This window comes from Phyllostomus discolor, chromosome 11, assembly GCF_004126475.2.
Source record: "Phyllostomus discolor isolate MPI-MPIP mPhyDis1 chromosome 11, mPhyDis1.pri.v3, whole genome shotgun sequence".
Lineage (NCBI taxonomy): Eukaryota > Metazoa > Chordata > Mammalia > Chiroptera > Phyllostomidae > Phyllostomus > Phyllostomus discolor.
In genome coordinates this window covers 758571-898342 of record NC_040913.2, presented here as the reverse complement: position 1 = coordinate 898342, position 139772 = coordinate 758571, and the positions used below count along the sequence as shown (strand labels likewise).

The window sequence follows — 139772 nt, the reverse complement described above, 5'->3', positions numbered from 1 at the left end:
GCAGGGAGGGGGTGACGTGGAGAGTCACCTGTACAGGTGCACCTGCATTTCTTCCGGCTTGTCTGTTTGAAATGTGTCCGGGTCCAGAGGTGAGTGAGACCTGTCCCCTGCCCTTCCGAGTTAAAGGTCACATGGCCTGGGCAGCGGCTGCTCAGGACCCGGCTCCTGTAGCCTTGGAGGCCATTCTCATCCTGGTCTGAGTCCCGACGAGCCCTCGTCACGGCTTTCCAGCCACAAAAGTCCAGCCGATGCCGAGTGATGCAAACGGTGTCTGGGCAGGAGCAGCGGGCCCCGCCCAAGGCCAAGGTGATGACCCCAGAGGCCAGAGGCAGGGTGAGAAACCAAAAATGAGGTGGGTCAGGCCGGGCAGGAAGGTCGTGACCACAGGAGGGGACACCGCAGTGGTGGTAGAGCTGGGAGCTGGGGGTGAAGATGGCGCTGCAAACCCTGGCCTGGGAGGCTGGCCCGTGTCAGGCGCCTTGCGGGCACCAGCACAGGGCGTGTCCGCGGGTGTTAGGTGCCCGGAGAAGGAGGAGCGGAGAGCCTGGCGTGGGCGAGTCCTGGCAGACGCTCAGGAATCAGAACTGTCCTGTGAGGCAGCCGTCCCCGTGGAGAGCGGAGGAACTGAGGCCCAGCACGGGCCTGTCCCCGGCCGGCCCCCCTTCCTCGGACGGACTGCAGTCCAGCACGGACACAGGCAGGCGCTGGCGAGTGGTCACGCTCTGTCCAAACGTCCCTGCAAGGGGACGTCACTGTTAGCCGAGTAACAGTGTCGTCACATCAGCTTTTAGTTGAACTGGTTCTTGTAATAAATATTCGGGAACAGAGACTCACTGTGCTGATGAAACGATACGACACGCACAGGAAGACATGCACACCTGAAGGTGTCGTGAGCCCGTGCATTCATTGGCTCGGGCGGCTGTCACGAAGCACCCCAGACCGGGTGGCTCACGCAGCAGAGACCTGCCGACCCGCCGTCCCGGAGCCGGAGCCGGAAGCCCAGCACCGAGCCGAGCCGTCTGCCCGGCCGGCGTCTCCGCGACCGAGGGGAAGACGGAGTGCGGGCGTCTCTCTGGCCCGGGTACGACGACCTTCCCCTGCGTCCCTGCACAGACTCCCCCTTCCTCTGTGTCTGCCTGTTCGCTCCAAGTTTCTCTTTCTACAAGGACTCCAGGCCTGCTGGATTAGGGCTCGCCCTCCTGAAGTGATACAGGACTCTTAACTGAATTAAGTGCATCCGCTGCGACCCAGTTTCCAAACCGGGTCACCTTCTGAGCTATGGGGGGGGGGGGGGGGGGGGTTAGGATTCCGACCTCTTTTTTTATTTTTATTTTGTTGCAGGGGACACAAAGCCGCCCCTGCCGTGCTGTGACTCAGAAGCAGCCTCCCGGGCTACGGGTTAAATACACGGTTTACAAAACGCGTCCTTAGAAAGCAATGCCGGTTTGCACGTGTGATCACAACTCACAAGTCCAGTCGGAAAGCACGGACACAGCTCCGTGAGGTTGGAACCAGCTCACTGTGTGAACAAGAAGCAGCAGAAGGGAAAATGGACAAATGAAACGCACTGTCGGTCCGCAGCTCTCGCTGCTGCGTCTCAACACCCCTCCGCCTGGTGCGGGGCCTGGTGCCTGCCGCTCTGAGCTGCTCAGGGGCCTGGGTCCCGCCCTGGAGCCCAGAGCGGTGCCGACCGGGAAGACAGGGAGGAACAGAGGGACTCAGACTCCTCTCGGATTTGCCTCTCAGCCCTCTGCAGCCGGGGTTCCCGATGGCCTCCGAAGGGATGCATGGCGGGGGAGGGGAGGTTCTTAGCCTCGGGCTCTCCACTGCACACACCCGAACGCACACAGTCAGTGTTTTGTTCTGCCCCGGCAGTCACCCGGCTCTCCCACTGCCTGCACCACTCGGCAGAGCCGCAGCGAGCTGTACCCCTCCTTCAAGCGCCCGTCTGATGTTTTTTAAGAAACGCGTGAGGCCCCAAGCGTTTCCCCTCTCAGGGAACAGGCTGTGAGCAGGGAAGCGGTTACCATGGAGGCTCCGTCTCAGCGGAGAAACAGAAGCCGCGGAGTCAGTCCCGGGGACGTGCCCGCTTATTGCGGGGCCTCAAAATAGAAGGCTGGCGAAATCTGCCTCCGAAGGCTCGCTCCGGCAAAACCGGGAAAACTGTGATAGACCGCATCTGAAAAAGAACATCTCTCCTGCCTGCCAAAGTCATAACTACCCTTCGCTTCCCAGGCGGCTAGCCAGCACGGAGCGGTCGCCTCCCTGTTATTATCCGTGTTCTCAACACACCACTCGGGGGGGGAGGGAGGGGGGGCCAGAGCAGCCCCCCGGGGCAGCACCTCTGCTGAGCCTTGAACAATGACGTTTGTTCCGGGCACTTGAAGCAGAACACCTGCTCCCCGATCTGTGAACCCGATGATCAGGTGGGTCTGGCTGAGTTAAGAACAGCAGGAAGTGGGGAGGCGCCAGGTGCAGCACGCCGCTCACCTGCCGGGATGGCGGAGCAGGGGGCGCGTCAAACAGCGAACCCCTGTTTTTGGGGCAGGCCCTGGGGTCCACTCACGCGGCTGAGCGCCTGGTCACGCGTGCCTCCTCCTCCTCCTCCACAAGCCCCGTGCAGACAGGCCTTCCTGCCCCGGACGGCGCGAGAGGCAGCAGCAGTGGCCACCCGAGTCTCGGGGGGAGGCAGGACTCACACCCACGTCCGACCCCAGCCTGCAGCCCTCCCCCCCCCACCCCACACCGGTTCGGCCGCCAAGGCACAGGGTCCGGGCATGTCTTCCCTTTCCCCTTTTTTTGTTATTTTTATTGAATTTATCGGGGCGGCACTGGTTAGCGGGGTTATACAGGTTCCAGTGCACAGTGTCATCTGCACGTTGTGTCCTGTGCCCGCCCCCCAAAGCCGGATCAGCTTCCATCGCCGTGTACTTGACCCCCTTCACCCTTGAGCACCCCACCCCCTCCCCGCTGGTCACCACCACACTGCTGTCTGTGTCTGTGAGTTTTTCTTTGTTTCTTCGTCTTACTTGTTCACTGGTCACTTTCCCTTGTGCACCCCACACGTGCGTGGAATCACATGGTTCTTGGCTTTTTCTGTCGACTGACTTCAAGTAACACGATATTCTCAAGGTCCATCCACATCCTCACAAATGGCAGCATTTCATCTCTCTTATGGCCGAGCGGTTTTCCACAGCACAGACGCACCAGGCCTTCTTTCTCCAGTCACCTGTTGAGGACACTTTGGTTCTTTCCGTGTTGTGGACACCGTGAGTGATGCTGCAGTGTACAAAGGGGCGAATATATCTTTGCGGTTCAATGATTTCTGTTTGGGGGAATAGGTACCCAGAAGGAGGGTGCTCAGTCACTTATTACCTCTATGCTTAATTACACTACAAAGCAACGATAATCAAAACACCAGAGAAACAGACACACAGACCAACGGAACAGAATTGAGAGCCCAGAAACAAACCCACGTGTATGGGGGCAAATAATTTTTGACAAAGGAGCCAAAAATATTCAATGGAGAGAAGAAAGCCTCTTCAATAAATTGTGCTGGGAAAATTGTAAAGCCACCTGCAGAAGAATGAAATTAGATTATAGTGTGTCCCCTGGTACCCAAATTAATTCCAAATGAAAATCAAAGACCAAAATAAAAGACCTGAAACAATAAATTATATAGAAGAAAACATAGGTACTAAGCTTACGGACCTTGGTCTTAGGATTTTATGAATTTGATCCCAAAGGCAAGGAGAGTAAAGGCAAAAATAAATGAATGGGACTGCATCAAACTAAAATTCTTTTGCACGGCAAAAGAAAGCCACCCACGAAACAGAAAGGCAACCCGTTGGATGGGAGAAATATTTACACACAGCAGCTCCGACAAGGGGTTCACATCCAGAACATACAAAGAACTCACACAACGTAACACCAGACACACAGCAGCTAAAAATGGCAGGTCCCTGGCCAGGTGTTCAGTGGGTTGGAGCACTGTCCTCTGCACCGAAGGTTGCGGGTTTGGTCCCTGGTCAGGGAGCATGCAGGAGGCAACCGATCGATCAATCTCTCTCTCTCTCTCAAATCAATAAATGTGTCCTCGGGTGAGGATTTGAAAAGACAGGCAGAGGAACTGAACAAACCCCTCTCCCAAGAAGACATACAATTGGCCCACAGATACGTGAAAACATGGTCAACTTCGCTAGCTGTTAATGAAATGCAAATCAAAACCACAATGAGATTCCACCTCACACCCGTTAGAACGGCCGTTCTCCATCCCCAAGACAGGTCACAGCCAGTGCTGGAGAGGTTGTGAGAAAAAGAAACCCTCCTTCGCTGGTTAATGCATTACCCTGTCATCAGGCAGAACATTGTACTTCCCACCATACACAAGTGCGAAGTGTCATGTGTCGTTTAAGTGTGTGCACGTACACTCTGTTATTTGTATCTAATGATACTTAAGTGTGAAATCTTTTTGTTTACACTTCAAACCAAATTGAAATGCGGTTTTAAATGTTTAAATGAAAAGGACTTGCTTTGTCACCACAACGCTAATGCCACATATTTATGTCAGAACCCTGAGTTGACTTTTAAAAAAAGTCTTCATCCATCCTATTGCTTTACACAAAATCAATCAAAAGCGCTCTCAATATACTTCAGCCATCAGAAAAACCCTGAAAACTCAAATACAGCCCTCTTCCATCCAAACCAGTTTTCTGTCATGACCCTGGCCTGAGAAAAAATGCCACACGGAGAGTTCGAGATCGCCGTGTGCGGGGACCTTTTAAAACAGAGCTCTGTTGCAGGAGGTGCGGTAAACCCTGAGTCTGTCCCAAGGTGGGAGTCATTGCTGCTTCACAGTTAGAACAATGATGAGAAGGCCACTTGCACCCACTTAATAAGCTTCTATTGCTGACTGCCAGGCGTTTGGAAGTCTGTCCGAGACTGTGCGGAAGGTGCAAACGTAATCTGCCTCTTCCCCCTTCATCGTATCCACGGCAAATCAAAACGCCGTCCACCCCTGACATTCACCTAGACACGGGCCCCCTGCCTGCTCAGTTCCGCTCACTCGGAAATCGTCCTTTGTTTCTTACTCTTCACACACGGGAGGTGGTCCTGGCACTGAAACACTCCCCCTGCGGTTTGGCTCCGACCGCGAGAACCAGGCACGCTGCTGGCTCTGTGCTGAACCGCGCTTTTCTCCCCGCCTGTCTTTTAACGCTCTCCTTGAGGTGGCTGTCTCGGAACACTGGCGATACAGTCATAGCACAGCTTTCCAAACTCGCGTCCGCGCCCCAGTCCCGTTTTTCTAAGGATGCGACTTACTTCCGAAACAGAGGCGTGGTATTTTGGTCCCATCATCTAAATACGTGCACACGAACGTTCAGCTTCGGTGACTCTCTGACCGAGACGGGGCTCCTGCCACCCACGGGGGCAGCGGGCGGTTCGGGTCTGAACACAGCTGGCCGCGCTCCAGCCCCGTCCCCGTCCCCGTCACCAACCAGACTGGCACTGAGTTGGCTCCTCCCAGAGTGTTTCATTCATATAATGAGAACAGAAAAAGCAACTCTTCGGACTATACGAATAATTGAGGTCTGTCCAGAAGGTATCCAGCCATGGTATATGAAAAACAGAGGCGTTTACTGAAGAAGGTACGAGACACAGGAAACACTGTACACAGGACAGTGACGCCTCAGTCCCCTTCAAAGTAGGCCCCTTGGGACCTCACACAGTTCTCTCAACCGCCATCAGCCGCCCCGTCGTATTTTCCTGAATCTCATCGATGGTCTGAAATCTCTTCCCTTTCAAAGGGGATTTTAGTTTTGGGGAAAGCCAGAAATCACAGGGCACCAAATCTGGGCTGTTAGTGGGGCTGAGTCACCTGGGTGATTTGATATTTTGCAAAAAAACTGCAGGAGAGGTGATGCATGAGCGGGCATGTGGTTGAGATAAAGCTGCCAGCCACCAGCTGCCCACAGCTGCGGCCTTCTGAGTCATCTGAATAGTTTCCATGGAGGAATGTTCCAGCTTAATGCAAAATTGGACACAGATTTGTGGCTTTACACACTCAGTCACTTTGAATGTGACGGCCACACAGCACACATGCTCACTCAACAGCCTCTACCGCCCCCACTGACCAGTACAGTGACGTCCTCATTGTTCACACACGTGCATGCCAGTCCCCTCTCCGTGGCTGCCGGGTGACATCAGTGTCGTGCAAACCGTCCTCGTGGTGTGAAGGGGGCCGCGCGTTCCCCGGGCAACCCCACGGAGCAGAGCGCCTTCCGGGGAGGCGCTGCCCCTAGCGCCTGCTGTGTGAGGAAAGTCTTTTTCCTCCTTCCTTCCGCTGCTGGCGGGGTTTACGCTGACATACCCGTTTAACTCCAAATAAAATTGGTTCTAAAATGCATGATGATCGCAATTCCAATAGGTGTCTCAATTTTCATGGCCGGAAAATAAGGCACATCTAATTTCTATAATCACTGCATAGCCCTAACCCCCCTGGGGCTGTCCGTGATGTTCTTGGGCCCCGAGGCGGGAGGTGACAGGGCGGGGAAGGATTGCTGAGTGACGCGCTGATCAGAGAGGGGGAGATCGTGCCATTCGAATTTCCCTGCAGCCTCGGCTCCTGGGAACTAAGGCCCTAGCATTCTCCTGAGCTCCAACCCCCTACCCCCCGCCCCCCCCCCCCCCCCCCCCCCCGCCGTGAGGTCAGCTCCCCTCTGCAGCCGCGCCTTGCACGCTGCTCTCGGTTGCTAGACGCACCCGCTTCCTGCTTCGGGGACCCCCGCCCAGCTGCCTCCAGAGGCAAGGCTCCGCGGGGAAGGGGGCACCTGCTGCGGGGAAGGGGGGGTCCCACCCCCGGCCCTGGCCCCGCCCCCAAAGTGGACCCTTTTTCTTTATAATTCTCACTTGAGGACATTTTAAAATTGCCTTTTAGCGAGAGAGAGAGAAACATCAGTGTGAGACAAACACATTGATTGCCCGCCTTCTCCTACACACCCCGACCTAGGATCGAACCCGCAACTGGGTGTCAAACCCATAACGTTTGGTGTGCAGCCGGCGCCCCAACCCTCTGAGCCACGTGGGCGAGACCTGCTCCTTCTCACAGGCGGGCGCTGCGCGCTCCTCGAGACGAGTCCCTTCACGCCGCTTCCCAGAGAGGCTGGCTCCCGCGTGCCGTGTCCTCGCTGCGTTTGCGCGGTGGCCCTGCGGTCTCCGAGGTCCGACGGCGGAGACCCTCAGAGCCGGAAGACAAGGCCGAGGGCAGCACCTCCTGGCCCTGCCCGCGGGCGCCGCTCCTGCCGCGTCGCTGCCCGCTCCGGGTCCGACCTCAGCTGCCAGACTCCGGCCCCACGCGGCTCCTTTGCCCGCAGCTGCGCCGTCCTGTGGGCGTCTCGTTCCGGCACAAATGTCGGCGTCCCAACCGCAGCCCAGGAACGAGATCTGTTCCTCGTGACGCCCTTGAGCTCTGAGAGAAACAGGACGCGTCCCAGACCTTTACCCGCCCGACCAAGCGCCTGCGGCCCCGGGAGCCGGATGAACGGGGGGTTTTCCCGGAATGAACGGGAGGCCCTCGCTCGCGCTGGACGCACCAGACCGCTCTAACGCTCCGCCTCGGGGTCGCGCACGGACTCCGAGCGTGGCTGGGCCTGCTCTGATGATCCATTCTCCACCGATGCGGCAAACGCGCGCGCGGCCCAAAACGTACCATCGTAACCGTCTTCACGGAGAATGCTCGGCGGCGTTAAGTCCGTCCACTCCGCGGTGCAAAGGGCCTGCGCACCCTGCCGAACCGAACCCCAGCCCTGAGGGGGGAGAGGGCGAGAGACCGTGTGCGCGGAACTGTCGTCATAGCGCGCTGTTGTGACCGCTCTGGTTCGTCATTGCATGTTGTTGCTAGGCCTTTGCTGGGCTCCGCCGATAAACTGGACTTTGTTGTAAGAGACAGCGTGGTGGACAACAGGGTTCGGTGCCACCCGTGGGTTCAGCCGTCCACTGGGCGCCCTGGACCGTGTCCTCGAGGGTTCGGGGGCCCCACTGTACCCGGGAAAATGGTCATCGTTCAACTGCGCTGTGGGAGGGCAGAGCGGGGTGCGGGAGGGGCGGGCCTGGTCCGAGAGAAGCCGCCCACCTCTCCTGCGGTCTGGGGAGCGGAGCCTGGCCCGGGCGTCCACACGGCCGGTGCCTCCTGCGTGAACCCGGAGGCGGTCCAGGCCGAGACGGCAGCGGACAGACAGACAGACGGGAGATCGCCCAGGGCGTGGCTCCTCCGCGTGCCGAGGAAGGAGAGGTTTTTCCCTAAGTGTGAGTCTGACGATGCAGCTAGTTCCCCGGTAGTAGTTAAAAGCATTTTCATCAGGAGAGAGTTTCTGGCCCCGTTCCCTGACTCGCCAGGCGGCCCGCGCTGCCACCTCCTCAGGAACACGCAGTGCCGGAGCTTAATGACGGCTGCCCACGCGGGCTCGTGGAGTCGGTGTCATTACGGGGACGGGGGCGCTCTCACGCTAGCGATTGCTCTGCCCACCGTGTCTGCTGTAGGACGGCGGGGCTAGTGCCAGGTTGCCCAGAAGCGGCCCAAAGCCTAAACGGAATTTTCACATCGAAACGCCTGGGGAGTCCCGTCTGACGGGCTCTGCCCGCCCGGCTAAGGGCCCTTCTTTAAACCCAGTACCCTCACAGGGGCAGATGTCGGTGGGCCGGTGGCGTCAGCGGGTCACGTGGCAAGAGGTGTTGGATGGGGCATCCAGGCTGCTGGCCCCACTGTGGGTGCAGGGACCCGGCCCTGCAGGGGGCCTTCCTGGGACCCGAGCACCAGCCCCAGGTGTGTCTGCCTGGGGGCCCAGGCCCGGACTTCTCCAGAGAGAAACCTGCTTGCCAGGACCTGTGGGGGCCGCGAGGGGGGTCTTTCCGTTGCTGACTGTCCCCACTCGCCTGCCTTGTTTCAGAAGCATTCTTCTGTGTTACAATAGCGTTGCTGTTCCACACGTGATAACGAAATACTCACCCCTGGAAAAGTGTCCCGTGTGGGCACCGGTGGCAGCCACGGGAAGCCACGGCAGCCACGGCTGTGGCAGGAGGAGACCCCGGGTCCAGTGTGGAACGTTCAGCGGGGGCAGCCAGCCAGACCCCCTTCCTCATCTAAACCGGCAGCTCCGGTCCGTTCTCCTGAGACGCACCTTCCTCAGAAACTGTAAGCAGAGCAGCAAACACCTCTAAAAATCCCTGTCTAAAGGTTCCAAGTTCAGCTGCTGAAGATGACTGAGCCCCAAACATTCTGGTGCCCACACGATGAAAATCTTACTGAGTCCATGTTTAAACACCTCTTTCTGCACGGCGGCAGCAGCAGCAGCAGCAGCGTGGGGCCGCGGGCAAGAACACGCGCCCTGTCGTGTGGGGACACGCAGAAATGCACTCGCCGTTCCTCTGCCAGGCGGCTGGCTCACACCTCCCGTCTGCAGAAGCGTGCCTGCTGTGGGGTGACTCCTTCCAAGATGTACACTTATTTCCTTGCTTTAACAGTCCTGGGAACAGAACTACGGAGAAAAAAAAATCTCACACGACAGCATCCTGAAGAAACAGCTTGTTCCAGCGAGCGGTCTTCCGCCACACGCCGAGGAAATGCTCAGTCTCTCAAGCAGGGCTGTCGGTCCCACCGTCACGGGAGGCCCACAGACCTAGACTTCTGTCGTGGTCCCACAGAGGTCTCACCCCCCGGAAGGAAGCTGGACACAGCGAATACTCAGAAAACCCCACGGAACGCGTACACAGCAGACAGGATTTGAACACGCAAGTTTTACGGCCTGTTTGAAGCTCTCCTCTGAAATGGCAGAGCCCCTGGGCCAAGGCCACCAAGAAGCGCGTGCACGGAGTGGGCAGTGCTGACCGCCGGGTGCCGTGACGGGCCCTGCGGACCGTGGGGGTGTCAGAACGTGAGAAGGCGCAGAAGCACTGGGGACCGGGGCTTGGGTCACGCGGCCCCCGAGGGTGTCGGGAAGCACTGTCAGCGGGCAAGCAGGGTGCTTCTGCGACTGGGCGTCTCAGCCAATGCCGCCTGGGGTGCGGGGACCTGGGCGGAGCTGAGGCCGTGTGCAGGAGAAGACGAGTGGTCTCGCCTAGCTCCCAAGGCGGGGGGGCGGGGGGGGTGGTTCTGTGGTTTGGAAGTTTCTTTCTTGTGTGTTTAGGCATAACTACAAACTGGTCGTACTTTTGTCCTGACCGATCACGGTCAGAGAGCGACCTTGTCTCATGCTGTCGTCCTGGAAATTCTTTAAGTATATTTTATTGACTATGCCATTAAGGCTGTCCCATTTCCCCCCCTTTGCCCCCCTCCACCAAGTACCCCCTTCCCTCCAGCAGTTCCTCTCCCTGAGTTCCCGCCCCTGGGTCGTGTGTGTCAGCTCTTTGGCCTCTCTGTTTCCTGTACACACTGTTCTTACCCTCCCCCTGTCTGTTTTCTACCTGCCATTCATGCTTCTTATTCCCTGTGCCTCCCGCCCCCCCCGCTCTCTCCTCCCTTCCACTCCCCTGTTGATAACCCTCCATTGTTGTTCCTGTTCTGGTTGTTTGCTTCATTTGTTTTTGTTTTTATTTTTTAGATTCAGTTGTTGCTAGTTGTGAGTTTGTTGTCATTTTCATGATCATAGGTTTGATCTTCTTTTTCTTAGACAAGTCCCTTTAACAAAACAAGGGCTTGGTGATAATGAACTCCTATAGCTTTGGCTTGTCTGGGAAGCTCTTTATCTGCCCTTCCATTCTAAAAGATAGCTTTGCTGGATCGAGTCATCTTGGATGTAGGTCCTTGCTTTTCATCACTTTGAGTACTTCTTGCCAGTCCCTTCTTGTCTTCAAAGTTTCTTTTGAGAAATCAGCTGACCGTCTTGTGGTAACTCCTTTGTAGGTAACTCTCTGCTTTCCTCTTGCTGTTTTTAAGATTCCCTGTCTGTCGTTAGCCTCTGGCACTTTAACTATGACGTGTCTTGGTGTGGTCCTCTTTGGGTCCAACTTGTTTGGGACTCTCTGTGCTTCCTGATGCAAACCTAAGGCTCCGCCCCGTACAGCTTAGCAGGTGCACTAAGACGGGGAGTCGGAGCAGCTCTGCCCGATTCACAGAGACAAACACAGGGAGGCTGCCACAGCAAGGAGACAAAGAAACACGGCCCAGTGAAAGAACAGAACAAAACCCCAGAAAAAGAACTAAGTGACGTGGAGATAAGAAACCTATCAGATGCAGAGTCCAACAAAACACTGGTGATCAGGATGCTCAGAGAATGCACTGAGTATGGCCACAAAATAAAGGAAGACGTGAGGGCTACCCTAAGTGAAATGAAGGAAAACCCACAGGGGACCAACAGTGGAGGGAAGGGAGCTGGGGTTCAAATCAACGGTTTGGAACATAAGGAAGAAATAAACAACCAACAGAACAGGAGGAAGAAACAAGAATTTTTTTAAAGATTTTATTTATTTATTTTTAGAGAGGGAAGGGAGGGAGATAGAGAGAGAGAGAGAGAGAGAGAGAAACATCAATGTGCGGTTGCTGGGGGTCATGGCCTGCAACCCAGGCATGTGCCCTGACTGGGAATCAAACCTGGGATGCTTTGGTTCACAGCCCACGCTCAATCCACTGAGCTACGCCAGCCAGGGCAGGAACAGGAATTTTAAAAAACGAGGAGGGAATAAGAAGCCTCGGGACCTCTCCAACGTGCCCGCACCCGAATCCTGGGGTTGCCAGAAGAAGAGGAAGAACAAGACATTGAAATCTTATTTGAAAAAACACCGAAAGCAAACTTCCCTAATTTGGTGAAGGAGGTAGACCTACGTGTCCTAGAAATTCTTTGCTCGGAACCGAACCCAGGGTCAGCAGGTGGCGGGCTGCACCGGGCGTGGCTGACAGTGCGCGCAGGGCTCCTGGCTGCCGAGGGCCGGGTCAGCCTCCCTGAAACCCTCCAGTGTTCGGGTCAGTCCCCCTTCCGTCCCTAGCGTGTTTCCAGTGGCTACCTAAATGCCACGGTCTCGAAGTCTGTGCCGGCCTCAGCGCACTGCTTGAAGATAACGTTGCCAGACCCGAGGGCTCCGGCTGCCCGCGCGCACCACAGCCCAACCGGACACGGAGAGGAGCTGGAAGGGAAGGAAGTGAAGGGTTTGTGGCACCGAGCGGCCCGCGCCGGGAGACACGTGAGCGGATGCTGAAAGCCACCTGACTCCCGGTGGCTTCCCGGGGATGGTGCCACGGGGGAAATCACCATCGCGGCGGAGTCAGGGCCGTGGTCTCCGCCGAGCGAGCGGTCGCGCTGCCCTGCGGTAACTGGTCCACGCATCTGGTCCCGATTCAGCCACGGCCTCGCGTGGTCTGGGGCGTTTGCCTGTCGGGGCCCGCGGCTGAAACACAGCGGAGGCCTGGACGTCGTCTCCGGTTTGACTGCAACTGCGGTCTCCGGTCCAAGGCCCGAGGCTCGGCTCCTGAGCCCGAGGGTTACTCCGTGCGGGTAGAACTCACTGTCCCCAGGGACGAGTAGTGAAGGGCGCGGCCGTGCACGGGAGGGGGCGGGGCCGTGCACGGGAGGGGGCGGGGCCGAGTCCGGTGGGGCGGGGCCGAGTCCGGTGGGGGCGGGGCCGAGACCGGTGTGGGCGGGGCCTGCCGGAATGCGGAGGAAGGGAAGGAGAAATGGTGTCATTTAAAACATGAACTGGCTGCCGAGGTTACGACAGTTGACTAAAATTTTGAAGTTCAAAGCCTGAAAGAATAAACACCAACATTTTTAAGTGGCGAATTTTTAGGCGATATAGTGGGATTGTGAGGTTCTACCTTCTTTTTCTGGGGGTTTTCTCTGCTTCCTAATACAAGTGTTTTTCCGTGTGTGGAACGTTCTGATAGGGTGCTGCGTGCCCCAAGGGCTCCGAGTCTTTGAGTGAATAATCCCCGATAGTGAGTGGTACGCAGAATGAGTTTTTCCAGCCTGTGAATAATTCTAGGTGGGAGCAGCTAAAACGAAAGACTAGTTTCCCAGTCCCCCTCCCTGTGAGACGGGCTGTGTCGGGCGGGGTGGGGGGGAGGGGGTCCCCGCAGACACACGGTTGCGAGCGGCGGCAGCTGGAAACCAGGGGCTGGAGACGGGAAAGAGCATCGAGACGCACGGCCGCGCTTTCGGGCGCTGGGCCTTCCGCAGCCTTCCGCCAGCTTCAGTCCCCGGCTGCACCGTCAGGGCTCCGGCTCGCTCGGCCCACGCGTCCCGGCAGCCTTTGAACACCCGGGGGGGTGGGGGGGGGCGTTCAGAGAGCTGGACCTGGTCCTCCAGCAGGCGGAGGGGAAGAGCCAGGCAGGTGGCGGGGAAGTGAACCCCGAGGCACGTTCGTAGCGATGGACTCCCCGCTCCATCGAGCAACGCGCTGCTTCCAAACCAGCTGCCCGGCGTCCGCCAGTTCTCGGTGGCGAGGCCATAGTAGTGGCGCGGCCGGAACCGGTAACCTTGGGAGGAAGGCGTAAAGGTGAATCCCAAGTCGTCTCCCCGTACTTACTGACTCAGCAAGTACTGACCGAGTGTCTGCTCGGCTCGCGGCCCACCGGCCACTGGAGGCGGGTCTCCGTGGGAAGGAACTCTGCCGCCCTCAGGCGGTGGGGACGTGGGGACAGGCAGGCTCACGTGCGGCCTGTGTCCCTTTGCCTTGCTGCCATCACAAAGCCCCACAGTTTCCGTGGCTTAACACAACGCACATTCATTCCCTAAAGAGCTCCGGAAAAGTCCAAGATGGGGCGCCCAGGAAAGATGGAGAAGCAAACAGGGCCGCCTTCCTGGGGGCCAGTCTAGGCGGGAAGCGTCCCCCTGTCTGTCCCAGGACAGGCTGCCCCCCTCCCGGCCAGCAGTGGCCCCGGAGAGCCCCTGTCACCCGGGCTCCTCCAACATGACCTTCTGCCCCCACCTTTTCCACTGGCTCCTCCTCCTCCTCCTCCTCCTTCACCTCCACCGCTGTCCTCCCTTCTGGCCACACCGGCTTCGTTTCCTTCGCCTGGGAGTTTGCACGAACTCTTGCTTCTCTGGAACTACCCTTCCCCTGACGGGTCCTTCTGCTGGGAGAGCCCTCCAGCTCCTCGGTCGCTAACCCTAACCCTAACCCTACCCCTAGCCCTAGCCCTAACCCTAACCCTAGCCCTAACCCTAGCCCTAACCCTAACCCTAGCCCTAACCCTAACCCTAGCCCTAACCCTAGCCCTAGCCCTAGCCCTGACCCTGACCCTGACCCTGACCCTGACCCAGGCCTCGGGTCCCTCCTCTGCGCTCCCTCAGCTTTCCCCACGGACCTGCTGCAGCCCCACCCCGCCCCGCCCCGCCCCCTGGGCCCATCTGTCTTCCCCGGAGGTCACCAGGCTATTAGCTCTCTGACAGAGGCTGACTCAGGCCGTCCCCTCCCCTCGGGGGGCTGGCAGGCAGCCTGACGGGATGGAGCAGGTGGTCGGAGCGTGACTGTGGTGATTAAATAAACGCCAGTTGCTCCCAGGAGGCTGAGACTCGGACGGATGACTCCGGTGCTTTAGCATCGCCTGGACCCTGGGAATGAAACGCTCATCAAGTATAAAGTGTTGCAGAAACTCAGAAAAAAAAAAAGAAACGAGTGTTTTCTGATTAGCACACAATGGCGTGCCGTGGCATGTCTTATACAGAGACACCGTTCCATACCGCGGAGAAACTGGAACACTAAGAGCTGGCCCTTGCCCCTTGAAACCTGCAGTCAGTCAGAGAGGCCAGGCCAGGAAATCCCGTGTAACGAAGGGTGTGAGGGAGTGATTTACGGAACCCAGGGCCTGGGATGGACGATCCCATGCAGCGAAGCTCGAATAAGCAAATACGACTTTGTTCTGGAGGTGGGACCAGCTTCTCGCGTCAGAGGGACAGTGTTTGCACAGAGTGGAGGAAAAGCGGATGGGTCTCCGGACGGCCGGAGTCCGAGGGGGAGCCTCGGGAAGCCGGGGCGAGCGGGAGTGGCTGCCCCCCCGTCCCTGGCCCAGCTCACGTGGTGGGAGGCCACGGGGAACAAGGAGGCATCAGCGGGCCAGGCCGGATTAAGGAGGCTTTTAAAGTTACCCACAGCTCCCTGAAGTGTGAGGCTTTTATAGCAGCTGAAGCAAATGATAGACTGGGGAAGAGGGAAGAAAGCCACACCGGCCGATCACGCATGGGCCATTGTAATTTTCAGCACGACAGCCGCTTTGGGAACGGCAGCAATTCAGCCCACGAACAACAGACGCCACACGCAGCGCGGCCCACTCGGACCCCCGCGGCCCGGGCCTGCGCTGTGCCATTCGGCAAAGAACACGGCGGGGGCGAGGTTCCTTTTCCCCTTTCATCACAATGCCTTCTCCTGTGGACGGAGAAGTCCAGCTGGGCCACCGCTGCGCGGCCGGGGCTGGCGTGTGTGCCGTGCAAAGCTGCAGAACCAACTCCGCAAGGACGCAAAGACTCGCTCCCGCCGCCTCCTTGTAGCTTTTAACTGACCTGATAGCTGGAAACACCAGTGGCTTCGGTTACTCTTCTGCCTAATAAGAATCCATTTATCATCGCCTCCTTATTTACATTGTATTACTTGCTCATAGTTATTTTACCCACAAATTAAGTGATGAAATTTGACGGTCTCGTTCTACCCCCAGGCAGACATTGACAGAAGCAACTGGGTTGGTTGTGCGAGGTCTTGAGATGGGACTGGTTACGGTTCAGCCCATGGGAAGCTGTTTTCCACCCTCGGTCAGTAATGTGTGTGCCGGTCGCCATTTCCGTTTCCTCTGCATCAGCAGTATGAATGGTGTCACATGTGCCACATCACAGTCCAGCGTCACTACCCTGTGAGCCCCTGGCACTTGCCGGCCTGTCGTCTCTGCCCCTGGACATCCACTGTGCACTGCTTTGCCGTGTCAGGAGGTTTGGCCACCGTCCCAAAGCAGCGCTTGAAAACAGAGAGAAACCGGAAAGACTGCAGCCTACGTTTTGGTGAGATAGCGCCGGTGGCAGCGGAAAGACGACTCAGAAGGCAAGGGAGAGCTTCGAGGGCAGAGAGACTGGTTGTCACGGGAACGGTCGGAACGGGAACGGAGTGTGTGGGGACAGAGTAAACCGGCCGGAGGGCACTTAGGGAGTAAATGGGACTTGTCTTCAGACGACCAGAATCGGCAGACACCTACAAAATGACCGTAACGATGAGTGTACGAAGAGATGCTCAGCACCTCACCACCACCGAAATGTAAATCGAAGCCGCAGGGAAGACGGTGGACCACAGAACTGCACGCGGCAAACCTACACGACCTTATTGACCAGTGTCACCCCGATAGAAGGCACAGCGCACTGTCGCCTCACACGTGGTAGGGTGGCTGTCTTCAAAATCCTGGAGTAGCAAGTCCTGGAGAGAGTGTGAGGGACGGGGGGCCCTCCTGCACTGTTGAGGGGAGTGTGACTGGTGCAGCCCCTGTGGACACGGCACGGGGGTGCCTCCGAAATTTGAAGAGAACGGCCACCTGAGATCTACCTGAAAAGAGGTCCTGCAACTGGGAGCTTACAGAAGCAGCCACGTCGGGACTGGGGGGAGGGAAGGAGATGCAGAACCGGCCGGCCCCACACCCACGTGCGGCAGATAAAAGTCTGGAGGGACGGCTCAGCGCACAGGTCCCCCTGCGGGGCAAGGGGTCCCAGCCCCACACCGGGTCCCCCAACCCGCCCAGGGTCCCGGGGCTGGGAGGAGAGTCTCCCCAGCCTCTGGCTGTGAGCACCAGTGCAGACGGAGGCGGAGTGAGCCGGAGGCTGGAGTCCCAGGCAGGTTCTCTCAGGGGGCCTGTGCACGCGGACGTGCTCACTCTCCCCCCCTCTGCGCTCCAGCGCTGGGGCAGCAGCTCGAAAGGCACCAGGGACACAGGGAGGAAGTGAAGCGTCAGACATCAGGGCGAGACTGGGGGGCAGCTTCCTCCCAGACAGACGCACTGGCAGGGGCCACTGCTCCTTCGCTGAGCCCCACCCCCCACTGCAGAGCATGCAGGCGCAGGCGGGAGCCAAGTCTGCGTCTCCACCAGCCCGGCTCGCAGGGGAGGCTGTGCCACTGGGCCCTGCAGAGCACCTACTGCATAAAGCCACTCCGCCAAGGCCAGGAGATGTGACGGCCCTACTCAACACACAGAAGCAGACACAGGGAGGCAGCCAAATGAGAAGACAAAGAAACACGTCCCAAATGAAAGAAGAGAACAAAACTCCAGAAAAATCACTGAACAAAATGGGAACAAGCAACCTACTAGATGCAGAGTTCAAAACACTGGTTATAAGGACACTCCAGGAGCTCAGAGAGAACTTCAACAACACAGAAGAGGACATAGAAACAAGCAAACAAAAAACTTGGAAACCATAAAGAAGAACCACTCAGAAATGAAGGACACACTAATTGAAATGAAGAATAACTTACAGGGAATAACTTACAGAGCAGATGAAGCAGAGAATCAAACCAGTGATTTGGAACATAAGGAAGCAAAAATACCCAATAAGAACAGCAAAGGGAAAAAAGACTAAAAAAAGACTGAAGACAGTGTAAGAGGTCTCTGGGACAACTTCAAGAATAACAAAATTCACATCGTGGGGGTGCGGGAAGGAGGAGAGAGAGCAGGGAATTGAAAACCTACCTGAAAAAATAATGACAGAAAACTTCCCTCACCTGGTGAAGGAAATACACGTTCACGTCCAGGAAGTGCAGAGAGTCCCGGATGACATGGACACAAAGAGAGCGACACCAAGACACATCGTAATTGAAATGCCAAAGGGTAAAGACAAAGAGAATATTAAAAGCACCAAGAGTAAAGCAGTTAGTTACCTACAAGGGAGCTCCCAAAAGACTGTCAGCTGATTTCTCAACCGACACCCTGCACACCAGAGAGAGGGCAGCAAGAAATACTCAGAGTGATGAAAAGCAGGGACCTACAGCCAAGATGACGCTCACTACCCAGCAAAGCTGTCGTGTAGGATCCAGGGACAGAAAAAGAGCTCCCCAGACAAGAAAAAGCTGAAAGAATTCATCACCACCAAACCAGCATTACATCAAATGTTAAAGGGTCTTCTTTAAGAAGAAGAATTTGTAAAAAGATTAAAAATATAAACAATAAAATGGCAATAAATACGTACCTACCAACAAATGAACCTAAAAAAAAGAAAATGAACGAACAAGCAGAACAGAAACAGACTCGCAGATACACAGGACATTTTGACGGGCGCCGGACGGGAGGGGCATTGGGCCCGGGGGAGGAGGTGAAGGGGTGAGGAGGCACTGCAGGTGGGCGGCCACAGAGCAGTCGGGGGGGTGGGGGTGAGTGCAGCACGGGGAACACAGTCGGCGACAGTGTGATCACTGCGTGTGGTGCCAGGTGGTGGGCGCGAGGCTCGTCGGGGGGGTCCGCAGGGAGTGCCACAGACGTCTCATCGCTGGGGCGCACCCCGGAACTAATGCGGTATTTTAGGTTAACTGTGACTGAAACGTAAAAAATGATTTATATGGAAAGAAAATAAACGTAGAACTACCATGAGGAGAGGTTTTCAAAGATAAATCTGCACCCTGTGTTCACTGCAACTTTATTCACAGTAGCAGGTGAGGGATATAAGCTACCGGCCCATCTACATACAGATGAATGGATAAAGAAGGTTATATAGCCCCGGCTGGCATGGCTCAGTGGACTGAGCGCCAGCCTGCAGACCAAAAGTTTGCCGGTTCGATTCCCAGTCAGGGCACATGCCTGGATGGTGGGCCAGGTCCACGGTTAGGGGTGTGCGAAAGGGAACTGATCAATGTTTCTCTTGTACATCAATGTTTCTCTCCCTTTCTCCCCACCCCCTAAACATAAATAAAATATTTTTAAAATATGTCTTATATATGCATAAATATTAGAAAAAATTGAACTTCCAGAAACAGAAAGCCGAATGGTGGTGACCGGGGACTGGGAGGGAGAGAGGAAAAATGGGGAGATTTGCTACAAAAAAGAAACACGCACTGCCAGTTCTGAGGTAAGTTCCGGGGTCGAATGCAGAACTTGAGGACCACGGACGACAGTATGTACTAGAGACTTCCAAGATGCCAAGGGGTGAATCTGGAGTGTCATCGCCCCAAAACAGACATGGGGGTTCTGTGAGGGGAGCCAGGAGCCAGGTGCCAACCAGCCGCACGGCGGCGGCTGCTCCGTATTCGCCCATCAGGTCACCCCGATGTACTTCTCAGACGGACGCAGTGTCATATCACGTCTCGGAGAATCTGGAGGCATGAGCCAAGTCCAAGGAAACCCACACGGTGTGATTCCAAGGGTGACGCTTGCTCTAGAATAATCGTACGACATAGTCAATCCCGGACCAACATGTACGGTCTAGAAAACAAGCGTTGTTCAAAAAAAGAGAAACAAATTAAGGAGTTTAGGTGCTGCTAACATCAGTTCTGACCACAAAAGAAATTTCAATGTTCAGTTTTTTTAATGTCTATGAATTAAAATGTAAAGGGACAATTTGCCTTAATGTGTGGATTGCATTATAACCGTATTGTTGATTTAGTTTTTTTTCTGCATCGTTAATATATAAATTTCTAGTCTGGGAAGCTCTTTATTGCTCTTCAGCTCTCATATTAAATATACAGAGGAGACAAAATATGTATTAACCGTCAAGCACGATATAAGGAGAATTCACAACAGGCTCATCTCAGTCATGTTTGCCTGCAAGAGAGAACAACAATGCATGTCCCCAGGACGGGAAGACTGTTTAAGGGAAATATGCCAGAAGTCTCGAGCATCCTGACGAACCCAGCGAGCGTGGCAGCCCCAGACTCACCTTCTGAGGAATTTCAGGCCGGAGAGTAGCAGTGAGACACAAAATGTAACTTAACGGTTCCCAGAAGCTTGGGCCTCACGCCTTCCTGAGGACCAGACACATTTAAATCCTCTCCCCGACGCTCAGGGCGCTCTCCGTGGGACGCACCAGTCAGTGGAACCCGGGCCCCGTCACAACTCCTCGGGAGACACCTTTGCAAATGAGCTCCCGGATGTTGGAAGTGCCTCGCCCATTCTGTCTGCACCTCCGTGCGAGCCCACGGTTCCCACGTTTCTCCCGCTCCTGTGGCCCACGTGGGGACTAGACAGCACAGGGTCCCGCCCGACACCTCTCCCTCTGAGTGACAGCAGTGATGAGTCCCCCTTGGTGTGGGGGGAGGACGGCCTGGGGGGCTCCGGGAAGCGCCCGAGGCTGAGCTCCCGCGGGGGTGGAAGTTACAGGAGTCGTTTCTACCGACCCCGACTTGATCGGCTCCCCGGAGAAGTTGGCAGGTGTGTGTTATACAGCAGGTAGACGGTACTGTGTGCGTGTTCGCATACATTCCACGCCACTCACGGTTTTTGTCGCCACCTCTGTACTGCTTGGCCCTGCTGCTGCCGCTGGGCGAGGGCGCGGCAACATTTCGCATCTGGGTCCTGACATAAATCAGGCTTCTTCGGTGCCCTGCGCACCCGTGTACCTACCACTTCTGTGTTGGCTGTTATAAATAGTCCATAACATGTAACATGCTTCCGTTGCCTCTCTTTATTGTCGACCCTGTTACGGTGGCAGATGGAGGGCCGCGAGGTCAGCCCCTGGCACCCACGTTCGCGGGCCTCGGGGCTGGAACCGGTGCGTTCCGCTATTCCGCGCGGAGGCTGCCCGGGTGGAGAACAAAGGACGCGGGATCTCTGGGGGCACAGCGCCACCTGGTGGGCGAAGGGGAGTAGAGGCCAAGGACAAAGCCCCTGTCCCCGCCGCTCCCAGGCCGCCGGGGAGACAAAGGCAGGGAGGGCCGCGGGGCTGCGATGTCATTTCTTAACCTTCAGCCGCCGGTTTGCCGCCGGTTTGCGGGTGAGGACGAGGTCGCCAGGGAGGGTCCAGGCTTGCCGCAGACTGCGCTGCCACCGAGCGTCTCAGCAGGAGAAACGGGGGACCCCCGCATCACTCGCCCTGTTTCATTCATTGTCTTGCCTTTCATTCATCCCTTCGCGTTCATCCCTTCGCGCGTTCCTGTAACAACTCCCGCCGGTCCTGGCGTCACGCAACTTTCATCTGGTGGCAGGACACGGACCAGGACATGGACCGCAGTCCAGTATCTTTTTTTTTTTTTTTTAAGAATTTTAGATAGAGGGGAAGGGAGGGAGAGAGAGAAGCAGAGAAACCTCCATGTGTGGGTGCCTCTCGTGCGCCCCCTGCTGGGCACCTGGCCCACAACCCAGGCCTGTGCCTGGGCCGGGAGTTGAACCAGCGGCCCTCTGGTTCACCGGCTGGCACTCAGTCCACTGAGCCCCGCCAGCCAGGGGCCACAGTCCAGCATTTTAAATGGCACGTCAAGTGCTTCAGAGAAAGCACGAAGCAGGGCGGGGCTTCTGGGAGCGCCTGCTGGGGGAGGGGCGGGGGGGAGTGCTCCAGCGCCTGGAAGACTGTCTAAACGCCCTTCGGCGTTGCCAGCGTGCCAGCCAGTAATTTCCCATTGCGCTGCGGCTAACGCATCCTTTGTGGCGTCTTACGCCTGAAGGTCTTCGTGAAGACAGGAGCGGGCTGGGGCCTTGGCTGGCAGGTGTCACCGGCGCCGTGCACCCGAGTCGGCTGCTCCGGCGACCGCGGGCTGACCGGGATGTCTCGTGCACTCGCCTCTGGACGTGATTTACCGCGCCTGCTCCCTCGCCTGGCTGCTCTCCCCGCACCCAATACACCGCACGCGGGCTCCCTCTCGGCTCGGGCCGCGCCCCGCGCACGCTGGGCGGCCCGCTGCCCCGACACCGTGCTACGTCTGCGCATGCTCTGTACGCTTTGCCCCCTCTCCGTGATGTAAGAAAGTGGGGGTTCTCACCCCATCCGTCCGTTTGAACCTGGATCCTTATGGTTCCAAAGTTCATGGCACTAAGAGCCATAGTTGATTGCCTTCCACCTGTTTTAAATATCCTAAAAATTAGTAAAATAAATGTTTCTAGAGTATAGTATCTAGTTCGACAGCTCAAATCAAGATTTTGTGTGTTTTGTTAATCAGAATCCACATATAAGTGAGGTGATACGGTCTAATTAACAAAATAAACTGAGAACAAAAGAGAAACAGAGGCCTGGAGGCATGGAACAGGCTGACAGCTGGTGGGGGAGGGGGGAGAGAGGGAGGGGGCGGGGTCAGCCAAAGAGCTTACTTAGGTGCCTGGCCCGTGGGCACGGTCAACCGTGTGGTGAGGCCCAGAGGGAAAGGGGGCGGGGGCTGGCCGGAGGTGGCCAAAGGGGGGGAGATGGGGACATCTGTAATCGTGTCGATAAAAATGAAGAAAAACAAAATACACCAAAGTTTAAAACCTTTTCTAAAAAAGTCTGTGTATACTCCAAGTGCTACTAAACCGCAAAGAACTCCAAACTGCATCTGAATTTATTCTCTCCAAGACGTCGATCATCCCAGGTTGTGCTAGAAATATTGTCACCCACGTTGGCTCTGAGGGGCACGGTTTGCGTCCAAGCATCTCTCCACGTCAAGGTCAAGGCGAGGGTATCCGCCCTCCGAGCCCTGGAGACGCTCGCAAAGCGGGAGAATCAAGGAGACAGGACCCGAGAGAGAGGGGGAAGGGGCCGTCAGCAGAGCCCGGGAGCGAGCGGCCCGTGGAGGGCTTTGGGGAGAAAAACCACGAGAGTAGGACTGTGGGGGGGGGGGGAGTTTACTGGAGGCACGCCACCCCTACTTTTCCTCCCACGCCGGAGTCGTTTCCTGCGCCGCCCAGCTGCCCCCCGCCCCCAGCAGGCTCAGTCAGGCCTGGCACGCCCGAGACGCCGGGCGCCTGCCAGGCCTCCTGCTCTCTACCGTTCTGGGGTGTGAATCGCTTCGTAGGACGGAAAGGACCTGTCCATTTTGTTCTCACTCACAAACAGGCTTCCCGCCGAGGGAGGGAGATGCAGGGATATTTCTGGCAGCGACAAGAGCAGAGACAAATGCTGCAAAGGCCACCGACTCCATAAATAGCCCCGAGCTCAACTCGGAGACCGTGGGTGTGCCGCCGGGACACCGTCCTCACTCCTGGTGCTCTCCGGACTCCACCACGGTGAGGTCGCTGGTGGCTGCCGGTGGCATCCAGCTATTCTGGTGACAAAATTCAAGTGACTTCCAACCTTCCCTTTATTATCCCTGCACCCGAAGTCAGCACTTGGACTCCCGTGGGGGACTAAGAAGTTTTCCTTCCATGCAGTTTCGGAGAGGGTCTGCGTCGGAAACAGCGTTTTGGAATTTGGCCCCCTGGGAAGGCGGTCTGTTCCGGAGCGCATGCAAGGCAAGTTGCTTGCTACGTGGCCTTGTAGTAGTGACAGGTGACACGGTGCTGTTCTTCAGAGGCAGCGGGCACGTCCTTTCTGCAGAAGGACTTGCCGGATTCCCCTGCCTCCATTCGGTCACACAGATTTTTGTCTTCTCCGAGCATCGAGCGAGTTTCCTTTGTAGGAACTGTAACAGCCGCCCTTTACTCGTACCCTTTTCTCTGAGTGTTATAAGGTTTTTGTTGTTATTATAATCTCTTTTTATTGTTGTTCAAACACAGTTGTCTCCATTTCCCCTCCCCACTCACCCGCACCCCAGGCATCCCCACCCCACCCCCCCATCCCACCCCCCATGGGTTTGTCCGTGTGTCCTTTATAGTCATTCCTGCAAACCCTCCCCCCTTTACCCCCATTGTCCGTGCCCGCCTCCCCTCTGGTCGCTGTCAGTTTGTTCTTAATTTCAACATCTCCGGTTATATTTTGCTTGCTTGTTTGTCTATTGTATTTTAAATAAGAACACAATCTTGTGTGAAAATTAATAATCAGAAAAAATGCTCGGTGGCTCCCTGTTCCAACAACCTTGACAAAAGCTACTTTAGAATTTGTTCCGCCCTTGGCTGGCATAGCTCAGTGGATTGAGCTCGGGCTGCGAACCAAAGTGTCTCAGGTTCGATTCCCTGTCAGGGCACATGCTTGGGTTGCAGGCCATGGCCCCCAGCAACCGCACATTGATGTTTCTCTCTCTCTGTTTCTCCCTCCCTTCCCTCTCTAAAAATAAATAAATAAAATCTTTTAAAAAAAGAATTTGTTCCGAGGAGGTAACAGTTTGTTTGGGACCTGGAGCCAGCTCTTCAGAGTGATGCGTGTTTGTTCAGTGGCTGTTTTCTCAGCATTTGTTCGTCAGGATTTTTCCTGCTAATCTGCACTTGCGGTGTGCCAGAGAAGTAAGTGGGAGTTCGGCAAAACTGATTTTTTTCCCTAAAGTGTAATTGCTGAAATAAAGCTCCGGAAACCATATAGAATCCCAAAGCTCAGGCTGTGTGAGGGTAGACACTGTAAGTGGTTTGCTGTAAATGAGCCGGGCAGAGAAAGGCAAATACCGTGTGACCTCACTCATGTGTGGAATCTAATGAACAAAATACACGGATGAACAAAATAGACACAGAGGCCCGGTCGCAGGGGACAGAGGGACAGCTGTCGGAGGGGGGAGGGGACGCGGGCTGGATCAAAGAGGGCAAAGGGATCAGCGTGTGCGGGACCCACAGCCGCAGGCCACAGCGTGGGGGCTGGCCGGAGGGGAGGGGGGCAAGGGGGGTGGGCAACGGGACACCTGTAATAGTGTCCAAATGACAATAAGGTTCAGAAAGGAAACTGGCAGCAGAACTTAGAATGTTAACAACCCAACTGAACCAATATGCAGCGAGCAGGGGAAAAAGTAATCATCGAAATTAGTAATAAATTTAAACCTCACGGAAAACAGCACAGTCTTTGCTAAAAGTATTGGAACACTGTTCACAGGAAGGACAGCTAAACTTCAGGGTGGGGGGAGGCCAGGGGCATGGAGAGCGAGCTGGAGGGGGGCGGGTGTGGGGCCTGGGGGCGGGGCCCAGCGCGCCGGAGACCCGGAGACCGGGAGAGTGGTGAGGTCCATCCTGAATGGAATGTCTTTAGGAAGGAGCGGAGCAGGTCGAGCCACTATCCACGCTCCGTATCAGCAAAGACGGGCTAACCTTTAACTGCACGCGGGGCGACCCCCGCGGCAGACAGCTTCCAGGGCACAGGTAACGGAGGAGACGCGTGCGCAGATGGCTACCACCGGGCACTTGGTCAACGGCTCCCTGTCCGGTCTAACGAGACCGAGTGAGAGGACTTCTGAAATAAACATGGATTATTCGCTTCATTTTAGACGGGTTCTGGTGCAACTTCAAATGAAGCAAAACCTGCACAAAAGTATCACGTACTGAGAGCCTAAGTCTCTACTCTGGGTGCACCGCCTTCAGAGAGTGGAGCGTGCTGGGTTTGGGGGGAGGAGCCTTCCCTCCGCAAGTCGGGACTGAATGGCTCTCACAGCTGCGGACGCGGAGTTCACACTTGATATAAAATGTGTTGGTCCCTTAAAAGGTATGAAATACTTTATAATGTAAAAATTGAACCAAATTTGAGTCATTTCCTTAAAGTGCTTAGTCATTAACAAGTCTACTTTATTTCTATTGAAGTCATAAAAAAAAGCCAACAAAAATAACTTATTCTGCAACTTATTCCTTTTTCCATCATTTAAAATTGTGTCTTGACCCTATGACAAATAGGAAGACATGTCTTTTACCTTACAACCCCAATCATAAAGATCCTGGAGGAGGAAACACAGGCAGTAAAACCGTGGGCATTTCTTGTAGCAACATTTCCTCTGACACGTCTCCTGTGCCCGTGGAGACGTCTCCGGGGGCACAGGAGACGGAAGGAAAAGCAAACAAATGGGCCCACAACAAACTAAAGAGGTTGCGCCCAGCAAAGGCAGCCACCAACACAATGGAAAGACAGCCCACTGACTGGGAGAGCTTATTCGCCAAAGACACACCCGGTGAGGTGAATATTCAAAATTTATAAATCAAACCAAAGTGTCGCAGGTTCGATTCCCAGTCAGAGCACATGCCTGGGTTGCAGGCCATGACCCCCAGCAACCGCACACTGATGTTTCTTTTTCTCTCCCTCCCTTCCCTCTCTAAAAATAAATAAATAAAACCTTTTTAAAAAAGAAGAAGTCACACAACTCAGCACTAAAAAACAATCCAATTTGAAAATAGGGGAAAGACCTGAATAGACTCTTCTCCAAAGAGGACATACAGATGGCCCATACATATATGAAAAGATTATCAATGTCACTAATCATCAGAGAGATGCAAATTAAAACCACATGAGTTGCCACCTCACACCAGTCAGAATGGTCATCACTGATAAACCAACAAACAAGTGCTGGCGAGGCCGTGGAGAAAGGAGACCCTCATGCACGGTAGGTGGGAGTGCAGACTGGTGCAGCCCCTGTGAGAAGCAGTGTGCAGTTTCCTCAAAAAATTAAAAATGGATCGGCCTTTTGACCCAGCAATTCCACTTTTAGGAGCATATCCCAAGAACCCCGAAACACTGATCTGAAAGAACGCATGCACCCCTGTGTTCACTGCAGCGTTGTTTACAATCGCCGACTCCGGAAGCAGCCCGAGGGCCCGCCGGTGGACGAGCGGATGGAAAAGCCGTGGTCCGTGTGCACGGTGGGACGCCACTCGGCAGTGATGAAGGAGGAACTCTCACCCTTTGCGGCACCGCGGATGGGCCTGGGGAGCGTGTTGCTCAGTGGAATGAGCCAGTCAGAGAGAGACGAGTACCGCAGGGTCTCACTTGTATGTGGAATCCAAAGAAGAAAATAAACAAAACAGAAACAGACTTGTAGATCAAGAGAACAGACTGACCGCTGTCGGAGGGGAAGGGGAGTTGGGGCGTTTGGTGAAAAAGTGGAGGAATTAGGCAAGAAAAAGAAAAAAACCCTCACAGACACAGACAACAGCACGGTGATGGCCAGAGGAAAGGGGGTGGGGGGGAGGTAGAGGAGGGTGAAGGTGGGTAAGTGGTGAGGAAAGGAGACGTGACTCGGGTGGTGAACACACAATATAATATACAGACGGTGTGTTATAGATTGTACACCTGACCCTTCATAATTTTATCAACTGGTGCCACCCCAATAAATGCAGTAAAAATCTGTCTAAAGACTCCTGACCCCCGCCCTCCACGGGTGCTAGGATACAGGGCTCCGCTGATGAAACAACCAGAAACCCGGGAGCGCGCTCCCCAGCTCTTACCGCGGAGCTGCGCTCGGAACCCCATTCGGCCCAGGAAGTCTGTGCCTCACCCTGTTTGCGCGTGTCTTTGAACTCACGCTCGCTCGTCTTTCCCACATGGGTGAGCGGCCCCTCCGGTGGGCCCGTGGATCCCCGAACGCGACGAGCCCGCCTGTGTGCACCAGAAACGGTCAGCAAAGCCGCGGGACGGACTGAGTTCGGACCCACTCACCGGACGGGCTCACGCCGCCTCCCGGCGCGGGGAGAAGCCACAGGCCCACAGCGGAGCCACCCGGGCAAGCCCGCCAGGAAACAAGACTTAACACCTGCCCCGACTGTGGGCTCAGTGCGTCCCAGAAGCGCGACCTTCAACCGGTCACCTTGGAATCAGCGGGTCAGCGCGGCTGAGTGACCCACCTGCGAGGCCCCTCTCGCTGCGCTCCGCTCCGGGGGCGGTGCGGCCTGAAACCGCCCGCCCCCCCGCCGGCTAATGACTTCCTCCTCCCGTCCCCTCCCGCCCCGGAGAACCTGCCGCTCCGCGCGGCCCCCGGGAGCCGCTGCGTGCTCCGGAGGAGGCTCCCCGATCTGAGCCGCGTCAGGCTTGCTCGCAGAATCCGCGTCCTCACCGCTACAGACAGGCGGTGCTGCCGGTCTTCCTTCGTGCTCGTCACCACGTGCTGGGAGGCCCTTTATGACGATACGAGATGTATGTCAGGTGTGTGTTCAACGCAGGCATGTATTTACACTGGGGGGGGGGGTGTTCTTCAGTGGTAAATCTCAGGAAGGATGGATGCCGTCTCTAGCTCTACTTGGAACGCGCCTCCTGGACGCGGGATCCGGCCGGGACGCGGTGTATTCCGAGCTCACGGCCGGGCCGTCTGGCTGGGGTGCAGCGTGGGGAGCAGAGAGAGGAAACCTTCAACAGTTGTTCTTCCTTGGAAAAGAATAAGCCTTTCTGGAAAAAAAAATGTGTTTTAAAACAGCACAACATAGAACTGTAGAAAGGCAAGAGGGCGCTGGCTGGTGTGGCTCAGTGGATTGAGCAGGGGCCTTTGGAGCAAAGGGTGGCAGGTTCGATTCCCAGCCAGGGCACAGGCCTGGGCTGTGGGCCAGGTCCCCAGTAGGGGGCATGCGAGAGGCCACCACACACTGATGGTTCTCACCCTCTTCTTCCTTCCCTTTCCCTCTCTCTAAAAACAAAGTAAATACAATTTTTTTATTAAAAAAAAAAAAAACGAAAAGAAACTGAACCAAAACAAAACGCTGTGCTACAGGCAATGCGGGGGGCGGGGCCGGGCGGGGTACACCGCCCGCTCCCCCGCTGAGGGGTCTGTTGCTGAGTCCACCGGCCGGGCGGCAGTGCCCAGTCCCTCCCGCACTAATCCGGTTGCTGCTGCGAAGGTATCTTGCCGAGCTGATTAAAGCTCCTGATCCGTGCCTCTGAGTGAGGGAGATTATCCCCCGTGATCGGGGTGGGCTTCGGGAGCCGAGCCGAGTCCCCTCCACGGGAACGGGGAAGGCCCCCGGCCCGCGGCCAGCATGCAGGTCAGCCCCCGCCGCCCCCCACCCTGGAGGCCCGCCCCTGAGTTCTGCGGAGCGGATGGGGGTCTCGCCGGCCCGCCTCGCCCCAGTTCCCCCCAGGAAGCGCCTTCCCATCTCCCTCCTCGCTGCGCTCCGCTCCGAGTGACCCGTTCTGGGGCCGGGGAGGCCGAGCAAACGAGGACGTTAAGGCTTTTGTATGAGACGCCCGCCTCGGCTCCTCGGTCTCGGTGACGGGGACACGCTGCCATTGCGTCCGGAGAGGAGGCGCCCGAGGCCGGGGCACCGCGACCTCCTCCGGATCCAGACTGAGGGGCGCCTGGGCGGAGGGCGCGGCGCGCACCGTCCCTTTGCCCCTTAGAAACCTCGGCAGGGCCCGGGGCCTCAGGGACGCTCGTGGGAGAGAATGGCGGGTCGGGGCCCAGGACTCTCTTGACAACGAGCCCGGGCCCGTTTAGAGACCTGTGTCAAGGGACCGTCCCGGGGCGGCGCCGGGTGATAACGCTGGTCCCGGGCTGCGTCACTGGGCCTTGCGCTGCGCGCTGGCCGCCCAGAGTCCAGTCCCCGGTCACCACCACGCACTGGACGTCCTTCCTCCTCCTCCTCCTCCCCCCCCCCCCCACGGCTCACCTGCCCCTCTGCTCGCCCGCGGACTGTCGCCTGTGTCCCCCGCGCGTGTGTTCGGGGCGTTTGTTACTTTCCGCTTTGCGTCCCACCCATGACCAAATCACACGGCTCTTGTCCTTTTCCGCTCGGCGCTTTACTTAGCACTTAGATGCTCCCACGCTCCGTCCTTTCCCCGCGGACGTTTCAACCACGCGAGGGAGCGCGTCTGTGGCGTCTGCATTCGCCCACGAGGCCGGCGCCGCGGGCCTGCTCGGTCAGGGCCCCCGCGGCTGAACGGGTGCGAACGCAAACCCGTGTCTCCCAAGACAGACCTTTCCCCCGGGACGCACGAAATTCCCGTCTTCCGCCCTGGCTGGCGTAGCTCAGTGGATTGAGCGCCGGCTGCAAACCGAAGTGTCACAGGTTCGATTCCCAGTCAGGGCACATGCCTGGGTTGCAGGCCAGGGCCCCTGGCAACAGCACATTGATGTCTCTCTCTCTCTCTCTTTCTCCCTCCCTTCCCTCTCTAAAAATAAATAAATAAAATCTTTAAAAAAAAAAATCCCCGTCTCCCCGCTCCGGTAAGCACAGGAGGGTTTACGCATGGAAGGCCGGTGTGGGCAAACTCTGTCAAGCAAGGCAGAGTGAAGGATGAATGCCAGAGGTCACCTGGACCAAGGTCCTTTCCTGTGACTAGTGTCTCTCCTGATATAGGCGTCCTCTGGGGCACAGTGAGGCGACAGGCTCACTTCTCATCATCAAGATCTGACTCTGCCAAAGCCAGATAACTAGGGTAGGGGCAAAAAGAACCTTCAAGAGAGAAAAATGGCGAACCCATAGCTCGTTACTTGCCTGCAAATCCTCATGTGCAAAGCCTCACTGCAAAATCCCTGTTTGCTATGTTAATCTTTTCATGCTTGCCAACTGTTGAGGAATTTTCCTCTTCTGGCATTATAAATGCAGGATTGTTTCTCAGAACTGCCTAACCCAAGAAAAATGTCTCCAGGCTCTATCCTATTTGTAAAGATTTATGAACGTTTAAGAAAAAACAAGGATTTAAGTATTAAGCATGGTCTGTCTGCCTACTTTGTTGGTAGGTATGTTGCTTCTCTGGGCATATTTCACATGGTGTTGTTTTATTGGAGTCAACATACTGGCGAGTCCCAGATTTGTTTATCTGAAGCTTTAGTTAGACACCCAAAGAGAGGCCTGCGGTGCGCATGCCCACGGAGAGCGGATTAGGGAGGATGTGTCTCAGCGATAAAAGAAGAGGAGGGTCATTTTGTCAACTAAGTTGATCAGCTAAAACACGGGACGCCGGAAGCAGGCAGGACACAGTGAGTGGGGAGGGGTGTGGGACAGGAAGCAGCAGAATAGTGGACGATATTTAATAAATAATTACGTTGATGCAGGTACACCTGTAATCACTTTACACGTATCATCTCATTCAACCCATCTAGCCATGCAGCAGAACAATGATATAAGCAATGTTTATTTCTATTTTATGAACGAAGAAACTGGGACATAAAGACAGAAGACGGTGTGCTCAGGGATCACACAACCGGTGTATGGGGGTGGGGGGGTGCAAGTCTAGACACCCGACTTCCACAGCTTCACCCGATGCTGCACCGGGCCGCACACACCGCCTTCCCGAATTATGCGCTCATACTTCTACAGTCTGAGCTACGCCCCAGCGAGATGCCCACCCACGTCCAGAGGGACACCCTGACCAATGCTGCCGTCTCTTGCACAACCTTGACCTGTCACTGGATGGCGATCCCTCCCGACTGTCTAATCGCTCTTGGTTATTCCTGCATAATCCCGGAGGAAAGAAGTTCTACACTTCATGCCCTTAAAATGCTTTTAAGATTTATTGAGGACCTCAAAGACCTGTTGTTTATGCAGATTATGTCTTTTTTATGTTTACTAGATCAGAAATTAAAACAGACAGAATGTAAAGGATGTGTTCATTCATTCGTTTAAAAAATAGTTGCCCCGTCTGGTGTGGCTCAGTGGATTGAGTGCTGGCCTGCGAACAAAAGGGTTGCCAGTTCAATTCCCAGTCGGGGCACATGCCTTGGTTACAGGCCAGCTCCCCAACAGGGGGCCGACGAGAGACAACCACACACTAATGTTTTTCTCCTCTTTCTCCTTCCCTCCCCCTCTCTCTAAAAATAAACACATAGAATCTTTTATAAAAATAGCAATCCCGTTAGATGTCAACATAAACATATTTTTATGAAATTACATTTTCCAAAATAAAAAATGAAATAGTGAAAAAGTTGGCACGATTTTCCACACTTGGCGAACCTCTCAGCGTCTCGGGTAAAAGAAGACAGCTGGCCGTGTGTCCCCTTCTGCATCGCTAACACCCGTCGCGGCGCGGGCACCCGGCACCCACGGTGAAGCCGGCGAGCGGTGACGCAGGGGAGGCGCCGCGCTCCGCCCAGCATCTCCTCCGCCCACCCGGCGCGGAGGCCAGAGAGCTGACCGTGTGGTCCCGGTTATTTCAAAGAAAGAAAGAAAAAAAAAAACTAAACGTAACGCCGATCAAATGAAGCTTTTGTCTGCACCAGCCCACGAGGTCGTCCCTGACTGGCCTCCCAGGAGGAGTGGGTCCAGATGAAGGTGCGCATTTAGTCTGTTCACGGGAGGGCCGGGCCCCTGTCCTCTTAGGGCACGGCGTGGGGCCGCCCGTCTGGAAACGGCGTTCCTGCCCAGAGACTGGGTGTCGTCCAAAGTAGACTTGAGACCCCGAGACCCCAAGACCCCGCTCCGGGTTTCGCTGCCGCTGCCCCGGCAGACCCCCGACTCCCAGGTTTCGTCAGAAGGGAACCCGATGAAAGACAGAGGTTTCCTACAGCGTCTTAAATTCTTGGCCTGGACTGGAATTTCTGTCTCCTGGAGCCACGGACTCTTGGAGCCGTACTATTATTTCTCAGAATCCGCCAGACCCGAGCAGCCCAGGGACTCCGGGCAAAGGAAGGCGCTTTGATAGCGAACCCCGTTCTCGTGGGAACTCGTACACTGTTATCTGGACATCGGGGCCGACACATGCCCCTGTTGTCATCGCGTCACAATCGTCTGGTCTTTCCACTGCCCGCTCCGTTTATTTTTAGATGCCCTTGATCTCCGTCTCCTCTGTCATGAGAATAAAGTGATTCCTGTAAGCCCCATTTGTCCCCTTGTGTCCCTGCTCATGTTTCTTTTTTGCTGCCGCATGATTGTTGAAATTCAGCCCGAGGTGATGTAAACATAAGCTGGTTTACACATCTGGATGACTCCCTAGAAAGAAAAACGTCACATTCTAAAGTTGCTTTGCTCGAGAGATTGCTGTTGCATCGTTTTACTTTATTGCACAAGGGGGGGGGGGGCAAAAGAATGGGTCGTTTTGGCTGTATAATTATTCTGTTGCTCATCAGTAAAAGTGAAGGTAAGAAATAACTTCTAGCCCTGCCTGGCGTAGCTCAGTGGACGGAGCGCGGGCTGTGAACCAAAGTGTCATAGGTTCGATTCCCAGTCAGGGCACATGCCTGGGTTGCAGGCCACAACCCCCAGCAACCCCACATTGATGTTTCTCTCTCTCTCTATCTCCCTCCCTTCCCTCTCTAAAAAATAAGAGTAAAAATAAAATCATTAAAAAAAAAAGAAATAACTTCTATAGAAGAGCATCTCCCCTTCTGGTCCTTTGGGCCATTTTCGAAGGTAACTTACCAAAAGCGGAGTCAAGGAAATTGAACAAAGGCTTATACTATTACACATCAGTGAGGGAAAGACCCAGTGCAGAAAACCACAAAAATATATGAGTCAGGAATAAAGTAAATTAAATCTTCAACTTCATCCTCAAGCAGAACACACTTAGCTAAATTGTCTAAGTATCTGATACGGCAGCATCCAAAGTCAAGTGGTTTAAAATTGTGATTAAAGAAGCAAAGAGACCACATTTATTTAAATGTAAATTAATTATTGACCACATGGCTGAGTTGCAATTTTAACTTTGGTTAAAGATTAATTCTGGTTGTTCCTAAACTCTTCCAAAATCTTATTACTTTGTAATTAGATGCAAAGATCATGCTTAAAGTTAATTTTTATGTCATATTAGAAAGGAGAGGAAATTGATTGCATTAAGCGGAAAATTTTTCCTTAACTCAGACACACTGATGTAAAAATGAGGGCCAAGCGAAAGAAAGGACCTGGGTTTTTTTTTTTATTTGATCTTTGTTCATCCTTTGTTTATCTTAGAATTTATTACAAAGCTTCTCTACTAGAAATTGCTTCGTTGATTTATATTCAATGTAAAATTATTAGAAAAAAAACTTACCCCACCAATACAAATTAACACTCCCATTAGTTCCTTCTTAAGTGTACATATCTGTGAACTAGTTGTAAATTAAACATCATAATTCACGTCTCCAGAAGAAAGATTAACGCTTGTATTTGCTATATTTTAATTTACACTCCAAAAATATCCATTCCTCGCCTGTTCTTTGAGAATACTTTAACAATTCCAATAGCACTTTGTAAGAATGCTCAGTATAAGGCACGGATACTTTAATTTTGCTGCTATCAGGTGCCTGAGCAGCTGCCAAGACGGCTCCCACCGACCCCGGACTGTCAGAGCATGGGGCGAGCCTGCGGGAGGCCGGAAGGAGGCAGAGGCCTGGGGTCGCAGAGCGGAGAAGGTGCTGGGCCTCCGCCCCAGGTTCTGGAGTCAGAGTCCGGGTCAGCGCCTGGGATTCCCAGTGGGCTCCGGAGACCACACGGAGTTTATGCTAATGAGGGCACTCCTGATAGGCCCCTGCTAGTCTCACCGGGAGGCGGGCCCGGCCAGGAAGACCAACCAGGTAACTAGGGGGTGGGGACTCGGAGTCACGTGGCGTCGGTCTGCGGTCTGTGGTCTGCGGTCTGCGGTCTGCGGGGGGGATGGGGAGGGAAGGCTCAGATCGAATTTAATCCTGTGGTTCCCGATGGGATCTACGCAGGCTGCCCAACGAGACCTTTCTAGGGGCCCTGGATCCCGAAGAAGCTGGGGGAGCGCGCTGGAGGGGGACCCCCGGGAGTCCTGCCGGGGTGCCAGTCCTGAGACGCGGTGGCCACGTGCTTGAACCCCCTGCCCTTGCCCTCTGCGTCTCTCTGGTTGGCCGGTTCCCATTTGAAAAGATCGGTACCGCTCTCCTGAGTCCTGGGCGTTGTTCTCGTGCCTGGGAGGGGAGCTGGAGACCCACGCACCTGCGGCCAGGTGGTCGGATGCGCTGCTGGCCTGGGAGCGCCCCAGCTCTCCGTCTCTGAAGCTGAAAAGGCCTGTGGGAGAGACGGCGTCCTGAGTGTGCGAAGTGTGAGAACTTTGCCCAGACTCGGGAGAGTTAAGAGTCACGTTGCTCGGGGATGTCCTTTGTAAGAGCAGGTAATGAGAGATGTGGCTTGCACCTCACTGTCTGGGCTCCCCGACTGGAGGGGTGGGAATCGACCACCCACCGAGCTCCTGGTGGACACTGAGACGCCCAGCCACCCGCGGGGGGCAGGCAGCCTTGTCTGGACCTGGGCGCCCGGCCGCCCGGACACCCCGCATGGGGAGAGCCCTGGCGGCCACCTGGATGGTCATCTCACCTGAGACCCGCGTGGCTGAGCCCCGGACACGGGGGGTGGCAACTCCTCGTGGTTTTAGCCACCACGTTCCGGGGCGATTCGCGATGCAGCAACGAGTGATTAAGACTCCAGGGGATACGCGCTCACGGGCATTTCGTGGTAAGACTCGGGTCCCAGCTCACCCAGAAGAAGGAGGCGTCCTTGCCCTCCCCGGCACGGACTGGTTTTCTCGGGAATGGGTTCCAGTACATGCACACGCGTCCCCCACGATCAGCGAGATTGTCCCTCCGCCCTCCGGGAGGGGCCGCACCAGCCCCCGATCTCCGTGGCAGGGCGCAGGACGGTCTAGGCCCGGTCCGGCAGCCGCCCCCCGGGCACTCAGTCGGCCGTCTGGCTTCGTGTGTTCTGACCCGCCACGCGAGGAAGTGAGGAGGGTCGCCCGGGGGCGTCCTCACCGGGGTTAGGAATGACGCACCTCACCCCGGCCCACGCCCCGCGGCCCAGCCCAGTCACGCAGCGCCCCGCAAACTGCCGGGGAAGCCTCAGAGTGTGGTTTTTACACTCGGCCAAAAAGACAAAATAAAATCTGTGGCATAGATTGCATGCCATAAAGTAGGGATCGGGGTTTTTGGAGGGTCCCGGGGCTGGTCGGGAGAATCAAGGAATCCGTAACAGCGTCCTCCAGCGAAATCGGGGGGTGTCTGCGTGATTCCCGGAGCACAGGCCGGTGCAGGCAGGGGGACCCGGCCCGAGCGGGCCTGATCAGGGCAGTCTGCGGCGGGCAGGCCCCGACACACCCACCCGAGTGCTGCAGCCCCAGCGGACGAGCCACCTTCCTGCCCTGGGCACCCGCCCGGCCCTGCCCGCCACCTTCCTCTCCGGTCCACACCCCTAACTAACACTGGGGTGTGGAGTCCTCTTCTCCCGTCCCACCACACTCACGCACACACGCACATGCACATGCACACACCCCCTCTACGAGTGCCGGGCCGTGCGACACCGGAGCTGACGTGCGTGTGTTTCCGACTCCAGGGGTGCAGCCACGGGGGCACCGCAACCTGCCACACTCAGGGGCTGACATCTGTTTTATCTCCTGTCCAGTCTGAATCTGCAATCAGCCTCCCCGCTCCGGAGCTTCCACTTGGGTGAGGGTGCAGGCCGGCAACACGCCCGTGCCGGCTCCCCCTGGACCTGCCCACTCCCGGATTCCTCCCCGCGCTGAAGGCCACCGGCGGAGTGGCCGCCGACTCGGGGCCACGCCTCCGTGGCTGGGACACGATTCTGTGACTGCTTGTACACCAAGGCCTGTGACGGCTGAGGTGCGCTGGAGAGAAAAGAAAAGCTTGAAAGGACGAAACAATTATTTTTGAAAATTGAGAGTGCTACGTAATTGGGGGTGTTTGTAAGACAGGAAGAAATTACTGTAATATTGTAATTTTCACATACATGGATGATAATGTTAAAATACAATGAAGACTACAGAAACATACGAGTAAAAAACAACTTGGGTTGGAAAGGAGAAAGTCAACGTATAATACTATGAAACACCTTAAATCATCTCCTTACATGCTCACTCTTTAGGTCCTGAGTCTCTGGAAGAAAAAATATATATATATATTGTCTCAGCTGCGTGGAGCTCACAGAGAACCTGGAAATCAAACTGAAACTTGAGGTTGAAAGTCAGCGTGTGGGCACACACCCTGTGGACGAGAGAGATTCCCCAAAGAGTCAGACTCTGCCCTTCCCGAACATGTGTCTGCAAAGCTGCCTTGAACTTGAATGATGGTAACAAGATCGAGGTTTTATTACCTTCGTGTAAAACCCAGGGAGTTGGGGGGGGGGGGGCACGGGAAGGGGGTAGAGAATGGGGGGGGGAAGTTGTTCCAACAAACATGTTAATTGCCTCCTTTTAAGTCTTGATTCATCTAGACTTTCCAGATCTGGAAACTCTCCACATCTTATCCCAAGCTCCGCTCTTTACCCGTGGATGGATTAGAGGAAGAAATTCCGAAACTAGGAGAGCCTCGGGTGTGCTGACCCCCCACCCCGCCCCCCCCGGCACGGGCTCTGGAAGTATGCGTCACGTAAACAGACGTGAGGCCGTTTCCCTCTGTTCCTCCTGGAAGAAGAGAAGGGGGCAGGAGTGTCCACTGGCCGTGTCTGCTGAGCGCTCTCTTCTGTCTGCCAGCAAGGCTCCGCAGAGCCAGGGGGCCGGGTCCGCACCAGTGCCCCGCCCTCCCCTGGCCGTAAGCGCCGGAGCGACTCAGGGAACCGAGGATGCCCGGCTGTTCCCAGACACCGGCTCTTCCAGCTGCCACAAAGGAGAGCGGGCACGGGCAGACTTAGGGGCAAGTGCACCGGTTCCATTCTGGACCGATTTTGTCTTCACGGGGACGCTGACTGCCAAGTGCTCCTCCCACAGAGAACTCGTGGGAAGGTGTTTTCCATGACAAGCGTCTGCCCTAGGTTCAAATCCCCACAGTCCCGGGCAGCCAGCCCTCGTCGCGGGCACCGGCCTTTCGTCACCGGCTGACGACACGCACCTCGCCCTTGCCCCATCCCTGGGCAAGGCCACGGGGACCTCAGAGGGAAACAGGGGCTTTCACAGACGCCGTCAACGCTGTGAGCCTGAAACCCCTTCGTGGGGACAGAAAGGTGAACGAGAGGGACAGGAGAAGCTTTTCGGCTTCAGGACCCGTCGACCCTCACGTCCCTTCAGCCTGTTCAAAAGCTTCGTTCCCAGGAGGTGAGTCTGAGAGATCGTGTTTCTGCTCTGGAGGGGTCTTCCTTTTTTCAGAGAAGTTCGGAATAGCATCTTCTCCCGGGGCACCGACAGGTCAAGTTGTCCGAGTGTCCCAGCCGGAGTGTGTGTGGAGGAGTGGGAGTCCCACGTTAGCTAAATAAGGCTTCACTGGTGGAACCTGCGGCCGGGGGGGGGGGGGGGGGGGGGGGGCGGCCAGAGACAGTCTCCGTGCCCGCTGGTACCGGTTGTCTTACTTAGCTTTCACCGTCGCCGAAGGTCGGCCTCGTAAGGAAACTGGGACTTCGAGAGATGACCCGGCTGAGTGACAGCATTTCCGAGTTCTTTTGCACCGATGCCTCCTGACCGCCCCTTGCAGAGGGACGTGGTTCAACGCGAGCAAAGCGGCCTTTGACGTGTTCAGTGTAGACGTGCACGAGGGACGCCACACGCAACCATGTGAGCGGCGCTGTGTTGCCTCCTGATCTTGAACTCTCGGCGTGTTAATGCGTCTTGTCGGGGGGCCTGTGGGCTCGTCTTGTCTGGGACTCTCTGCTTCCAGACTTACGTGGCCCTTTCCTGCACCGGGTTAGGAAAGTTTCCGGCCATTATTCCTTCAGATACGTTTCCTGCCCCTTTATCGCTCTCTCCCCCTGCGGGGGCCCCTGTGATTTCAGTGTCGGCACACTTGACGTCATCCCAGAGGTCCCCTAAACCATCCACCTTTGCTAACCTCCCTTTTTCGTTTTGCTCGTTGGACCGGGTGACTCCCCCGCCCCGCCCCGTCTCCCAGCTGCTGGCTTGTTCTTCTGCGTCCTCTGTTCCACTGCCGGTTCCCACTGGCGTGTTTCTCATTTCAGTGTTTGTATCCTCCAGCTCCGACGGGCTCTCTTTTATATTTGCTGTCTCTTGGTCGAAGTTCTCGCTGAGCTCATCTGCTTTTCCCTGGAGACGGTTGAGCATCTTTGCTGCCGTAGTTTTGGCCTCTTTCTCTGGCAGATTGCTTGTCTCCTGCTCAGTCCGCTCGTGGTCCGGGGCTTTGTTCTGTTCCTTGGTTGGGAGCACACCTTCTGTCCCCCCACTGTGACTCTGTCTCTGCGTTTGTTTCTCTGAATTAGGTGAAGCCGCAGCCTCTCCCGGTCTTGAAGGAGGGGCCGGTGTGGGAACCCATGCAGTGTGAGCTGCACGGCAGGGTGCCTTTGGAGGTGCCGCTGGAGTAGAGTCGGCGTAGGAGTGGGCTGTAGTGAGTCTGGTGGGCAGGCTGAGCTGGGGTCACCTCGGTTGGGCCGCTGGAGCTGGAGTGGGAGTGGGTGCAGGCTGCAGCGTCCAGGGAGCAAGCCGTGTGGGGCCTGGGTGGTTGCTGACCCCGGCATGGTCCATGGGACATCCTGGGGACAAACCAGGCCCGGGGGAACTATAACCGGGGAACTACAGTGGGTCCTGGTGGTAAGAAGGCCCGTGGGCAGACTGCACTGGGACCACCGCGGCAGGCCAGCTGCAAGCTGGAGCTGGAGCTGGAGCCAGCCGTGGGGAAGCCCCAGGGGAAGCCACTTCGAGGGCCGGGGGCTGTGGTTGGAGAGGGGGCAGGCCAAGGAGAGTCCCAGGGGCAAGCCATGGGCCGGTGTGGGCCCGTGGCGTGCGGCTCCCAGGGGCGGCCCCGGCCAGCTGGCCCGAGTGCCCGGATGGTGCCCTGCCCATGTGACCAAGCAGGGGGGCCGCAGAAATGCTGCCTTCCGGAGCCCCCAACACACAGACTCCCACGGTGCCCCTCCCATCTGAGACATGCTCTGAGGCTGGGAAAGAAATTTCCTTCTTGTATGGTCTGGGGGCCGTTATTTATTCGTTTACTTATTTTTTATTGCGTGGATTGGGGTAACACTGGTTAGCAAAACTATACAGGTTCCAGGTGCACAGGCCCCCACGGCACATCGCCCGTACACTGTACGGTGTGTCCACCGTCCCCCTCAAACCTCCTTCCCTCACTCCCCCCGCCCCCGCATACCCTCTCCTGCCTCCCCCACCCCACCCCCAGCGCCCCTCACACTGGCCCGTGTCCCTGAGTCCTTCTCTTTTCTTTCTTTGTTGCTCAGTCCCTCCACCTCCCCACCCAGCCCCACCCCTGACAGCTGTCGGCCGGCTGTTAGTCTATGGGTCTGCCTCTGTTTTGCTTGTTACTTCATTTAGTTCACTAGATTCCACATGTAAGTGAAATCACGTGGCATCTGCCTTTCTCTGACTGGCTTATTTACTGAGCATAATGCTGTCCAGGTCCGTCCATGCTGTCACAAAGGGTAAGATTTCCTTCTTTTTTACAACCAAGTCATTTACCACCGTGCAAATGTACCACAGCTTTTTCATCCCCTCATCTGTCGAGGGGTGCTTGGGCTGCTTCCATATGTTGGTTATTGTCAATGATGCTGCCATGAACACAGGGGTGCATGTATCTATTTAAATTAGTGTTGCAGGTTCTTCAGATAAATTCCTAAAAGTGGGGTCACTGGGTCATAAGGCAGTTCCATTTTTAATTTTCTGAGGAAACTCCACACTGTTTCCCGCAGGGGCTGCACCCGTCTGCTTTCCCACCCACAGGGCACGAGGGTCCCCTTTCTCCGTGTCCTGCCAACACTTGCTGTTTGTTAATTTATTGATTCTTGGCGTTCTGACAGGTGTGAGGTGAAATCTCGCTGTGGCTTTAATTTGCGTTTCTCTGCCGATCAGTGACATTGAACATCTTTTCACACGTCTCTTGGCATCTATGTGTCCTCTTCGGAGACGTGTCTACTCAGGTCCTCTGCCTCTTGTTTAATTGGATTGTGTGTCTGTTTGATTGCTTTTTGGTGTTGAGTTTTATAAGTACTTTATAAATTTTGGATATTACCCCTTATCATACGTGTTGGGGAAGGTGTTCTCCCATCACTGAGCTGTGTGATACACCACGTCAACTAAGGGAAGGGTAAAAACCACGTGATCATATTGGTGGATGCAGAAAAGGCATTTCATAAAATCCAGCGCCCACTTATAAAAACTCTCAGCGAAGCGGGAACAGAAGGAAGCTGCCTCTTTGTGACAGAGGCCGTACGTGACAAACCCACAGCCAGCGTCACACTCAGAGGGACAGAACTACGGACACTTCCCTTAAGCTCAGGAGCGAGACACACATGTCCACTCTCACCTCTCCTATTCAACACAATCCCGGAAGTCCTGGCCACAGCAGTCAGACAAGAAGAGGAGCTAGAAGGCATCCGAGCTGGAAAGGAGGAAGCAAAACTCATTGATTTCGGATGACGTGATACGGTGTGTAGGGAACCCTGAAGAGTTCACCCAAAAGCTACTTCAACTGATGAATGAATTCCGTACAGCAGTAGGATACAAACTAAATCAGTCACATTTTTACACACTAATAATAAACGATCAGAAAGGGAAACCAAGAAAACAACCCCATTCACAATTGCTTCGAAAAGAACAAAGTACCTAGGAATAAACTTAACCGGGGATGTGAAAGTCCTGTACTCAGAATACGGCGAGACACTGAAGAAGACACTGAAGAGACACAAATAAGTGGACGTGTTCATGGACAGGAGGAGTTAACATCAGTAAAATGTCCGTTCCACCCAAGCCATCTCCCTACAGATCCGACGCCGTTCCTGTCAAGACACCAGCGGTGCGTTCCGCGGAACCAGGTGCCCTTTAAATCACCGAATTTTTGTTGTGCTTCGGGTGGGCCCTTCCGGGAGCCCTCCATGCTGCAGGGCAGCACGTGGGGGTGAGGGCGGGGCCCGTGGTACCGGGTCTGTGTCCGTCCCCTCTGTTCCCACGTGGCCTTCCTCTCGTTCGTCGTGTAGAAGCTACCCCGTCAGCCCCCAGTTCCTCTTCAGCGGGGATCGCTCCACTCTAAGGTGTAAGTTTGACGTGTTCATGGGCGGAGGGAAGCCCAGGGGTTGGCACCACGGAAGCCTGAGCAGAGCTCCATAAACGGGGTGCCTGCCCTCTCCTCCCCGCTTTGTTTCCATGTCCCTGTCCTCCCGTACACGAAAGGGTTGTGCAGGTCCCCCAAACCAGGAGTAAAAGTTGAGGAATTGCTAACTTCTCTCAGTTCTTTAAATTACCCAGCCATTCAGGTCCCCTATGTCTCTCAAGCACTTTTACATAAATAGATGCCTTTCCTTGAAACCCTTCTGTCCTTATGACCCGCCCCTCATCTGCCTCACTGGCAGTCCCCCCCCCCCCCCCGAAACGCTGAAACGCCCTCACCATGTCCCTCTGTGCTCCCCCCTCCGGCCGCCGGTGTCCCCAGAGCTGCAGCACAAGCGTTCCTGTCTTTGCCGATCCCGTCAAGAAACCCACGTGCAAAACCTGTCTCTCCTTTGTGTTCAAAGTATGCAGTCTTTCACTAAGTCTCTAGATGTCTCTGCATCTCCACACTATAAAGGGGAGGATTTTTAGCAAAACCAGGAACGTCTCGCCCCTGGGGACGGCTCGCATTTCTTTCATCGCGCTGACGAGTTCACGATCTGCTTGTGCGCCGTTCCGCCCGCGCTGAGTTGGAAGGTCTCCCTCGGCAGATTCCACCCACCCGGCTTTGCTCCGTTCGGTTTGGTGTTACTGCGACTGCACGGCGGAAGCCCAGAGCCCCGCACAGCTGAGCGGCCGGCGGGTGCTGCAGCGCGAGGCTGTGCCCGGAGCCGCGGCGTGCTCCTGCAACCTGGCTGACGGGCGGCAAGCTCCCAGTCCATCAGCAAGCGCGCCCCGTGGGTCCCACACGTGTGCGGCACGCCTGCATCTTGGCTGCTTCTGCAAACGCGCGTCTGCGTTCCGGTGGGTCTCCGAGGCGGAGAGACACGCCGGGGAGGAGGGGAGGGGAGCAGCCGCGCTCTGCGTGCTCAGACTGGACGGCGGGCTGTGGCGAGGTCTGCACGGTGAAGTGTGCCTGAGGGCGAGCTGAGTCGAGGACGCGTGGCGGCGTGCTGCCTGCAGTGGAACCAGAAATCTCGGACGCCCCAGACCCTTGAGGGAGACGGACACGCGCTGTCGGCCACCGGCGGCATGAAGGAGAAGACTTGAAACATTGTGAGAGCAGCAGCAGACCCGGAGGGAAGCGACTTGCCCGCAGCCGTGGGGTGGGTCAGTGAGGACGCCGGGGGATCCCAGCGGGGCGACCCAAGGCCCCACACACGCCGTCTGTAGAAGAAGCTCCTCCCCTCTCCACACGCGTGTTTCTGGTTTTGTTTCCATGTCCGCGTCCACATCAGCCACGCTGGGGCCGGACAGCGGGGCGGGCAGGCAGGCAGGCCACGTGCTGAGCACGCTCAGAGGGAGAGAGAGAGTCGCAGTCGTTCTGCAGGGGGGTCTGGCGGCCGCCGGCCTCACGTGAGTGGTTTCAGAGTGTGAGATTCTGTGAAAAGGGAAGGAAGGGAAGAGAACCAGAGACGATGGAGACAGCGCGGCAGGAACGGTAAGATCCGGCGGAGGCTTTGACTCTGAAACAACTCCACCCCACGCCCCCCCGTCCGCCCCTCCGGCTCCGGGCTCTGCCCCATTTAATCCGAGGCTGGAACCCCGTCTTCAGGCGTCTGTGTGCTCCTTCGTCGGTTTCCCCAGAGCAGGCGTCCCAAGTGCACGAGGCCCTGGGAGGCCCACGAACTCCCAGACTCCACGACAGAACTCGGGGGCGGGGGGTGCAAAGCCGTGCGCCCCCTCCAACGGCAGGCACCCCTGTGTGAGCGGGCCGCTGTGCGCTCCCCAGGGAAGGGCTCGAAAAATGTCCTCAAGGCTGACTCCTGCACAAAAATGGGTCAAGTACCGCCACAAAATAATAACAGGGTCCACGCAAGTCTTATTCAGATACAAATGTATGTATATATGTTTTGCTTAGAAACACAAGAAAAGCCCTCGCTGGAAGCAAGGGCTAGTGGGAAACAGGAGTTGTGCATTGTACTGCTGCCACTGTCCTGGCCGGTGGGGGTGAGGCGGAGGCCTGCGAACGGTGACTCCTGGCCCCGGGGGGCCACCCCCAGGCTCTCAGGAGCCCCACGCCGGCCCCTGGTCATTGAGACCGGGATGGCCGTGCCGACGCCCTCGGACCACTGGTCTCTCGCCCCCTCCCATCGCAGCGGTCGCTGGGGGTGGCCGAGGCCCACGCTTGGTGTCTAGCGTGTTCCGAAGTCCTCTTCCTCCCGCCATTCCGACGAGCGCCCAGTCTAACGCTTACGACTTGTTTGTGCCTGGAATTTTCCTCTTCCCACGTTCAGACCACGGTTGACTGCAGGGAATGGAAAGTAAACTGTAGGGCGTTTTTTTCCCCTGAGTTCAGGCTCACCTGGCTCAGCGGCGTATTTCTGCAGAAAACGCCCGCCTACACGGGGGTGGGGGAGGGGGCTGCATCCAGACACACACACAGCCAGACCGACAGACATCGACGCGCAGGAACCTGGAGAAGTCAGGAAGAGCGGTGTGACTGTGCCAGAAGACACTAGCTTAGCTACATAATTAAGAGAAAGGGCTTCTGCTCAGTCTCGCCGTGCACCCCAAGGACACCGCAATAGGCACTTCTAATGGGCACCTTGAGAGAGGCCTCTTAATAAAAGCCAAAAAACAGGGTTGCTGTGCGAAACTGGCAGAAGTCGTCACATCATTTATATATTTTTTTAATTTAGGTGCCAGCAAGAGACGAGCTTTCTCCTTACTGGTGTTTCGTTTGGCTTTTCTGGGTCCAGCCCAGTGGGGGTCCCTTGTGTGGGCCGTGTCTAAATCCCGCTGCGTTCTGGGTTTTGCTTGAAGACGCACAGGGGGAGCCCACAGATATCGGCGCCCAGGATCGCGGGCTTTAGAACTCGACCCTCACGCGGCACGGCCAGGTATCTGGGGAGACCAGCTTCAGGGGAGTCAAGTGCGGGCTGTGGTGCTGAACCCCAGGCCCCGCTGAGTTCCTTCGGTGGAGCCCCGCCCCCTGCGGCCACAGGGACCACCAGCCTCCTCCTCCTCCTCCTCCTCCTCCTCCTCCCCCTCCTCCCTGGTTCTCTTTCCTCAGCCCTACGGGTCCGTGTGGAGCAAGCGGTTCCCAGGAGTGTGCACTCGGCGGTCCCCATCGTCAAAGCCACCAAAAGACACGGCATCACCAGCCACTCCGCCCACAGTGCTCAGCCACCCCCTGGAAGAAAACAGTCCGAGGGGATTGCCCAACATCCTTAAAGGGGAAAAACAGCATATTCCAAAGTGTGAAGGAAGGAGCAAACTGCAGCCCTTGATTTTTGGTTCACTTGATTTCACCTCACTTCATCCCGTGTACTTCATCCTGCGTTTGTCAGTGATTTCACGAACTTGAGAAGAAGCGCCCCTGGACCCTGCTGGGTGTCCATCTCCCCGGATACAGAGTGCTGCCCCTGGGACGCGCTGCGGGGCCCCGGCAGTGACCGCTGCCCGCCCCTCAGACGGGCCCTGCTTCACTCCGGGAGGGGGACCCGCTCGGCCTGGGTCCCCGAGGGGAGCTGGTCCCTCCACACCGGGTGGCCAAGGACAGGCGTGTCCCTCCCCGGGGCCCTCACAGCCCGCGGGTGGGCCCGTGACTTCAGCCTGGGCTCGTCTGGGCCTTCGAGTTCACGGGGGCAGGGAGGGGGCCGGAGCGGCTGCAGGGACACGCGGGTCCCGGTGGCAGGGCTGCCGCACTGGCCTGGGGGCGGGGGGTGGGGGTGCCCCTTCCTCCAGGCCGTCACCCAGAGGAGCTCAGTGCTCGGAGCCGAGGCTGCTTGGCTTGGCTCACGTCCACATTCCGGAACCTTCTGGAGCCAGCTTCCCAGGATCCCGGGGAGCTCGACCACACGTCGTATTTCCTTTTCGTCCAGCTCAGCCCAAGTCAGGTCCCCGGTCGACTGCTGAGAAACCGACCGGAGACCCGGCCACCCCAACAAAGCTGTCGGGAGGCCTGGCCCGTGGCTCCGAGGAAACCCCCTGGGAAAGGACGGACGTGGGGCCGGCGTCACGGCGGGAGGAGGGCTCCTGCAGGTCTCCGTGGAGGCGACGGGCGAGCAGCACGCGGGCGGCGTGCTCAGGCGCCTTCCCCGTGGGGAGGGCCCGGGTCAGCGGGACACACCTAGGGACAGTGGCGCCAGAGGGCCCAGGGCGGGACTCGGGGCGCAGAGCGTGACCCCAGGTCGGCAGGCGGACAGAGCCCGCAGGGCGGGGGTCTCTGTCCGGACCACCGGAGCCGGAGCGGGAGTGGCAGGGAGGGTGCGGGCGCTGCCTGGAGTCCCGCCCGCAGTCGCTTTTCCTCTCCGGCTCCGCGCTGGCTCTCCAGCTCCGGGATGCCGATTCCCCGGCTTCCAAATGCGGGCGCTGCCGTCCACACTCCATCAGCGTTCCCACTCTGAGTGTGCGTGCACACCCACGTGCACAAGTGTATACGTACACACACACACACACACACACCTTATCTCATCTTCTCGATAACTTCGTGAGGGTGGCCGAGGCAACGTTCTCCTCTTTCCTCCCCGTCCCCAGGCACGGTTGTTGAGGTGCAGACGGCGGCTCGCCCCCAGCTCCAAGCGGGCAAGGGGGGACAAGCCTCCACACCGCTGCCCCGGCCGGCGGCTCCGCCGGACGGAGCGCCGCCCCGGTGCCCCAACGGCTGGAGTTCCATCTCCGGTCCAGCGGGGACCTGGGCTGCAACGGTTTCAGGTTTCTTCCCGGACGAGGCGTTTATGGGCGGAACCAACTGATATTTCTCTCTCCTATCGGTGTTTCTCTCTCTCCCTCTCCCTCTCTGTCTCTCTCTCTCTCTCTCTTCCCCTCTCTCTCTCTCTCTCTCACCAATAAACATTAAAAAAAAAAAAAAAACAAACCCGCTCACTCCTGGTCCGGGGTCCTCTCCTCTCCTCCACCACCGGTGCCCACCTGGACATACCTTCGTCTGGAAGACCCAGGTGTTTCTGATGCTCATGTATCCTCTGAAAATAGATCTATCTTGAAAATTCATCTGTCCCCACAGTGAATTCAGTTTTATTTTATATCGCTAGGTGTTTCATTTTCTTGTTGCTTAACAAAAATGTAGTTTCTCAGTGTGCTGGATGTGAGCCACCCGTACCAATGGACGCAAGTGCTGTCCCGTGCGTTTTGGGAGGAGCACCCGGTCGCCGGCATGGGCTCCGACCCAGTGTCCGTGCACAGCGTCCGGCTTCCCGGCGAGAACCAGAGCTGCTGCCTCTGACCGCGGAGCTTGGGGCCGCAAAACGCCAGGCCGTCCGTCCACTGGGCCCCGAGCTCCAGGACCAGAGGCGCAGGTGTCAGAGGGGGGCTTGCGGCCGCGGTCCCTGGGTTCACAGGAAGAAGGCTGCAGCAGCGAATCAGAAAGGGGAGCCGCTGGGCACAGAGCTGCTGGACGCCAGGCCAGGCCAGAACCCCGCTCTGGGTCAGCTGGCCCCTTGGCCCGCAGGTCAGCGAGGTGGGCATTTGCGGGCAGGCGCGGTTCGGAAGCTCCCAGAGAAGGAAGCTCTGTTGAGAGCTGTCTAGGGTGTTCGGTACAAAACCCCGGTCATTCACCTGCAAGCATTTTCAAGGCACCTCTGAGGCCATCGGCCCCACTGGAGCCTTAGGGTCCGAGACGTGGGAAGTGGACTCTGGACTGACCCCGAACGGTTCCCAGTGTCACCAGATGCGGCTTCCGCTCGTCTGACTCCAGGGCCCTGGACCCGCCTTCCTGACCGAGTGTCTTAACTCCGCCCCCTTCCTTCTTTGTTTTAGGGAACAAGTTCTGGGGAGCGGCACCTTCGGCCTGAGACCCCGCTGAGCCCCCGCCTCCCTCCCCTTGCCCTTTCTTTCCTCTGCGCTGCCCTCCCCACACTAAAAAGAAGTACCCCGCCAAAGTAAATAAATAAAAGTTTTAACTTAAAGTTGACTGGAGGAGATGTCTTGGTGTGTTTTTCATTTGCTAAACAAATTCAAGAATTTATTTTAAAGGACATTTTGCCCAGAGTACATTCAGGAAGTATTAAAAGGCTGAAGAAAATAAGAACTGAAGATTTAAGCTGAGACTTAAAAAAAGTGTAAGTTTTTCCAACTTATTTTACCCCTTATGAAATTGAGAATGTTAGCCGTAAACTAGTATTCCCTTGCTGATTTAAGGGTAACTTTTAACATTGAAGAAGTTACCCAAAAGAGAGATCTTCATCAATAATACTGACTTTCAGATGAGAATTGAACACTTCACTATTTTTTCAATAATCATAACGCAACATATTTAAGCAAATAACAGTATGTGTTACCTTCTGTGTAGTTAAAAATAACTAAGTTACCTCCCCCCTCCGGAAAACAGTAAGTCCTAAGAATCACTCTAAACTTTAATCAAGGCAGGACAATAAAAGTTTTTTTAAAAGTACTTTATTGTCTTCCTTAAATATAAATGTGTGTGGCTCAGGGGGTTGAGTGCCCACCTGGGAACCCAACAGCCACGGGTTCAATTCCTGGTCAGGGCACGTGCCTGGCTTGCAGGCGAGGCCCCCAGCAGGGGGCGCACATGAGGCAACCACACATGGATGTTTCTCTCCCTCTCTTTCTCCCTCCCTTCCCCTCTCTAAAAATAAATGAATAAAATCTTTAAAAAATAAAATAAATGTGAACCTCTATTCTTCCAACCATGAAACAAAATACTGAACTCTGCCCTTCAGGCATCCAACCATCCTTCAAATGCTGCTCTTGTCCGTCACCGCTGGCCAGACGCACAGAGCTGGGCTCGGAGAAAAGGGGGAGAGGAAAGCCCCGGAGCCACTTGGGAAGTGGCGGGGGCGGGGCGGTCTGGCTCTGGTCCGGACATCCCCACAGCGACAGTGCTGGGACGAGGGTCATTCAGCTTTCATCTGACCCTTGCCATTCAGCTTTCATCTGAGAGTTACAGGTACGACACATAAAGAACCATATTCTGACATAGATGATCTGTCTCACGTGCATCTTCCTGGTTATTGTACTTGTGAAAGGCACTAACAGATTTTTTTTTCCTGGGCACTGCAATTTGAATTCTGTACGCAACAGTAAGCAAGCATAATAAATGATAAAATAGGCTCAAAAATGTCAAAGCCAATTGGACATTGGGGAACAGTGTGAAGGGGAATTTCTTACATGTTGAAAACCCTGGCCACAAACCTCCTGTGTTCCCGAATGCCCATTTCATACTAAAGTGTGAACTGTTTCCATCAAGGGCAAGGGGAGTTAAAAGCTCACCGGAAGTACAAAATATAGAGGATGAACTCAGTATTAATTCACTTAACTAAATGTTATATGTTTGGATGAGTGTTTCGTTTGAAAATCTCCCTCCCTCCGCCTCCCCCTCCCCCACCTCTGCCTCTCCCTCCCCCCTCTCTCTCCCCTTCCCTCTCGGAAAAATTCCAGAACTTTCCATCTTGACCCCAGGGGCAGACACTGCCCCGTGGGCTTCCTGGGGCAGAACCCCACAGCTCCCACTGAGACGGAAATTTAAAAGGGCACAACAGCTCCTTACACTCCCTTCTTTCCCAAATCCAAAATATCTTTCAGCAGGAAAATCGGCGGGATGGCCCTTACTCCGTTCTGTATTCCAGTTAATCACCCCAACGTTATTTTTACAGAGAAAAGAACGTCACCCACAAGGTTACTGCGCTCAGGTCGGCGCAAGCCAGACTGCTGGAGGAGCTAATGGCTGAGTTTTCCTTGTGCGAGCTTGGGAGGGGCGGGGGGGAGGGGGTAGGTAGAAAACTCCCCAGAAAGGGCGCTCACACCCGTCCGCAGCCAGGTGGGTGGACGGACGCCAGGGGGCAGGAGGAGGCGCTCGAGCTCCGACCTCCACTCCGGCGGGCGGCGGCGGGAGCGCACCTATTCCAGGTCGCCCTCGGGGTGTTTGTGGCTTCTCCAGGCGCGCCGTGGAACGCGCCGCCGCCGGGCGGGTGGGGTCTGTACCCAGAGTGATCCCCGCGAGCAGCACGGCCCGGACGCCGCTGGAGCGGCGCTGGCTCTGGAAGAGCCCGGGGCTGAACATTCCTCAGAACATTCCCGCGGACGGACAGACAGCCGCGCTCGCATGCTCTCCGTGTCCTTTCTCACTTCTGCGCCGTGAACTCCGTTTGCGAAGGAGGAGCTTGAGAAAAGCTCTCCGACCCCAGGCCCGGGTCTGTTTTACTTCCCCGAGAGACAGCGGCGGGGGGAACTGGGGGGGGGGCGGGGGGCGCTCGATCTACTTTGGCTTTTAGGTGCCTTTTAGGTGCAGTCGTTCTCTCGCAAACACGCCTCGGAGTGCGCCCCCGCACACGCCGCCCCGCCCCCACAAGCTGCGCGCCGCGCCGGGTTTCGACTGGCGCCCCCGCGGCTTTGCGCAGAACTTTGCTCTCGGGCTTGCCAGTTTCGGGCGGACACGACCACCCCTGCGGCGGGCTCCCCTGCGTGCGGGGGTGGGGGCGGAGGTGGGCGGTCCTGCGTCGCAGGTAGCCGGAGAGGCGGATCCAGCCCAGCGGGCGGCCACGGCGGGGCGCGCTGCAGGGTGGGCGGGCAGCCCCGGGCCGCCCTTCGCCTCGCTCGCCGGACCCGCGGAGGAATCTTCGACCCGCGGCCCTGCCCGCTCTCGCCCCGCCCCCGACCGCAGCCGCTGATTGGCAGGAATCGCTGTCCAACCCGCGGCTCGGGGCCTCCTCCAGGGGCCGACGATTGGCTGCCTCGGAGTAAGGGGGTGCCAGGGGAGGGATTTCCCTCAAAGCTCAGGCTCGGTCCCGAGCCCCCGGGAGGAGCAGTGGAGCGGCTCGCTTCGCGCCACGGACCCGCGCGAGGCCGGGAGGGCCCGTCGTCCTCCCGGCGAGGTCCAGTCCCGCCCGGCCGCGCACCTGGCCGGTCCTTCGGTCCCAGCCTCGGCCGCAGCAGGTCGCAGCAGGCAGCGCGCGGAGTCCTGGCACTTTCCGGAGGGGGTCTCTTGCGCCTGCCCGGGGACTGACCGCGCGCTCTCGGGCTTACCTGTCCGGGCTGCAACACCTGCACCATGCACGCCGCCGGGACCCCCGGGGGCGCCTCCCGCGCGCGCCACGGAGTCAGCTCCACCAGTTTGCAGCTCGCGCCGCCGCCCCGGCGGGTGCTGCTGCTGCCGCTGCTCCTGTCACTGGTAAGCCGCGCCCCGGCGCAGCCCAGTGCCCTCGGCCTGGAGTCGCTGTCCTCGGATCTCCCGGGGGTGGCCGGGGTCCCCGCCGAGGAGGCTATAGTCATGGCGAACCGTGGGCTCCGGGTGCCCTTCGGCCGGGAGGTCTGGCTGGACCCCCTGCACGACCTGGTGCTGCAAGTGCAGCCGGGGGACCGCTGCGCCGTGACCGTGCTGGACAACGACGCCCTGGCCCAGCGGCCCGGCCGCCTGCATCCCAGGCGCTTCCCGTGCGACTTCGGCCCTCGAGAGGTGAGCTACTCTCATCTGGGCGCGCGCAGCCCGTCGCGAGACCGCGTCCCGCTGCAGCTGCGCTACGACGCGCGCGGAGGGACGGCGGTGCTTCCCCTGGTGCTGGAGGTGGAGGTGGTCTTCTCGCAGCTGGAGGTGGTGACCCGGAACTTGCCCCTGGTCGTGGAGGAGCTCCTGGGGACCAGCAATGCCCTGGACGCGCGGAGCCTGGAGTTTGCCTACCAGCCGGACACGGAGGAGTGTCGCGTGGGCGTCCTGTCCGGCTTGGGGACGCTGCCCCGCTACGGGGAGCTGCTGAACTACCCGCTACGGGGAGCTGCGGAACCAGGGCTGGCCAGCGAGGGGGGCGCCGGGGAGCCCCTCCTGATGGACTGCAGAGCCTTCCAGGAGCTGGGCGTGCGCTACCGCCACACAGCGCCCAGCCGCTCCCCGAACCGCGACTGGGTGCCCATGGTGGTGGAGCTGCGCTCGCGAGGCGCCCCCGCGGGCGGCCCCGCTTTGAAGCGAGAGCACTTTCAGGTGCTGGTGAGAATCCGAGGGGGCACCGAGAACACGGCGCCCAAGCCCAGCTTCGTGGCCATGATGATGATGGAGGTGGCCCAGTTCGTCCTGACCGCGCTGACGCCGGACATGCTGGCGGCCGAGGACGCGGAATCGCCGCCGGACCTGCTGATCTTCAACCTCACCTCGGCGCCCCAGCCCGGCCAGGGCTACCTGGTGAGCACGGACGACCGCAGCCTGCCCCTCTCCTCCTTCACCCAGAGGGACCTGCGCCTGCTGAAGATTGCCTACCAGCCGCCGTCCGAGGACTCGGACCAGGAGCGGGTCTTCGAGTTCGAGCTCGAGGTGGTGGACCCAGAAGGAGCGGCCTCAGACCCCTTCGCCTTCATGGTGGTGGTGAGGCCCATGAACACGCTGGCGCCCGTGGTCACGCGCAACACGGGCCTCGTCCTCTACGAGGGCCAGTCCCGGCCCCTCACCGGGCCCCCGGGCAGCGGCCCGCAGAACTTGGTCATCAGCGACGAGGACGACCTGGAGGCCGTGCAGCTGGAGGTGGTGGCCGGGCTCCGGCACGGACACCTGGTCCTTCTGGGCGGCGCCGGCGGCCGCCCCGCCCCCAAGACCTTCACGGTCGCGGAGCTGGCGGCCGGGCAGGTGGTGTACCACCACGACGGCAGAGACGGGGCCCTGAGCGACAACCTGGTGCTGCGGATGGCGGACGGGGGCGGCCGGCACCCGGTGCAGTTCCTGTTCCCCATCACCCTGGTGCCGGTGGACGACCAGCCGCCCGTGCTCAACGCCAACACCGGGCTGACGCTGGCGGAGGGCGAGACGGCGCCAGTCCCGCCCACCGCTCTGAGCGCCACCGACGCGGACTCGGACGACGCGCTGCTGCGCTTCGTGCTGGAGTCGCCGCCCACCGCGGGGCACCTGATTCTGCGCCAAGCCCTCCCCCCCGGCGAGGCCGAGCCGCTCACCGGGAGCCCGTGGCGCAGACGGGGCACGTTCTACGAGAAGACCGTGACGGAGTGGCGGCAGCAGGACATCGCGGCGGGGAGGCTGTTCTACGCGCACACGGGCCCGCACAGCCCCGGGCCCGTGACGGACCAGTTCGCGTTCCGGGTGCAGGACAGCCACGACCCCCCCAATCAGTCCGGCCCACACAGGTTCGTCGTCCGCGTTCACCCGGTGGACCGCCTCCCTCCGGAGCCGGGCAGCGGCTGCCCCCTGCGCATGGTGGTGCAGGAGTCCAGGCTCACGCCGCTGCGGAAGAAGTGGCTGCGCTACACGGACCTGGACACGGACGACCGCGAGCTGCGCTACACGGTGACCCAGCCCCCGACGGACACGGACGAAAACCGCGCCCCGGCCCCGCTGGGCACCCTGGTCCTGACCGAAAACCCCTCGGTGGTGGTGGCCCACTTCACGCAAGCCCAGGTCAACCACCACAAGATCGCCTACCGACCGCCCGAGCAGGAGCTGGGCGTGGCCGCCCGCGTGGCGCAGTTCCAGTTCCGGGTGGAGGACCGCGCGGGCAACGCGGCGCCCGGCACCTTCACGCTGCACCTGCAGCCCGTGGACAACCAGCCGCCGGAGATCCTCAACACCGGCTTCTCGGCGCCGGCGGGGGGCCGCCACACCCTGAGCGCGGCCGAGCTGCACGCGACCGACGCGGACACGGACGCGGCCCACATCACCTTCACCGTCACGCAGGCGCCCCAGCACGGCCACCTGCGGGCGTCCGGGCGGGTCCTGCCGGCAGGGGGCGCCTTCCGCTTGGAGGACATAGAGCAGGGTCGGATTTCCTACGAGCACAGTGGGGACGCGTCCCTGGCCGACAGCTGCTCCCTGGAGGTCAGCGACAGGCACCACGTGGTGCCCATCACGCTCCGGGTGGCCGTGCGGCCGCGGGAGGACGAGGCGCCGCCGCCCAGCCTTCCCGCGGGCACCCTGGGGTCCTACCTGGACGTGCTGGAGAACGGAGCTGCCGAAATCACGGCCGGCGTGCTCGCGGGGGCCCAGCGGGGCCCGGAGGACCTGCCGCTGACCTTCCTCCTGGAGGACCCGCCCCTGCTCGGGGAGGTCCTGGTGGGCGGCGCCCCCGCGGCGCAGTTCACCCAGAGGGACGTCCTGGAGGGCACCGTGGCCTACGCCCACACGGGCGGCGAGGTAGGCCTGCTGCCCCGGGCGGACTCCTTCAACCTGAGCGTCTCGGGCGCCGCGTCCCGGGAGTGGCGCGTCGGCGGCCACTCGATCCGGAGAGTGACCGTGTGGGTGACCGTGCTGCCCGTGGACAGCCAGGCCCCGGAGGTTTCCGTGGGGGAGCAGTTCACCGTGACCGAAGGGGACAAGGGCGTCATCACCTCGCGGCACCTCAGCGCCCGTGACGTGGACTCCCCGCACGACGACCTCCTGTGCACCATCGTGGCCCAGCCCGCCGCCGGCTACGTGGAGAACGTCTCGCCGGCCCCGGGCTCCGAGAAGTCCAGGGCGGGCGTGGCCGTGAGCGCCTTCACCCTCAAGGACGTGGCGCAGGGGCACGTGAACTACGTGCAGAGCGTGCACCGCGGCGTGGAGCCCGTGGAGGACAGGTTCGCCCTCCGCTGCTCCGACGGCATCCACTTGTCGGAGACGCACTTCTTCCCCGTGGTCATCGTGCCCGCCAACGACGAGCCGCCGGAGCTGTTCGCCCGCGAGTTCGTGGTGATGGAGGGCCGGAGCCTGGTGGTGGACACGCCCCTCCTCCACGCCGCCGACGCCGACGTCCCGCGGGAGGAGCTGACCTTCGTCCTGGCCCGGCCGCCCGCGCACGGCCGGGTCCTGAGCCAGCTGCCCAACGGCACGGCGGCGGTGCAGAGCTTCACGCTGGACCAGATCCTGGAGAGCTCCAGCATCATCTACGAGCACGACGACTCGGAGACCCGCGAGGACAGCTTCGTGCTCCGGCTCTCAGACGGGGAGCACTCCGTGGAGAAGACGGTGCTGGTGGTGGTCCTCCCCGTGGACGACGAGACCCCCAGGATGGCCATCAACCGCGGGCTGGAGGTCGAAATCGGGGAAACCAAGGTCGTGAGCAACAAAATCCTCCTGGCGACCGATCTGGACTCTGAGGACAGCTCCCTGGTCTACGTGGTGCGCTACGGCCCGGAGCACGGCGTGTTACAGAGGCGGACGCCCACGGGCGCCTTCGAGAACGTCTCGCTGGGCATGAACTTCACCCAGGAGGAGGTGGACGGCCGCCTGCTTCAGTACGTGCACTCCGGGCGGGAGGGCGCGCGGGACCTCATCAAGTTCGACGTCACGGACGGCACCAACGCCCTCATCGACCGCTACTTCCACGTGTCCGTGGGGGGCGTGGACGTGGTCTTCCCCGAGGTGGTCAGCAAGGGCGTGTCCCTGAGGGAAGGCGGGAAGGTCACCCTGACCACAGACCTGCTGAGCACCAGCGACCTGAACAGCCCCGACGAACACCTGGTCTTCACCGTCACCAGGGCGCCCGTGAGGGGCGTCTTGGGGTGCACCGACCGCCCCGGGGCGCCCGTCACCTCCTTCACGCAGCTCCAGCTGGCGGGCAGCAAAATCTACTACGTGCACACGGCCGACGACGAGGCCAGGACGGACAGCTTTGAGTTCCAGGTCACCGACGGGCGCAACCCCGTCTTCCGGACCTTCCGCATCTCCATCAGCGACGTGGACAACAAGAAGCCGGTGGTCACCCTGCACGACCTGGTGGTCAGCGAGGGGGAGCACAAGCTGATCACCCCCTTCGAGCTCACGGTGGAGGACGGGGACACGCCCGACCGCCTGCTGAAGTTCACGGTCACGCAGATGCCGGTGCACGGCCAGCTGCTGCTCAACGGCAGCGGCCCCGCCGCCGCGTTCACCAAGCAGGACCTGAGCGAGAACTTGGTCAGCTACAGGCACGACGGCTCCGAGTCCGGGGAGGACAGCTTCTCCTTCACGGTGACCGACGGGGCCCACGCGGACTTCTACGTCTTCCCGGACACGGCGCTCGGCACGCGGAGGCCCCAGGTCCTGAGGATCCGGGTCCTGGCCGTGGACAACAGCGCCCCCCAGGTCGCCGTGAACAAGGGGGCCTCGTCGCTCCGCACGCTGGCCACGGGCCACTTGGGGTTCGTGGTCACCAGCAAAGCCCTGAAGGCGGAGGACAGGGACAGCCCGCACGCCTCGCTGCGGTTCGTCGTGACGGGGGCCCCTCGGCACGGCCACCTGCTGCACCTGGGCCAGGGCAACCACAGCGTCTCTCGGTTCACGCAAGGTACGTGCACTCGCGCTTCTCCTTCCGCGTGGCCCTTCTCCGGCGGCGGTGCCGCGGGCCTGGCTTCCGGGGCACGTGGCTGTCCCTGGAAACTGTAGGAAGGGGGGCCTCGAACTCGGGTCCAGACAAGGGGCAGGGCAGGGGGTGGGGGCAGAAGGGGGAGGGGGAGGATCCAGGGACTCTCCTTCCCTAGAGGACCGCTCCTTCCTTGGCACACGTGCCCCCAAGGTGACCTCCGGTAGCGCATCGGCGGGTGTAGCCGGCAGGGGCCAGGCTTTCCAGCTGGGCTCCGAGCGCCACACCCCTGCCCTCCGAGCGCGCGGCCCGCTCTGCGCGCTGGGCACAGTCCGTGGAGCGGTTCGTCCCCGCGGGCAGAGGCGTGCTCTCTACACGCTGAGTGCCCGGAGTATCGTTGTTATTATTATTATTGCCACCATCACGTAGCATTGGAAGAGAGCCTCCAAATTTGCATTTCTTTAATTTTTTAGGGCGTCGTTCTACTACTGTCATAGTTGTAAGCAAAGTTAAAAGGTGTAGGTATACGTTGCAGGGTGTGTAACTTTGCATACCTCAGGACCAACACCTGTCCTGGGGTAAGAAGCAAGCCCCTCGCTAGGTCCACGGAGATGACAGGCCCCAGGCGTGTCACTGCGGCACACCCCAGACGGGGGGTGTTGGCAGGCGCGGCACACGAGAGGACGGGGTGTCTGTCACCACGGTGAGCCTCCACCTCACTGTCAGGACCCCGGAGACATGCCAGTGAGACGAGTAGCAGCGAGAGGAGGGAGTTGCTTTGTCCGGAACCTTCTCTCTGCCCTGCTTCAAGCGCAGCAACAGACTCCCCCCCACCGGCCCCTGCCCCAGTCTGCGTCCTTGAGGCTGACGCAGTTCCCTAACCTGGATCTCGTGCGTGGGGGCCCCACCAGAGCCAGGAAGGGCCGGGGGGGAGGGGGAACCTCTGAGCAGCCGGCTGGCGAGCTGGCGTGGGGCAGGGGCTCTAAATGGTCAGCTTTCACGGCCAAGGGCTCCGGGCGGCTCCCAGGAAACCCCCACCTCGTCGGGGGTGGGAAGGGGGTCCGTCCTCTGTGGGGTCTGTGGGCAGAGACAGAGTGTGACCCCCGGGAGTCCCCGGGGGGGGGTGTTCTTTTCCCGCAGTCGTGTGGAGCTCTCAGATGAGCAAGGCGTCAAGAGACACAGAGGTCGCAAAGCGCAGGGTCCAAGTGAGCCGCTGCTCCGTGTTAGGTGCTGGCAGCGCGCCCCACGGGCCGACCTCCCCCCGACTCTCGGCCAGACGCCGGCGTGCGCCCCAGGGCCTGCGGGGGCAGGAAGGCTCCGAGGGCCGACGTCTCGCCGGACCGGCAGGCGGCTATGTGGGAAGGCTCTTGGAGGAAGGAGGCGCAACCTCAGGCGGGCGTCTTCTCAGGGAACGTGCAGGGGATGGAAGGAAGGCCGGGCGGGCGGAGGTGGCTCCCAGTGTCCACTTCCCTCGGCCGGTAGCTGCATCGGCAGCCGTTGTCACCAAACAGGTGAATCACACGGCAGGACACGCAGTGGTGACAGTGGTAAGGAGGCAGATACCGCAGGCAATGCAGTGTTTAGTAAGTGAATAATGGCGAGAAGGAACCCTGTGTTTCACGCACTCACCGCTGTAACCCTACGCCTGCCCCCCCCCCGCCCCCCACGCGGACACTGAGGGTTAGGAAGCGTCACTCTGCATCACTGCTCTGGCCGGAAGGAGGGCGCCCATCAGGGTCGGGGGTGTCTTCAAGGGGATTCTGGGTGGGACCCGCAGATGTGCAGTCTCGTGGCAGCTGCTGGTCTGGGGCCCTCCCCCCGGGACTCCCCACGACCGCCCTCTGTGGTCCTTTGTGAGTGATGAATGAAGAACAGTACGTTTGTGATAGAAGAAAAGGGAACGTAAACCTTTAAGATTTCTTAAAGGTTAAGAAATCTTAACCTTTAAAATAGAAATAGAAATCTTAACCTTGGAAATAGATTGTCACATGCCGGGAGGAACCCGGATAGTGACCAGGGAAGCTGCTGGTGCTGAGTCCCCCCACACCCACTTCCCCAGCAGCTCTCGGGGGAGGAGGTCAGTGTGCGAACACCGACCAGCGGGGACTGTAGGACTGCCATGGGCGCTCTCCCATCGGGGAGACAGAGTGGAACCCCTAAGGGGCTCGAGCTGGTGGGGTGCGCGGGGGCTGTGCCGTCTCCCCAAAGCGGGTTTTGCTGCGACCCCGACTTCTCCTGGGAACAGCTCCGCGCTGCTTGGGGTGGACCGGACGACCATCTAAGTTCTGAGCGTCCCCGGGCAGAGTGCTTGCCTCCTCGTGCCGTCAGGGCGGCATCGTCACGGAGGAGCGCTGGTAAAACGGACGGATCACATTTTAAAAACTGTGTTCGCCAATAATAAAAACAGATTATGCCGGGGAAGTTAGTTGATCGCTGAAAGCGGAAGCCGCAGAAGGGGCCCGTCTTTTCTTTTTTCTGCCCCTCCTTCCCACGTCTGTTTTGTTGTGTGTTTGTTTGTTTGTTTGTTTGGGAAAGGGCATTTCTGAGGCAGATCCGTTTCTCCCCGTGAGTAAGGGCTTTAGCGTTCATTAGATGTGTTGTGTTCTCTGTCCTCTCCGACATTGACTCACGATGGCTGTGTCAGTGTGGGGTTTTTTTAACCTGATTTTTTTTCTCTTTCAAAATGTGAGCTCCTTAAAATCAGCCGGTGGCACTGCGAGTGGTGAGAGAGTGAGCTGGCGGGCGGGCGCACAGGGCACCTGCTCGCTCCCGGGGGCCGGTCCTGCAGGGAGGCCACGGGCGTGGCTCCTCCAGTGCCAGGAACCCTTCCAGGCCCCAAAATACCTCCCTGTCCAGCTGTCGTGGGGCCCCATATTTAGGCAGCCGCTGCTCTGGTGCATGGACATTCAAATGCCATGCAGGGTGGGGCAGTACCTCCCTATTATTACAACCGAATTCTTTTTTTAAAGCTTTATTATTGTCACTTATTTTTAGAGAGAGGAGAGGGAGAGGAACATCCATGTGTGGTTGCCTCTCCAGCGCCCCCTACTGGGGACCTGGCCTGCAACCCAGGCCTGTGCCCTGACTGGGAATCGAACCAGAGACCCTGTGGTTCACAGGCCGGCACTCAATCCTCTGAGCCACACCAGCCAGGGCTACAAGCTGACTCTCGAGCTGTGTGTGCGGCACCGGGTTTCCGTGGGAACGTGAAACCGAGGGGCTTAGAGACAGGAGCGCCCACTGCCTCCCTCCGGGCAAGGGGTGGTGACAGCCCACAGGGCCCCCTGAGCCACCAGGTGTGAGCCCCAGGGACTCACCGGCCGCCTTGTCCTTTGGCTCTTTCCCAGCGGACATCGACGACATGAAGATCTGCTACGTCCTGAGGGAAGGGGCCAACGCCACCAGCGACGCCTTCCAGTTCGCCGTGGAAGACGGCGGTAAGTGCCTCGCTCGCCTGTGGGTGTGCTCGGGGAGGGCCCCCATCCCCCCACCCCGGGTCGCTCCGCGGTGTCACGAGGAGCCCGCACCGGGCGCTGTGCTGCGCCCGTGGTTTCAGACCGGGTGACTGCGCCAGTTGCTGCAGAAGACCCTGCCCGCGCTCCCTCTGGCGTCTGGTGCAGCGCTGCTGGGCGGGGACCTCCGGTGAGTGTTCCAGTTACTTCCGTTCCGTGGCCGTGACCCCTGAGGGAGAGGTCTGTGCACGCACCACCCCCACGTCCCGGTGTGCAGACCTCGCCCGGCATCGCGCCGCCCGCTCCGGCGATGAGAGGACGCCGGAGTCCAGCTCGGCTCCATGGGCGCGCCGTGTGCCCCCCCCCCCCCCCCCGGGCACCTCCCCGGGTGTGGCGTCTGCTCACGCGCATGTGGGAACACGGTGCCTTTTCCCGTTTGGCACGAGGGCACTGGGGGCACGACACTGCTGGGAAGCGTGCCACGTTCACCAAGAAATCGGTGAGAAAACTGGTGCGAAGGAGAGGTGGGCGGGTCTCACCGATCTCGGTGTGTGCGCCCATTTCCTCAGCCGGGGCACCTGGCGACTTGGCCCCGTGAAGTCTGTGTGGCGCGGTCTGAGGAGTGCTGGGGGGCGGGGACAGGCCCCGCGTCCCCAGGGTCCCCCGCGGTGGGTGTTCTTGTCGTCGTCGACCCTTCGGAGCGCTGCCCGCTGCTCCCACACTTCCCTGCCCCCCCCCAACCCCGTAGACCAGGAGGAGCATGGTGGTGGCGAGGTTGGCCACAAAGGCGTGCTCGGCCTCGCAGGCTCATGTGAGACTTAGAAGAACGTCGGGAGGAATGTATGTCGCGTGAACGGGACACAGGACGTGAAGGGACGAGTGTAAGAAATCAGGGAGACGGAGAAAAGAGACAGTTCGGGTGGAGCCGTCGGTTTTCTTGGGACGCTTTTAAAACGGCGCTAGCCCTGGCCACGTGGCTCCGTGGGTGGGTCGAGCGCCGTCCCGCGGACCAGAAGGTCTGGTTTGATTCCTGGTCAGGGCACAGGCCTGGGTTGCGGGTTCGACCCCGGATCCGGGCGTGAGCAGGAGGCAGCCGACCGATGCCCCTGTCTCCCCCTGCGCACCCACCGCCTTCCGTCTCCCTGAGAGCCCTGACGACAGAAGCGCCCTTGGGTGAGGACGTAATATAGACGGACAGTGTGGCACCCCGAGGCATCATCACCTCGAAAGGAGGGCGCGCTCACCCTTCTCACGCCGTGAGGCAGTCCCTGGCGCTCGTTTAAAGTCTCCACGGGCGCAGCGGGGTCCAGGCTGGGGAGCGGCACCCGGGGGGGTGCACACCAGAGAAGCAGAGCGTGTGTCCCCGGGGCTCCTGGGGCTGTGTCCCCTCGGGGCTCCCGGGCTGTGTCCCCCCTGGGCTCCCGGGCTGTGTCCCCCCTGGGCTCCCGGGCTGTGTCCCGGCTGCAGGTCCAGGCCTCCCAGACGCGGTGCCTTTGTTCGACCGCAGCCCAGCGATCTGTGTGCTGATAAGAGAGTCTTAGAATAAGACCAAGTTCTGGCCCTGGCTGGCGTAGCTCAGTGGATGGAGCGCGGGCTGGGAACCAAAGTGTCCCAGGTTCGATTCCCAGCCAGGGCACATGCCTGGGTTGCAGGCCATGACCCCCAGCAACCGCACATTGATGTTTCTCTCTCTCTGTCTCTCTCTCTCTCTCTCTCTTCCTTCCCTCTCTAAAAATAAATAAAATCTTAAAAAAAAAAAAAAAGAAGAAGACCAAGTTCTAACAGGGAAACCAACTCATACAAGAATCACCAGCTGCTCGCACCTGCTGGTCAGTAAACTTTATGGGGGGTGCTCTATAACAATCTAGTCTGGAAAGACGATTAAAAGGTAAAGACCAAATGATTGGTTCAGGACGCCCTGTTAATCTCTAATAATGACTGAAGAAACCTCCACAGCAAAAATAACAGTTTTCTTTATAACTGCAAAAAAAAAAAGTTTGAAATTCAGTGGCCACAATTGTAAGACATAACCTATCCTTTTTATATTTTACTTTTTTCTTCCTCATTATATATACAGGGTCGGGCAAAAGTAGGTTTATATATATTCATATGGAAAATAATATAATTAATAGTAATACTACAAGAATAAACTGTTTTGTGTACTCACGACTGTGAGCCTACTTTTGCCCCATCCTGTTTGTGTATGTACACACACACACACACTCTCTCTCTCTCTCTGTTATTCTGCACTGTTTTCTCTGTAGCTGGATGGGATCGTAGCAGCTACTTTAACATCTGAGCCTGCACTCAATCTTTGGAAAACGTTATGGAGTATATTTTGGAATGTTGAGTTAGGGATGATGAGTTGAAGGGACTGGCTTTGGTTCTGGGTTTCCCGGACACGCGGCCGGCCTCTGCAGCCTGTGTCTGCGGGAGTGAGAACCGAATCACGTCAGGAGTTTTCTCTCAAAAGTAGGCTCTCCGTGCGAGAGAGAGAAAATTCCAGAGACGGGCTTACCCTTCCCCTCACTGACATGCATTTCTTGCACGCTTGTGCACACACATTTATGCCATTTTCCGGCACTTCCCAAAGGGAGGGGTGTCCCCGGGGACAGCGGCAGGTGCCTGCGTCCTGGGAATCGTCATCCCCGTGTCGTGGCTGCAGGGACCTGGGTCTCCGAGCAGCCCCATGGCCTCCCCCGGTGCAGCCACCCGCCCAGGAAGTGGCGGAGCCCTCTCCGGGCGCCAGGCGACGACACCCCAGTGGGTCACCTGACCCAGCTGTCGCGATTCACGACCACCTGCTCCAGGCAGAGGTAGTAATCGCACTCATACACCACGCCCCTGGAACTGTCTCATCATCTCACCTCTGGGGAGCAAGTCAAGGCACCACGGCCTAAAATTAAGAACTCCCCACTCGAAATTTTCTTTTCAGTCCACTGAATTTGTCTCTTCACGTCAACGAGAGGGATTTCAGGACAGTGACCATGCAAATTCCTGGGACAGTTATGACCCTCGGACACCCTTAAAAATAAACTGTAACTTTCAATTTTCGGGGTTAAAATGAGAGACAAGATTGAGGATAACAGAAAGCTAAAAACCTTGTTTCAGATGTAACTGTGTCATCACCAGAGCCCGGCTCGCCATCCGCAGAGTTCCTCTGCTATGAGGCGGCGTGATGGATTGGGACCCCCCCCACCAGTCATGGGTGGCGCTCGGGGCGGGGCCAGCACTCCCTGTGTTTGGAGGGCTCTGGGGCAGCAGCCAGAGGCCGGGGTCGTCACGGGCATGCTGCCTGCAGCACCGGTGACGGCAGGACTTTCCCACCGCGGGGCTCCCACCCCATAAATGCTGGCTAATGTAGCACGTGCACCCCACACACACACACACAGAGACCCTTAGATCCCAGGGTTCTCCCCGTCAGATCTGAAATCTTATATCCGAGGTATTATTATTTACCCAACTTTGCTTTCCTAGCATCCCCGAGAGCTTGGTAAAAAAAAAAAAATGACACAAACAGACAAAACACCTTGCTCCTATTTGGCAGATGAGAAAACGGAGTCACACAGGAGGTGACCAACCCCCCTGGCGGTGCAGGACCAGGCCCGGAAGGCCAGGTCTCCCTCCTCGGGAAAGGGCTCCGGCGCTCGCTCGGGGCAGGGAGGGTGGGCGGCGTGGCCGCCAGACCTCTCCGGCCCCTCCGGCCCCTCCAGCCTGGGTTCCAGAGCATGTAGCAGGTGAGAGAGTGGAGCTGGGGTCCCCGTGGCGGGCGCAGAAGGAGCCCCAGGGCCTGGGGACGGCCGGTTCTGTGCCGGGTCCCCCGATGGTCAGCGCACCCCGATGTTTACAGGGCCTTCCCCGGCCTCACACAGCGATTCTTTCTCTTAAAACGACACAGGGGGGAAACATTTGTGCTTTCTGAAGGTCGAAGACTCACAAATCAAATCAGCCTTAAGGTGCCACTTTATGCCTGTCCCATCCGTTAAACAGCAAACACAAAACCTTTAAAAAACCACTCCACACGGGGATTTCGGTGGCACGGGCCCACGTGAACCCCGTCTGCGACGCTGTGAACCGAGAAAACGCTTTTAAGGGATTTGTCACCATGCAGAAAAGAAAATCTAGACATTAAGTGCCTAATAAAAACAGGAAAAGTGTGTTATCGATGGCACCACCGCAACCACACGTGCAGCCCCTACAGTCCGTGATCATGAAGCCGGTCAGACTGTGAGCTCCTCTCGCAGTGACCACTCGCTTGGCAGTGACACGCGTCTGCGGGGAATCAGTGAAGGACGTGAGGAGGTCATAGCAAACCGGCCCGTCCACCCCGGCCTCAGGGCCGTGCACACTCGCGGGTTCCAGGCCAAGCTCTCGGGCCGCGCCCCGAGGTCAGACGAGGGGCCCCTCGTCGGCCGCTTCGTCTGCGGGGCCGGTGGCTGGGGCTGCGGCAGCAGCCGCCCGTGGACCTGGCTAAACCGCCTCCTGCCGCCTCCTCTGTCGTCCTTCGCGGCTTCCCGACGTCCCCGTGCGAGCCCCGTGTGGCCTGTGCTGTGGCAGAAACACAGACCCCGAAACACACATCCTCCTGGGTCGCCGCCGCTCTGAGCCCCGGGTCCAGCCCGGCACCCGGGGTTCTGTGGAAGGGAATGAGCTCGAGTTCTCGGGCCCCTTCAGAACCCGGTGCAGCGCGCCCAGCGGGCTGCTCTCGACGCCGAACTCTTCCTGCAGAGTGTCCTGGTGCGGTGCGCTCCCGTCTCTCCTCAGTTTTCCCTACAGAGCACCGCCCCTGCTCCATATAGCCCTGGGAAAGCCCAGCTCGCACACCTGCCCCCGGTGTGCCCCAGGTGTGCCCTGGTTGTGCCCTGGGTGTGTCCGCCCGAGTGGCTGTCAGGCGCGCCCACGTGCCATTTCCGCTGCAGAGCCGCTCCCGACACGTGTGTGCTTCTGCCTCTGCCTGTCTTCCAGCCGGGAGTGCTGCACCTGGAGCTCGGGGGGCTGGGGAGACCCCAAGAGGTGTGAAGGGGCTCCCTCGCATCAGAAAAGCGTCACCGGCCCCATATCCTGGCGCCCACCCAGGGCCGGGCCACAGCGCAAGTCAGACAGAGGCCGACGTGCACGGGGAGACACAGGGAGACGGGGGCGGGGGGGGGGGGGGGGGGCTCTGCTCTGATCCAAGGACCGGCCCCAGACGCCGTCCCGAGGGAGCTCCTGCAGAAACGGCCCCGGCGGGCCCACTGCATTCCTTCAGCGCCGCCGCCTCTCCTCCTGGCATCAGTTTAAGTCCCAGCGGCACCAGCGGGATTGCCGGTGCAGCTTCCACGTCTCAGACCCACGAAGTCGACGGCTGCGGAATCCCCTCCGAACCCGGCAGCGCAGCGCCCTTCGGCCGAAGCCCGTGCCGTTCTTCAGACGCTCCGTCCAGAAGGAGAAAAGTTCTCAGGGCAGTACAGTAGCTGTCCCGCCGTTTTCTAGTGTAAAGAGAAGCAGAGTTTTTCTTTCTTTTCAAAATTTTCTTTAAAGATTGTAGTTATTTATGTTTAGAGAGGGGGGAGGGGAGGAGAGTTCTCTGGTGGGCAGGGAGGCCGGAGAGGCTTTTCACGGTCCTGCAGCGCACGCGGGGCGGCCGCCTCCGGCAGAGAGCTGCTGGCCCGGAGACGTCTGCGGAGCCGCGGCGGAACCGCTGGCCCGTAGCTCCCCCAGAACTCGCTGTGGCCTTGCCCCGGGCCCTGCGGTTCGGCCGGACGATAAGCTCCTGGGGGCGGAGGCCTTCTCACAGCCGTATGGGAGTTGTGAGCCGTGCACACAGAGCGTCGTACTGTGCCGGCAGCGGCCGGTCAGCGGTGTGTGGAATGAGTGGACTTGCTCGGTGAGAGAGAACACCTGGCCAGTGAGGTGTTCGGCCTCACGCCCACCCACCGATGGTGGACGTGAGACTAGGACCCTGAGGAGAGAGGCGGCTCCCCAGGACGCGGCGGGCATTAGAGCGTCACTTGCTGTTACATCACACAAACAGATCGTCATCAAACGCTCCTGAAAGCCAAGTCGCCATTTGCTGACCAAAGCATGCAGTTGCATCTTTAATCTCGAACGCTATGAGAGTGGTGAAATATTTTGTTGAAAAATTGTTCTCCTGGGTCTCAAGATATGTTTACAGCCTCGTCTTTAAGAGTGTGAAACCACATGTATTTAGCCCTGGCCACTGTGGCGCAGTTGGTTGGAGCATCGTCCTGCAGAGCGCAGGGTCACCGGTTGGAATCCCCGTCAGGGCACAGGCGTGGGTGGCGGGTTTGGGCCGCAGCCGGGGTGCCTAAGGCAGCCGATGGATGTGTCTCTCCCTCTCTTTCTCCCTCCCTCTCTGTCTAAAGGTAAAGACAATGTTTTTCAAGTCACCTTGCAGGGCACCTGAGGGTGGGGCCACGGCTGCTCCCCGTTGCACCCGACACAGCCCTCGGCTCGAGGCTGTGCCCTCCACGCCTTCCCTCTTGGATTACGATTGCAAGTGAGTCCCGGCCTGTTAGAGGAGGAAGGTGAGGGGCGGCCCGTCACCCGACGGGAGAGCCTCGCCAGCAGTTTCTCACGAGTCACGTGCGGCCGCACACCCGAGGGCGGACCCGAGAGGGGAGCCCGTTCCTGGGGCGCAGGAAAGGAGGCCGGCAGAGGGTCAGGGTGCGAGGAGATCGGCGTGGGGACCTGGTGGTGCGTTCCCCAGGGCTGGAGTCCCCGGACGAGCTCTGCGCAGATGAGCCCGCGATGCCGTGAACAGTGCGGACCGGTGTGTGTGTGTGTGTGTGTGTGCTCCGTTCCCGCCCTTAGCTGGCGGCTCTCTGCGTTTCTGGGAGCAGCAGGGCCCCCCTGTCCCGGGCAGGGCTGGCTGCCAGCGTTGCCGTTTTCCTCCCCCAGGATGCGCACAGCAGGGGTGTGGGGTGCAGGATTCTGCACTCAGGTGGGCCAGAGGGCCAGGGAGCAGGGAGCGAGCGAGGGGTTTGTGTCTGAGCGGGGGTGTGTGCCAGGGCTCCCCGTCCTACTGTGTCCACAAACACTTTCCACGAAACGCTCAGTGCGCGGGACCGTCCACACAGACAGTGTCTCTCAGCCCAGGGGACTGGGGGAGGGCTGCCTGCGTCACCCCCTTGTCAGGGAGCCCCGGGGCTTGCGAGCCGCGAGGAGGAGAAACCCTGGACTCGGGACTTCCCCCACGCCAGTCTGATCACAGACTTTTTTCTTTTTTTTTTTTTCTGTAAGCAACAGCAATTAGCACACCACGGAAACTGTCTTCCAGAGACCACAGCTCGTGGCGCCCACCGAGGGGTGGAATGATGAGTTTTTGTGCCTGTGACACTCTTCTCCTGCCGAGTTATCACACTTGTGAGATAATGTCGAGATACGATCTTGAGCGTCATTCTGGAGATTTATTGCCACCATGAGTTCTAAAAAATAGCAGCGAGCAGTTTCCACAGCGGCTACATCACCGGGGTTGTGGTTTCGTTTTACTTTATGTTGTTTTGCTTTCATCGTTATCACTAAATTCTTGACCAGACTAAGAACTCAGGCTGCTCTTATTTCTGGTATCGCCAGTCTCACTAACGCCAGTGGGTCTGGTTCTCACTCATCTCTTCCTACTTGATTCAAACAACGTTTCTGAAGGCCCCGCCCACTCTCACCGGTGACTGACGCATCACAACAACACACGGCTCGTATGGTCCGTGGACCGCGTCTTTCTTTAGATCTTTGCAAAGCGTTCAGTGCCGGCTCCGTCGTAAAGTTTAACGCGTGTGGTCCAACTGCGGTTAGTAGGGTCCTGTCCAAGTTGCAGAAGTGCCGAGTACTTAACCTTCTGTTTGTGCAAGGAATTAGCAACACGGGGGAGCTAATGGCCTCGCCTGTGGTCTGGCAGCAAACAAAGTAGCTTCTGTCGGGGAACCGCCCTTGTATCCAGCTCTGTGGAAGGTAAACAGGACAGACACAAGTCTCTGGAGAGAGCAAAGGCGTGAGAAGCGATATCTCTTTCTCTCTCTTTCTCCTTTTTTTTTTTTTTTGGTATAATTATTGGCTGCTTGAGGCCCTGCTGAGCCTGGGCCCCCAGGGCCGTTGGCCTGCGTGACCCCACCCCCTTCCCGTGCAGAAGGCTCGCCAGCAGGCGCAGGCAGACTCCGGGGAGAACTGGGGTGCGGCTCTCAGGTGGGGTCTTTTCTCCTGTGCCGGCCAGACTGGGGTCCTGTGCATAGCCCTGCCCCCACCACAGGCCAGACCTTGACCGCAGGAAAGGACCAGCGGGAGCCGAGGGGTGCACTAGCCAAAGGGAAGGACACCGTGGAAGGAGCCAGCAGCCGGCTGCGGGAAGCAGAGGGACCGGGTCAGCGGTGTGGAGGCCGAGGGAGCAGGAAACCCCCAGTGAGCACAGCGGAAGGAATTTTTTAAAAATGAAGGTAGTCTCCCCCTGGCTGGTGTAGCTCAGTGGATTGAGCATGGGCTGCGAACCAAAGTGTCTCAGGTTTGATTCCCAGTCAGGGCACATGGCCTGGGTTGCAGGCCACAGCCCCCAGCAACTGCACATGGATGTTTCTCTCTCTCTCTCTCTCTCCCTCCCTTCCCTCTCTAAAAATAAATAAATAAAATCTTTTTAAAAAGGAAGGTAGTCTGAGGCACTGGTCCCCGACCTTTCTGGCACCAGGGACCAGTTCTGGGGGAGACAGTTTTTTAATGGGGTGAGGGGAGGGGTGTCGCTCACGCGGTCATGTCAGTGATGGGGAGCAGGGTGCAGCTTCGCCGCCCGCCGGCGGCCCAGTCCCCAACGGGCCACGGGCCGGCACCGGTTCACCGTCGGGGACCCCTGGTCCCGGGGGCCTCTGGTCCAACATGAACCCTAAGGACATCGCCTCGTAGGGCTCCCATAGGAAGAAGAGACAGAGCAAGGAATCGAGAGCCTGTGTGAGAAACACGGGCCGGAAGCTCCCCGCACCTGGTGAAAGAAGAAGACACACGAGTCCAGGGAGCGCAGAGAGCCCCAGAGGAGACCAGCTCTCTCGCAGAGGCTCGCTGCGGGGCCCGTGGTGACGCCGGTGCCCAGGGTGGAGGACGAAGGCAGGGTCTTCAGAGCAGCGAGAAGGGAGGAGGCAGCGACCTACGAAGGAGCTCCCGTCAGACTGTCGGCCGATCTCTCAACAGAGACACTTGAGAGTCCGAGGGGGTCAGGGCCCGACACCGTCGTCCACCGTCCGCCGTCCAGGCCGCGTTCCCCGGCGAGGCCGTCGTGCGGAACTGCAGGTGACATCAAGAGCTCCCCAGACGGGAAGGAAAACCTACAGGGGTTCGTCACCACCAAACCAGCATGACAGGAAATGTGAAAGGGCCTTTTAACGAGGAGGAGGAGAAGGAGAAGGAGGAGGGGAGGAGGGGAAGAAGGGAAGAGGAACATTGTTACAAGGAATAAAATGGCCACAAACAGACCCACCCAGAATCACCTTCAACGTGGATGAAATGCTCTGACCGGGGGGGGGAGGGGGGTGAGGCGGGGCTGAATGGACGAGAAAACGCCCCCCCCCCCGCAGGCCCCCCAGAGAGACCTGCTCCAGACCAGAAGACACGCAGACGGAGGAGACGAGGACCCAGAGGGCCCGGCGTGCACAGGGAAGCGAGGAAGGACCATGGTTTAAGAAGACATGATGACTGGGACTGGGAAAATGGAACCGGGACGCCGCCTTTACCTGGGGCTAAACAGACCGAGATCCGTGGTCGGGATCCCGTGGTCAGGATCCCGTGGTCGGGCTCGTCCCCGCAGCCCCGCGTCTGTCTGCGGCGTGGCGAGGTCTCCGTGGTACCTGGACTTGCCTTAGCTTCTCCGGGACTGTCCCGGTGCACTTGTGGCCCCTTTTTTATTGTTTTAACTGGAGGGACTTGTCACACATTCGACTTCTTTATAGATTATATTTCTTTCTGTGTATGGAGCGATTCTCTCTGTTCATCATTACTCCGTGGTAAAAGTACAAACGGGACCTGAGAACTCACTCCGTGCAATAAGCACAGGAAGGTGAGCTGGCACCTTCACCATTAACAAAGGCGCTCACCTGCCTCCCAGAGGGGTCTCTAGGAGGCCTGGGCCTTCCCATCAGTGCAAATCGCAGCCCGCGCTGGGAGAGGGGAATGCTGGGCTGCTGGGGATTCTCACTAAGTCTTGGCACTTTCTTGGAAAGAGTTGCAAGGAGAAAGTAAAAGAACTACATTTGACCTATTCCTCATACGGTTCACCCCCACTCCCTTCCCTCCCCCAAACCTATTATTTACACGGCCGTGCTTTGAAAGGTATTCACAGCTTATTCTTACAAGGCTGAAACCCTTTTCTGAGCTGTGATTTGTCATCTAGATAAGGTTCCTGCCTTCCTTGTACAGGTGCGGAGGAGAGGAGAGAAATAGGCAGGGAAAAAGCCTTGTTTGTCCATTTAAGGAGAGAAAGGTAAAAGACAACATTTTTCTTCATGTTTCTAAAGGATAACGTTCTGCTGACAGACACCAAAATATAAAAAGCGTTCTTATGCAGCTTAATTCTCCAGAAGTTTCTCTTCCGCATAGTCCTGACCCAGGTCCTCACTGAGAAACGCTCAGGTTCTTACGACTGCTGTCTGCACGAAAGAGCCATAATCCTCTTTTTGGGGGGGGTATAAACTCAAACACAAAGCTTAATGCTTCGTGTTCAGTTGCTGCCCACCCTGTTTCTGATAACAGTGCGTCTTCGGTATTCTCTATTGGCAAGTTCTGCATAAAGGTGATAAGAAAAAAAACCTAAAGCGGACTTCAAGAAATCCATGTTCACTTCCGGAACACGCAGCCACTGGAGAAATAGAGAATTTCCGTTTGACTGAGTTTATTTTACTTTGTGGCTACTTTAGACATTAAATGGAGAACATTGTGACGAGTAAAACGTACAAAGTGAAGGACTAAAGATTATTAAGAAACTGGCTTTAAAAACAGCATGTAGCTAGCTGCCCCTGAGGGGTCCCAGAAATCAAAAGACGCCGATAACACGTCGCAAAGCAGCGAGTCCCCTGCCGGATGAGTTATCTTGGCAAATGGGCCTTTTGTGTCATTTTCTGAGTGAGTCAAGTCGGATGGACAACATTGCAGTTTGCTTTCTGGCCAGAGCACCTCTGAGACAGATAGGGGGCGCTAGCCTCGCCGGACACCCCGACGGCCGGTGTAAATAAACCAGGGGGCGTCCTGAACGGACAGGAAAGAACTGGCGGAGTCCCGATCACATCTTCTCACCAGGGGAAGGTAAACCGTTCTGTGACCACCCCCCCACCTTGCACACTGGGCTCAGGGCACCGGGGGACCGCTCCGAGACCGACAGGCCCCTTCCGGGAGCCCACCTGGGTGACCAGCTGCGAAATAAAACATGTGCTTGGGGTACAGTGATTCACAGGTAGATCACCTCCGTCCAGCAGCTACCGTGCACGCCCATGAAAAAAAATAAGTAAAAAGTATGTAACCGTAAGTGTGCAGCAGAAGCTAGCTAAGCACATGATTACAGAGGAAGGGGAGAAGCGGTTTCATGCACTGACATTTGATACCTGGTAATAAAGCAGATGGTTCTGCGTTCTCGTCGTCAAACGGGCCGGGCGGAGCCCTGAGATGTTCAGGTACCCAGTCTGCACCGCCGTTGGCTTTGTGTTCAGGTAAATGGTGCCTTCCACAGAAAGGTGGGGCGTGTGAGTATGCATTACCCTCGGTTCTGTTTGAAGCCTGTGATGTTAATGGTGCTTAAAGTCTCAGCTTAATTAAAACCCTCCTAAAAGAATGCAAGTGAGGCGCAGAAAATTGCATGTTCTAGTAGTCCCTTAAAGTGGAAAGTTTTCATATCATTTGTGCTGGGGTTTTTTAACGTGGAGACTACGTATAGATGAGAATTTAACAATTTAGGTTCCTTACCACCAGATCTTGCCACGCTCCTCACCAGGCTGTGCTAGTCCGTGGAGGTTGCTAGCATTAAAATGCGTGAGCTGCTTTTACGTGATGAACTAGTTTAGCCGTCAGAGCCGTTACTTCCCGAGTTCACTCGCTGCCCACCCATCTGGCGTCTACTGAGGAGGAGTCGCTGGGTTTCAGGATAAGGGGAGCGAACAAGAAACTGATCGGGGCGCCGCCGCTTCCCAGTGGAGACCCAGCCCTGGCGTGAGAGAGAGGCCCCGGGGGCAGACCGTCCAGCATGACCAGGGAGCCCCCAGCCCAGCTGAGGGGCTGGGCCGGGGCAGGTGTGGCGGGTGGTGAGAGTACGGTGTCGCTGGGACATGGTTTCCAGTTCCCCCGTGGGGGCCCTGCTTCAGGCAGGGGACAGGCGAGCCCACGAGGACTCCGAGAGCACAGCCTGCGACTCCTGCCCCCCCCGAGCCCCGACCTGCACCCCCACTTCCAGGGCAGGGGGGCAGGGGAGCCGGGTCTGTGTCAGCTGACCCCCCAGGCACACAGGGCTGTGCTGTTGGAAAGAGAACCGGGGGTCCCTGTCTCCGGTGGCGGGACGCAGGGTGCAGAGGCCAGGCCCCTCTGCGTGCAGGACACACAACCCCCCCCTCCCCCCCCCGCTCCGCCCGCTCCCCGGGGTGGTGGCCGCCCGCTGTGTCCTCGGCCAAGCTTGTCTCTGCCTCCGGGCGCAGGGAAGGGTCCAGACCGCGCAGACCTTGGAAGGTAATTTTTAACTAGAAAGTAACCTATTTACGGGAATGCCTTTCAGCAAGTGGTTCAAACCGGCTTCTGTTTTCTGACCTTAGGGTGCTAGAAACTTCTTCCGGAAGGCCACAGCGGGGTCTCAGAGCCGAGCTGGGAGAGGGCCGTGGGCGCCGCCCGTGTTCAGAGGTCGACCTCGTTCGACCTCCCCCGCGTGGCTCTCCCTGGCCGTCGGCCGTGCTGGGAAAACCCAGGAGAAGATCGTGACTGTTTACTGTGGTCTCGGGTGTCACTTCTCCGCGTGGGATCTTTCTGGTGGTTTACAGGGAGATGTTTCCGCCCTCACACCCGCCCCGCAAATGTTCATGTGTGGCACCGTGTTCCCCGTCTCCGTGTGCAGGCGTGTAACTTGCTGTCCGCAGCACGCCGGTTGTGAGCGTGTGGCTTAGGGAAGAGGCGAATGCTAAGTGGGAATTCCCAGCTGAAATAAGTACTGAGATGCCACCAGGGGAAGAAACTCATATCGATGCTAAAAAACAAAACAAACAAAAAACCCAGCACGTTTCCTCTCCCTGGAGACGTCACGGCAGGGGCAGGCGGCGCGGACGGGGGGCTCACGGGTGACCCGCTCCCTCCCGCCCGTTTCCGTGGTGTTCGTGATGCTTCCCCGAGTGTTTTCTCTCCTGCGTGATGTCCCTCGGCTCCCGTGGGTGTACCCCCCCTCCGTCTGCACCGAGGATGCAGCTGCAGCCTGCTGTCCTCTCGGAAACCGCCAGGATATACACAAGCGAGGGGCGGGGTTCATGAACAGTTTTCCATCCCAGTGAGTTCCCCGGGGCGACAGAGAGCTTCCCCCGCGGAACTGGGCAGCACGGCCACACGCAGCCTTGCCGGGTGCGGATGCCCCCCCCCCCCCGGGCAGCACCCACGAGCATGCAGCCGCCGCGGGTGCCAATGGCTCCTGGGGCGCAGCGAGGGCTGGGGCGCAGCCCGGGCCGCAGAGTGCCCTCAGCGTCCGCGTCTGTCCACCAGCCCTCAGGTTTCCGCTGCTCGGTCATCCTCTGCCAGAGGCCGGCTCAGTCGTCCCCCCCCCCCCCCCCCCCCCCCCCCGTGTAAGAGCTCGGGAAGCCGGCCTCTGGCTAAGCCCTTAAGTCCCTTATCAGCGCCGGGCAGCTCCTGGGGTTCGGATTTCCCCGGGGAGGAGGGTCCAACCGAACACGGAGGCCCGCGCGGCCCATTGTGCATTGTCGGTGCGTTCGGCTGTGTGTTTCGGAGCTGGCCGACATCCTAATCTCTGCCCCCTTCGGGCACCTGATCCCGCATTTGCCTAATTAAAAAGCGGGGCTGGGGAGGCTGCTGGTAAGCCACACACGCACGTGCGCACACACACGCACACGCACGCACGCGCGTCCCCGGCAGGACGTGTGGCGTCTGGGGAGCAGCCTCCGGCCCCCAGGGTGTTGCCGGAGCTCAGCCGGTGTTCCCCGGCATCCTGCGCGCGGGCGCGCGCACGTTGCCCTCTGGGTCAGGGAGCGGGAGCGCGCGCCTCGAAGCAGAACTTGCGCAGCTGATGAGACGGGGAAACCCGATCGTTGTGTTGGTGTTCATTCCTCAGAATTATACCGTGCGAGTCCGGTGCACGGCCTTGAATGGGGACAACCGGAGGTGACCCCGTGTTACTTGGATGCGGGTGGTGACCCTCTGTGCCTCCCTGGAGTTAAAACGGTTCCTGCTCAACGCCGACTCGCCCCCGAGTTCATTCTGCGGGCGGGGGCCCCTCGGGACGCCCTCGGAATGGGTTTCCTGGCGACAGGAGGGAGGGCGACGCAGCGCGCCTGCCCCTCCCCCGTGCGCACCCGGGGCACATCCCCCGGTGCCCAGTGCAAGGCCCCAAGAACCGCCGCGGAGAGGGGTCCGGGTTACGTGGCTGGATCCCGGGACCTCCCCCGCCCGCTGACTTGGGTGAGGAGTCACACGCGACCCCTAGTGAAAGACGGGGAGACCGAGGCCCGGGAAAACATGCCCTGGGAGAGGCCTTCCTAAATCGCCCGGGGAAAACCAGACAGGAGACAGTGCTCTCTGTGTCTGGAGAATGTCCTGGACAGTCTGATCACTCTCTATCACAGCCGCGGTGAGCATGTGTGCGTGTGTGCGAGCATGTGGGTGTGCACGTCTGTGTGTGTTCGTGTGTAATGAGCATGTGGGTGTGCGTGTCTGTGTGTGTCAGGTGTGCGCTGGAGCGTGTGGTGTCTCCGCTCGGCTGTAACAGGACTTGAGACGCAGGAGGACCTGTGCCCGGGCCCAGCCCCCCCCCCCGCGGTGACTTGGGAACCACCCCCCCTCCCGTCACACCCTCAGTCCGGCATGCGGGTGCGTTTGTCCGGGTCTGCACCCCTGCGTTCCTGGGGCGTCACTCGCTCGCACGGGTGAGCTGAGCCGGAAAGTCGCCGGCTCCGCTGCTCCCCGTGCGGGGGAGTCGGCCCTCAGCCTGGGAAGCGCCCGCGGCAGCGACGGGTTGAGAAGCTCCGCATGTTTGCGGGAGAGGGGGGGGGGGGCTGTGTCGTGTGACCACACGTATTATCGGTCCGTAAGGAAGCGTGGAGTTCACGGGGAGATGACGTGTGGACATGACTCGTGCACGCTGACCTGTCGGGAGGCAGGGAGTCTGCACGCACGAGGGACACCCCGGTCCAGATGATGCTGCCTCTTTGTTGGGGGCGGGGTCTGACCACCTGTGCGTCCTGGAGTCCCTCGTCTCCCTGCCTCTCTGCCCACCAGACCACGCCCTTCCTCGCCCCCGCCGGGACAGTTCCTGGCCTCCACCGGGACAGCCAAAAACGTCTCCTGACGTTGGCAAACGTCCATGGAGGCAAAATCATTCATACCCGCCCCCCCACACACACACACCCAGAACCACTGGTTCAGACCACACTGTGAGGGCGACGTTGGTGCCCCAGCACCCCGAGAGCTCCCCGTGCTCCCCACTGTGCTCCCCGCTGTCCCCAGTCCTCCGGGCGTCCACGAAATGCCGTCAGCACCGTGTGCGCACACCCGACGGAGAAAAGCGTGGCTTCTCTTGGCCTAAGAGAGTGTTATTACACCAATCCTCATGTTTTTAAGTGGAGGGGAGGGAGGAAGGGAGGGAGGGAAAAAGAGAAACTTTTATCTGTGGTATGCGTTTGGACTTTTACCAAATAGACACTTAGGCCTAAACCTTCCCCGAGAGATCTGGTAACTTTCTTTTCACCGCTCAGAGTGAGGGCTCTCTCCGGTGCCTTCCTCGGCCCCGCTGTCCCAGGACCGGAGAAAGCGGTCCGAACTTCAGAGCCCGTGCAGCTCTGAGCCAGGCCCAGGGCGCAGGCCCTGGGGCACGTGCGTGCACAGGGTCCGCCTGAACCAGGGTCTTCAAATGCGCGTTTCAGTTTCTTAGCTGGGCGACTGTTTATGGTTCTTGTGAACGTTGCTCCTGAGACTTGCTGATGGCGTCTGTTTAAAAGTTCGACGGAACCCCTGATCGTCACCGCTGGCACAGCTCCTGATCACGAATATCTTTCTTTCTCAGTTAGAAAAAAAAATAACTTTGTTTAGACAGGGGTGATTTAAACACAAACGTTTTCCAATCCAAAGGTCACTTTTCATTTGAAGGCCAGTGTCCGAACTATAAATTATCTTTCAAACAGAACAGCACGTTTTCCAAAGTTTTAAAAGTGCCTTCCGAAAGCGTGCCCCCTGAGCAGCGCGGACCGGGAGGTCGCGGAGGAGGAGGAGCCCCGTCCCCTGCCGGTGGGGACGCAGCCCGGGGCGGCCGCCGCGGAGAACGATCTGGAAGCTCCTCAGGAAAGGAGGAACAGGCTCACCATGGGACCCTCCTCTGCGCGTCTGCCCGGAGGTTGGAGAACGTGTATCTGCAGAGACGCATGCACCGCTGTTGTCCACGGCGGCCAGCACAGGGACACCACCGGCGAAGTGTCCTTCCACGGAGCACTGGACAGAGGAGAGCCCGGTGCGTCTCTGCGACGGCAAACCGCTCGGCCACAAGAAAGACGAAATACGGCCCTTTGTGACAACCCGGATGGCCCTTGACCGTGTCGAGCTACGTGAACTTAATCAGCCCGATAGAGCTCAGAACCGCGTGACCCCCTCGTGTGTGGGGTATAACACAGAAGGCCACAGACGCAGGCGACAGTGTGGGGGTCGCCAGAGGGGGGGTGAGACGGGGGTAAAGGGTAGAGGGGGCCCGCCCGTGGTGACGGGGGCTGATCTGACTGTGGGTGGTGGGCACACGGTGCAGCATGCAGATCCCGTGTCACAGACGTGTGCACCTGGAACCCACGTGACCCCGTGAACCAATGTCACCCCAGTAGAAATAAATGTAAGAGCTTTTAAAGGTAGCGGCAGAGAGACAGACCAGGTGGAGGCACAGTAAAAGGACGAGGTCGGTGGTGGGGTCTGCTGACATTCGGTGGGGGGTGGGCCCTTCGCTGACTGGCTTCGGTCCACACAGAGGCAGCTGCTGAGGGGCTCTTCGTGAGAAGGAGTTCGAGTCCCGCCTGCTCGCTCGGGAATCCCTGTGGTTGGCTGCGTGTGGCGGGCTCCCTGGTTGGCCGGCCCGCTTGTTCACGGTGAACCTTGACGTTCTAAGAATTCCTATCTTGTTTTGAACACAACTTCTATTTTTTATGGCGATATTTATAGACTTGTTGTATCCTAATCGAGTTTCCCCTTCCGTGGGCAGAAATCCGAATTTGCTGGTTATTTGTAAATGATTTTTTTAAGCCTCACCCAAGGATAGATTTATTGATTTTGGAGAGAGAGGAAGGGAGGGAGAGAGGGAGAGAAACATCGATGTCAGAGAGAACCATTGATCAGCTGCCTCCCACTCGGGCCCCAACCAGGACCGAACCGCAACCTAGGCATGTGCCCGGACTGGGGATCGAACCCGCAACCTTTCAGTCTACGGGATGACGCTCCAGCCCAGGGAGCCACCCGGCCGGGGCCTGTGAATGGCATCTTTGATTCCTGGTCCGACTTCATTTGAACGCGTCCTTGGATAATTCCACCAGATTGGTGCGTCTCGAGGCGGAGCTCAGACTCCGCCTCCCCGACGGCCAGCGGCCAACTTTCTTCATCGGTCCCCGTCTTTCCGACCCTCCTCCTCCCCCACCCCCCACCCCCGCTTTGCTGCCGCACCGGTGACCAAGTGGGCCAGTCTGCTGCCGCCCGGCGCTGTGCCCCCGCCCCCACCCGCTCCCCTCCCTCCCCTCCAGGCCGTCCTCACTCTCGGGGCTCTCCACACGTCCACTGCCCCAGCCTCGAGAGGCCTCCCAGCCCGGGGCCCTCTGCCCCACCCTGAGCCCGGGTCCCGCAGGCCCACGGTTCTCCCTCTCGTCTCTGTGAGGATTGACCTGGGACTCTGGTTCGCCCTCCTCCCTGGGGTCTCAGCCTCCCGGAAGGGGCTTCGCGGGACCGTCCTCGCTGTCCCCAGGTGCACGCTGAGCTGCGTTCGGGACGCTCGAGGCCACGGGCTCCCCAGGTGCCCCTCCTCCTCGTCCTGGCGCTCCAGGGTCACGCCCAGGTTTCTGCCCCCCTCGTGTCTTGTCTTCTTTCCCTTTTGCGGTCAGACACACACATGCGTGGCTTTTATGTTTTATAGAGACAGTATGGCCTGACGTTAAGGGGGTCTGAGCAGTCGCCAACGGACTGGACTAATTCAACAACCTACGAGTCAGGCACAAAAGCCGCCTGTGTGTGACGAATCTGAAATAAATGAGAAGAAAATGGGGAGGGCAAGCAGGGCTCTGTCTGTCCATCTGTCCCTCTGCCTGTAACTGTCTCCTTCTCTCTCTCCCTCTTTTTCCTCTCCTTTCTTCGTGCCTTCCCTCCCTCCTTTCTTCCTCGACAGACATCGATGAAAATGCTTTTTTTTTTAGTATCTTCTGGGGTATCCCACCCCCGAAACCAGGTGTGGGGTGCGTGTTTCTTTTTCACGTAAAGTCTAGAAACCCAGAACTTCCCGATCTTGCTGTTGTGGCTGCGAACAGACACCTCTGGGCATGTTGCTGACTCAGGTTTAAAAACAGTGACAGGTTAATCTAAAAATACCTTCAGGGAGTTCCCCTTTAGCGCCAGCCTTCTAGAATATTCCAGGTTAAAACTGACTCACCGTGTTTCAGCTGGTAGAATGGCTTTCGTGTCCCCGTCTCCTTTAACCCCCCCCCCACCACCGTCCCAGCCATCAGGGTTACCTTTGGGTACAAAGGAAAACGAGACAGGTTAAAGGTGTTTTGTTGCTGTTTGTTTTTTTTTTTCCTTCTTCGAACAATCAGATTAAAGCACTTGTGGGTTGTTTGGTTATCGTTTTTTCTCTCCTGCTTTTGTCTCCGTGTGGAGCTCACCCACGTTTAAAAGATAATCCAAAGCACGGCTCCTGGGGGACCCCTCGGTAATTGCAGCGGCCGGGTCCCCCCCCCCCCCCCCAGGAACGAGCCCGCACCGCCCCCCGCCGCTGTGCAAACAGGACTTAGACAGCCGCCTCGCCTCTCCGGGCGTCAGGTAAACAAATGGTGCTGAACCGGTTCATCGGCGGCGAGGGGCCGGGGAGCCTCCGGGGCTGGGGGCGGGGGGCGGGGGCCGTCTGGCGCCACAAAAGGAATTAGGCTCTGGTTCGCCCAGAGCCCTGCAGGCGATGAGGTTTATTTTAAGAATGTGTTTCCAGAGATCTAACACAGCGAGTGCTGCCCGGGGCAGGCGCGCGGGGCGGGCGGGCGGGGAGGTCTGCCGCACCAGGTGCTGCGCCCTCCCGGGTTCCCTGCGCCCGGGGGCGGGAGGCGGCGGGGGTCCTGACAGACGCACCTCGGCTGTGGCTGTGGGTGAGGCCGTGTCTGTTTGGGTGGAAATAGAGGGCTGCTTTGTTCGGTCCGGCTGCTATTTGTTAACAGGGAAAATATAATAGAAGCGCGTCTCTGGGCTGCTTTAAAGGGAAATCATAAAGCCTTCCCCGAGTTTAATATCGCTGTATATTATTATACTGTCACATTATTTCAAACTCACGATGTTTATGACCTCAGGCCGAGGAGCAACACCTGAGCCCCGTCTGCGGAGCCGCAGCACCCGGGGCTGGGGGCCGGCGTCTCCGGGAACGCGTGCGTCCCCGCCAGCGGCTGCCCTGCCGCCTCCCTCCCGTCGCAGCCTCCTCTGGCCCTGGTGACACGGGGCGGCGGGAAAAGATGGGGTGAATTCAGGCTTCGTTCTCGCTCTGAAATGCTTGGGGCTCGTCTGGGTCTCGTCGGCCAATGTGATTCTCTTCCTTCTGTTTTGTTTTCCCCTCCCACTGGGAAATAATTTCTCTTCCATCCCCGCTGGAGAATGGTTTGTGTTGATGGGAGAGTGACAGAAGGAGGGAAACGTCGATGTGACAGAGAAACTTCTATCCGTTGCCCCCGGGACCCGCCCCAACTGGGGATCGAACCCGCAGCCGCTCGGTGCCCGGGAGGACCCCCAACCACCTGAGCCCACCGGGCCGGGGCTGGAAGGCAGCTTTTATGGAGACCCCACCAGCTGAGCAATGTGTCCCGGCACCAAGCTCCTCCTTCCTCTGCGCCGGGGTCTTTCGCCGGTGGTCCCTTGGGCGCCTTCGGCTCCGCCGTCTGGAAGCGCCACGGCCGGACGCGGGGGCGGTGCCGGGGCGCAGGCGCGGCGCGGCGCGCCGAGGGAGGGGCCAGCGCGTGGTCCCCGGCCGTGGGTGGGGCCCACTCGCGACCCTTAGAACCAGCGTGCGTCCTTGTTTGAGAGACACTCTGGTGCCTCCCCTCCGGAGATCAGCGTGCTCGGCCGCCCGCGCTGCCGCATCCCGCCCGGGGCCGAGTGCGCTCGCGGCTCACGTGCGGGCTGTTCTCGGCGTTCCCCGCAGGGTGCCCCGTCCTCGGTCCCTCGTCCGCAGAGACACAGCCGACCCCTCCCCCCAGGCCTGCACTCGACCTGCACGGCCTTCGGGCCGCGGGGTCCAGGCGTCTGCGGAAGCCCGAGGAGTTTGGACACAATGAAACCCGGGCCGGTTACGAAACGATGGTTGGGAGGCATGAACTCGGGGTCTGCCCGTTTTCTTTTTGAAACGGGGGCTGAGACCGACACATTCCTTCTTTTCTTCCTTTCTGTTTTCTTACTGGACGGGCCGGAGCCGGGTGGGGCGTGGGGGTGAGGGGCCCCCCTGCAGGCCCGGACTCGCCGGCTCTGACCAGCGGCAGCCGGAAGGGGCGGCCGGAAGGGGCGCAGCCGGGGAGAAGTGCTTTCCTTCCAGCTGCCCCGATTCTTGGCTCCGACCCCAAGTTCATTCAGAAAGCCGGAGGGTCTGCCCTTCGCCTGGGTTACTTGTTTGGGTCCTTCGGCCTCAAACAGGGAGAAACTGACCCGCGCTCGGGCGGTGGGTCGCTGCTGCCCGGCACACAGCACGCCGGGCTCCTGCACTAATAGGCCGCACCCCTACACACGGAGCGTCGCCCTGGCTGGGTGACCCCATGACTTAGCAGAAGTGCGGGAGGAGAGTGGCAGGCTGCTCCTGGGCCCCAGACTTGTCACCCCCCTCGGGACTGGAAGTGGCGTCCGTCTCCGGACCTGACAGTGACCCCTGGAGGGTGGACACACCTCCCACACAGGGGCATTATGAGACGCATTGAGATAACCGCCCTGACCATGCTCCCCCCACTCCCAGCCTCGTGCCCAGCCCCCTCCCCGGGCACGGTGGGACCCCAAGGCGGTGCTGAGGGTCGGCCAGTTTACACCTGTGCTGCAGAGGGGCCGCTGTCAGGGACTCCTGACAGGTGTGCGCCTGCGCTGTGTCATGCTGGTTGGTCGGAGCCTCCCCAGCTCCAGGGTCAGCCCACTCCCACAGTGCCGCCCCCTCTCTGCCCAGAACCGGGGTTGCTGGGTCCACCTCCCCCTTCTCGGGCCCCTGCCCACCGGCACCCCAGGAGCCACAGGCCGGGCCGTGGGGGCCACAGCTGTGCAGGGGTCTGTCCCCAGCAACCACATTGACATAAGAAGTGTGCCAAGCACACCGCTGGGGGCTGGCGTGAAACATGGGGTGACGGAGCATCTCTTCAGCTCCTCCCTGGGAGCCTGGGCAAAGGCAGAGCCGGGAGACCCGCCGTGGCCTGAGCCCCGTGTGGCTCTGCTGGTTCACAGCTTGTGGAGTCCACATCCTTGTGCCTGACACCGACATGTCCATCTGTGTGACACGGGGCACGCTCTCCGGAGGGGCCTGCAGCTCGGGAAAATCCGCTTCCCCGAGGCCGAGACTCCAGCTCTCAAAAGACAAGGCGGAAGGAGGCACGCACCCCAGAGCTGAGCTGCTGCGTGCTCGGAGACCCCACAAGGAGCCGCCCTCGGGGTCTCCCGCAGAATCTGCATCAGAGCTCACCCGCGTGTATCATCCTCCTCCTCCTCTGGGTTAAGAACCGGCCTGTGTGTTCCCTGGGTTTGTTCGGATTAGGGCAGCGCACAAACGCAGCCGCGAGGCAGCCGGAGCCGTCTTCGCCCACAACCGCAGGGTCTGGGACAGAGGGTTGAGGGGGGTGGGGGGGGGCGCCCTGAGGGGCCCCTTCAGCTCACATTCTGGGGCCCGTGCACGGAAGGGCTGGTAAAGGGGGGAGACTGTGGTGGAAGGACACCTTCCCGCTTCCCGGGGTCTGCGCCGACTCGTCCCCAGAGACTAACTCAGTGCGATCCGTCTGAGTGAACTCGATCCACGCTCCTCACTTGCTGGAGTGAGAGTCGGAAAACTAACTGCTCCCGGGGGAGCTCCCGCGTCAGGCGCCCGCGGGCTGCAGGCCCAGCCTTCCGCCCACCAACCGGCGCGCAGCCTGGTTCCACCGGCGTCTCTGGGCAAAGACACCTGGTCTGGGGGCACTGAACCCCCGGCCGGCGGCGCTGCCCCGGGCGCCTGGACCAGCCTCCCCGCCACCCGCAGGCGCCCTGCGTGCGAGGCGGGTCTCCTCGTGCTTGGGGGCGCCGGGCGGCACTTTGCCGCTGAGGCTGGACAACCTGTCGGTCGGCAACATCGCACCCGAGGGAACCCCGCCGCCGCCACGCGGGAAATGCGGCATGCACTGGACTGTGGGCGGGACACGCGCGTCCACAACCGGAGCCGGGGGAGGCGGAGCAGCGGGCGATGCCCGTTTCTCACGGGCGCCCCGAGGTGTCCGCGGATGGGGACAAGGCCCCACGGGCGTTGCTTTGGGGGCTGCGGGCGTGCGGCGGCGAGGAGGCCGACGAGCAGGTGCAGAAGCGGGGGAGACGCGGACTGGTCCCCGGCCTCCCGTAAAGCAGGCCAGCAGTTCGAGTCCCTGGAGCCCGGCGGGCAAACACCCGTCACACCCGCTCCCGGTGGATTCGCAGTCGAATCGCGTCCCTAAGGGACGAAAGTGGATCACGGAGTCCGGCGAGCGTGGGCGTGGTTGTCGGCTCCACCCTCGCGTTACCTGGCGACGCGAGGTTCGGAGCCCGCGGAAGCAGAGCGGGGAGGGGAGCCCACGCTGGCGCCCCGTCTGGTTCCCACGTGTCCTCCCCCCACGCGGGCCTGCGGTTACAAAGGAGGAGCCTGCAGGCGCCTTCCCGGGAGCGGCCCAGGAGCCACCGCGCACGTGCGCGGAGCCCACCGGGTCGGCCGGGGCCCGGGGCCGCCCCTGCCTCTCCCCGCCTGAGTCCGCGCCGCCACCGAGCGCCTCTTCCCCCGCGATTCCTCGAACGGTGTCTGCGTCTCCGTGGGGGCAGCAGACCGGCGCCGCGCCTCCTCTCCCCCAGGTGCGGGGCGCCGCGGATGGCCGAGGAGCTGTGCACAGGACAGAGGAAGAAAGTGACCCATCGGTTATCAGAAGTCGTACTGCCCGTCCCAGCCGGCTGGCTCTGCTGGTCGGGCGGCGTCCTGTACAGTGAAAGGTTGCAGGTTCGATCCCCAGTCAGGGCGTGTATGTAGGGGAGACAACTGATCTCTCTCTCTCTCTCTCCCTCTCTCTCTCTCTCTCCCTCCCTCTCTCTCTTTCTCTCTCCCTGCAATGAAAAGTGTCCTTGGGTGATGGTTTAAAAAAAAAAAAGTTGTATCGCCAGCAGTGTCTGAACAGCTTACCGTGGAACCACCGCAGGAATTATGACGTGGTCTACAGAACTGCGGAAGCTACCGGCAGGTGCCCCGTCTGTGCCCCAGCTCCCGCTCCGGCCCCACGAAGCCCGCCCTTGCCCTCAGGCCAGGATAAAAGGAGAAGGAAACGCACACCCCGTGGCCGTCCTGAGCTCCCACCAGATCGGATTCCTTGGCGTTTCCTTCCTGCGGATTCCTTATCTCTGTGCTCAGAGCTAATCCTCCAGGCACAGCTCTCGGCCCCTGACACCCTATCTCTTCCCCGAACGTGCGTCTTTGATCCTCGGGGCGAAGCGCCCACGCTCCTTCCTGTGCCTGGTGTCCGGGGCCTCTCTCCACGGCTCCTGCCCCCTCCCGCTGCGGGGGGGGGGCGGGGGGAGACGTTATCTGCGTGCTCGTCCCCTCTCCACAGCCGCACGTCAGCTCCTGGAGGCGCTGGAGGCGTGTTTAAGAGTCGAGTTGGCTTCAGCTTGGCACCGGGGGCTTTCAGCAGGCCGTAAAACTCACCTGACTTGCAGGGCCCTCGGAGGTTCCCGTGGGGAGGACTCGGAGACAAAGCCAGATCTAACAGGACGCCCCAGCCCCGGCCGGTGTGGCTCCGTCGGCTGAGCTTCATTCCTCAAAGCGAAAGGTCACCAGTTCAGGTCCCGACGAGGTCAGGGCTCATGCCTGAGTTGCAGGTCCCCCCCCCCCAGTTATGTTTTGCTCCGTCTCTTTTTCCCTTGCACCCCCTCTCTCTAAAAAAAAAAGTAAATAAATAAAGTCTTTCTCTTAAAAAAAATGATTGTCCTAGCACAGAAATGGCCAGAAAATGAATCCCATGTTTTAACTAGAATTTCTGATCCTCCCCACCATTAGCAACCGGGGCTGATGGTGTCCCTGGTTGCCAACCGCGGTCCTTGCCTTCTAGGAGAACAAAGTGCTGAAAATAAAGTGATATAATTTAACCCATAAATGAGATAATGCTGTTATCTTAATCTCCTTTTGATGTCACTATTCCCATTGCTGAGTTAAAGGAGGAGATACAACTCTTCAAACGGCTGCACCTTGGATTCCCAGGTCAGCTTCCAGGCTGAGCTTTATCCTAGGCCAGTGGAGTTCTAGCAAGCCAGAATGTTCTATTGGGAACTACCTTTTTTTCTTCCAGAAAAAAAATGTGTCAAAACAATTTTGGATTTAAAAAATTGCCAAAGCTAAGTGGACGCCCAGAGGTGACCCGTCATGAAGCCCAAGTCCACATCGAGACACTGGTTCCACACTGGGGGGGGGGGGGCACTTGGTCCTGGGGACATCCGGCAGCCCTGTGTTCTCAGGGAGAGCTAACGGGTGGGGGGGGGGGGGTGCGTCTGCGTGGTTCTAAAACAAAAGAAAGAAACCTGTTTCGTTTCACTGAAAAAGGACACGAAGGGCCGACAGACCAGCTGGAAAAGTTCAGAAGTCTTTTCGTAAAAGCCTAATGGAGTCGGTGGTCAGGGTCTGGGAACAAAGCATTCAGAGTGTGCCTGTCAGCTGTCGGGCACCTGTCGTGGGGATTCACCACACAAGTCACAGGCTTGAATTTGTTTGCAGTGGGACGTGGAGGCTGCATTCCTGCACTTCACAGGGGACAGAATCGACCGGAGAAAGGCAAGGAATCACACTGAAGGAAAATCTTTTTTTTTTAAGTTGTTTTAACTCGGTCTAAAATGTCGCCTTCAGTAAGCTGGAGCTATTGTTAAAGTAAAGAGCTACTGTTTCCGTGTAACTAAGGCTTTAGAGGAGTTTACATGGTATATAATAAGTGGAGAAATAATGTATCTTTGCATTCTTCAAATGAAAGGCAGAGCTCCACTGTGCAAGGTCAGTTCCAGGAAGAGTTACAAAAAGCCACATCTCCGCTCCTGGGTTCCCCACGTGACTTTTCCTGCCTGATCCCTGGTGCCCAAGAGTTTATAAATTCTGAAACACAACAGGCTTCCTGTGTGTGGGAATCCGACATGATGTCTTACATACTTCTGTTCAGAATTAAGCTTTATACACGTAACTTCAGATTCTCTAGCAAAACAGCCACTTAAAACCCTCTGATTTAGAGCGAATGCTAAGCCTCCAAAACAATCCCCCTGCAGCAGGCTGCTGTCGGACAAAGCGAAGCTTCTCGAAATCACTGCTGAATTTTATCTCAAATAAAACCTCCAAGCGCTGGACACAGGACATCCTGGCAGCTGTGCGCCACTCGAAACCCCTGATTAAGCAGGAGCCTGGCACCCTTCCCCTCGCAGAGCGCCGGTGCCAACTAGGAAACCAAGCGGCTGTACTTTTTAACCTGCACAGGGAGACGCAATGAGCTGTCCCTGAAACCGTCTGTTTCGTCCCCGGCAGCCCCCGGCGGTGCCACTTGGATAGACACGAATTCCAGCCGTTCGCGTGTACAGGCAGGAACGTGACAGCTTCACGAGGGTGTCCGGGAATAAACGTGTGGACGCAAGACATCTTAGGAAGGGTGCCGTCCAGAAAGACTCGGGCTTGGGCGAGCTGTGCGCGGTCCGTCCGCAGGGCGTCTGCGTCGCTTGGAGACGGAGCCCCGCCGCGCGTCCTCGGCCGGCGCATGCGCAGGCCCACCCCCTTTGACAGGGCGGTGCTCCGGGTCGCAACAGCGCAGGCGCAGCGAGCCGACGGAACCGCAAACACGTGTGGGCCGCGAGGTTTCGGGAAGCGCTGTGGTGATCGGCAGGAAGGCGCTGGATGGGGCTGGGTTCGCACCGGGGCTCGCTGTGCCTCGCCGTGTCGAGGGAAGAAGGCCTCGGAATTCAATAGTCTTTTTTTTTAAGATTTTATTTTAAGACAGAGGAGAAGGGAGGGAGAGAGTCAGAGAAACATCTGTGTGTGGTTGCCTCTAGTGCGCCCCCTACTGGGGACCTGGCGCACAACCCAGGCATGTGCCCCGACTGGGAATCGAACCAGTGACCCTTTAGTTCGCAGGTGGGCGCTCCATCCACTGAGCCACACCAGCCAGAGCTGGACTGTATATTCTTAAAACACGTGCTCTCTAGAAGGGTGATAATTTCCGGAATATTTCAGGAAAGGGTGAGAATCAAGTAGTGTAAAAAAGTGCCCAAATTTAGAGAAACAGAGAAACCAGTGGGTACGTGATCTTTTACTCTGGGATGCAGGGGAAAGGAAACAGGAATAAAGTACACAAAACTATAAAATGAAAAGTACTCGTTGGACACAAGAGTTACTGATTGGGCTGGAAGTGACAAGTCACAAGTCAAATGAAACTGTAGTGTGTGCTGTGTGTGTGTGAGCCGACACTCGTGAAAGAGGGATGAAACGCCTTGGCCGGTGGCTCAGTTGGTCGGAGTGTCATCCGTGCACCGAAAGGTTGTGGGTTCGACCCCCGGTCAGGACACAGACTCAGGTTTTGGGTTTGATCCCCATATGGGGGCAACAAAACAATGATTCTTTCTCATCAATGTTCTCTCTCTCTTCCCCCCCTTCCTCTCTAAGGTCAATCAACATATAAAAAAGGAATAAAATATGCAGGAGTTAGGTACTTGACCACTAAAAACCGCACTTCTTGCCTAGGTTTCTCTGGTCAAGAAGTGAGTAGTCCCGGGGCGTCCCAGGAACTCCCTGGGACATGAAGACGAGAACAGTGGGTCCGTCCAGCGCCCGCCCCGGGTGCCCAGGCAGTTACAAGCAGACACACTCCTGCAGATAAAGAATTACAGTTTACTCTGATTGGAAACAGAGGAATAAGCAAGAAAACCAATGTCCCTGCAGAATCTCAGCTGTCCTGGGTCCTCTCTTCGATCTTTAGGACACACGAATGGTTCACTCCAAATCGCTGCAATTTTTATTTTTTTAAATTTCCAGCCAAGGCCGGCACTTTCCTCTTCTTTGTTCCCTCGCCACGGCTCCCCTCGGGCAGCTTTCTGGGTACCGGTGTATTACCGTCGGCCCCTCTTCCTGTCTCCTTGTCTCTCCTTTCTCCCGCGTCTTCTCCTCCCGTGCTGCTCCCTCCACCCCTCCCCGGGAGCTCAGGAGAGAGGAAACTGGAATTCAGATTGGGCTTCCCTCCCGCCCGTGTTTACTATTTGGGCTTCTCCCCACCCTGTTACAGGAAGACTTAAAAGAGGTCCTGATGTCTGCGTTCACGCACCTCACCCTGCCCTGAAATAATTGGTGCAGATCAAAGGAAGTGTGGGGGGGGGTGTGGGGGGGCTGCAGAGTGATCAGCTGATAACGCCTCTCCTGTGGCTCACCTGGCGGAGCAGCCTCACATCAGAGGGATCGCACAAGGGCTGTTTTCTCCTGACCGGCAGCGGCTCCCCCCTTGGAGCTGGGGGGGGAGGGGGGAAGGGGGTGGGGGGGCCGCTTTATCTTCAGAGTCGAGTGGAGCCGGTGAAAAGGGCTGTTTGTTTGTTCTACGGAATGGAGTGGAATCCAGTGGAGAGGGGAGGCGGAGACGGGATATTTGCTTTTCCTTAAGTGGTTATAATGAAAGCCTTCCACCCAGTTGCTCAGCGAACCAGAAAAAGTTAATTCGCGGAGTTGGGTGTGTGCTCACCGCCCGGGCGCGCCCGGCCGCCTCCTGGGTAGACGCGGCTGCTCCCTGGCGGCACCTTGTGGCGAGTAGGTCAGCCTGCAGCGCGGCTGCTTGGGCTGACGACGAACCTCAGTGGCTTCCTTCCCCCTTGCCCATTCCTGCTCCTAGAGATCGAGGGATTTTGTGCATAATTCTGGCGGTTACTGTGTTTCTGGGTGGCAGTCACCGGACACCACGCCGCATCGCCACGGGCAGAGTCCGGGGTTGGGCATCAAACCAGGTGGCTGCAGTGATTCGTAAGGCGGCGTCACCCACGTATGCGGGATTTTTCACGCCATCCCCTCCGGCCCTGACGTGGTTCTCCGCACCTCTGCTTTCCAGGCGGGAACAAGCTGACCGGGCAGCGTTTCCACCTGAGCTGGGCCTGGATCTCCCTCGAGAGGGACTACTACCTGGTGCACGAGGACGCCAGGTTCCTGGACGTGGCCCTTCAGCGCAGAGGTTACCTGGGAGAGACCTCCTTCGTCAGTAAGTGTCCCGCCTGCTCCCGGCCCCGAACCCCGCGGTCCGGCCAAAGTTCCCCGGCGTCTAACAACGGTTCAGGGGTGTTTAGGTCCCTGCCCCCGTTTTCACGCTTAGGGAGATGTTGCCGCTGAAATGGCCTCTAACAGCTACAGAAAACACACCCGCAGTTTTGGGTCAGGGATAAAGTCATCGAGACACAAAAGGCTGTAAAAACCAGAAGCGTGAACCAAAATATGTACGTCTTCATTCACACCCACACGGGATCCTTCTGCTGATAGACAGTAACTTTACCAAACTGGCAGTAATCACTGATAAGTTTTTTAAAGTTAATGTCACTAGACCCGAGAGAGGCATAGGCAAGTGTGTCGTTTATCCGTCAGATGGAAGCCCGCGGAAACACCCGCGTACAACGCAGGTGAAGGCCGCTCGAACAGTAAACAAAAAACTGTTCGGTGAGCCGTGCGGCCCAGCGGCCAGCCCTGCGCAAAGGCCCCCGAGGGAGCCCGTCCTCGCCCAGGGGGGAGAGACTGAGGCCGGGTCTTGCGGTTCCGCGCAGGTATCGGCACCAGGGACGGCACGGCGGAGAAGGACAAGGACTTCAAGGGCAAAGCGCAGAAGCAAGTGCAGTTCAACCCAGGCCAGACGCGCGCCTCGTGGCGCGTGCGCGTGCTGAGCGACGGGACGCACGAGCGGTCGGAGACGTTCCAGGTGGTGCTGTCGGAGCCCGTGCTGGCCGCCCTGGAGCCGCCGGCCGCCGCCACCGTGGAGATCGTGGACCCCGGGGATGGTAAGGCGGGGGCTGCTGTGGGGGCTGCTGCGGGGGCGGGGCTCTTAGGACCGACACTCGGTTCGGGGAGTTTTGTGTTCAGCGTGTGGGCTTCCCGTGGAGAGCCGTTCCCGGACGCGTGTTTCCGAATGCTCAGCCATGCTGGGGGCAGAGGGAGCCCCGAAATCAACGAAGGGGCCTTATTATCTTCATGGACATGAACGGGATCATTAACGCACTCTTTCTCTCACTGCAATTTTATCCATTACAACCAGCATCTCGTTTTTCTTCAATGAATTAGTTCCTTTTTAAAGTCCCCTAACAGTCTTTAAAAACTGTGCTTTAAACACACAGTTTACGAATCAGGTCACTCTGGGGTGGGTTTGTTCCGCACATAACACGCCATGGTTCCAGTTGCCCTCAGCCAGCGGCCCAAGATTTTCATGTCGCTGTGTGTTTCCAGATTGGTTGCATCATGCCCCCCCCCACCCCTACGCCCCCTCCTCGGAGTTTTGCAGCCGTTGCTTTTAATTTCCAATAGATTACATTTGCTTGTCAATGCACACCCTTGGCCGGCGTTGCCAAAAGTAAACTCTGCTGCTTTTATGTGTAACTCGACCTTCTCCTCCCTCCTCCTGTTCCACTTCTACAGTCTTGGCTCGTCTCCTTGCAGCAGGGGCTGGCAGAGGGGGGAGGTGGCACGGCTTTTGAAGGCTGGCATTTATAAAAAGCTTGGAAGGGCTCCTCTGAAGCTGGAATCCCGTCAGCAGCCAGACAGGAGTTTCTTTTCTGCTGCCAGCCTGCTGCTGCTGTCAGCCAGAAAACCCTGCACTGCGCGGGGAAGATACAATCTCCCCAGTACATGTGTGGGAGCCCGCGGGTTAAAATGCCGAGAATCACTAGAGAGAGGAGAGGGAACCCGGGCCCTGGCTGCGATTGTGTAACCGATGTCCCCGCTCTCGGGTCCAGGTGAAGCGCCAGTGTTTATGCGTTCTGTGAAGGAGTAACTTGGTTACTTAGTCCCCCAAGTGCGGGGTGAGTGGTGGGGGTGAGCGGTGGGGGTGAGCAGTGGAGTAACAGTAACACAGCCCCTCCAGGGCAGCGTTAGTGCAGATGAACTAGCCTCTTCGCCCGAGTTTGTTTCCAGCCACTTCGTGACGTTGTATCCTCCAAGTTGCACAAATGCCACGCTCTGCTGTAGGGACTGAGACAGCTACCCCCTCTGTGCCTTCGGATTTATAAGCCCCGAGAGACACTCCCTACCTCTAGCAGGTCTGGGAAGTGGGGTATTAAACACGAAATATGTACGCACAACAACACACACACACCCCTCCTCCAGCCTACGCCTTGCAGGCTACCAAAGGGCACGTCCCCATCACTTTATGTCACGTTACGACCGTCTGAGGCGTCCGACAAGTTTCTAGAGGACGTGCAGCCCTCCTCCCCGGCCGTGGCGCCCCCCCCCCCCCATAGCCACTGCCACGTGTCCCATCATGCCTCTGTGCCCCAGGTCTTCTTGGAGACCAGTGGTCTGGACATGGCAAGACCTGAGGTTCGAGTCCGAGCTGCGCCACTTCCAGTTGTGTGACCGGCCGAGACAGGCCAGGCAGCTTCGGTGAGGCCTCCTGACGCACAGACGGAGAGACACTTCGTTACCCCCTGCGTGGCGGCATTCTCGGGAGACGTAAAAGACGAGGGTCGTTGCGTCTGATCTCATAAACGTCACCTTAGACTTGAAGGGATTAAACAGTCCTCCTCGTTGTTGCCACAGAGGGTCACCACCTCAAGTACGTCGGGGTGCAGCGTGTGTTTCTAAACTCCCTCGTGAGTCTTCGCGGGAGAGGCGTCGCGCCTGTGAGCCCTCTGTCCGTCCGCCCGCCCGCACGCTGGTTCCGGGACGGGCGGCGAGACGTCTTCACGCGGCAGCAGAGCCGGCCCCAGCGCACAGGTGCGCTGCGTGCGGACGGCGCTGCGCCCGGGGAGCCCAGAGCTGGTGAGACACCGTCCCTGGGATCTAGGAGCTCGGGGCCTGCAGGGGAGGGGCCCTGGGGTGGGCGATCGCAGCAGAACGGGAGGTTATACCTCCAGGCCCGAGCGCGGCGTCCTGGGGGCAGGAAGGCGCCGTCATTGGCTCTGCGCTGTTTTGGGGGGGGGGGGGCGCTCCTCCCCGCTCTCCAGTTTGCACCCATGCAGCAGGCACCCACTCTCCCGACACTCTCCTTGCCTCCCCGTGGCGGGTGCCCTTGGCAATGACGGAGCTCACTGGGCATGCGCCATGCAGGTGCCCGGCACAGGACACACCTTCCTTCCTCCCGCATCCCCCCTGCCCCGCCCCCGCCCTGGCGGCCCGCGCTCCGCGTCAGGCATCATCACCCCTAAAGTTTCCCGGGTGCTCTCAGCTTCGCGTGTGACAAGTGTGAGAACGCCGGTTCCCACATCCAACACACACACAAACTTCACACAAACTCTACACACACACAGACACGCATGCACGGATGTGTCCTGGATTCTCACATGTTTGTAAACAGGCTCTTGGAATGCTCTCTATCCACTTGTTTACATTGCACAGTCGTGGTTTAGGTACAGCTGGTGCATGTTGTTAAATACAGACGCACCTATATGCACCGTGAAAGTAACCGTACATGAGGTGCTTATGCAAGAGAGAAGCATCGATCGTTGCCTCTCGTATGCACACGCCCCACCGGGGACCGAACCGCAACCGAACCCATGACCTTTGGGTTTGCGGGACAGAACCCAACCCACCGAGCCCCCACCAGCGGCTGGGGCCACCCCGTGTTTCTTTTTGAACTCTGTAGCTGCTCACCACCGGAAGAAGAACAAACAATTCTTTGTTGCAAACAAATTCTCAGACAAGATATTTGTTACAAGTCCAGGACACAGTTTCCGGCACCACAGAGTGGATGAGAAAAAAAAAAAGGCAGTGCAAAGTAAAACTCTTTCAGCGACTTGAAACGTTCTGGAAGTCTCCACACCCACAAAGGAAAACATGCAGTAATGGGAAGGTGACCCAGAGAGGCACCTAAGCAACGAGCTGGCCTGATGCGGAGGAGCGATCTTGGAACTCCGGTGTCCTCGCGGGGGATTGTTGTTACACTTGTGTTATTTAGATGCATTTTCATCATCCTCACTCCTTTCCTTCCAAGCCCCTGTTGGAGTTAGCCGGCCTTACCGCACCTGTTTCAGAGGTGCGGGAGAGCTGCCCAAGTTCAAACACAACAGGGACCGAGTCTGCATCCGGTTCCCCTCGCCCAGCAGGCTTCTGGGCACCAGCGTAGCCTGGAGGTGCACCGCAATGGCTTCCAGAAGGTTCTGAATGTGCCAGGCTGTTTCAAAACAACGCACACTCAGTGCCTTATCCACACACGGCATTTTCTTTCCCCACTCTGTTCTGCGATAACAAGAAATGGAGAAGGGATTTTGTTTCTGTCAGATTCTTAGCAGAGTCTGTTTTTTTTTTTTAATCTATTCAGTACAAATGAGAAAAGGTCAGCTGGAACATTCCCTTTCAAATGTAGCTACAACTACTTTATTTCTGAGAACAGAAGTCATGTTTCTTTTTTTGCCTAAGTTACAGCACAGTTAAACCTAAGAATAAAAGTGCTAGTTACAAATCAAAGTGCTCATCACATATGGTCACACTGACCAATTTTTAAAAGTGCATTCACTTTATTAGGCTTCAAAATAAAGAATAATGAAACCCATCTGAAAATATAAAATCGGCGCAAGTTCGTTGTCCAAAAAGTGAGGGATTTCAAGAAACAGCAGCCACGTGGAAGAGACCGCCGTTGGGGTTTGAGAGGGCGACCCCCCCCCTGCGCCCCAGTCGGTCCCCGGTCACTGGGTGTGGAGTTTGCTCTCCCTGCACGGCGGCCCTCACCCCCTCCCACACACGCCCTCCGGACACGGCTGTCTCCCGGGACCGGACACGCCCTGTTCCTCTGTTGCTCCGCTCAGCAGCCAGCGCCCCTGTGTGCACGCTGATGTGTGTGTTACACGCCTGCACTCCTGCAGAACGCTTCGGTAACTTTACTAATGGGCACGTTCTATGTGATATGCTCTTGCCCCGTGCTTTTGCAATGTCGTGTGAATGAAATCACGTGTGCGTGTAATCTGTGTGCGCACGGTGCTCCTGAAACACGGAGGGTCCCTGGAAGACTTCTCCAGCCCCTTGTCTCCGGCTCCCTGCCCCGCCCCGCGGCAGAAACGTCCATCTCTCTGGCCACCTCGGTCCAGCCCCTTCCTGTCCTGCAGCACGAAGGATGCTCCCAGACGCCCCTGCTGTGCCTTTGGGAAGGCAGCACAGCGGCTGCGAACTTGACCTCCGACAGACTTGCTGGGGTCAAATCCGGACGCCGCCGCCCACCGGCCGGCTCCCACCAGTCACGGAGCCTCCCTCTGCGCCCCACGTCCTGGGAGCCCGCGGCGACGGTGCGAACAGGCCGTCCTTGTCACGAGCACAAAACGACACCCGGGCCAAGGTCAGAGCGGAGCTCAGCGGACAGCAGGGCCCCCCCCCACCCCCGCATTCGCCAGCCGTCGGAAGGCCAGCCCGGGAACCTCGCTGCTGTCCGGGACTTTGCCCTCGGAGAACTGCGCTTCCTCCTCGGGGCAGCAGGCCCGCCGCTCCCGCGGTGTCGGGGAAAACCACGCCCACTGACCGTGGGTCCCTCAGGGACGCCCTCCTGCTCCCCCTTTCCCAGCTCCTCTCCCGCGGACGGCAGGTGTCTGCCGGGAACCCGACCTTCAGCAGAAGGCCGACCCGGTGCTGGGCCTGCGCTCCGCTGCCCACACCCGGCCTCCTCCTCTGTCACGGTGACTCACACCCGCGGGCGCTCGAGGGAAGTCCCGGAAGGTTCAGTGAAACCCCCGGGGTTGGGGGGGGGGTACCGGGGCTCAGGCGGCCAAGGGGTTCAAGTCCCACCCGCATGGGCTTTCTGAGCAACTCACTCGGGAAGAAAAATAGTGGCCCGTATAGAGAGTGTTTGGTAAAATCCTACTTCCGAGTGGTAGGAGTAACTTTTACCCGCACTGAAACTCAGCATTTTTAAAAATATGTTTAAAAAAATCTTTCTCTAGATACCACTTTGCTTGTATTTAAAGCAAAACATGTCGAACGAAGCGTCTGTGTCCCCCCCCCAGCCCGTCCCCGGGACCCATTTCTGGGGCCACTGACGGGGGTTTCTCTCGCCGAACCGGGCGATGGTCCCGGGTCTGGACGTGCTGGACGCCTGGGCAGCGCTGCGGACAGCCGGGCCGGCCCCGCCCCCGTGTGTGAGCGCCCGTCCCGCCTCCAACGCCCCCGGACTCCGCTGTCTGCACTGCCCTGGCCTCCACGCTGGTCCCGGGGACTCATCCTCGTCTCCGTCTCCGTCCCGACGGGGCCTCGCCCCGAACCACCGACGCGCCGGTGACGCGCCAACCCGCATTTCCCATCAGGCCCCCCCACCCCGAAACCCAGGGTCGCGGCCCCCCGCCCCCAGGCCGATCTGACGCTGCGGAAGCTTGGAAGGCGCCGCCCTCTGAGCGCGCGCGCCCCAGACGGAGCCGTGGATCCCGGCCCCGAAGCCCACGCTCCGCGTCTTCCCCGCGTGTCCACGCCGCAGCTCTGTCTTTGCGGCTGGCCGTGGCCCCGGCACCGGGGGACGCCCTTGCCGCTTCGGCTTCCTCCGGCGCCCCGTCCGACCCCCGGGAAACCGGTGGGCTCGGTGTCTGCGCGTCCGCGGACCGCTGGCCGGCCCTGCTGCCCCGCCCCCGCGGCCGCCACCCCCGCACCCACAGTCAACGGTCAGGGACTCCTCCCGGGACCGCGGCCGAGCCTCGCAGCTGCACGCTTCCCCTCGGCTCCTGGGCCCCAGTGTCCGTCTCACAACGGCCCCAAGTGATGCTCTTCAAACCCAGGGTCCGGCCCAAACAACGCCCGCTCTTTCCTCCGCCCGGCCCTGGGGGTGGAGACGGGCCGCGCCCACCACTCCGGGGGCCCCCACAGCCGGGAGCAGCGGCGCGGCCGACCCCCGTAGAAACACCCACGGGCGTCTCCCGTGAGCGTGGGACCTTCAGTGACGCCCACCGCGGGCAGACACCGAAGCGTCCGCTCGGGGCCGTCGCGTCAAATCACCGAACCGGACGTTTTGCGGAACTAAACGCGGTTTGACGTTGAACAGGGTGTGTCCAGCGCTTTATGCCATTTCTACTGTTCAGTGAGCCTTCCGACCACCGTGAAAATGAGTCGCCGGGGCTCCCTGTGCAAGGACAGCGGGGCGGGGGAGGGGGGGACTGGGTGTCCTGGTTACTCCTGCGGAGGCAGAGGGGCGCCCGGGTGGGCTGGCCCCTCTGGCTGGGGCACCAGTGTGTGAATTCGAAAGGGACTGCTCTTCCTAAAAAACGACCAGGAAGGAAACCAAGTGTCGGACGATGCTGGATGATGCTTTAATCGTTCAGGAGGAAGGAGCACCGTTGGGGTGAACAGAGCAGAACCAGCAGATCTAACGAGATCCGGGCTGTAATCCTGACGGACCAGGAAGGGTCCTGGACAAACGCGCTCAAATCCGCGAGCAGGTTTCTCCGTCTGTAAAGCAGGGGGCGGCACAGATGGCCTGTGAGGGCCCCCCCAACGCCGTGGTGTGGCTGCGTGGTGCAAAGTGGGGGGGCTTCGTGCCCCGAGAACAGAGCGGGGCTCAGAGGACGCGGCCGGCAGCACCCGCCGACGGGGAAGAAAACGGCTTCTGGAGGGAGGAGCGACCTCGGGCTTTATTTCTGGGCAGGGGTTCACTGGCCCAGCGCCTGCAGGCTTCATCCCACCTTCCTCCTCCTCCTCCCCTCCCCTCCCCGGCCCGGGGCCTGTCCCCAAAGCCCAGGTGGGGGGCGGTGGGGGGCGGTGTTGGGGGGGAGTCCGTGGGTGCAGAAGCCCCCGTCTGCAGGGACTGTTCCCGCGACGAGACGCTCAGGCGCCAGTAACGCGACTGTGGCTGTGTTCTCTCCGCAGAGTCCACTGTGTTCATTCCGCAGCCCGAGTTCTCCGTGGAGGAAGACGTCGGCGAGCTGTGGGTCCCCGTGCGCAGGAGCGGGGACGCCAGCCAGGAGCTGATGGTGGTCTGCTACACGCAGCAAGGTAGCGTGGCGGGCCCCCGAGGGTCAGCCGTGAGCCTCTGGAACCCGGCGCAGGCACGGCCTCTGGCCACGGGCAGAGCATTTTATTTTTTTTTATAAGTTTCATGAGGAAAAAATAAAGCAGTGGCGGGTTCTGCTGCCGCTTGCTCGGAAGTATCGGGTCCCCTCGGTTGCTCACTCCAGCATCGAGTGCCTTGTGGACCCCGGGCCCTTGAGGCCCCTCCCCCGCCCCAGGCCGCTCAGGCCAAAGGGGGTCCCCGTTTCAGAATAAAGGAAAACAAAACAGAGAGTGTCAAGGAAATGCCAACCCCAGGAAAGACACTAATGGTAAACGAATCAGAAATTCATTTCAATCCAGTTTCAGAACCTTTGTTTTGCTGACGGGCAGGCGCCCTGTGGAAAGCTGATTTTACGGGACACGCAATTAAAATGAACACGTGATGTCCGTGAGTCAAGGACACGGACCTCCCGAGACGCAGAAGCAGGAGCCGTCCACACTCTTGCTGTCTGGGCGGACACTCGGCCAACTCCCTGCCCGTGTGTGGGGGCAGGGGGAAGCAGAGGAGGGCGGCAGGCACAGCGGGAGACCTCAGGGCGTCCGCCTTCCACTCCGGGTCCCAGAGCCTGGGGTTTAACCTCTGTAAGCCCGACCACCAGACGCACAAAGCCCAGCCCGAGAGAGCAGAGCGGTGGAGAGGGTCCGTGAGGCAGGAGGCAGCCGGCAGGCATGCACTAGCGGGAGCTGTTGTTCTGTTTCATCAGGTCGTCCTAAGGGGCCCCTGGCAGGAAGTAGGGAAAACATTTGAGCCCTGGCTGGTGTGGCTCAGTGGATTGAGTGCTGGCCTGTGAACCAAAGGGTCACTGGTTCGATTCCCAGTCAGGGCACAGGCCTGGGTTGCAGGCCAGGTCCCCAGTGGGGGGCGCTCAAGAGGCAACCACACATCAATGTTTCTCTCCCTCTCTCCTTCATGTCCCCTCTGTCTAAAAATAAATGTTTTTAAAAAAGGAAACATTTCAAATGGACTATTTGCCCTCGGTTTGAGGCCGTGGTGAAGTTGACCCGCGGTGCCAGGCCAGTGACCAGGGGCAGTGTCCAGCCACGTTCGTTCGCAGACGGGAGCTGACCGTCACAGGCTGTGGTCTCTGGGCACGGCCTCGAGGCCGGGTCAGTGCCAGACGCTGTCGCCCTCCCCCCGCGTCCAGGCTCGGCCAGCGGCACGGTGCCCACCTCGGTGCTGTCCTACTCCGACTACATCTCGAGGCCCGAGGACCACACCAGCGTCATCCGCTTCGACAAGGACGAGCGCGAGAAAGCCTGCCGGGTCGTGATCATCGACGACTCCCTGTACGAGGAGGAGGAGACCTTCCGGGTCCTTCTGAGCATGCCCATGGGCGGGAGAATCGGGCCCGAGTTCCCGGGGGCCCGGGTGACGATCGTCCCCGACAAAGATGACGGTGAGTGCCGGGCCCCCTGGAAAGGCGTCCCCCTGCCGGGCAGGCACGGGCGCAGCCGTGGGCGGGAGCCCCCCTCGGAGTGACTGGGAGCTGGATGGGGTGCCCGGTGAAGCCTCACGCGGCCGCATCCAACCACGTGTCTTAGTTTAACGTCTTCCAAGGGCAGACGCCACGCCGTGCGGTCCCTCCCTCTGTGCGACGCCGTTTGCCGTTCGCTGACGAAACTTTTAGAGTTTCATGGTGCAGAACTGAAGCGATTTAGATCAATTAAATCTCCTTTTTTTGTTGTTTGGTTTTGCTCTTAAAGCTTTTGTTGTGTCACTTGAATCTCAGGGTTTGAACTCGCTTTTCAAAGACACCCAGCAGACAGGCCGTTAAGGGAATGACTAGAAAGGGAATACGTTTACGGAAAGTTACGTTCGACGGGCATCTCTGTGCCCCCAAAGCGAGGGGCGAGGGAGACCCCTCTTCCGGAGGGAGGGGACGTTTCCACACGGGGATCCCTCCGCCCAGCGGTCTTCCCAGCGCCGGGAGTCGGTCCCCTCGCCCTCGGGAGGAAGGAGAGAGGGGGAGGGAAGGGGGCGAGAGACCCAGAGAGGGGAGGGAGAGCAGCAGGCGGACAGGTGGGGCCCTGACTCCGACGCCTTCCTTGTCCCTCCCGAATTTTCTTCGCGGGGGGGGGGGGGGGGGAGGGCGGGGACTGGTGTGATGCGTCTTGGGTTCAGGAAAGGCTGGACGGAGGTCAGAAGACTTTCACCTGAAATCATCTTATAAAACCCAGGAGGTTTTTACCTTAACACGTAGATTACAGCCGGCATGCCTACGCTTGCATATTTAAATGTTGCTTTAGTTTTTTAGTTCAGTGAACAATTCCGTTTTATATGTACATAAACACAGGCATTTTGTTGTAAACTCAGCTGCTCTTAGGAAGAAAGCCAGCCCTCTGCATGTCGGCGCAAACAGAACTAAGGATCCCTCCCCGTAAATGCTGCTCCGGCCTCGCCCCGTCTGTCCATTAAGACGGGAGGAGATGGGTAGACTTCACTTTAAGACTGAAAGCATAATTAATGATGACTCTGTTTCCGTTTGTTTTGTTGGGGGAAAATCTCTCCCCAACAAAGGGATCTCTGTGGGGTGCAGATGGGGCAAAATGAAATCACAGGAAAAATTGTTACTGAAGCTAATCCACGAAGAGCATTCTGGTAGTTTCAGGCATGCAGGCGACTTGGTATTTGCGAACTAGTAAGTCTAGTTCCCGTGCATCAGCGCCGAGTTCCCAAAGAACCTGGGTGCTCTTGGGAAGAGAACCTTTGAGATGTAGTCGCTGTTCAATATTGTCAGCAATGACCCGCGACTTTGCAGCATGTGAAACAGTGTTACTGACGGCAGCCGCCCGGTGCATCCCGGCCGGGGGGTGGGGGGTTGGTTTTACAGCCGGAAGTGTGTGCCTTCACCCCCTTCGCCCGCCGTGGCACCCACCCCCAGCCCCTGCCTCGGGGAACCCCGAATCTCTCCCCACCCCCCCCGTACTTATCAGCTGTTTTTCTTCTTTGGATTCCGCACACAAGTGAGACCGTTTGGCGTTTGTCTTTCTCGGCCCTTCTTCCCCGCGCCCTCCAGGGCCATCCGTGTTGCTGCCGTCAGAAAGGGCTTCGGTTTGTCTTTTTTCATGAGGAGTGTCCCGCCGTGCGTGTGTGCCACGCTGTTAACCCGGTCCCCCTCCCGTCCATGCTCAGGTTGTTTCCACGCCGTGGCCGTGGTCACGACAGCCGCAGGCAGCCGGGGCCAGTTTCGTTGTCTTCGAAGGACTGCAGAGGTGCAGGTGCTGAGTCCCGCCTGTGTGCCCCTCACCCAGGGAGCCCCGAAAGCCTAGCGCCCCCCGACACCACGCGGAGTCATTGCCATATCATTATTGAGGATGTTCCCAAGACGCCGCATTACACCCCTCTGGCCGTCTTTGTGACCGGCCGTTGGTGTGCATTAGCCCACCCCCCCCCCGTTTCCACCGAGCGCCCCCCCATCCCCTGTGGGTCCGTCTGTGGATTTGGTTCCGTCTTGGTTACCCACTCACTTTGCTTTTCACTTTCCACGGGTAAGTGATGTCACGTTGTATCCGTCCCCTCTGACTTCCTTCACTTGCCACACGCCCTCCGCGTGCACCTGTGTGGCCGTCAACGGCAAGATTTCATCCTCTTGTCCGGCCAGGTCGCGACCCACCGCACACAGCCGGGACTTCTTCCTCAGCAGCCGTCTGCCGGTGGGCCCTGGGGTCCCTCTTGCACCTGGGCTATTGTAGGTAGCGCTGCAGTGAACACAGGGGTGCAGACATGATCCTGAGTCAGGGTTTCGGACTTCTTCACCAGTGCACGGGGGTCCCCTTTTCTCTCCGCTCTCGCCAACACTGGTTACGGGTGCTTCGTCGCCAACACTGGTTACGGGCGCTTCCGTCAAGCTTCATGCGTGTCTCTGAAGCCCCGTTTCTGTGAGGAACACGAGCCGGTAGTTTTACCTGCACTTGCTCGTGGTGGGGGCTGCCCTCTCCGGACGGTGGCGGGCCTGTCGCCTGCCCAGTGGACACACGGAGGCACCGCGGCTACCCAGCAGGGCGTCCGGCAGGAGCTCGCTGGCGCGCCCTGGAGAGGAGGGAGGACGCCCGGGGCGCTCGGGGGAAGCCGGATTTCGTTCTCGAGCAACGGAACAGCCCCCTCACAGCGGCCCCCTTTGAGCACTTAACCACACGCCAAGGACCTCACATGAGTCGTCCGGTTAAACCTCCGAACAGCTCCGTGGACCAGGCATCTTCTCCGTCGGCTGGGCGGGAACACCGGACTGGGAGAGGCCACGGGGACCGCCCGAGGTCACGCAGAGGCGGCGTCCTGGGCGTTTGTGTGTCAAGGGCAGGCCCGTGGAGCTCAGAGGGGACGAGAGTCATCCCCGGGCTACGGTGACCCTCACGACTCCCTGAGGGAGGCCCCAGGCACGGAACCTGGACCAGAGTGACCCCCATACGTGTGTCAGCGTCGGCGCAGGGGGCGGGGACTGTTCCGGTTTCTCCATCACTGGGAGGCGCAGACTTGGGGAGGGGGCCAGTGTTCAAGCCTGTTCCCCGTCTGGGCAGAACGTCCCACGTGACTCTGGGGGGGGGCCGGAAGGGGGCTGCGGAGGGAGCCCTGCGTGAGTGGGACTCATTTGGTCAGAAGCTCATTTACATCAGAAAAGCCTTCTCCAGCGGGAGCCCCACCGGGAAGGGAACCCGTGGAGTGGTGTGCGGGCTTTGTCAACTCAGTCAGGCCCGTCCTCGTGAGGAAGGGCCAGCTCAACACGAAGCTCACGGATTTGGGAAAACCACATCTTGCGTTAGACCGACACTAACAATCGGGAGACAGAAAGGCGAGTTTCTGGCCGAGGAGCGTGCTTCAGCACAGCCGCCGTCTCGGGCCACTGGGGTGGCCGGCGACCCCAAGGGCTCACTGGACGCCAGCGGGTGTTCGGGGCGTCTCACCCCGAGAGGCGGCGCCAGAACTCACGGAATGATGGACATGATACCCGGGCTTCCGCGTGGGAGGGGCGTGAAGAGTGATGAGGTCGGTATCCCAGCACTCAGGAACAAGCCCGGAGCGGAGTGAACCTGCGTGTACGAAATGCCTGGCAACGCTTAAGAAAAACCGAATCCCACGCACCACGCGCACCACATGGCCAGCGTCTGCTGCGCACCTACTAAGCGACAGGTGGGGCCTGGGAAGGCGTTTGAGACCTCGGCCAGGATGCTCCAGTCTGTTCAGAAGGAGGAAAGCCAAGGACAGAACCGGTCGCAGAAGAGGGGTTTGTTTCCGAGGCGGGGGACGGTGAGGAGGAGGCAGGAGGGCGGTGTGATAGGCAAAGCGTCCGGTGTCGCAGGGGTCAGGGGGCGAGGCTGGCTCTGGGGTGCCGTGGGCAGCCCAGTCTGGCCGGGGTGTCTTTTCCCGGGAAGACTGAGTGCCCGGCCTTCTGGGCCGGACGTTGGGAGGCCTGGGCTGTGGCCACACTTCTGCGTTCCCACCCAGGCCTCTCGCGAGGCCCGGGGCCCAGGGAGGCCCAGTCCCTACGACACCGACACCCAGTCGTGGGAGCTGCCAGTGCACAGACCGCTGGGCGCTGTCACACCCGCACTGGGGCGGTGACCGTCTGTCCATTGTGGGAGTGGCTGGGGGGCTCTGTTAGCCGGCAGCAGAGGGGCGGCCGGGCAGAAACCTTTGGGGGTGGGGGGGCGGCTTGCTTTTCACCCCGACGGGCGGACGTGTCCGGCCTCCCCTCCCCGAGGGTGTTTCCCGGACCGCCCGTTCCGCCGCCCAGGAAGCCCGGCACAAAGAGAGAGCCCGGGGGTCTCGGCGCCAACAACCGGCTCATTCTTTCCTCCTGCTGCTGCGTGTTCAAACAATCACACTCACTCAGAGGGATCGTTTTCAGGGCCACAGAGCCGGGGCCCCTCCCCACGCTCAGGCTGCAAGGGGATCCTGCACTCGCAAGATAAGATTGTGAGCAGGCCAGCTGGTGGCCGGGAGCGCTGGGGGGGGCGGGGTCCCCGGCTCAGCGCACCATCTGCTCTGTGCGGCGCCTCACACCCACTTCGCAGGGTGCCGCCGTCCTCCCAGGAATCCCAGCCTGCGGGGTTAACGGACTTCGGAGCGGAATGCGCATGCTGAGGTTCTTGCACGGGTCGGCGCGTCTGCGTAACACCAGGCGCTGCACCTGCTGACGAAGCCTTCTCCACAGGGGACGTTTGACTGGCCACTTCGAGGAGACAGACACAATGTTGCAACATCAGCAACATCGTCAGACGGGGGGGCGAGGTCCAGGCGATCAGATGACGTCCAGCTTTTGGGGACAGGGCCTGCTGGGGCAGCCGCGCCACCCAGGGTCCCACCCCAGCTCCCCCTCCTCGGGCAGGAAGGGGGCCCCTTCCAGGACCCAGTCTCACGTGCGAGCCCCACCTCACGGGACAGGTGTGGGGGATGGAGGGGCTCGTGTCTGGGAAGCACGGAGAACGCAGCTGCTCTGCTGCCGCCGTTATGACTGCCGCCACACCGGTGCAGGGGGGGCGGGGCGGGGGGCGGGATTGCTCGCTCCTGCAGCCTCGGGACCAGAAACTTCGCAAAGGCAGGGGCTCCTCCCCCTCGTCACTCCGCCCGGCGCGGAGCACAGCGCCTGGGCCGTAGTGGGTGCTCAGTAAAGTCGCAGTAAGTGGATGGACAACCTCTCCACGCCAGCGGGGAGGTTGTGGGGGCTACTGTTCTTAACGGTCTTAATCTTACTGGTTTATAGTTCTCAGACCAAAAGCACAAGCCTCCACTGGTTTAAAACAATACATTGAGTGTGTTGACACGATGCCAAAACTCTAAAAACGAAACATGTGCCTTTTAGCCTCCTTGAGTGATCCGGGACCCTTCTCCGAAACCGGCGGTCGGTCTCCCGCCCGGAGGTGGCGAAGAGGCATCGCCATCGCTCGGGAAAGTTCTGCCCGAGCTGCTTAGACGTGACGTCCACCGATCAGATATCAGGTGCAGCTGGATTTCCGCTGTCACCCAGCTGTTGGACAGGGAGGCCTGGCAGCTGCTCCCTGACCTGGGATCAATCTGAGCAGTAAGAGCCTGCGAACTGTTCTTTAGCTCAGTCAGTCTGTCCTCCGCTTCTGAGCGGGCCTGGCGTGCATCCAGTTTCAGGTGGAACAGAACCTGGCGTCCGGCAGAACCCGGGGTCTGGCAGGAGTGACGCCTGCTGGAGCGTGGCTGGTGGGGCCGTGACGTGGGTGTGATAACGTGCAGGTTTACTTTGACCATGTCACCTGGAATGTCCTACGGCGTGCTTGAGTGTGGTGGTGTTGCGGTACAGAATCCCGTGCTTATGATTTTGGAATAAAAAGGGGCGTCGTTGGTGCTGGGCCCGGGTACAGCAAGGTTAGAAAGTCGCCCACGTGATGCGACAACAGCAGTGATGAGCGTTCATCGGGAGCCGGGCCCCGCCAGCCTGTGCGGTGGGCACACCGCCCAGGAGCCGTCCTTCAGGGTTGGTGACACCTCTGTGAGGCCCCCTTGGTCTCTCCACCTTCTCAGGAGAGGAGGTGGGGCTCGAACACCGTGGGTGACCACACTGCTGGAGAGGGGTCCGGGGAGGGCCGTGCCCCGGGGAGTCCTTTGCGGAAGACCCTACTGAGCGAGAAAAGGGGGACGTGGCGGGGCTCTCGGTGCCGCAGCCGGTGCCGGACACCTGCTGGTCAGGGACGGGGCCGCGGGTGACGGTCCTCGGCCGACAGCATCCGACGGCGTGAGGAGGCCCGTCCCACAACGAGGCCCGTCCCCCCCACCCCCAATCATGAAATAACCCTTCCCCAGTCTCCTTCTGACTTGACTTTGGAGCCGATGTATCAGACCTTTTCGTTAACTCGCGGAGACCCCAACCGTCTGTCGTTACCCCTCAGGTTCGCCCTGCAGAGAAGGGGACGTTTATTATCGACGGTGGAGAGAGCACAGGCACTCCGGTGTGCAGCAGAGCACCCACCACACGGGGCAGGAAGGGGGTGGTGGGGAGACGACCAGTTTCGCTTCCCTCCCTTTGTTACGTCAGATGGTACCTGCAGGGTGGAAACAGAAAACAGAAAGAGCTTCAAACAACACTGTCCTAGGAGGCAGGGTCCCCAACAATGTCTGTGGAATAAGGAACATTCACCAAACCTCCTTGAAAGGCTATTGGAGAGTGTACAACCAAGGACTGTTTAACTTTTTTAAAAGATTTTATTTATTTAGTTTTAGAGGAGAAGGGAGGGAGAAGTGGAAGAGAAACATCGATGTGTGGTTGTCTCTCGTGCGCCCCCTACTGGGGACCTGGCCTGCAACCAGGCCTGTGCCCTGACTGGGAATCGAACCAGTGACCCTTTGGTCCACAGGCCGGCGCTCAATCCAGTGAGCCAAACCAGCCAGGGCTGTTTAACTTTCTTTACATTAAAAATTTTAAAACTTGCATTGGCCCTGAAAAAAAAAGAGAGACAAGAGCAGAGTTTGGGAGTGACGCTGGCTGGCAGCAGACCCTCTCACAACCTTTTGTCTTTGGAGAGAGTCTCCCCACGAGTTCTCGGCTGGAACCTCAGGAAGACGCCGCCCTCACATGAATGCCATTCCAGACGTGTGCCGACTGTTCCTGTCTCTCCCAGAAAAGTGCGGTTGTCGGGGAGAGAACTGTCGGAGCACGCCTCTCATGTGATTATAGACTCTTACGCGTCCCCTTAAACACACACCTGAAGTTTGTTTGTTCAACAGGAATTCCAGGAATGCTTCCTAAAGACCATGCGTGAGGTCGTCGGTGCGTTTAAGTATTTCTTGGGAGAAAAGTAGGGACAGGCCCCGTCGAAATTATTTAAAACTAATTTTTTAAAGAGAGAAGGAAGTTCACCAGGGTTCTTTCTTTCTTTCTTTCTTTTTTCTTTTCCTATTTGCAAAAATATTTGGGGGAAAATGTTAAATGTATAGCAAATTAAATGTATGTAGGAAATTTACAGCAAAGGAGGTAAATATTCTTTATCAGTATTTTCCTGTAATCTTATCTATTTTGCTTCATACATTTCTGTACAATTTCAAGGTTACAATCATGGTGGAGTGTCCTTTTGTGTTATGTAAAGTTCGTGTTTTTTAACGATTTTGCTTTAAATTACACTTGGACTTTTATTACCTCTGTTGTTACCACCTTGCTTTATCTTGTTTGGCCTAATCTGTATTTCATTTATCCTTATACTTTTCATATTTTCCTGCAATTTTTTACGTTGTTTATTTTTTAATCCAATTTAACACACTTTTTAAAAATAAGGACACTAATCCATTTACATGTTTTCTAATTATAGGGATACTTTTGGGCTTTTTACGTGAAGATTCTTCATGTAGATTTCTCCTTTCCTTTTTTTTCCTCCCTCACGGCCTCTCGGCTGTCAGAAAACTCCCTTTCTCCCTCGCCTCTTTTGTTTTCTGCTGGTTTCTCTCCGTGTCGCGGCAGCAGTCACAGGCCCCCAGAGGCCCTCCCCTGCCTGTCGGACCCCGTCTGCACGGGCGAACCGGATGAAGACGGTGAGACGGCTCAGTCGCCCGTGGGAGGGAGGCCGGGCGCAACCTGCTCCCGGCTGGCGTCTTGGGTTCCGTCTCGGCGTTAGGGGGGGACCACCCGTCGTGACTCTCTGTGCTCGCCGTCGCCCGTGCCTGGGTCGGGTCGGGCAGCGTGTTCTACCCGCGGCTCAACGGCGCTGCCTGCGTCCCCGGCTCTTCCCCCCTTTGCAAACGTCGCCCCCTCCCGTGCCTCCAGCAAGCTCCCGCCGTGGCCTCCGTGGTGCCAGCCGCCTGTCTCCGCCTTCCCCCCTGCGCCGTGTTTCTGTCCGGTGTCCCTGACTCGGGGGTGGGCTCCCCGCCCCCCCGGCCCCAGCCTCAGGCGCCCCAGGAAGCTCTCCCGCCGGGCTCCACGCACCGAGGTGCTGGGGCTGTTCCCGTCCACGGGGATGCTTGTCGCCTTTGGAGCGCGGCGCTGCCGGTCCTGACCCAGCGTGTTAGCAGTGAGGGGGGTCCTCAAGGCTGTGAAGGAGAAGTGGGGTGTCCCTGGAACCCTCCACCTGCCGCTGCCGCTGGGTCGCCCAGTGCAGCGTGTGAGACGGGAGCTCACGGCCGCAGACAGAAGGGAAGGACCGGGATGGGGGGGAGGGGAGAGGGGAAGGGGGAAGAAGTCTCGGCAGACGCCGTGTGTCTGTCTCTGTGCGCGTCTGTCCGTCTCTCTCTCCGATAAACCCCCACGGGCTGACTTGCTGGGTGAGAACTCCATCCCGGAACCTCGGGAAGACCCCGCTCTGCGCCGCGACTCCCGTCCTGGCTCAGGTGGGGCAGGTGGCTCGGGGAGGGGCCCTCCCCGGGTCTGAGGCGCCGGGGCCACCCGCCCCCTGGTGCGCAGCCTCGGGCAAATCTCTCCACCTTCCCTCCCACCTCCCCGTCCGTGAGAGCCCGGTGAGCGTGGCCCGCGCCTCATCGCAGGGGGTGTGAGCGCTGAGCGAAGACGCCGCTTTCCCAACGGCCGGTGGGCGGCGAGGGACCACCAGGCGCTGCTTCCCGAGGACCCGAGAGGAGCCGACGGGACCGGCACCCGCGGGCGTCTCCCACGGCCCCCGAGGTGTGAGCGAGTGGGCACGGGGCCGCGTGGGCAGCCTCCGAACCATCTCAGTTTTGCTTTGAACCAAACACGACTCTAGACAGGACAGGCTGTTGACACGGAAGAGAGGAAAGGGGAAGCCTGGTCCCCGGGGACACGCCTGGACGCTGTGGTTCGGGCCCTGGAGGAGGAGCGGAGGGTCCGCCCGTTCTCACCTCTAGAGCTGGGAGATTCTCCCGCCTCCGAGGGGGAGGCCCGGAGGGAGAGCTTTGACGCGGAGACCGATGGCAGCCCTGCTCCCGGGGCTCATCGTGACTCAGCCTGCCACCCCCCGCCCCCCACCCCGGGGCCCCTGGCTCTGGGAGAGCCCTTCTCTCCCTCCCTCGCGCGGAGACGCGCCTGTGCTGAGCACTCGCTGTGGCTGGTGACGCTGTCTCACTGCATGGTTGTTCTCTCTGCCGTGCCCCTGGACAGTGTCCCTGGACGGTGCCCCTGGACGGGGCTAACGTGGGGGAACCCCAGGGAGCAGCGGAGCCCCAGTTCCCCCCACAAGAGCCCAGCGGAGGGGGTGGCTACCAACGTACAGTGACCCCACAGAGAGGGGCATCTCCTCCGGGGAAGTCAGTGCCCCCAGCAAACTCGAGGAAGGAGCCGCAGCCGTCCCAGTGGACGGGGGGGGGGGGGGGGAGGCGAGCTGCAGATGACGGTGGTGGCGCAGGGACGGCGGGAGGGGACATGCCGAGGACACCGGGACACCGGGTTGTCACTGCAGGGGCGAGCCTGAGACTTCCAGGGCAGCACCGAGGGCGGCGGCAGGTGTCAGCGGAGGGACGCCTCGGCCCTGGGGCGGCCTCCCCGGGGGGTCTGGCTCGGTGACGGGGCCGAGGTCAGACGGCAGGTGACACTGGCCATGTCCCATTGAGCGGTGGCAAGAGAGACAGAGAGACGCCAAGGAGCTGGCACTGGATGGAGGGTCCTCAGACTCGGGGTGGGGGGGCGGCAGGTGGAGGGCTGACCTCGAAGGGTCCAGGACACAGGGCCCTGGACCCTGGGGCCAGCGCCCGAGGCCCAGAGCTCGGAGGAGAGGCCGGAGCTGCTGGAGCTTCGAGGAGGCGGCTCCTTCACACCGTCCTCAGCCGGGAACCGAAAGCCAGCCCACAAGGAGCTCTTGTTTTGTTCCGTTCTCGGCGCGCAGGGCGGTGGGGGCCGCCGGGCACCACGTGAGTAAATAAGATTCGGCTCCAGGCGCTGCTCGGGCCTTGCCGCCGCCCCCTTTCACCCGGGAGACACGCCGCAGCCGCAAACCTCTGCCCAGGCGCCCCGGGCTCAGCCGAGACGGTGAAAGTTAACTCCCCCCCATCCCCCCCCCCGGAAACACGGGAGCTGTCGCCCTGGCCCCCCTCCGTCTCCGCGGCAGCCGTGCGTCCCCCGCCTCGCCCGGCTTCCTCCTCCGCAGCGTTTGGTGGTCCCGGCCGCACTGTGCACAGCAGGAGTGTCCCTGTGTCCAGGGACGAACGCCCGTCTCCAGCCAGCGCCTGCGTCCGTGTCCCTGGCTCACGGGGCACACACACACAGGGGACAGCCGTCGGCCCCCCGGGAATCCCTCACTCCCGCACTGGCCAGCTGGGCGTCTCCCTCCCCACACCCCGGCTGGCGGCCTGCATCCCTGGTCCCGGTCAGGGCCCGACAAGAAGAAACCAGTCGATGTCTGTCTGTGTGTCTGTCTGTCTCTCTCTCTCTGGCTCCCCCTCCCCCTTCCCCTCTCTCTAAAAGCAGTGAAAAAATGTCCTCGGGTGCGGATAAAAATAAAAGCCCTCCTGGCACGGCTCGCACACTGTTTACACTAGCACTTATCTCTCCGTGGCGGAGGGAGGAGGGGCGGGCGCTCCGGAATGTCCCGGGGGGGGCGGAGGGGGCCTGGGGGAGGGGCCAGGGAGAGCGGGGCCTGGCGTGTGGCGGCCCGTGGTGTGGGCTGCAGTGCACTGGGGTGTTGTTTCTTCCATCCTTCTGTCACTCCAGAGGGTCCCCTCCGGCCACGGCCTGTGTTCCCCGTGAGACCCAGAACCGGCCGAGCCCAGCGTGTGGTTAGTGAACATCTCGTCACACAACAGACCGGGCTTCCTCTGATGCGCTTCACTCCGCCATGCGGGCACTTCCAGCGCTGAGGGACGAGGTCCACGGCTCCCGTGGCTGTGTGTGTGCACACCGAGCTCCCAGACACACACGGGCAAGCCTGAGTGCTCCCCGAGAGAGGCCGCCCAGGACGCTCCGCCTCGGGAATTCCGGGACCCGCCAGCACGCACGGCGGGTCGGGGTCTTGCTCGGTGCCCTGCGGCGTCCGGCAGTCTGGACCCGTTTACCCTTTTCCTGCCTTCCTCTGGCTCGGAGCCCGTTGAGAGTTTCCGGGCCGTTCCGCCGTTGGTCTGCAACGGCGTCTGAGATGCAGTTCCCTGCTGGAAGGGGTTTAAACTCCCGCATGTCGCATAGGGTTCTGCCCACACGGGGACCAGGATAAACCACACTTAGGTTCCAGAGATTTCTCGTAGGGCGTCGAGAAACTTAAACACAGCGGCAATCACCTTCTCGCTGAGGAGAGACCAGGTGCTGAGGCGTAGCGGCTTCTCCTCGCTTATGGCGTCAGAAGCCAGGCAGTGGGCAAAATTGGTTCTCTTACCCCAAAAATTGTGTTTTCATTTCGTCACAGTTCATCGCTTTATGCTTTAACTGCAGTGGTCAAAATGGATTAAGAGGCCAAGTTTCTGCTCAGGGTGTGCGCCGCACAGATAGGAAGAGAAACCACATAAACACCTTTTATCAGTCACTGATAAGTTACATTAAACGTTCACTCCAGCCCCGGCCGGGTCCTGTCAGGTGTCGTGGGTCTGGTGATGCAGGGAGGGGACTCAGAACACAGTGGCCATCCCTGGAGCGGCCTTGGGTCTGAGAACCAGGGATGCGAGCTGCATGGCCGTCTACATGCAGCCCTTTCTCGCCCCGTGGAGCCAGACAGAGCTGCCGCGCCGCACGCCCGGGTCCGAGGGCTGCTCTCCACCTGGTGCGGGAGCTTGCGTGGTTTGTCCTGGTCCGTGGTGACCAGTGAGCTGGCCGAGGGCGAAGCCGGTACTATTTCTGTAACTTCCTGTGAGACTGCAGATGGCCCGAGCTTCGCTTTTTCAAGTGAGCGCACAGAATTCTCTCTCTGTTTCCTGTGTGGGCCAGCTGACCGCCCTGCCTCCCGCCCCAGGAGGCGGCCTGCCGGTCAGCAGTGGCGTCGGACAGAAAGTGATGACGCGGTCCCTTCGTTCATCGCCAACACTGGAGGGGAATGCGGTCTCCGAAGCAGGTTTCAGACAAACGCTAAACCCTGGGGGTGAGGTTATCCCCCTGCTGGGACCTCAGTTGGTGTGGGACACCCCCACACTGTGCAGGGGGCCTGCGGGCACACCCTGTCTGCCCCAGGTGTCCCGGCCCGGCCGTCACCCCGGGGCGTTCAGCCCGCTACCCCAGCAGGTGTCGTCCCCGAGTGGTTCTAGCAGCCCCTCCCCCCCAGCCCCCGGAGTGAGGCCGGTCTGCGGGGCGGGGAGACGCCGTAACGCCCGGAGTGTGCAGAGGCAGGGCCGTGGGGGCAGGCTCCTCGGGTGTCAGCCTTACTCACGCGTTCTGTTTCGTTTCGGTGCCGTCTCCCCCGGGAATCTCCCGAGAAGCCCGCTGAGGAGCCACGTGTGTGTGGGGCGGGGGGGTCGGGGGACAACGTAGCTCCTGCCGCGAGAAGAGAAAGTTCGTTTGGCCTTCGCCCTCGGTGGTTCTGCCCCCCGAGAGCGGCACCCTGGCCTGAGAACCGTGCACTGGTCGGCCAAAAAGTTCGTGAAGGGAAAGGGGCCCGTTTCTCCTTTTCACCAGTAACGTCACTGACCCGGACACCTTGAGTCTGTGGGCTGTCTCCACATGGCACACGGCTGATGATTCTCAGTGAACGTCCTGATTTGGCCGCTGTCAGCTTCAGCTGGTCTGCCGACCCCGGAGCCTCATCCGGCGAGGAATCTCCAGCACGAACCCCACAACCCGCTTCTGACACGTTCTGTCAGTCAGAGCCCCTTCTGCACACACAGCACAGATCCCTTTCTGCATTTCAGTTGTGTTTTTATGTTTATTGAGATAACAAAGCACAATAGACCAAAAATGTTGCTTATTTTCTTCCATCTTCAATATTAAAATGACTACATAAAAATTCGGGAAACTTGATTAGTTTTTTTAAATGCACACTTGGTAGGACAGCTGTCACTGTAAAATCTAACGTTGTTTTCAATGATGGTGACGACAGCTAAGCCCTACTAGAGGCGGCTCACAGAAAAACCGAACGAACTTTTTGGCCAACCCGATAGCTCTACAGGTGAGCGCTGCTGTCCCACTCAGAGGAACCCAGGTGCTGGTGTGAGTGTTGTGGAAAATCCACCCACACGCGGGGAGATAACAAAGCACAAACGTTATTACCTGGGGGGGCTCAGAGGAGAATCATCCCAAATCCTGAGCCCAAAAAGGCTGGGTTAGGGGTCCTTTCTATCTACCAGTTACACAGGCAGAAAGGGAGGGGGACCAGCTGCTGGAAACAAGCATTCAGAAGCAGGGGCAAGGTTGGTGGCCTTGAGATATCGTTACATAGCAACGTCTTGCTAGCTAGCTCCTCACCTAAAAATAACTTTTACTCAGCTTTTGTCCCGACAAAACTTGTTACAAGTGTTACAGGGAGCAGTTTCTTTTCCTGCCGCATGAGGACGTCGATACAGCAAAGTCACCTCTCTTCCAGAGCTCCGTCCGTCCATCCGTGGGGTGGGAGGCAGGAACATGACACTAACGGGAGTGGCTCTCGGTCTGCCCCTCACAGAGCCCGCCTTCCACTTCGGGGACGCCGAGTACTCCGTGGACGAGAGCGAGGGCGGCGTGGACGTGCAGGTGTGGAGGGCGGGCACCGACCTCTCCGGGGCCTCCAGCGTCACCCTGAGCTCCCAGAAGACCGACCCTCCGTCCGCCAGCGGTGAGCGGTTTCCCAGCGCGTCTGTTCCACCTGCAGGGGGGTGGGGGGGAGGGACTCGGGATGCCTGAAAGCTAGAGTCCCTCACCCCGTCACAGTAGCCAGATGGGGTGGGTGTTCCCCCAAAGTCACGGCCGTGTGGGGGCCACGCAGGGAAAATACGCTTCGGGGCGGTGAATCAGAGGCCCGGGCTAACTGACGCTAGTCAGAGACCCGATCCCGGCACCTGGTTTGCACGAACTGGTTCTCTGCACGCGGCAGAGCTGGTGCTGTTTCGTGTCACGGCGTCGCACGCGCAGGATTCGTCGGGCGGCGGCTTCGCCAAGCCTCAGGGCATGGAAGGGTCTCGCAGGGCGCCCCTCCCGCCGGGCTCTTGCCTCGGTTGTAGGTCACGTCAGGAGGCTTTTCCCCACCCCCCCTTCCCCACCTTGCTATTCAAGCCGCCCCAGTCGGCGCGTGCTTGCCTTTCGTTCTGGGGTCGACCTCCCCGAAAAGGTGATGGTAGCATTTAGGGTGAGCATGGGATTCCAAGTTTCCTCTTTTCCCTCCTCAGTCCCAGACAACACAAACGCCGTCTTGTAGCACCTGCCCACTCCCACGTGCACAGGCACGCCTTACACTGTCATCGCACACAGCAAGGGGGGGCCCTTCTGTGGCACAAGTGACCCCGGAGTTTTAACTTTTTTAGCTCAGTGGAACCAGCATAGTGCTTTGCATGGAGTCAGTGTCCAATAGACATGTGTTCGGTCCAATGAGTTGTTTTACAAGAGAAAATTCAAGTCAAAGAAAGACGGGGATGAGAATAAAGGGGAAGAAGCAGAGGGGGAAAAGCACAGGAAGGACCACAATGGATTCAGATACAGGGATTTCTGAACACGAATGGCAGACACACAACACTCAGATACAGCACCCATTCAGAGGTAAACTTGACACAGAGTGGGCGTGAGAAGTCACGCAAACAGAAAGGCAATGACATTGAACTACCGTCCCCACTGTGAGTCTCCGTAGACGTGGTCCCTGAAGATTAGAGGGAAGTTCGGTCTCTAACCACGTTAGACCTACATGGAGATGGCGACGCTAGGTGTGTGCCTCGTGGTCTGAGAACTTCCAGCCAAAGACCAGGGCCCAGACACGCCCGTGAGAATGATGGGCTGGCCCCCGACCGGGGGTGCAGGCGGCTGGAGAGCCGGACGGGGCGTCCTTCCGCAGCGGCCGCTGTCACCGGCTGCCGCACACCCGAGTGGAACGTTCTCTGGGAGCTCACAGAGAGAAACACAGGTGTCTGACTAATGAGAGGTTTTAGTCTTTCTTTCCTGCGTCATCTGTAATCATCGTGTTTGGGGGATACACCGACTCTTAGACCTGATCTGTCAGCTCCATTTCAGAATTCCAAAATGAAGGTGGAGAATCTGTAAGACACAGGGCAAAAACCACTGAAACTCAAATAACGCAGTGGACACGGACAGAGCAGAGGTCGGACCCGATCTGGGACCCACCAGCTCAGTACGCACCACAGATTACGAGTCTTCCGTGTTGCGTTCGGAGAATGTTGTGATGTTCTGTGATGCTGTGCTCTCTCTTTTAAAACAATTGTAAATGCACCCTCGTGACCTGCTGACCCTGGCCCTGTGTGGGTCCCATCCGCCCCCCCTTCCCCCGCCGAATGACTCTCCCGTCCCCGTCCCAGCCGGAACCGACTACGTGGGAATCAGCCGGAATTTGGACTTCGCGCCCGGCGTCGCCGTGCAGACGGTCCGCGTGGTCATCCTGGACGACCTGGGCCAGCCGGTGCTGGAGGGAGTGGAGAAGTTCGAGCTGGTGCTCCGCATGCCCCTGCACGCCGCCATCGGCCAGCCGGGCAAGGCCACCGTCGCCATCAACGACTCCGTCTCCGACCGTGAGTGCCTGCTCGTCGGCGGTACCTGGAACGAGGAGCTGGGGTTTGTGGAAACGTCAAGGAGAAGAGTGAACTCGGGCTCCCGCGCCTGGGTCCGTTTCCCAGAGCTGCCGAAGCCGAGCCTGTAGACTCAGGGATAGCTGTGTCGTGATTCGGTGTCGCAGAAGAGTGGGGGGAGAGATGAGAGTGTGAAGGAAGAATCGATAACATTGGAGGTCACGGCAACTGAAAACTTCCTTTTAAAAGATTTATTGATTTATTTTTAGAGAAAGGGGAAGGGAGGGAGAAAGAGAGGGAGAGAAACATCAATGTGTGGTTGCCTTTCAGGCGCCCCCTACTGGGGACCTGGCCCACAACCCAGGCATGAGCCCTGACTGGGAATCGAACCAGTGACCCTTTGGTTCACAGGCCCACACTCAATCCACTGAGCCACCCCAGCCAGGGCAAAAACTTTCTAATTAAAAAAGAACCCCCTCGTCACAGACGAGTAGAGCACGCGGGGCCACGCAGACCCTTGGGTGCCCTGGCCATCTTCCCCGTCTCCACACGAGACCCGCCCAGCCCCTCACACAGAGGCGCCCTGATGGTTCCCCGCGGACGGCCGAGTGCATCCTTCCGGGACAGCCCGCTGAGGGCCCGTGGCCGGCTCTCTAGTGCGTGCTCGCGAGGGGACCTGCCTGGTCCTCTGTGAGATCACCTTGAGGTGTTTGAGCAGCCTCGCCTCCCGCCCAGGTCTCCTCGAGGGGACAGCTAGCTGTCCCCGAAGTGTGTCATGTGTAACCTCACACTCACTGTCAGCTTTTGAAGCGTGGTCGGGGGCAACTGTGCTTGTAACACTGGGCACAGTCCCCGGTGGCTTTCCCATCGAGAACGTCCGAGCCCTGGCAGGCACGGGCTGGCTGGTTGGAGCGGTGTCCCACGGACCGGAAGGCCACGGGTTCAATTCCCGGTCAGGGCACAAACCCAAGTGGCGGGTTCGGCCCCCACTCGGGGCGCGTGTGGGAGGCAGCCGATCGGTGGTGCTTCTCTCTCACCTCGGTGTCGGCCTGGCTCTCCCCCTCCCCTCGCGCTCAGAGCCATGAAAAAGGTGCTCAGGTGAGATTTAAAAAAAAAATTCGGAGCTGCTCACGATGAAGTGACACATACAGAAAAAAAAATATCTCAAGCATCTGCTTTTTTCCCCTTCTTAACCTGGCACTGCCTCCCCCTCCTCCACCCACGGGCAGAGCAAAGTTTCAGGGACGAGGAGCTCAGAGCGTTTCCGGGGCGATCGTTGGCTCACCGCCAGGGGGCGGGGCGGGGGCGGGGCGGGGGCAGGTAGGGGCGGGGCGGGGGCAGGTGGGGGCGGGGCTCCAGGCGCTCTGCTCGCTGAACCTGGTCTCCGGACACACGTGTCGTCGGGGACCCCCCGCCCCGGTGCGACGTCCGCTTGTCCCCGCAGTGCCTCGGATGCAGTTCCAGGAACGAGAGTACACCGTGGACGAAAGCGACGGGCAGGTGGTGGCGACCGTGCGCCGGACGGGCGACCTGCGGCACGGCTCCTCCGTGCGCTGCTACTCGCGGCAGGGCTCCGCGCAGGTGATGGCGGACTTCGAGGAGCGCCCGAACACGGACAGCTCCCTCGTCACCTTCCTCCCAGGTGCGGGCGGGCCTGAAACCTTTACTGGAATCTGAGTAAGCCAAGATTTGGTGCTGAATATACCTCAGAGGCATAAAAGGTTGCTTTTCTTCTTAAAGATTTTATTTATTTTAGAGGGGAAGGGAGGGAGAGAGGGAGAGAAACATCAGTGTGTGGTTGCCTCTGGAGCGCCCCCTGCTGGGGACCCAGCCTGCAACCCAGGCCTGTGCCCCGACTAGGAATCGAACCCTCAACCCTTTGGTTCACAGGCTGGTGCTCAATCCACTGAGCCACACCAGCCAGGGCAGGACATATAAATTCTTTGCATCCACAAGCGTGTGATGTAATTCTGTGTGCACCAAATGGTAACACGGGGAGGTAGGTGGTGGCAGGTGCGATGAGCCTCCTTTTTGGTTTCTGCATCAGTGTACTGACTAGGTCACAGCGCCGGGTTCTGTGTGTATTCAGAAGGCGTCCGGGGGGGGGGGGCATAGGCCGAGTCCCCAGCGCTAGGAATGCCTCAGGTTCAGATGGCAGAAATGAAAAGGAGCACATGGCAGATTTTTTAAAAAGATTTTATTTATTTATTTTCAGAGAGGGAAGGGAGGGAGACAGAGAGAGAGAGAGAGAAACATCAGTGTGCGGTTGCTGGGGGCTGTGGCCTGCAACCCAGGCACGTGCCCTGACTGGGAATCAAACCTGCGATGCTTTGGTTCGCACCCCGAGCTCAACCCACTGAGCTAGGCCAGCCAGGGCAGATGTCAGGTTTTAATGTGCACCCAGAGCCCTAAAACGGGGGATCGGTTCGACCAAATAATTGCTCCAGAGACTCGTGCTGCGGCCCAACTAACAGGGACCAGCCCGTACGGGCGGCTGAGCGTGATAACAGTCGGCGTTCGCCCTGTGTTCCTTGGTTCTGAGACGAGTGGCTGCCATGAAAGAACCCCCCACCCCCCACCCCCCGGTACAGGGCGCGGCCCGTAGCGGCGGGGAATGAACGTTTAGTCGGTCATTCAACAAACACTCGCCGGAGGCTCGTGAGGTGCCCGACACCGCTCTGCGCGCCGTGGGCGCAGCGAGGAAAAGGCGACGCCCTCACCGCCGCGTGGGGCTCCGGTGCCAGCCGCGGGGGCCTCCGGGCTGTGGCTGACGGCTGTCCCCGCGGTTCCAGGCGAGAGCAGACAGCCCTGCGTCCTCACGCTGGTGGACGACCGGCTGCACGAGGACACGGAGGAGCTGCGGCTGGTCCTGGGCAGCCCGCGCGGCGACTCGCCCTTCGGGGCTGCCGTGGGCGAGCACAGCGAGACCCTGATACGGATCCGCGACGACGCCGACCGTAAGGAGCCACTTCTCCCGCGCGCGGCCCTGAGCTGGGAGCGGACGCCCTTCCAGGTTCCGGGTTCCGGTGGCTTAGAAACCAGACCAGGCTTCGAAAGGGACTGAGACATCAGGAAAAGGCTCAGTGAGATAGAGAGTGGAGTAGACCGCTAAAAGGGGACGTGGACGTGGAAGAACGTGGTTTCCCAGTCACCCATAGCCTCCTCTCTGGCCCTGACACCCTTGGGGGCGGGTGGTCCCGGGCCGACCGTTTCCCCCTGCCCTCCGACCCGCAGCGCGCCCTCCCTGGGGGCCGGGTCGTGGGGAGCCGGTGGGGGGGGTGGGGCTTTGCTCCGTTGCTCCTCACACGCCCTCCGTCCTCCGGCGGCTCTGGGCGAGGGGGCCGGAGGAGCCGGGGTGTGGGGGTAGCTCAGCTCCCCCCTCCACCCGGAGAGAAACCGGGGCCGGAGGAGCAGCAGTCTCCCCTGACGGTTCCGTTTGTCCCCGTCCCCCTCGACTGCAGAGAGCATCATCAGATTCGGGGAGACCAAGTTCAGCGTCCGTGAGCCTCAAGACCCCGGGCAGTCGGCGGTGGTGCGGGTCCCCGTGGTTCGCCAGGGAGACACCTCGAGGGTCTCCATCGTGAGGGTCCACACCAAGGACGGCTCAGCCACCTCCGGGGAGGACTACCTGCCCGTGTCGGAAGGTACGGCGGCTCGGGGCCGGCCTCCCGGGGGCGCGTCCTCTGGGAGACCCCGGGAAACATGCGAGAAACATCCAGTGGAAGCTGCACCTGAACTGTGCGCGCTCCTGCACGTTCGTCGCCTTCAGAAAAGCAGAAACGGCGGCATTCGCTGCCAGGGCGGCCCCCTTCTGCCTCGGGGGGGCCGTGGGTTTGGACTCGGGGGGATTCCGGGCAGCCGTGCCGGGTTTTCTCCCAGATGAAATGGAGTGGAACAGAGAATATCAGAGCGTGATGCATGTAGCAAGAACAGGTGGGTTTTTAAGACTCCGCGTTGCACCTTCCTCAAACGCACACGCGTAGGCTGGCCCACGTTGTCACGTGTGTTTCTCGCTGTCGGAGGAGCTCGACAAAAACTTCCCGTGTTCGTACGCAACAGACTGACTCTGTGGTTGTGCCCTTGCAGAGGTCGAGTTCAAGGAGGGCGAGACCCAGCACGTTGTGGAAATCGAAGTGATCTTCGACGGGGCGAGGGAGATGCGCGAGGCCTTCACCGTTCACCTGACACCAGACGAGAACATGGTGGCAGAGACGCAGGTGAGCCACCCAGTGCAGGTGCGAATTTGCAGGCACAGGTGCAAGCTCACGGAGACGCAGGTGAGCCACCCGGTGCAGGTGCGAATTCTCAGAGGCACAGGCAAGCAACCCAATGCAGGTACAAATTCACGGAGATGCAGGTGAGCAGTCTGATGCAGGTGTGAATTTGCAGGGATGCAGGTGAGCAGTCCGATGCAGGTGTGAATTTGCAGGGATGCAGGTGAGCAACCCAGTGCAGGTGTGAATTTGCAGGGATGCAGGTGAGCAACCCAGTGCAGGTACAAGTTCACGGAGATGCAGGTGAGCAGTCCGATGCAGGTGTGAATTTGCGGGGATGCAGGTGAGCAACCCAGTGCAGGTGTGAACCCTCAGCCAGCGGTTCGTGAGGGCAGCTGCCTCCGAGCCGCCCACGAGGCTGGATGGAGGCGCCAGCCTCTGCACAAGCTCACGCCCAAAGATGCACCTTACCCCTTCCGACTCCTAAATAAACGTTGCTCCCATGGGTTATGACCAAGAAATTCCTGTCTGTCTGTGAAAACCCCTATTTGTAGCAACTCAAGGACGGGAGTCGCTGAGCCCTGCGTCTGCCCCCTTCCCCTCCCCGGGTCAGTCGGAAACCACGGGGTTTAGGATTCATCTCTGGAACCCTGGCTGCTGTGGCTCAGTGGAGTGAGCACTGGCCTGCAAACCAAAGGGTCGCCGGTTCGATTCCCACTCACGGCACATGTGCAGGTTGTGAGCCAGGTCCCCTCTTGGGGGTGGGCGAGGATTCATCTCCGGAGAGAATGCACCTCCTTGGCCACAGCTGAGAAAACTCTTGTCTCCACCCGCGAGAGCGCTGGCTGACCCCCGACCCCGCCTCCTCGGCCTCGCTCTGTGAAGCCCGTGTCCAGAGCCGCAGCCACCGGAACATTCTCTGTGTATTTAACTCGTGTCGTATGGGCAACCAGACCTTCTTCAAGATGAACATAATCTCCCCAGATTCCCACCTTTAAACCTAAAATAACGTTTAAAGCTACATGATTTTAGGAACCCACCAAGGCGTTAGTATCTGTACTTCAATTTACTCTCTTTCTCCTATTATTTGCTTCACTGTTAGTAGGAGATGGACTCAGGGAGACTTTTCTCCCTGGAGTGTATTGATTATCGTTTCGTGAGTTTAACTGCTGGGCGTTATCTCTGCCACAGTGGCCTTGCTTGTCCTTAAAGCCATGTGTGAGTTCAAGGATGGGCAGAGAATCTTTTTCATAGGCCTTGATCACGTGAAAATGAGTCTTCGGTCATTATTTTTATGGAGCAGGAGAGTAAAGGAGCTGAGACTCACGCAGGCCCTGGCCAGCATCACAAGCTCTGTTCAAGAGCGCTCCTGTGAACGCGGGTCTGGGGACCGTGCGGCTCGGGCTCTGGGGGGTCGCTCGGGGGTGAAGGTGCGTTGACCGGCCAGGTCCCCTGACCGGCAGCAGGTGGCCTGAGGTCCTGTCCTGTCGGGGCCCAGTGCCTCCTGCAGCCGCCGCCCACCCACAGCCGTGCTGCGCCCACGACCTCCAGAGCCCACCTTCTCTCGGGGGCCTGTGCACCTCCCCCCCACCATCCGCCCACCGACTTGCCGGTGGGTCGTCCAGCTCACAGCCCCAGCGCCAAGTGAGCTGCTCTCCTCCCAACCTGGGGAGAAAGCTAGAGCCCCAGCTCCCTGTGGGCCGCTGGCCGACCCGGGCTGCCCTGGGCTCAGGGGCGCTCCCCTGGTGCCAGTGGACTCGGCCACCCGTCCCCTTCGGGGGCCCTGCCAGCGACGGTCCCGTCCCAACACAGCCAGGCCTTGCCAGGCATCACAGCAGCGCCCCGTTTGGCCGACGCGCCCAGAGCCCAGCGTCCCCGTGGTCACCAACGGTCCCCCCCACCCCGGCAGGTGACCAAAGCCATTGTGTACATAGAAGAGGTGACCAGCATGGCCGACGTCACCTTCCCGTCGGTCCCCCGGGTGGTGTCCTTGCTGCTGTACGACGACGCCTCCAGGGCCAAGGACGGCGCCGGCCCTGCATCCGGCTACCCCGTGGTCTGCGTCACGGTGAGTTGGACGTGGGGGCGAGTGCCAGGGTTGTGAGGGTTCGGTCACTGCAGCCTCATGGGTGCCGCGCCGGCTGCAGCGTGAAGGGGCAAAGTGGGAAGACGGCGCAGCCCTGACTTCGGGCCCGCCGGCCAAGGGCCGCCCCCATGGACAGAGCTCCTCGTCCGAGTTCCTCCGTCTGGCAGAGGCTCACTGGTCTGTGCACAGTGTGCCACCACGTGGTGTCCCAGTGTCATCACATGCTGTCACAGTGTGTCATCACATGCCTCAGTGTCACAGTGTATCATCACATGTTGTCATAGTCTCTCACAGCGTGCCACCACGTGTTGTCTCAGTGTCACAGCGTGCTATCATGTGTTGTCTCCATGTCACAGTGTGCCACCACGTGTTGTCTCCGTGTCACAGCATGTCATCTGCTGTCACAGTGTTAGTGTGCCATCACATGCTGTCACAGGGTCTCACAGCGTGTCCTCACGTGCTGTCACAGGGTCTCACAGTGTATCATCACATGTCACAGACTCACGGCGTGTCCCCACGTGCTGTCACAGGGTCTGTCCCCGAGGGAACAGTAAGCGAGGGTGGAACTCCACACCGCAGGGAGAGTTAAAAGACAAAGAGGAGAGAAGCGTGTGAGAGCCGTTCGCGTAGGACTGGGCGTGAGCGCCCCCTCGGGATTAACGGGCCAGGAGTGGCCAGGAGTCGGAGCGTGGTGCCCGGTTGCCGAGAGAGGGGGCTGCGGGGGGCGTCGGGGGCTGCAGGGGGCGTCGGGGGCAGGGCGCGCCTGCGCAGAGGAGCAGAGCGGAGGGCGCACGTGAGCGCGTTCCGACAGCAGCGGCCAGAGCTCCCCGAGAAAGGCCCGCATCGGGGAGTCAGTGGGGCGGGGCGGGGCGGGGCGGGGCGGGGCGAGGGGGGGAGCAGTCGAAGGAGCGCTGTGGAAGAAGAAGAATCGGCCGGTTCACCGACCCTCCCTCCGGGGTGGGGGCCGAGAGGAGAGACAGGAGGGGGAGGAGCAAAGGACGGCAGGAGAGGAGCAGGGACCCCCTCTCCCTCCGTCACGAGGGCAACTCCGGGGGTCCCCGAGGTGAGGGAGCGAAGACCACACCCCTCCCTTGAGCTCGAGGCGGAAACAAACCCCCAGGAGCTTGCAGTGCGGGGTCGGGGCTCACGGAGGCTCCCCCAGCGGGGCGGTGGGGGCGTGAAGGCTGCGCGAAAGGCGCGGAGAAGCAGGGAGCAAACGCGCTGGGGTGGGGCTCTCCGGGGAGCGGGGTGGCCGGCCCGTTGTGCGGGCTGCCGCCCTGACCCGGCCCTGACCCTGGGGGCCCCGACCCGGCCCTCGGCCCCCCGGCAGGCCTGCAACCCCAAATACCCCGACTACGACCGCACGGCCTCCATCTGCGCCAGCGAGAACATCAACGACACCCTGACGCTCTACCGGTGGCTGAGCAGCGCGCCCGTGGGCGCCGACGGCGTGGCCAGCCCCCTGCGAGAAGTGGACTTGGACACCTACTTCGCGTCCACGAGGACCATGGCCTTGGACTCCATCTACTTCCAGCCCGGCTCCCGGCTGCGGTGCGCGGCCCGCGCCGTCAGCGCCGACGGCCGCGAGGGCCTGGAGCTGCTGAGCCCGGCCGTGACCGTCAGCAGGGACGAAGGTGACTGGGGGTGGGGGGGTGTCCCTTTCCCCGTGGAGGCCCCCCGGGTCGCGGCATCGCAAATGTCTAGTTACGGAGTCTTTATTCTGCCCTGTGTTCCATAATACGCTCTAAGTACTTAAAAATGGCATCATTTTTTTTTAAATATTCACTAGAAAGCAAACAGTTATTCATTGCACGCTTTTAAATCCTGCCGTGCACCAGAGTTGGGGCTGGCATGTAAGGGCTTTATGCTGCAATTGAAAACATAAACGGCCCGGCCGCTGTGGCTCCGCTGGTTGGAGCGTCGTCCCGTGACCCCAACAGTCGTGGGTTCGGTCCCTGCTCGGTACCAGAGGCAACCCATTGATGTCCCTCTCCCTCTCATTCTCCCTCCCATCCCCCCTCTCTCTCTAAAACCAATAGGCGTGTCCTCGGGTGAGGCTTTAAAAAAATTAAACAACGCTTTGAAAGGGGCCCTCCTGAGAGTAAAACAGACAGCCCAGCCGCTGGGGCCTGCCTCTGATTTCACTCCTGTCTCAACACGTGCCTGTTTCCTGGGCTGTGCACAGCCAGAAAGGAAATTATGTAGTCCCAGATGTCTTGACGTTGTGATTTAGTATCTTGGTCTCTTCCATGACGTGAAAATGAAAACATCAAAATTCTTTCAGAGCAAACATTGGAAAAAGATTTTCAAATCCAAATTCCTGAGGGTCACAGAGAGGGGGGGAGAAAAAATGAGTTACAATTTATAATACACACACTGTAAGAAGCTACACGTGTGGAGCATACTATACACTTGACTGGTTCTACAGAAACTTTAGTTTTTGTTTTAAAAACGAGTGCATATCCCATTTTATCAGCTTATAAATCAGTGCATTTTGTAACTAGTGATGAGTTATGTTACTCTAGAGTAAACATCAAACTCGCTGAAATGACACTTCATTCCGGGTGACTTCCCATCACTCTCACTGTGTCTGTCCCTACTTCACGTTAAAGTGACTCTGGGAACACGCCCACGACCCAGACTGTCCGGCACATGTTAAATCATATTGAACAACTAGGTTTTTCTCAAACTTCCTAAAACACCCAAAATGTTGTAAAGTGACTCCTTTCCACACCGTGGTCTCCTGCTTCGTAACACGGTCCACTCTCAGCAACACCTCGGGCCGGAGAGAACACTAAAGTGCATAGAAACACGACAGCGCCTGTTTTGGACATATCCTCGAGGTGTTGTCCACTGTCCACTTCTAACAGGAATGTGCCCCTTCGTAGGCCTGTGTCAGCCCCGGGTGCCGGGGACCGTGGGGGCGGAGCCGTTCTCGGCAAAGCTGCGCTACCTGGGCCCCGAAGACCCCGAGCACGCGAACCTCGTGCAGCTCACGGTGACGATGCCGCACACGGACGGTGGGTGCCCGGGGGGCACAAACCCGGGGACGGGATCGGGGCTCCGCGTCGGCCGGTTCATGTCACTGCCCCTCCCCCCCACACAGCTGGGTGGGCAGCGAGTGCTCACTTTGCAACTTGAGCTTCAGGTCTTTCTGCCTCGTTCACATGTGTCTGCTTTCTGGCTGCCTGTTTTTTAAAAATCGGACAGTTTAAGCATTTTCTAAAATTAGATCAGTGTGGACTCGTGTCCAAACGCAACGGAGCAAAGCCGTGGCGGACATGCTGGCTTTCTCGAACAAGCACAGATGGGCCTTCGAAACCTTTGAACTTGAACTTACAGCAAAGTGTTTTCTTTCTCTTTTTTTAAGATTTTATTTATTTATTTTTAGAGAGGGAAGGGAGGGAGATAGAGAGAGAGAAACATCAATGTGCGGTTGCTGGGGGCCGTGGCCTGCAACCCAGGCATGTGCCCTGACTGGGAATCGAACCTGTGACGCTTTGGTTCGCAGCCTGCACTCAATCCACTGAGCTACGACGCCAGCCAGGGCATAGCAAAGCGTTTTCGTACGACACTGGTCTTCAAGGCGTCTCGGCTGTTGCACGGCAGCAGTTTGGGGAGCCCCCCCCAACAGAATGAAAGTGAAACTGCAGCAAACAGTGTCACACACGGTGCCCCTTCCTCCGGGCGGGGAGGTGTGGCAGGGATCTGGGAGCCGGGAGCTTTGTCCACATTTGATGAGCACTTTGCCCCAAACACAGAACACAGTTTCCAGTTGTATTCCACTCCATTCGCTTTACACGGGAAGACAGTTGTTCATTGTTACTTGGCTGCTCGTCGTGTTTCAAGTAGCTCAGGGAGAGGAAGCGTGAGGTGCTGTCAGGAGTTACAAGGTGGCATTGAGCTCCCCCATAAAAAGCTTTGTCTGTGCTTTGCAAACCCGAATGTGTGTGTGTGTGTGTATTGGGGCGGGGGCTTAGGGCGACAGGAACCTGTCCCCCATTACAGCACCACGCTGGGGCCACGACTGACCGCTTGTCTGTAGGGTGGCCTTGGACATGGGACCCCGGGGTGCAAAGAGCTGAGGAGATACCCACCCCCCCCAAAACGGACGTACGACAGCCAGGAACAAGGGTGGAAGGGTCGAGTGGTATCTCAGTGTCCTCAGGACAACAGCTGCATGTCACCGCTCTCCCGAGAACCTCCCAGGGGCCCCGGGGACCCGGCTCAGCCCTCTGAGGGTCGCTGCTCTGCGGCCTCCCTGAGACCCCTCTAGAGGAGCAGGGGCGAGGACTCGCCCTCCGCCCAGGCGGGAGCGGTGACCCCGACTGCACTGCCCCGCAGGCCTGCTCCCCGTGATCTCCACGAAAGAGCTCTCCGGCTTCGAGCTCACCCTCAGCCCCGACGGCACGAGGGTGGCCAACCACAGGTGCTCGAACCTGCTGGACTACACGGAGGTGAAGACCCGCCACGGGTTCCTGACCGACGCCACCAGGAACCCCGAGGTGGCGGGGGAGGCGTACCCCTACCAGTACAGCGCGGCCCTGCGGGGGGCCGGCGCCCTGCGCTTCTACCGCAGCCTGGACCTGGGGGCCTGCCTCTGGGAGTTCGTGAGCTACTACGACATGTCCGAGCTCCTGGCCGACTGCGGGGGCGCCGTGGGGACCGACGGGCAGGTACGGGGGCGCGGGGCGTCTGGGCCGCGGTTGGTGAGCCCCGGGGGCCCCGGGCGGCAGGAGAGCTGGGGGGGCCAGGAAGCGGGAGGGACCCGGGAGGCGGCTGCGGCCGCCCTGCCGCCTGCAGACCAGTTTCTCTGCACTTCTCTCCCTCTCTCTCTCTCTGCCACCCTCCACCCCTCCCCCTGGCATTCACCCAGTCCTCCGCACACGCGTGTCAGGGTGGGGAGGGCGAAAGGCCCGTGTGACTCTTACGTGAACGCACCCCCCCGGGATGTGGTAGCTGCCTGATCAACAAATACTAGTTGACTCTCGCCCGCACGCCCCGGGCCACCAGCAGAATGCCTCAAAGAGGAAAGTGTGACATTGGAAGCGAGACCCTTCCTCTCAGCTAATGACATTCGCTGCCGGGTCTTCCCTGCTTTCTCACGAGCTATTCGACCGTTTAAAAGTGCCTGAGGACAGCAGGAGTCACGGCAGCCCCAGGCTGGGAGAAAGTCCCCCACACCCACCGACTGATAAGCAGGCTGATAAAACGCGGTGCCTGCACACAGTAGGTGCCTGCACGCAGTAGGGCGCTATCCAGTAAGAAAAGGGCTGGGACAGGCTGCAGTGCGGACTCGCGTTGACAACAGCGTGCCCGGCGTGAGAGAGGCCGTCACGAAAGACCGCGTGTCCTGTGGTTCCCTCTGTGAGGAACGCTCAGAGCAGGCGGATCCCGGAGGCCGAGGGTCAGCTGGTGGCCCCCGCGCCTGCGGGTTTGGGGGGGGGGGTCATCACGGGACTGGCTGCTGCTGAGTAAGCAAGTCCTCCTCCTTTTGGAGGCGGGGCCAGCGTCCCCAGATGGGTGGTGGTGGGAGTCCCAGGGCTGCCTGGGCCCAGCCAATGCCACCGATTCGTCCGCCCGGAGGGGGTCGCAGGGCGCGTGACCCGGGTCACAAAGCTGGTGCCGAGCCAAAGGGCGAGTGCGGCAGCTCCACGGGATGCCGTCCGCCACCGGGGCGGCCGCCGCGCACTCCGTGCCGCGAAGGAAGCTCATGCAGCAACAGCCCTTTCGTGGCTTCTAAATTAACGCTTTTTCTTCTTTTCCACGCCGTGTGTCTTCCCCAGCGGTGCCCCGGCACGTGCGGCTGGCGGCGGCAGGGTGAGCGCTGACGGGCGCCGTCTCCGTTTCAGGTGCTGAACCTGGTGCAGTCCTACGTGACGCTGCGGGTCCCGCTGTTCGTGTCCTACCTGTTCCACGCGCCCGCGGGGGCGGGCGGCTGGCAGCACTTCGACCTCAAGGCCGAGCTGCGGCTGACCTTCGTGTACGACACGGCCATCCTGTGGGACGACGGCATCGGCAGCCCCCCGGGGGCCGAGCTCCAAGGTGGGGCCCGCGCCCGGGGCGCAGGAGCCGCCCGGACGGCCGCTGAAAGCGGTAGAGGCGACTTTGAGGGCCGACGACTTTCCTGTTGTCACGAGAAAACACGCTCTCAGGGGCTCACGTTTCGTGCGCTGCGTGACCGCGCGACGTGGCGCCCGGGTTCCGTGCGCGCCTGACTCTCCCGCCGGTCCGAGGAGACCGGGCGAAGGGGGTCACACGGGGCGGTCTCCGCGTCTCCCTGGGTTCCGGAAACGGGAGGCGCGTGTTTAAGTCCCGCCCCCGCAGCAGCCAGCCGGGTGGCCCTGACCGTGGTGCTGACCCTTCTCCGCGCGCCGCTTCCCCGGAGGGAGGGGCTGGGCTCCGGGGTCCTTTCTGCTGTGCAGCCCCCGTGCCCTGGGACGCTGTAGCCGCGCGTGTTGGAGTAACGGGGGTGAGGCCCCTGACTGTACCCACCAGCCTCTGCACAACTTCGGTGCGGTGTCCGCGGCGGGACCCTGTAATTCGCAGCCCTGGGGGTGGAGCCGGTGGGTCCGCTGCGGAGGCCGCGCCTCCTGCTCCAGGCCGATACCGCCGCTCTGGCGCCGCATGGGTCTGAGCGCATGACTTTGCGTGAGCCCGAGGGAAAATACTGAGACCTGCTCCTCGGAGTCCCACGGTTCCGTGTCAGACCCACCGCCCGGCACCCGTTAAAGGTCCCCGAGAGCCACGCGCAGGCTGCTGTGCTCGCCCTGAGCGATCACTCCCGATCAGGCGGCACAATTTAACGCCATGTTTCGCCTTCTGCCTTTCCCATCCCTCGGAAGGCTCCTGGCAGTGCCCGTGGGCCAGAGACGAGGTGGCCACGACCTCGGCTGGGGGGGGGGACCCGGCCCCTGAGCGGCCCCTGGTCGCCGACCCCCGTGCGCACTGTCCCCTCGCAGGCTCCCTGCACCCCACCAGCATGCGCATCGGCGAGGACGGCTGCCTGGTCGTGAACTTCAAGACGGAGGCTCAGTTCCACGGCCTGTTCGTGCTGTCGCATCCGGGTAAGGCCCGCGCCCCAGTCTCTCCACGTCCCCCCACGTTTCCGGGGGCTCCCTCACGAGTGAGGCGGCCTGCCTTGCGGGTGAAGCCCAGGTGTGTACATGAACCTGCAGGTGAAGCCCAGGTGCGTACGGGAACCTGCAGGTGAAGCCCAGGTGTGTACCTGAACCTGCAGGTGAAGCCCAGGTGCGTACGGGAACCTGCAGGTGAAGCCCAGGTGTGTACATGAACCTGCAGGTGAAGCCCAGGTGCGTACGGGAACCTGCAGGTGAAGCCCAGGTGTGTACATGAACCTGCAGGTGAAGCCCAGGTGCGTACGGGAACCTGCAGGTGAAGCCCAGGTGTGTACCTGAACCTGCAGGTGAAGCCCAGGTGTGTACACGAACCTGCAGGTGAAGCCCAGGTGTGTACCTGAACCTGCAGGTGAAGCCCAGGTGTGTACGTGAAGGCACCTTCACAGACCAGCTGCGTCTCGTAATCCACAGCGTCGCCATCATCTGTGTAGACTGTTACGGAAAATACGAAACGGTTGGAGTGAGTGGGAAAGAGAGCTCCACCGAGCTGATTTTAGGTGACGTTTTCCTCAGACAGGGAGCTCACTCCAATTCCGTTGCACAAAAATAACGGAATTTTAACGTACTTGTTCAGCAAGAACTTCCGAGTTCACAACGGCTCTCCGGGTGCTGCAAGGCAGCGTTACCAGAGCCGGAAGCACTGAGTCTGTGTCCTCCCTAACTCTCCGACCTGTTGAGTCCGTACCTTTCGTCACCGGCTGAGTGACATCACTGACGGACGGACTGTGACCTGAGCATCCATCAGGCCACAGTCGCCAAAGTCCCAGGTCAGAGCCGGGCTTCATAGAAAGGACAGTTTGCCCAGAGTAATCCTTGACTCTCTGTGTTGCTGAGACGGGCGTGCCCGGTTCTGCCCGGTGGCGGTAAAGTCGTTCACTCGCAGCCTCCCCCGTCCCTGTTTATCGGGGGGGGGGGGGGGGGGGCGGGGGTGGTGCGGGGGAGCGCTCAGCCCAGGAGAGAATAGGGCTGGACATTCAGGAATAGAGCAGTGTTCGCTGTATTTCTAGGAGACTGAACTACAAGAAGTACAGAACAAAAAACACATTTTTTATTGCAATTCTCAGTTCTGGAGAATGAGGGGTGCGTAGCCTTTACAGGTCCCGTCCACGCGTCTGCCTTCCTAGTAAACGGAGTCTCTGTTTGGGCGTGAACGCAGGCGGGCACTCTGCGTGAAAACAGATGCCACGCGTGGCTGGGTTCGCCCCGCCGGGTGGGCGCCGTAGATGGGGAGGTCGGCTACCCACCCGCCTGGCCGCACACACGGTGCCTCCCCTCAGGCTTTCCCCCCGGACGGTAGCCTTGAACCCTTCGAGCCTTCCTGCACAGCTGTCGCTGGGCAGACTGCACGTCGGGAAAAGCGCTGAGTCAGGGGCCCGAGGGCGCACCATCTGGCTGTGGGGTCTTGGGAGAGGCACGTGGTCTCTCTCTCTCTCTCTCCACAATGCCGCAGCGGCCCTGCCGCTGTGCAGGCTCATGATACAAGTAAAACAAATGATGTGTCGGGAAGTACCTGTGAGACCCCCAACCATCGCGCACTGTCCCTAACCTCCACGCCGTGGGTGTCCCCGGCCCCTGTCCAGCCTCCCTCGCCAGCTCAGTGGTCACGTCAGCCGACCACCCAGGCCTCACCTTCTCCCTGCGCCTCCTAAGGAGCGACCCCACCTTCAGCCAGCCCACCCAGCAGTGGAGCTTCGTGTCCGACCTCGCAGTGAGTGACCTCTCGCCCCCTGCCCCGGCCCTCCCCTCTGGGGACCTCTGGCCGCCCCGCCGACTGATGCCTCCACGTGCGCCCTCCCCCCACAGGTGCGGGACTACTCGGGCAGCTACGCGGTCACGCTGCTGCCCTGCACCGCTCCGCTGCATCAGGGGTACCGCCTGCCGGTCACCTGCAGCCCCGGAGAGCCTGTCACCTTTGACCTCGACATCCGATTTCAGCAGGTGTGTCTCCTAGAGTTATTTTCCCGAGACTTGTAGAACCCCACTTTGTTATTTGTTTGGGTTACTTTTATCCGCTAAGAAAAAATTCACACAAGGACTTGAATTCCTGCATCCTGGGAAGAAAGAAGGAAGTCAGAGAGGAAGGAAGGAGGAAAGGAAGGAAGGGAGGGAGAAAGGAAGGGAGAAAGGAGGAAAGGAAGGAAGGAAGGGAGGAAGGAAGGAAGGAGGGAAGAATCGCCTTTCATCTGTGCTGGTTCGGTCTACCAAATCCATATGCAAGAGTAGGAAGGGTTACTTTCCCTCCTCTCTCCCTGGAGTTCACCGCCCTGCACACCGGGGAATTGTGCCCGGAGTTCTCCTGGTCGTCTTCACCTCGTCTTCGGTCTTCACGGAGAACAAATATCCTGTAGTCCGTGCCACCTCAAAGCACCTAACTGCCGTGTGGTCCAGGAAATGTGGCGGCACTTGGTGTCCAAGACTTCCCACCGAACGTCGGCCGGCCGCGGCCGAGATGTTTTGTTTGCAAGGCCGGCTGGGCCCCGATGAGCGGGCGGGAGCGCGCTCCGGCTGTGCTCCTTGGTGTCCTGCGAGAGAAAGTGCCGCCTGGCCGGTCTCGCCTTCTCAGGAAGGACAAAGCCAGCGTCACGGTTCCCTAAGTTGGTCCGGTTGGAACGTTACACGGTGTTTAGTGTGTTACACGTCCACGTGCAGCCAGGGTGCGTGCCTGTGCGTGACGCCTGTGCGCGCCCCGAACCACCAACAGCAGGTGAGAGGGCCTCCACTCCCGGTTCCAGGTCAGCGACCCTGTGGCAGCGGAGTTCAGCCTGAACACCCGGATGTACCTGCTCTCCAAGAGGAGCCTCTGGCTGTCCGACGGGTCCATGGGCTTCGGGCAGGACAGCGACGTGGCTTTCGCAGAAGGTACCGCTCTGCGGGCGGCAGGCCGCGCCGGGTGGCACACCTCGCACCTGCGCTCTGCGTGGCTGGGGTCGTGTTTACGGGGGAACGTGTGCCCTCCCGTGCAGTTCTGGGGGTACATCTGGGTTTCTCTCGCCGTGGCAGGCTGGGTGTGTGTCACTGGGTGGTTTTGTTTCTGGAGAAAGGAGTCTCTATTTTCCTTACCTCGGTGATTTTTGGAGTAAGTCAGTTTTTTTTTCTTGAATGTATTTCCAAGTTTTACAGACTCTCATGTTGCAGCCACGTGGGGCTGCCAGCACCCCGGGGCCAGCACTGTGGCCGTCCCGCGTGGCACCTGGCCAGGTGTCCGGCAGCTCCGGTCGGAGCTCAGCGGGGCGGGCCCTTCAACCCTCTTTCCCGGTCAGACGAAGTTCATTCAGCTCTTTACTGATTTTTTTTTTAGTGTTCACCTATAACATGTTAGTCTGCATCTTGCCGACCAGTTTGTGCAAACTAGACTTTAACCACGCAAGATAGACACTACAGAGGTTAAGGTGCAGCCGAGACCCGAGGTCACTGCCGTGGCTGGCTGGTCACGCGAGAGCCAACCCAGGTCCTGCCCCCTGTGGTCACCCCGCATCACTCTGGGGAGTGACCCAGATCCAGGGGCGGACACTGAAAGGTCGCTGACACGCGACGGCCCCTCAGAAGGGAAGGAGGCTCTCTCTAGGGTCATCCTCGTCGTCATCAGGAATCGCTCCCGGGGCCGCCCATGCAGACCCGGCCCGCCCGCACAACCCCGGGGTGACACCCCCCCCTCCCCCCCGCGCCTCTGTGCCAGGTGACGTCATCTACGGCCGCGTCACGGTGGACCCCGTGCAGAACCTGGGCGGCTCCTTCCGCTGCAGCGTGCAGCAGGTGTTCCTCTGCGCGGGGGCCGACGGCTACGTCCCCAAGTACAGCCCCAAGGACGCGGAGTACGGCTGCCTGGCCGACTCGGCCTCGCTCCTGCACAGGTTCAAGATCGTGGTAAGGGCCGCCCCGCCGCGTGGAGCAGGGAGGGGGGTGCGTGCCGTGGGCGCCTCCGCCCACGACTGCGCCCCAGAACCGCCGGCCTGGAGGGCCGCCCGGTAGCAGCTGGACAGAACTCCTGCGGCGGGGGACGCGAGGAGGAGCCCCGGGGCGGGGGGCAGGAGGGGCGGGGACACAGAGCCGGCCGGTCCCACACCGGGGCGGTGGTTGAGGACAGGGAGGCATCCCGGCCGGCGTGGCTCAGGAGGCTGCGTGTCGGCCCACAAAGCGAAGAGGAGGGAAGAGTATCTTGGCTGTCCAGGGGCCCCCCCAGAAGAGAAAGGGGTGCCCGCCCCACAGGAGGCTGTGACGTCAGCAGGGATTCCCGCCAGGCCGACCCAGGGCTGCTGCAGCCCCACCCCCGCCCCCGCCCCCGGGAGGTGCCCCTTCAGAGGGCCCACGCGCGGACTCACTGGCTCACACTGTCCCGAAGCTCCAGTGACGGGACAGGGACGTGTGGGAGTCGTGCAGCTGCAGGGACCCAGCTTTCCGAGGCGGGAGTGCTCGCGGGCATTTCACTGTCCCTTTGCCCAGCCGCCCCCCACGCAGCCAGCAGGGGCGGGGCCAGCAAGGGTGGGGCACGGCCAGCAAGGGTGGGGGGCGGGGCCAGCCGACACCGCCAGCCCCACCCAGCTCACCCAGGTCTTTTCAAAAATGGCCAGAGGCCCCGAATAGACCTTCTCCAAAGAGCACCTGCGGGTGGCCAGTAAACATATCGAAAGATGCTCAAGGTCACTAAGCACCAGAGCGATGCAAATTACAGCCACACGAGACCCCACCTCACGCCTGTCAGACTGGCCGTCATCAGTACGTCCACAGACGACAGGTGCTCGTGAGGACGTGGAGGGAACAGGGAAACTCAGGGATACAGAGAACATTGGACGGTCTCCAAATCGGAGGGGGCCGGGGGATGGGTGCAAACGTGAAGGGACTGGGAAGTCCCAGTCGCTGGTTACAGGACCGTCCCCGGGTGTGAAGTGAGGTCCCCGGGGCGTGGTGGTAGGAGACGCAGTCAGTGATGTCGTCGTAACCGCACACACAGGGTGCCAGGTGGGTGCTGGTCTCGTGGGGCGTCACTCTGCGTCATATAAAGGTCTAACCGCCCTGCCGTACGCACCCCTGAAGCTAACGCAACGCTGGGTATCGGCTGCCAAGGAAAACTGCATGTTTTCAGTCGGGGCGACGGCTTCGACCCAGACGATGAGCTGGGTGCATAGTCAGGGTTACGCCGCCTCCTCCTAACCTCCAGACCACGGCGTCTTTTCGGAGGAGCCTGACCGGTGGCGTTCTGGGGGTATTTGTGCTTTCACGGAACTGCCAGCACGCCACCCCGCGCCCGCCGGGGCCAGCGCTCCCCACGGCAACCCTGCTTTTCTCTTTTGCCCCGAGGACAAAGCGCAGCCCGAGACCCAGGCCGCCGGTTTCGGCGGCGTCCTGTTCAACGCCAAGCTGGCGGAGGACGACCCGGAGGCCGTCCTGCTGGTGAGCCAGCCCGGCTCCGATGGATTCAGAGTGGACGCCACGCCCCTCTTCCAGGTGGGTGGCGCACCCGCAGCGGCTGAGGGACCGCCGGCAGGTCACTGGGCGTCTGAACGCCTCGGCCGGCTCCGCAGCACATGGCAGGGCTAGCTAGGTTGCCCTTGGCATTGAGGGACGTGGGTCAGCCCCAGCCTGCCCTCCCGGGCCCGGGTGCGCAGCCCTTGAACTCCAGCTGTTCCTGTTGTCCATGTTAACGTGTTTTGTTGAGTCGGTGTGTGCTGAAGGCCTGGTTCAGCACAGGAGGAGCCCCAGGCTGATGGCGGGAACCGGCTTCTCCTACTCAAAGGCCCTTCCTGCTGACCCCTGGTGGCCCCTGGTGACCGGCTCTGTTAGAGTGGTCTCCTGGGAGCTTCGGGACTCGGAGGAACAGCTGGGCGGAGCCCTCAAATCCCCGCCCTCACGGACCTTGTGATCCAAGATAGAAAACCGTGACCTGGGGGGGGGGGGACAGGGGAAGGGGACATGGTCAGAGATGGGGTCACACCGAGTCCTGGGGAAACTGTACTTTCCAGGACAGTCACTGAAAAGTGTTCGGGCAGAATGGGTTGGAGCAACGTGTTGTCTTCAACTGAAAAAGTATTTTCTAAAAGATCTTATTTATTTGTTTTTGGAGAGAGGGGAAGAGGAAGAGAAAGAGAGGGAGAGAAACATCCGTGTGTGGTTGCCTCTCACAGGCCCCCTACTGGGGACCTGGCCCACAACCCAGGCATGTGCCCTGACTGGGAATCGAACCAGTGACCCTTTGGTTCACAGGCCGGCACCCAATCCACTGAGCCGCACCAGCCAGGGCTGAAGAGAGAATCTTAAGGAGGCACATCTGTTAGGGAGAAGTGTGTGTGTGTATTTGTTTTTGTTGTTACTGTCGACTTTCAAAGCATTCACCTTCTTCTGAACCCGCGGGCCCCAAAGCTCCGTCAGAAAACCCCTTCTCCCCTGGGTCCTGGAAAAGCAGAAAAGTTTCCTCTGGCCTTACGGGTGAATGTGCAGCAAGACGCACCAGAAACGAGTCCCGGGTCCCAGGGGTCTGAGTTCTAGTCCTGCCCCTGCCACTCACGGGTCACGTGGGTGACAGGGGGCGCCGCACTGAACCGCCGTGTGGGTGGGAAGTCCGACACCTGGAGGTCTCCCCAGCGCGGACACTGTAGGGCGACCAGGGCAGAGGACCGAACGCCCGCCCGCGCGTCCTCCCTTGACTGCGGCGCAGGGCACTCTGCGGAGAGCCTGGCCCTCGCGGCACAGGTGAGGGTGGGTGTCGGCGGATTAGGCCCAGTCCAATCGGCGCTCATCGCCGCGGCCGCCAGCTGCTCCTGGAGGTGCTCGGGGCCGGGTCGCACAGCCGTCGCCTCCCTGACCGGCGGGGTTGTGTCTTCCAGGTGGCGGTGGGCCGCGAGTGGTACATACACGCCATCTACACGGTGAGGTCCAGGGACGGCGCCGCCGGCGGCATCGGCAAGAGGAGCGCGGAGCGGCAGCACCACCTGGTCGCCGGGGCCCCGAGCGGGGGCCGGAGGAGGGCGCGGCGCGCCCCCGCGCTGGTGTGGGAGATCGGGGCGGAGAACGGCCGGGGCACAGACATCCAGCACATCGTCCTGGACCGCACCCGCGAGAGGCAGCTGCCCGAAGGGAGAGTCCCCGCGGACGGCGCCGCGCCCCGGGAGCCCCACGGCCCCCTCCCCGAGGTCGGCCTGGCCGTGGTCACGGGCGGCCTCACCGTGGGGCTGCTGGCCCTGGGCCTCGGCGCCGTGGCCGCCGCCCTGCTGTGCCGGCGCAGGGGCCGGAGGAAGGAGGCTCCCCGGGGCTCCGGCAGCAGCCGGGAGCCCATGATGCCCCCGCGGAGCGGCCCCCACGGCGACAGCTCCGAGGTGTGACGGCCGTGGTGGCGTGCCCCCACTCCTCGAGCGCCTCCCACTTCAGACACTAGAACCCCGAACGCTCCAGGAAGCGCGGAGGACCGGGGACCGTGTGTGCCCGAGCTGCCTGCAGCGGCCGCCTGCGCTCACAGACTTTGACTGAGTTCCGTCCAGCGGGCAGCTCGGACCTCGGGCCGCGTCCCTCCTCCTGCCCGCGCAGCGCAGCCCCGAGCCGCGCGCACGCGGAGCTCGGGCAGCGGGGGCCGCGCTCGCCCTCCGCGCGGCTCAGGCGCATGTACTCCCAGGTGCCCGCGGGCCTCGGAGACGTTCCGAGGCTCGCGGTGGTCCCGCACGCGCAGGTGCGGCCATCACTCGGTTTCACACGGTTTCTGGTTGTGCAACAGTTTATTCCTGGGAGGGGCTGGGGGCCTAGCGAACACGCCGGGGACCGCGACCGGCTTTCCGCGAGGAGGAGGCAGCGAGGCAGCGTGGCCAGGGTGACGCAGCCGCAGGTCGCCCTCTCGGCGCCTGGGCGTGGGGTGGGAGGGTGGTCGGAGGGGCAGGAGCGCGCTCCCTCGCGTCCGAACCCTCTCTCGTCCTCCCAGGCCCTCCTGGGTTAGTGTGCTCCTTTAAGTCTGGAGTCGGGTCCCGTGGAGGAGAGACAGGGGCGCGGAGGCCGCTCCGATTCGGTCTGAGTGACACGGGGGACTGTGTCCTCACACGACATTACACCTTGTTGGTGCTCAGTGTTGGCGGGAACCGGGAGGGCTGCTGACAGTCCGATGGCACGGGGTGGGGGGGGGGGCGGCGTAGGGATAGAGTCTCATCCACACGACAACGCTCCGCAGTATGGGACCCACGGGCGGCAGCGGGGACGTCGGTGTGCACAGGGAGAACGTGTCTATTGAGAGAACTTGTCGACCCGGAGTGGCCCTGACGCACCCTTTACGGACGGGGCAGGGCGGGTGGACGGGTGACGCGGGAGGGCGGGCCTCAGGGTGGCGTCCTCGCACAGCCGCACCCGGCGCTCCGGGCGGCCGCAGCACCTCACCGGAGCCTCCCCTCCAGCCTCTGCTGCCAACCTGTCGTCTTGGTGGCCGCCAGCATCGCTGGCCATGCTCCTCTCCGACCCGAAGGCCAGGCGCAGGATCACGCTCTGGCGTCTCCCGTCGAGTAACCGGCACACCGTGGCCCTCTGGGGCCTGAGCGTAGAACCCGCATCGCCGCGCACCACGTGGAAACCCATGCGCAGGGCCGCGGGAACCTGCGCGGCAAAGCTGCCGTTTCTCCCCGGAAAACGTGCCTTTTCGCTGAAGGGCAGAAATCGTGGTCGGAAAGGGCCGGCGTCCGCAGTTTGGTCGGCCGCGGTTGGAAGGCCGGAGCGAGTTCTGCGCGCAGACACACGGCGAGGGGAGGAGCAGCGGGCCGTCCGCGCTGCCTGGGGTTGGTCCCCGCCAGCGTGGAGGCCCGTGTCCAGCTGCACGACCGATCAAAACACGCAACACCCGGCCCTTCCGTCAGGGCCGCGGACCCCCTTTCCCTGCGATTGTCCAGTCAGACAGCGACAGCAGCCCATGCGTCACAGCTGCGCCTATTTTTGCTCAGATCAGTGAACAGTATATTCTTGGCTGCACCGCAGAATTTGAGTGATTAGTTTGAGTGCCACGGGATGACAGAGGGTGAACATCGCTGGAGCTGGCCATGGTCCCCGTCCGTTGGGTCACCCGCCACTCAGAACCCCCCCCAGGACTTCCATAAATAGAAAGTACTGGCCCTGGCTGGTGTGGCTCAGTGGATCGAGCACTGGCCTGGGAACCAAAGGGTCACTGGTTCGATTCCCAGTCAGGGCACATGCCTGGGTTGCAGGCCAGGTCCCCAGTAGGGGGTATGAGAGAGAGACAACCAAACATTGATGTTTCTCTCCCTCCCTTCCCCTCTCTCTAAAAAATAAATAATATCTTTAAAAAAATAACAATAACCCCAGATGGAGGAATGTTGAAGTAACAATAATAATGCAAAATACAGTGGCATTTAGATTTTAAAAGTCAGAAATTTGACTTCACTATTTTGAAATATTTAGTGTTGACTTAGAAACCAATTTAGTCTTTTAATAAGAAAAAGAAAAAATATTTTTAAAGATGCTTATGTTTTGCAAGTTTGAAATTTCTGTAGCTGTATTAATTTGAAAACAAGCGTGTCATGGTTCTGTAGAACTCTCACTTCTCCTGGCCACACCGGCGAGAATAAAGCAACGGAAGCGGGTCGGCAGTCGACTCTTCACTGACCGAGTGTCGAGGGGTGGGACGCAAACCCCCCGGCCGTCCACTTTGCCACGGCTTGGGCAAGTGTGGTTCGGCCGGAAGCTGTCCTGACTGCGGCGACCACACACACACACACACACACACACACACACATACACACAGAGGCACACCTGAATATGAAAGTAACCAAACATCTTACTTTCATAAAAAGACCCCGAGAACATCGTTTTAACAGAAATGGCTGAGATGAAGATTTTCAAGAAGGTCAACGCAAGGTCACTGTGAGAACACAGTCGTGGGAGTTTCTTTCACATTCGTCTAGAGATTCGTGGGTTTTCTTAGGACGTTTTCCCTAAAACCAACTCTGGTATCGCCCGGGAGTAACGTAGAAGTTTTCAGAAAATACTACCCACAGGTTCCAAGTGCCCCTGGCCCTCTGTCCCTCCTTACTCCAAATCCCTTCATGGTGGGGGCAGAGGAATTTGGGGGGTTATTTTCATTTTGGTGAGAGATTTTAGAAGTGTGTGGTGTGTTCCAACAGCCTTGAGTAGGAAGATTACACAGAAAACCTTATTAAATTTACTGGGGTGACATTGTCTAATAATACACGTTTCAGGCGTACAATTCTGCATTGCATCATCTGTCTATTGAATTGTGTGTTCACCACCCAACGCTTCTAAGTAAGCAAAGAAGGCAGATACTCCCTCTTGAACCCAAGTCGATGAAACAAACTGATGTGAGATGCTCTCTTTCGACTTAATCTCATTGGCAGAAAACTCCAAACATCGAATTTGCAGACTTGAAACAAGAAGTTTTGTTTCCCTATCATTGAAAGTGCATTTACTTCCTTTCCCCGGGGTGGGGGGGGGGGGGGGGGGGTGCGTGCGCACGTGTGTTCTGAAGAACAACAAAAACTGCTCTGAAAACATCTTCCTCCCTCCCTGCCCTCCTCCTCTTCCTCTTCCTCCTCTTCCTCCTTTCTTCCCCCCCTCTGTCTCTGTCTCCCCACCCCATCCCCCTTCTCTCTCTAAAATCAATGAAACCTACCCTTGGGGGAGGGTTAAAAAGTAAACAATCGTGAACCTAGGTGGAGGTGGGTCAGACACCAGCGCCAGACTCACAGAGCAGTGCAACTCACTGAGACACGCACAGCCCGTGGAGCGGCCAGAAGTCCCACCGATACAGTGGGTTTCCTGGGGGAAAGAAGCCACGAACTCCGGGCAGAGTGCAGCTCCGTCTGCGTCTCCGCAGCCGAGGTCTGGGTCTCACCAGCCCGCGTGTGGGGGCAGCGCCGGGAGAGCGGTGGGTGGGCCGCGGTGCGGCGGGCTGGGCGGGGCTACAAGGAGAGTGCGAGGGGAGTGCGCAGGGCGTGGGCAGTGCGTGTGTGCCCACTCGCGTGCCGGCTTCCCCAGCCCTGGACACAGTGCAAGACCCCGCCTTCCAGAACCCAAAGGTTTGGAGCTGAAGCCAGAAAGGGAGTGGAAGGCCCTCCCCCCCCCTCCCCAGCAACCCCGCCCGGGACGGGGCCTGGCCCCGAGGGAGCAGGGCAGCCTCGGGCAGCCGCTGGTGGGTGGTTCTTGACTTCCGGCAGGAGCGGTTCCACAGCCTGAGTCCAGGTGACTGTGAGGCTACGTGTATTAAAACTGGGGACGGTGAAACAAGTGGGGGTGGGGGGAGGGGCTCGCGTAGAAGAAGCAACAGGAGAGCCCAGGCGGCGCTGCCTCCGCTCACGGGGAAGTCAGAGAACAGGGGGGCAGCCTGGGAGGAGCTGCCGCTGCCATCGCTCCCCTGGTTGCAAGTCTCCGGGGTCCCCTAGAGTTTACGGGACGCAGGCCTGTGGGGGAGGGGAGGGGAGGGGAGAGGTGCAAGCACGGTCCTGGGAGTGGGAGGGAGAGCTAGCTGGTCGTTCCGCCTAGAACGCAGGCGGCAGACACCAGGCCCGAGGGCCAAATCCGGCCTCCACCCTGTTTTACCCCGCCCAGCACCTTGTTTCAACCCGGCCGCCGTGCTGAGCTCCTTGCCCCCGGTGAAGGAGCAGTTACACTTGTACAGTCCTAACATTATGTTTGGTCCTTCGAAGGCAACTGCGAGGTTCATGTGGGCCCCCAGTGAAAATGAGTTTGACGCCCGGGTGACCTAAAGCTTTTGAGGGTGGAGACCTTAGGGGTGGATCTCAACAGAGCCTTCAGCAGCTCCCCAGGTGTGTCCCCTTAGGGGCGTGGCCTCCTCTGATTGGCTGGCCGTCAGGTCATTAGTCAGTGCAGCTGGTCCAGGTCAGCCCAGACATCTCCTACCCGGTTCTGCCGCTTTCTCGGGCCTGGAGCTGAAACACCCGCGGCTGAGATCCTGCCCCTGGCAGGCACCCTCTGCACCTCGCTGTCAATCGCTCCGCCAGCGTGTTCAGCTCTGCCTCAGCTTCCCCGTTCCGCTTGCCAAGGAATTTTCCCAGCTTCCTACCAGGACTCCGGAGTCAAGCCTGGCTGTAAACCCTAACCCCACACCCAGTGGCTGAAGGGCCTCGGACAGGGTCTGCGGCCGCTGGCGAGCGCGTTCTCGTCTGCACGAGAAGGGCGCGTCTCCGTGTCCATGGAGGCTGGGCGCCATGCACCACAGCCGGCTTTCGGTAAATGGACACGAAGAAATCGCAGGCCGTAGCTCGAAACAGACCCCAAACGAAAATGGCACCATAGCAACAAAATAATCTCTGACAAAACAGTTTTTAATATTTTTTAAAAGATTTTATTTTTTAATTTGTATTTTAAAGATTTTATTTATTTATTTTCAGAGAGGGAAGGGAGGGAGAAAGAGATAGAAACATCAATGTGCGGTTGCTGGGGGTCGTAGCCTGCAACCCGGGCATGTGCCCTGACTGGGAATCGAACCTGCGACACTTTGGTTCACAGCCTGCGCTCAATCCACAGAACTACGCCAGCCAGGGCTAAAAAGATTTTATTTATGTTAAAGGGGGAGGGAGAAACGTCAGTGAGTGGTTGCCTCTCCTGCGCCCCCTACCGGGGACCTGGCCTGCAACACAGGCCTGTGTCCTGACCGGGAATCGAATCAGCGGCCCTTTGACTCACAGGCCTGCACTCAGTCCACGGAGCTACACCAGCCAGGGCCACAACAATTTTTTCAATACGTCACATCTACAGTCTATGATTTCTTTATTTTTAACAGGGTTTTTTTTTTTTGGCGGGGGGGGGGGGGTTGGACGGGGATAGAGTTTACAATCATTGATCACTGGTGGCATTAGCAGCGGAGTGAAACCGTCCGCGGGGTGAGGACCTTCCGGTTCAGTTACCAAGGAAACGT

General features: G+C 59.3%; 1 protein-coding gene across 1 annotated transcript; it reads left to right on the top strand.

Moving 5' to 3' along the window:
- The first annotated feature begins 50422 nt into the window (after nt 1-50422).
- FREM2 (FRAS1 related extracellular matrix 2) lies at nt 50423-134486 on the top strand. The gene is made up of 24 exons (XM_028526590.2): nt 50423-55741; nt 59104-59193; nt 87903-88049; nt 88603-88833; nt 95816-95941; nt 97144-97395; nt 111425-111574; nt 113259-113468; nt 114910-115107; nt 116258-116422; nt 116927-117109; nt 117552-117682; nt 119589-119747; nt 121096-121399; nt 122654-122785; nt 124110-124441; nt 125618-125810; nt 126728-126832; nt 128485-128612; nt 128708-128842; nt 129637-129763; nt 130581-130768; nt 132200-132346; nt 133723-134486. The coding sequence occupies exons 1-24, from the start codon at nt 50557-50559 to the stop codon at nt 134215-134217; spliced, it is 9513 nt and encodes a 3170-aa protein (XP_028382391.1). The 5' UTR covers nt 50423-50556; the 3' UTR covers nt 134218-134486.
- The last annotated feature ends 5286 nt before the right edge of the window (nt 134487-139772 follow it).

Coding starts and splice junctions, on each gene's coding strand:
- FREM2 (XM_028526590.2), top strand. CDS start 50,557: ATGCACGCCGCCGGGACCCCCGGGGGCGCCTCCCGCGCGCGCCACGGA. Junction 116,423..116,926: donor GATCCGCGACGACGCCGACC/GTAAGGAGCCAC, acceptor CCTCGACTGCAG/AGAGCATCATCAGATTCGGG. Junction 119,748..121,095: donor ACCCCGTGGTCTGCGTCACG/GTGAGTTGGACG, acceptor GCCCCCCGGCAG/GCCTGCAACCCCAAATACCC.